The sequence below is a fragment of the Microcaecilia unicolor genome, chromosome 3 (assembly GCF_901765095.1).
Source record: "Microcaecilia unicolor chromosome 3, aMicUni1.1, whole genome shotgun sequence".
NCBI lineage: Eukaryota > Metazoa > Chordata > Amphibia > Gymnophiona > Siphonopidae > Microcaecilia > Microcaecilia unicolor.
In genome coordinates this window covers 217,462,559-217,606,737 of record NC_044033.1, presented here as the reverse complement: position 1 = coordinate 217,606,737, position 144,179 = coordinate 217,462,559, and the positions used below count along the sequence as shown (strand labels likewise).

General features: G+C 43.4%; 1 pseudogene; it reads left to right on the top strand.

Moving 5' to 3' along the window:
* Window positions 1–67,948: 67,948 nt before the first annotated feature.
* Window positions 67,949–125,943, top strand: LOC115464359 (annotated as a pseudogene).
* Window positions 125,944–144,179: the final 18,236 nt, after the last annotated feature.

Sequence of the window (144,179 nt, the reverse complement as noted above, 5' to 3'; positions counted from 1 at the left end):
CACCCTGAAACAGTGCTGCATTAAATCTGGCCTTAGCATGTGGCAAAATCCTACATTGCAATGTGTTAAGCCCAGATTTTATTGCACACTAGTAAAAAAAGGCCCGTTTCTGAAAGAAATGAAACGGATGCTAGCAAGGCTATTCCCCTGCATTCACCCATGTGGAGCAACCCTCCTGTCCCCTCCATCCACCCATGTCCAGCAACCCTCCTCTCCCCTCCATTCACCCATGTGCAGCAACCCTCCTGTGCCTCGCATCCAGCAATATGCAGCAACTGTCCTGTCCCCTGGCTTCCCGTCCATCCAGCCATGTGCAGCAAGTGTCGCCTGCCGTGCCCTGCCCTCAATTTCCACAGCCCCTCCCCCCGTGGATGTGCACACCCACTCCCTCCCTCCCCCTTCGAGTTGAACGCCCCCTGCGCTGCGTACATGGAAAGCAGAGCGCCTGTGACCTGTGAGAAAGTGGTGCAGGCAGAAGAACGGTTCTTGTGCAGCAAGTGTCCTCTGCCGTGCCCTCCCCTCCAGTTCCACGCCCCCTCCCCCGTTGATGTGCATACCCCCTCCTTCCCTCCCGCCCCCTTCGACTTGAACACCCCCTGCGCTGTGTACATGGAAAGCAGAGCACCTGTCACTTGTGAGAAAGCGGTGCAAACAGAAGAACACTTTGCTTGGATCTCCTTCACTCAGTGTGTGGGCAGAGCGCCTGTCACCTGTGAGAAAGTGTTGCAGGCAGAAGAATGCCTCGCTTGGATCTCCTTCCCTCCGTGTGTCCTGTCATGTGACGTAACGTGACGGACGCGAGGGCGGGACATAGGGAGGGAAGGCGATCGGAAGGGAAGCGATGTGTGGTCCATTGACGGAGGGGGGGTGGGTGTATGGTTGGAGCGGCGACCAGGAGAAGGCGGGACGGTGGCGTTTGCATCGGGGGATGTGTAGCGGTGGCGGCTTCGGGTGTGGGGGTTTAGGTGCGGCTTGGGGGGGTGGAGCGTCGGAGGGTGGGGGAACTGGCGATTTGCTGAGTGACATAGCCCCGCCCTCGATGTCATCATGTTGTGGTGTGAGGGCAAGGCAGACACTCATGGGGAAAAATTCCGATCTCTGGCACCTCAAAAAGGGAAGTTGCAGCTTCAGTTAGAACGTTGGGGTTGCGAATTATGTGCGGAAGGGGCATGGCTGAGGGCGGGTCTATGAGTGAGAGTGAGTGGTGCATGGTGAGTGTTGCTGACAGCCTAAGTGCAGGGCTTCAGTGTTTCCCTGCCACAGAGTGAGCTTCAGTCAGAATGTTCAGGTGACACTTATTTATATAGATTATTAAGACGGCTCCTAAGCTCTCCAACATGTGTGCAACTGCTAAGTGTAAAAGCATGCACTATCTTGTCACTGCATTTCCTTTACAAATGGACTCATTTTATAAATCTTCTATAAAATTACCAGTTGCAGTGGTGTATCAAAACAAGGTGTGTGTGTGTCTTGTATTCGGATGCTGTTTCTCTGATGACGTTCGTCCTGTCGTGATGACGCACCCTCTAGACAAAGAGACTGCTTTTTCATAGCTTTTTTCAGCTGCACACTGAGAAGATCCTTTTTTCTTCCAGGAATTATTAGAACGATAACATACAGGGACTCCTGAGGCAGGCCAGAGCGGTCGAAACACGACTCGTGTCGAGTCCAGGTTTTATTAATAAACTTTTGCTGTGAACTTTTTTGAGTCCAGTAGAAGTTTTTTGACATCATCCATTTTGTCGCCTTCGCTGTGACTTTTCCTTTGGTTTTACCAGTGCGAAGGTTTGTTTTCTTCTGTGTTGTGTATGCATCCCACTGTCAGACCCTCACTTCTCCCTCCCACCACATATCTCCCTTCCCGACCCTGCCAATATCTACAATTTCCACCCTCCCCCTGCTCCCCCTGAACCTTAAAATCACTTCCAGTCTTTGCTCAGGCAGCGGCACACATAGGCTGCCCGAGGCCTGCACTGAGGCTTTGTCTCTGAACCGTCTTGCCCCTTCAGATGCAACTTCCTATTTTCTGCAGGGTGGGTCAGTTCAGAGAGAAAGACCACAGGGAGCCTAGCAGGCTTATTTTCGAAAGAGAAGGGTGACCATCTTTCGACACAAATCGGGAGATAGGTGTCCTCCCAGGGTCGCCCAAATCGGCATAATCGAAAGCCAATTTTGGGCGTCCTCAACTGCTTTCCGTTGCGGGGACGACCAAAGTTCCCAGGGGCGTGTCGGAAGCATAGCGAAGGCAGGACTGGGGCATGCTTAACACATGGGCGTCCTCGGCCGATAATGGGAAAAAAGAAGGGCGCCCCTGACGAGCACTTGGCCGACTTTACTTGGTCCATTTTTTCTTGCGACCAGGCCTCAAAAAGGTGCCCGAACTGACCAGATGACCACTGGAGGGAATCAGGATGAACCTCCCCTTACTCCCCCAGTGGTCACTAATCCCCTCCCACCCTAAAAAAAACTTCAAAAATATTTATTGCCAGCCTCAAATGTCATGCCCAGCTCCATGACAGTAGTATGCAGGTCCCTGGAGCAGTTTTAGTGGGTGCAGTGCACTTCAAGCAGGCGGACCCAGGTCCATCCCCCCTACCTGTTACACTTGTAGTGGCAAATGTGAACCCTTCAAAACCCACCACAAACCCACTGTACCCACATGTAGGTGCCCCCCTTCACCCCTTGGGGCTATGATAGTGTTGTACAGTTGTGGGGAGTGGGTTTTGGGGGGCTCAGCACCCAAGGTAAGGGAGCTATGCACCTGGAAGCAATTTGTGAGTCCACTGCAGTGCCCCCTAGGGTGCCCGGTTGGTGTCCTGGCACGTGAGGGGGACCAGTACACTACGAATGCTGGCTCCTCCCACGACCAAAGGGCTTGGATTTGGTTGTTTCTGAGATGGGCGTCCTTGGTTTCCATTATCGCTGAAAACTGAGAACGACCATCTCTAAGGTCGACCTAAATGTTGAGATTTGGGCGTCCCTGACCGTATTATCGAAACGAAAGATGGACGCCCATCTTGTTTCGATAATATGGGTTTCCCCGCCCCTTCCCGAGGACGTCCTGCGAGGACGCCGTCAGGAAAACTTGGGCGCCACGTTCGATTATGCCCCATGAGTGCCACTGCTCAGACGAAGACTGGAAGTGATTTTAAGGTACGATGGGGGGAGGGAGGGAGGGAATTGCCAGATCTTTGCAGTACCAGGAAGGGGAGAGATATGGTGGGAAGGAGAAGAGAGGGAAATGTAGACGTACATCCTGTTGAAAATTCCTGGCTATGCTCCTGACCACTGGTGACTGAATTCAACGTATAGTCAGTGTCAGGGCATATTTGTATAGCCAGTCAATATACAGTGTTACTTAACTGTCCGGTTAAATAGCACTTACCCACCTAACACTAATAGCGTGAGACAGCTGGTTATTTCCACTGAATATTAGCGTTTGGGAGGAGATTCGATATATGGCGCCTAAAAAATCAGCACGGAAGTCAGTGATGACTAAGCGGCACCTAGATGCAGGCGCGGTATATTGAACGCGCTTAGTTGATAGCTCAGCGTCTAAAACTTTGCGCCTCCATTTACACCAATGAAAATGCGACGTAAATCCCAGCGCGTAGATTTAGACGCAGTGGGCCATATTCTATAACTACACATGTAAATTTCAGAACACCCAAGAAGCACCCATTTCCCTGCTCATAACCACGCCCCTTTTTGCCTGCGCACATTAGAATTTAGGAGCACTACATTACAGAATGCGCTTAGCGAGTTTTGCATGTAAATTCTAATTATTGCCAATTAGTGATCATTATTGCTTGTTAAAAGCTGTTATCAACGCTTATTAGCTTTTTACGCCAATTAAATTACGCACATTGTTATAGAATACGCTTGGATTTCGGTGCGGATCTCTTGGCGTGCTAAATGGAATCCGTGGGTTAGCAGCTAACTGGCTATATCATATGATGTAACTGGCTATCCGTGAATATTCAGCGCTTTACCGGCTAAGTTTATCGGTCAAAGCGGACCGTTTAATTAGCAGTCCTATCTTTTGGCTGCTATAAATTTAACTGGCCAGTGCTGAATATTAACTTGACCAGTTAAGTTTAAACCCAGCTTTAAAAAAAACATAGATATTAAATTCTGGTCACCAGAAACAGCCCGGCATTAAATATCTGGGCTCAGGGCAGATCGTGAACTTAGCCGGCCTGCCTCCAGAGGGCTGAATATTGGCCAGGTGTTTTTTTTTTAAATGCTGCAACTGGTGTTCCAAATAATATGATCACTTGTGGGTCTAAACAGGGCCGCCGAGAGACAGAGCTGGGCCCGGTCACAGTTGCCACCCCTCCCTTGCTCGTTTGGGCTGCCCCTGCATGCATGTAGCCAGACTTGAAAGATTGGAGGGGCGGAACTGAAAGGGTGGGAGGAGGGTCACATTTTGCCCCTGCCCCCTGCCGCAACTCCACATACCTTGGCTGGCAGGGGTCTCCGATTCCCGCCAGCAGAAGCCTTCCTCCAGCGCTGTTCTCTGCCGCATTACCTGCCCTGCTCAGTGCCTCCCCTCATGCAGGGCAGGCAATCCGGCGAACAACAGCGCTGGAGGAAGACTTCTGTTGGCGGGGATCGGAGACCCCCACCAGCCAAACCAGGGGCCCCAAATCCAATTTGGAATCCTGTCTGCTCCTCCCCGGCCTCTAAGGGGGGGGCCCGACACCTTTTTTTCTGCTGCTCCTGTCGGGACCCGGGTGATTGCATTCACGCGATCACCCGGGTCCCGTCAGGAGCGGGAGAGAGACAGACCCTAGCACCGGGCTCTCCTTGGAGGCCGGGCCCAGGGGAATCTTGCCCCCCTTCTCGGCAGCCCTGGCTCTAAAATATTCACCTGACACAGTTTTCCTGTTGCTTGTACTAGGAAAAAAAGTGTGTCTCTCTAGCTGCAGTAAAGGAAAGCTGACAGATATCAGATGGGCAAAGAAGTCATTGTTTTGCGTAATATTCCAAAAGCTATTTTTGAACTGTTCTAACGTTTTATTTAGCCACTGTGGTATAACCAGCAAACATCAGGCAAACATTTTCTGACTAACCTGCCTCAGTTGGAAGTAGGGGGGGGGGGAGATGGGCTGGCAAGGAACACATTGAAGCAATAACCCAGGGGATATATGCAGAAGGGAAAAGCAAGATCTGTTTGTTTAATTCATTTTTAAAAAAAAAACCAAAAACAAATCTAAAACAGGAAAGCACAGCGGAATTCAGGGTGACCCTGAAAAGCCAAAAATAAAGTTGCTTGATAGTCATTATGAAACTGCAGCCTGCATGTTGTCAAAAGGATTATTTTTACTGCAAACCAATAATAACTGACAAAGGGTATAATCAGTACGCTGTGTAATTAAAGCAGAGCAAGGTCCAGAGAGTGAGAACTAATTAATAACTTTTTTTTTTTCTGCTTCAGCACACCTGATGTTTCTTGTGTTTTGTTTTCCCTTTTCTATTCCTGCTGTGACTTGTTCTCTGCTGCTCCAGGCCAAATTAGGACAGGCATTTGGCCCGGGGTCAATTGCTCTGTTTGTCCCTTGTCTACTAGTTTCCATCTGTGGCATTACACACGCCCTCACAGAGCCTGTGTGACTACTGTTATCTAAGCAATGTTCAAGTTACAGTTAGGTAAAGACAAAAGACAATCTTCAACATCATTAACCCCGATAAATAGGCCTGGTTGACCTTATTGAGAGGCCCCTTTTACAAAGATGCACTACTGTTTTTAACAAGCGCTAAATGCTTGAGATGCCCATATATTCCTATGTTCACAATATATTCAGCTTCAATAATATTCAATTTTAGTTATAGCCTCATTAGCAAAAGACAACAAAGGCGCTTGTTATAGGAACATCAGATTACCCGTAATCTGATGTTCCTATAACAAGCGCCTTTGTTGTCTTTTGCTAATGAGGCTATAACTGAAATTGAATATTATTGAAGCTGAGTATATTGTGAACAATTGAATATTTACTCCCTTCACCTTTAAAATTGGATATATGCCGATATATTACTGAGATATACATATTCCTATGGGCATCTCTAGCATTTAGCGTGCGCTAATCATTAGCATGCACTAAAAATGCTGGCACGCCTTTGTAAAAGACCCCCTGAATGAGTGTAAACCCCCGATATTTAAAACTATTTAACTGGCCAGGAACGTCTCCTGCCCGGTTAAATGACACTTAACTGGCTATTCGGCGATATTCAGTTGGAGATCACGGGTTATATTTTATCATTCCCACCTTAGTAATTTCCTTATCTCTTATTTGTCCTGTTTGTCTGTCCTAATTAGATTGTAAGCTCTGTCGATCAGGGACTCTCTCTTCATGCCAGTGTACAGCGCTGCGTACGTCTAGTAGCGCTTTAGAAGGATTCCAGAATCTTTATACTCTTTGGGATTCCGGAATCTTGTTACTCTTTGGGATTCCGGAATCTTGCTACTCTTTGTCCTTATCCCTTATTAGTCCTGTTTGTCTGTCCTGATTAGATTGTAAGCTCTGTCGAGCAGGGACTCTCTCTCTTAATGTCCAGTGTACAGTGCTGCGTACGTCTAGTAAAGCTATAGAAATAAGTAGTAGTATCTCCCATTGAATATTGCCGGTTAGTACTTAGCGGATAACTGGTTATATCGTACGATATAACTGGCTATCCACTAATATTCAGTGTATCGCCGGCTAAGCTTGGCGGCCATATTTGGCTGCCAAAATAGCAGCTGTATCTTTGGCCAGTTTAAACTTAACCAGCTAGAGCTGAATATCGGCCTGGCCTGTTATGTTTAAACTGATCAAAAATAAACCGGATATTTAATGCCGGTCACCGGAAACAGTCCTGCATTGAAAATCCGGGCTCAGCACTGACTTCAGGAGTCAACCTAGTTAACTCTCACAGTCTGAATATCGGCCCCTAAAAGTGTACGGCTCCCAAACATTTAGACAAATTCAGGGGAGGTGTTCTCGGAGAAGTAGCAGGATCTTAGGGGCCTTTTTACTAAGCTGTGTAAGTGTCTATGCGCGAGCAACACGTGCCAAAATGGAGTTACCAGCAGGCTACCACGTGGCTCTTGTGGTAATTTCAGTTTTGGCATGCATCCGATATGCACGTCCAAAAAATTTGTTTTAGGATGCGCGCCAAGTGGCATTTGATGTGCATAGATCATTACTGCCCAGTTACCGCATGAGTTTTTACCGCTAGGTCAATGGTTGGCAGTAAGGTCTCATACCCAAAATAGACATGTGGCAATTTTGATTTTGCCGCACGCCCATTTTCAGCAAAAATTTCAAAAAGACATTTTTTAAAGGCAATTGAAAAATCCATGCCTACATTACTGCAAGCCTTTTTTCAGCGCGCCTTTGTAAAAGGACCGCTTAGAGTTGCCACGTAATTCAGGTCAGCCCTGGCAAGCTGAGAGGCCGAGCGCTAAAGCCATGCACGGATGGGCCCACAATAGAACAGTAACGCAAAAAATCTAGCTTAGCAGTGCTCGACGTGATGATTTAAAAAAAAATTTATGCATGGTTACCACATTTGTGGAGATACGTGCATGATTATTTGCAAAGATGTATGACTTTTGAACCCATCGATGCAGATGGTCACGGTTGTGATTATTTCCGCAAATGATATTGGAGCAGCACGGAAGAAACCAGCTCCCTTTGAGAAAACCAGTGGGCGAAACAGGTCCCCCCGTCAGAGGAGGTGGTGAAAGCTGGAAAAATGTTGAGATAAGTCAAAGGACACGTGGTACTAGATGCATACTGAGGATTAGATTTTAAAGTAAGAAAGGAAGAAAGACGTGCCCAAAAGGAATAAAATGTAAAAATTGGATTAACAAATTTAAAATATTTATACAGTTGGAGGTTTTTGGCCAGTGATGATGCAAATACTCCAGGTTGCTTTGAGGTGTTGAGTCAAAAGCACTTTAATGAATTCCACAATATAGGGTTGGAATATATTTTCTTGGTTTTGTGGAAAAAGCTTTATTATTGGAAGTAAATCACGCTATTAAACAGGAAGTAGAAAGAGGAACGGGCTTGACGCATATGCACAAAGGTTTTGCAGTAAGCACGGCTCTTGTGCGCATGACTGGACAAAAACGGAAGTGGCTTGGAGTCACTATGGGATATGGTACATAATATTCAAATCTCCATGCAACCTACATTAAAAGAAAACACTGACAATATAAGAACCATTTCTGAAGCTGCGTTGCTCCAAACACAGGTATCTGCGCAGCAGGCCTTGAAATTGGAAAATTTGAATACTAAATTACAAGAAATGGGAACTTTAGAGACTGCTTTGGTTAAGGACAATGTTTTTCTTCATAAACGAACAGAATATCTGGAGAATCAGATTCGGAGACTTAATCTTAGGTTTCTAAATTTTCCTAAGTCTCCCCTGATTTCACCTGTTGAAATGATTAAGAAATATATGGTGGACATTCTTGGAATGGACAAGGATTCATTGCCCCCCATAACACGGGCCTATTACACCTGGAACCCACAGGGGGGCGATGGAAACCTCCCAATGGTGGGGGATGGAATGAATTTAACTTCATTCCTCGAGAGTTCACTGGAGATTATTACCCAGAGGACTACTATGCTTGTTACTTTTGTCTTGGAACCCGACCGCAATGCAATACTAAGACTTTCCTTAAGACACTTAGAAAACCTGTTTATAGGTTCAAAGGTTCGCGTTTTTCCTGACCTCTCAAGGCCCACTCAAGCTAGGCGCAAGGCCTTTTTGGAACAGCGTCCTAGAGCGTTGGCATTGGGAATAAACTTTGTATTACGATTTCCTTGTATATGTAACTTAACGCTAGAGGGCAAACAGTTTCAATTTGCTGACCCCAAACAGTTAAAAGAATTTCTTGATGCTAGAGTAGATATGAATGTGGTGTGCCCTCCATAAAATGCAGGCTGGGATCAGTAACCCTGAGGTAGCAACTGGTGGGGATTAATTGTTTTTTGTTACTTACACTTATATTTCTTGATTCTTGGAACCAATGTTTCTTTACTTGTGGACGAACAGGCTTTAAATGTAATTTCTTGTTTTATTTTTTTCCTGTTGTTAATGCCTATTGCATATTCATAATTTGTAGTGAAATAATGATTTATACCAATAAATAAAATAAAAAAAAAACAAAAAAAAACGGAAGTGGCAGCACATATGGGCACTTTTTCTTCAGCGTCTTAAGTATGAGCACATGGAATGTTAGCAAGGCTCGTAATTAGGTGCAAAAGAACAGGCGTGGATGTGCGCTTTTAATTTTGGTTTTGCTCTGACGTGTGCAAGTTTGTTCCTTCCCGTCTGGCTTTAAAACTTGCAGAAGCCTCAATGTGAAAAATTAGCAAGAAATCCTCTCCTCAGAACCATCTACGCTGCCCCTGACCTGGCAATACATTTTCGGCGTTATGGGCCATCATTTCCTTCTGTGCGTTGCAGCACTTTCATTTGTGCATCGCAAAGGAATACTTACTGGCCTCATTACCATCCATTTTAGTACATTTCGATACAATTTGCAGCCATCTTTACTACACACGTTAACACCGACGCTCAAGCCCTCTGAGCATTCATCACATAATGATGTGTGTGCAAAGCAGGCGTTAACTGCATGTTAATGCTGGTGGTAGTTTTGCGCATCAGCCCCTGACCGCTGCCAGCTGAATATCAGGGGATAGATACCTACAGCAGTGGCATAGCTACAGGGGGCCATGGGGGCCTGGGCTCTCCAAAATTGGCTCTGGGGCCTCCGGTTTGGCTGGCGGGGATCCCCAACCCTCGCCATCTGAAGCGTTTGTCCCGCGCTGTTCTCGCCGCATTGCCTACCCTGCTCTTCTCAGTCACACTGTGCACGCTCGTTTTAGTGAAACTAAGCATGCACGACACCTCGCTATGCCACTGCTGTAGACATCTATCCCCCGATATTCAGCTGGCAGCAGTCAGCGTTTTATTAAACGATGATCGTTGCTGGCTAAATTATACCCTGATATTCAGTGCCGGGCCATGTCCGGGCACTGGCACTGAATATCGTGAGATAATTTGGGGAGGGCAGGCTGCCGGACTTATGCAGGCCTGGCCGATATTCAGCCGGGATCGCATAAGAGTTATGTGGCCCCAGCTGAAAATCAGGCTGGGGCCACATAACCTTTTGTTTGTTTTTATTTTTTTAAAAGTCAAATCCTTAATTTCTTTCATTTGTGTGGAATAGGATCCTCCAGTATTTTCTTATAAGCTGCTTAATGCGCCAATTGATGGTCTGCTTCACTCTCATAATATCTCCTAACCAATACCACAGTGGCTCCACCTTTATCTGCTTTCGAAATAAATCATCCTTCTCCACTAATTCTTGTATACACAAAAAGTAGCATATATGAGTTTATCTTGTTGGGCAGACTGGATGGACCGTGCAGGTCTTTTTCTACTGTCATCTACTATGTTACTATCCAGCTTATAATCGAAAGTAATCGCCGGCTATTTCCCGACACAAATCAGGATATGGCCGGCGATTTCGCAAAAGCGGCGAAAAGCGTATAATCGAAAGCTACATTTGTGATAGCTTCGCCACTTTCCCTTCGCCTCGCCGGCGAAAGTTCAAAGGGGCGTGTTGGCGGTGAAGCGAAGGCGGGACATGGGCAGGCTTGGGCGTGGCTACCAGATGGCTGGCTTTCGCGGATAATGGAAAAATAAAACCCGGCGATAAGCAGTATTTCGCCGGGTTTACTTGGTCCTTTTATTTTCATGACCAAGCCTCAAAAAGGTGCCCCAATTGACCAGATGACCACCAGAGGGAATGGGGGATGACCTCCCCTTACTCCCCCAGTGGTCGCCAACCCCCTCCCACACTAAAATTATTAAAATACAAATCTTTTTTGCCAGCCTGTATGCCAGCCTCAAATGTCATACCCAGCACCCTGACAGCAGTATGCAGGTCCCTGGAACAGTTGTTGTTGGTTGCAGTGGACTGCAGAAAGGCAGAGCCAGGCCCATCCCCCCCCCCTACCTGTTCCACTTGTGGTGGGTAATGTTGAGCCCTCCCAAACCCCCCAAAACCCACTGTACCCACATGTAGGTGCCCCCCTTCAGCCCTTAGGGCTAGGGTAATGGTGCACACTTGTGGGCAGTGGGTTTTGGGGGGGATTTGGGGGACTCAGCACACAAGGGAAGGGTGCTATGCACCTGGAAGCTAATTTGGTGGTTTATAAAAGATGTTTGAAGTGCCCCCTAGGGTGCCCGGTTGGTGTCCTGGCATGTGAGGGGGACCATTGCACTACAAATGCTGGCTCCTCCCACGGCCAAATGCCTTGGATTTCGCTGGGTTTGAGATCGCCGGCAGTTTTTTCCATTATCGCAGAAAAACAAAAGTGGCGATCTCAAACCTGGCGAAATCCAAGGCATTTCGCCGGCCCACACCGTATTATTGAAAAAAAAGATGGCCGGCCATCTTTTTTGAAAATACGGTTCCGGCCAGCTGATGCGCCGCCGCCAAAATAGATCACCGGCGACCTATTTCGCCGGCGACATTCGATTATTCCCCTCCACGTAACACCAATTTAAAATCTTTAGATAAATTCCAAATAATTTATTCTCATTATTTTGTTCCCAAGTCACAAGGTTCTGAAGGACTAAGGGGCCCTTTTACTAAGCCGAGTAGGTGCGTCTGCGCATCCTACACATGGCAATTTTGAACTACCGCCCAGCCACCAACAGGCTTATTTTTGAAAGTGAAGAACGCCTATCTTTCGACACAAATCGGGAGATGGGACAAACTCGCCAAAATCGGTATAATCAAAAGCTGATTTTGGGCGACCTCAACTGCTTTCCGTCATGGAGATGACCAACATTCACGGGGGCATGGTGAAGGCGGGACTGGGGCGTGCCTAACACATGGTCGTCCTTGGCCGATAAACGAAAAAAAAGGTCGTCCCTGACGAGCATTTGGTCCATTTTACTTGGACCCTTTTTTTTCACGACCAAGCCTCGAAAAGGTGCCCGAACTGACCAGATGACCACCGGAAGGAATCGGGGATGACCTCCCCTTACTCCCCCAATGGTCACTAACCCCCTCCCACCCTAAATTTAAAAACATTTTTTTCCAGCCTCTGTGCCAGCCTCAAATGTCAGACCCAGCTCCATGACAGCAGTATGCAGGTCCCTGGAGCAGTTCTAGTGGGTGCAGTGCACTTCAGGCAGGCAAACCCAGGCCCATCCCCCCCTACCTGTTACACTTGTGGTGGTAAATGTTGAACCCTCCAACCCACCCCCACCCCCCAAAACCCAATGTATCCACATGTACCCACATGTAGGTGCCCCCCTTCCCTTATGGGTGAAGGGGGCACCTACATGTGGGTACACTTGTGGGGAATGGGTTTTGTGTGGGGGGGGGGGGTTGGGGGACTCAGCACACAAGGTAAGGGAGCTATGCACCTGGGAGCAATTTTTTAAGTCCACTGCAGTGCCCCCTAGGGTGCTTGGTTGGTGTCCTGGCATATCAGGGGGACCAGTGCACTACGAATGCTGGCTCCTCCCACAACCAAATGGCTTGGATTTTGTCATTTTTGCGATGGTCGTCTTCAGTTTCGATTATCGCCAAAAACCGAGGCCACTCATTTCTAAGGTCGACCTAAATGTTGGGATTTGGGTGTCCTCGACCGTATTATCGAAATGAAAGATGGACGCCCATCTTGTTTCGATTATATGATGTGTCCCACCCCTTCGTGGCACCGTCGTCAGAGATGGTCGCCCTTAGAGATGGGCAACCGCGTTCGATTATGCCCCTCCAAGTGGCCTGGTGATATTTTAATTTTTTATGCACTTCCACTAAGCACTACCAGAAATTTTCCGGTGCGCGGTGCTAACCGACATTGTACGCACGTAGACCATTACCACCTGGGTTAATGTGTGAGACTTTACTGCTAGGTTAATGGGTGGTGGTAAGGTCTCGGACCCAAAACGGACATGCGCCAATTTTTATTTTGCCACATGTCCATTTTCAGCCAAAAAAAAAAAGCCTTTTTTACAGGCGTGCTGAAAAATGGACCTGCGCGTCAGGGGCGTAGCCAGTCCTCGTTGGGAGGGGGTTCCAGAGCCTGAGGTGGGGGGGCACATTTACACGGGAGAGAAACTAAGGGGCCCTTTTACCAATCTGTGGGAAAAAGGGCCCTGCGCTGGCAGTGGAGGCCATTTTTCCTGCGTGCCAGGGCCCTTTTTACCGCAGTGGGTAAATAAATTCCGCAGCACACATGGTCATGTGGTAAGAGAACTCTTACCATGCGACAGGAGCCCTACATCTCTCCCCTCTCCTCCGCAGTGTCCCAGCATCTGCACTCCTGTCTTTGAACCCCGTCCTTACCCGGTGCACCGTACAGGCATCCTCAGCGCCTGCAGTGATTCATTCTCGCTGCTTGCGCCTGCCACGCAGGCTTCCACCTGTCATGTCCCACTCTCACTGACGCCATCGCCTGTTTCCTGTCTGGCAGAACATGGCAGATGGAAGCCTACAGGGCAGGCACAAGCAGCGAGAATGAATCGCTGCAGGCACCAAGGACACCTGTAAGGTACACCAGGGAGTGCTGCGTTCAGAGACAGGAGCGCAAATGCTGTGACGCTGCGGAGGAGAAGGGGGAGAGAGAGCAGTGTGGGGCCCCTGCTGGGGGGGCCTGTGCCCACCCAGGCCCATCTGTAACTACCCCACTGATGAACCATGACAGGGAATTCACACAGGTTCCCACAACAGAGTGATACATAAAAAATGGTTGTGTTAGTGCAACCCCTTCCAACCTGCTGCCACAAGTGTGGACCCTCCTGCCCCCCCCCCCCTCCCCTTCTTTCCTGCTACTTCCAGCCAGGGAAGGGGGAAAGGGAGAGGATCACACTGCTTCTCTTCTTCTTGCCAATTCCAGCATAGAACTTCCCTGCTTCTTTCCCTCCTGAATCTGCCAGCAAAACCAGGGTCCCGGACAAAACATGGGGGGGGGGGGCCCAGGCCCCTGTGACCCCACGTAGCTACGCCACTGCACTTAACGCACATTAATTTTTGCTGTAAACCTGCAGTAATTGCAAATTCCACTGCACTTTAATAAAAGAGGCCCTATATAAGACCTGAAAAAAAAAGTTAGGAGCTTCAGCCAAACCAGGGACACAGATCCAGTTTGGGGGGAACCAGGCCCCCGTGGCCCCCCCATAGCTATGCCACTGTACTGTAGATGTTGAGTGACTGTTATGCATTACTTCATAGTTTGCCAATGTGGCAAAATGGCTGATGGAAAGACATGGAACCCTCATAGACACAGGCATGCTGTAGTGAAATTAAAAATAAAAACATATTATTATTAAACAAACAATCAAGATAGCACAGTTCATTCCTGTCAAACATGAGCAACAACCACATTAAGTCAGGCATGATACTCTTTACTATACAACTGACCCCTAAGGGAATTCAGATTTAACAAACTAGAACAACATTTAAATCGATATGTCCTCATATATATATATATCAGAAACCATCATGGATCAAAGTGTGATCCCATTGGACACACACCTATCATCGCACCACTTATAACCATATCAGTTTTTAATTATTTTATTCTTAAATTTTGAAAATATTTTTTAAAATATTTTTGAACTTATGTGCAGAACTATTTACATGCTCATCCAGAATGCTGCCCGTAGGGACCATTTATACCAACAAAATCCTGGTGTAAATCCCCACACCTAAATTAGGGCCCTGTTTACTAAGGTGTGTTAGTGTTTTTAGCGTGCCTACACTTAGGGTCCCTTTTACTAAGCTGCGTAGGCGCCTACGTGCGCCCAACATGCGCCCAGCATGCGCCAAATGGACTTACCACCTGACTACCGCATGGCTCTTGCAGTAATTTCATTTTTGGTGCGCGTCCGATACGCACATCTGCAAAATAATTTTTATTTTTGGATGCGCATAGCGGATTTGCACCAAGTGGAATCTGATGTACGTAGGTCCTTACTGCCCAAATTCTTTACCGCTAGGTCTACGGCTGGCGGTAAGGTCAGAGACCCAAAATGGATGCGTGGCAATTTTGCTTCATGTCCCATTTTCGAGGGGGGGGGGAGAGGCCGTTTTTACAGGTGCGCTGAAAAATGATTTGGCACGCGCCCGAAACCCGTGCCTATACTACTGCAAGCCACTTTTCAACGCACCTTTGTAAAAGGACCCCTTAGCGCGCTAACCATGTAGGCGCCTATAGGGATATTGTAGGCACCTACATGGTTAACGCGCATTAAAAATGTTAATGCGCCTACAATTCTGCTTAGTAAACAGGGTCCTTAGACATGGATCCTCTTTATTCTATAACAGCGCACGTAAATTAAAGGAACGTCTCCGATCTGCCTATGACCCTCCCTTGGCCATGCCCTCTTTTTGGACTCACGTGCAATTTTTACATGCAGATCTCAACACCTAAATTTATGAATGTAAGTTTTAATTAAATCCAATCAGTACCAACAGTTGATTGTAGGGCCCAATTATCAGTGCTGATTGGCTTGTTATTCAATTAAATTGCGTGCGCAAATTGGTCGTACACCCAAATTTGCGGATGCAATTTAAAGTGCCATTCATAGGATTCGGGGGTTAGCGTACATCTTCTCAGTGCCCAACGTAAGGCAAACTATAGAGGATTAACCCTATAATGTCCGCTGTCCTGTGCTATAAGGAAACTGATGCCTTTAGTAGATTCTTCTGATCACACCAGCATGTTTTCTCCTCTTGCATCTTTTCTATTGACTGTGGACCAACTGCACAACGATGCTGCTGATGATTATTATTAAAGCTCCTTCAATCATTCCAATCAAATTAATATCTGTCTCTCATTTAATTAATTCAGTGCTTCCGTAAGGTTATATTTAAATAAATCCACAGTACATATAATATTAAAAGCATAAATCAGGAACAGATATCTCTGGGGGCTGAAGCTTTCTGCAACAAAACCATATAAAGACCATATGTTGTCCTCACAGCTGTTGGATCTCATCTAGAGACAGTTGACCTCAGTCTTGGCATTGTACCCTTCTGTTTTTCCTTCTTCTTCTTGGTGTCCATACAGAAGTCTACCTTTTTTGTTCGTACCTGTAGTTCAACCTTACGTCATAAAACATTCCATACCATGCCCAAGAGTTGACTGAAGAGCAGGACTGAGAGGCATTACCATAAGATTTGCTGATCCACACCTTGAAAGATGGGCGCTCATTCAGTTCTTCTGACTTTATTGATTCTTTGTGATGTCCTGTGCAAGACCAGTGAGTGCCACTGCATGTTCTTAAATGGCTGGACTCGTGAACCAGGACACTACATGGATGGGGACATCACAATTGGAGGAATTCTACCTATAAGAGTTTTGCATTTAAGTAAACATTTGTCTTTCCGAAATCCTGTTATAGATGCAGAAGTTATGTAAGTACCATCGTAGGTAACTGCACTCCAAAACCTGTTTGTGAATCATGTTTCATATAGCCATGGATGTGAACTCGGATGAAACTTGTACATGTTAAAGAAATACATGTTACAACAAAGTGTGCTGAACTTCTAACACTTGCAGGCAAAAAAGAGGCGTGGTTATGGGCGGGGGGAAATGGGCATTTTGTGGGCATTCTGAAATTTGCACGCATAGTTATAGAATGTGGCCCAGTGTGTGTAAATCTACATGCCGGGATTTATACCACATTTTTTGTTGGTGTAAATGGATATGCGTAGTTTTAGGCGCTGAGATATCAACTAAGCTTATTCTATAATTGGTGCCTAAATCTGGGAGCCAATTATAGAATACGCTTAGTTGGCCAATTTTTTAGGCGTCATATATAGAATCTCCCCTTTAATGTTTACTTGAAGGCTCATGCTTATTAAAACTGTTCTTACATTTGGCACGGAAGGGTTTTAAATTGTTATAAATATATTAGCAAAATAAATACATTACCTCCAAATCACTTACCCTTGAAACACATACACTGTTCAAGAAACAAGATGAGAATGTGCCATAGGTGAATTCTTAGCAGTCATGAGCAAGGGTAGTTAAAAATGCACAAATCAAGAAATTTAAAGAAAAACATATTTTTTTGAAAGATATGACACATAAAATTAATAGAATAAATCAAGGAGTCCTTTTATCAATCTATACTAGAAAATGGCCAGCGCTGCAGTCAGCGCATGGGTTTGCCTGTTCTGGACACTTCTAGTGCAGGGCCGCATACTAATTTCCCCGTTAGTACGTAGCTATTACCGCCGTGAGCCCTTACCACCACCTATTTAGGAAGCGGTAAGCGTTCCTGCGTGGTAATATGCCTGTGCTATCCAATTAGCGCAGTCACACCTACTCTACATCCCCAGACACCCCTCCCATGGCAAAAAATAAAAAAATATGTTTTATCGCAGGAGTAACGTGTTCTGCTGGCCAAACTCAGTGCGTCCCGTGGTAGTGCTCTTTTACTATGCGGTAGGCCTGCATTAGGCCTACCATGCCTTAGTAAAAGCCCCCCCCCCCCCCCCCCAAATTAAGTAAATTAAATGAGGTAAGGACCACTTGGCTTACCCATTTTATACCTGTCTACCTTTCTGTCACAGACCCTGCTCAGTTCTCTTTCTCTCCGCCTGCCACTGAGGTTCCTTTGAGTCTCTCCCAAGCGAGCGCCAGTTCTATCATTGCATTGTCTCCTACCACAATTGTCTGCAGGAATCCAGCTCTTACTGATTTTCATACTTGCATCACCCCTGCTCTACTCCACCATCCCTACTGTCCAACATCAATTCTGCTTTTCTAACCCCACCCGACCTGACATTAAATCAGCTCTGCCTAGTTCCCACACCACCACAGCCCAGCCTGGCACATTATTTTTATTTATTTATTTTTGTCACATTTGTACCCCGCGCTTTACCACTCATGGCAGGCTCAATGCGGCTTACATATACAGGTACTTATTTGTACCTGGGGCAATGGAGGGTTAAGTGACTTGCCCAGAGTCACAAGGAGCTGCCTGTGCCTGAAGTGGGAATCGAACTCAGTTCCCCAGGACCAGAGTCCACCACCCTAACCACTAGGCCACTCCTCCACTTCCTGTTCCCAAAGTTGTTGTTGTAGATTTTTTACCTCGACAGCAGGTAGGCACAGTGATGGAGTCTGGACTACTGGAGGAGGCCCAAGTTGAATACAGGCGAGGCAGAGCAGGCACTATCAATGCCTGCACCACACGGGACAGGTTTTCTTCAGTCAGCAGCTGTGCTGCTGTAGCGACACACTCAGGTGGCTCTTCAGATGGTGGCTTCTAAAGGCGGGCTCTTTGCAGCTCCGAGTCCTCTCAGATCAGCAGGTCCAGGTAGGATTTCAGCACGAGGCATGACGGTGGGGTAGGTGTTAAGGCAGCCGGCAGGGTGAATTCTGTGGACTTGGGCTAACCCATTTGAGATCAGTGAGTTCTGCGGGGTGACGGGGGTCCCTTCAGACAGCTCAGCAGCACAATTTGGGTGGTTCTGCTTCTTCATTCAGGCGGGCTCTTCGCAGGCAGCTCCTGACCTGAGATGGCGGAAATGCCTGCCCTGCACTGCACAGGAGATGCTTCCTTGGCTTGAAGCAGCTGTGCAGCAGTGTGTTGCTTTGCTTTGGCACCTTAATTGAGTCAGGCGGCTCTTTCTTCAGATCAGAAGATGGAGGGCTCAGCCTCTAGTTTACTGTTCACAGCTCCTGCTCCTCAGATCGCTGAGCAGGGCTCTTTGTGCATCCTCTGATCGGGGCTGTTCGCGGCTCAGTGTTTCAAGGAATTTTGTGGCAGCAGCTTGAAAATTTCACACTTAGCACAGCAGTGCCTGTGATGCTCTGAGTCATGTGGGCAGGAGCCAGTGTGTAGGGGCCGCAAGGGCAGGTGCCAGTGTTGCCTGGACGTTGGAACAAGTCAAGATCAATGATGTCCTCCAAAGCTTCAGGAAACTGCATTTGCTTGAAGTGGTGCCTAAAAACAGGCACCTCATTAGCCACCAGAGTAGAGGGGGCCTGAAAGTGGAATGAGAGAACTGGGCCCCCAAGGTCCTATGTAGCTACACCACTGTTCGGTGGCAAAAGCTAATTGGTAGTAATAGGTTTTCAATGCTTTACGGAATTGAGTGTAAGACCTTTCTAATCTAATTTGCTGTGGCAATGAATCCCATAATGCTGGGGAAAGAAAGTAGAAAGCTGATGAACGAGTGGATTCCCATCTTGCCCTGGATGGCGGGAGGTAAAACCAATCTGTTATCTGTTAAACAGTATGGAATGGTCAATGCTGCAAGATAAGATGAGGTAGCAGAATGACGTGCCTTATGAGTCAAAGAAAAAACATTAAATTTGCAAAAAGGACATCCATTCCGTGTGAAAATCTTTGTGAAAAATTGCAAGAGTATCTTATAAGACTTGGCATCCAAATGGCAGATGACGTTTAATGTCTGCAAGTGCAAAGTGATGCATGTAGGAAAGAGGAACCCAAAATATAACTATGTGATGTAAGGTTCCACATTAGGAGTCACTGCCCAGGAAAACGATCTAGATGTCATCGCTGATGATAGATTGAAACCCTCTGCTCAGGGTGTAGTATCATCTAAGAAAGCAAGTAGAATGTTAGGAATTATTAGGAAAGGAATGGAAAACAAAAATGAGGATGTTATAATGCCTTTGTATCACTCCATGGTGCGACCACACCTCAAATACTATATGGAATTCTGGTCACCACATCTCAAAAAAGATATAGTAAAATTAGAAAAGGTAGAGAGATGGGTGACAAAAATGATAAAGGGAATGGGACGACTTCCCTATGAGGAAAGGCTAAAGCGGCTAGGGCTCTTCAGCTTGAAGAAACGATCGCTAAGGGGAGACATGATAGAAGTCTATAAAATAATAAGTGGAGTGAGACGGGTAGACGTGAATCACTTGTTTACTCTTTCCAAAAATACTAGGACTAGGAGGGATGCAATGAAGCTACAAAGTAGTAAATTTACAACAAACCGGAGAAAATATTTCTTCACACAACATATAATTAAACTCTGGAATTGTTGCCAGAGAATGTGGTAAAAGCAATTAGCTTAGCAAGGTTATTAAAACGTTTGAATAACTTCCTAAAAGAAAAATCCATAAGCCATTATTAAGATGGACGTGGGAAACTCCAATGGGAGTTTTGCCAGGTACTTGTGACCTGGATTGTCTACTGTTGGCAACACTTATGTTCTTATGCTCATATATCCCGAAATTCAATATATCGCGCTTTAATTTCCACGCAGAAATCGAAGTGTATTCTATAGCAATGTGTGTAACTTAATTGTTTAACTAGCTAATCAGCGCTGTTAATTGGATGTTAACAAGCAATTATCAGCACTAATTAGCATCAATTAAAATGTACATGCTCAACTCGCTAAGTGTATTCTGTAAGTGACACATGTAAATTCTAAGTAGCATAGTTGAAAAGGGGGTGTGGCCATGGGTAGGGCATGGGTGTTTCTAAAATCTACGTGCATTATTATTTATATTATATTATATTATATATTACATATATTATATTATATATATTATATATATATATTATATTATATTATATTATATATTATTAATTATATGCACATAATTTATGCATCGGGATTTACGCCACATAAAATGTGGCCTAAATGGACGCAACCAAATTTGGTTGCATGGACAGTCGCTCAGCATGTTCTCTATACCGCACAGAAATTGAAGCCTATTCTATAAAATTTAGACGTACTTTAAAGAAAATGCCTAGATGTTTTTTTCCACGTGGATTTTTCCAAGTGCCATGTAGAGAATCTAGCTCATACGGCAAGAAAGTGCACACTCGATGACTTTGCTCTCATGATGAACGAATGGTCAAACAAAAATGAATAAAACAAATATTCTTGAAAACAACATGGGAAAACAAAACGAAACAACATTTTTCTGGTTGTTCTTCCCTATTTTCATATGCCAGGTTACCCAGACAAATTGGAGCGGAGGAGTGGCCTAGTGGTTAGTGCAGCGGAATTTGATCCCAGGGAACTGGGCTGCAGCTCCTTGTGACTCTGTGCAAGTCACTTAACCCTCCATTGCCCCAAGTACAAATAAGTACCTGTATATAATATGTAAACTGCTTTGAATGTAGTTGCAAAAACCACAGAAAGGTGGTTTATCAAGTCCTATGCCCCATTCTGAATATTACTCAATGCAAGAATAATTCAACATACATAGAGCCTGTTAGAGGTTTTCAACAGGGTCTAATAAAACAACCATTTTAATAATTTGTAGTGGCATTAATCATCTTGAGGGGGGGGGGGGGGTGGTATGAGTTGTTTCTGTGTTAATCTCCTGCCAGTCACTGAGCAATATTGAAGCTTCAACTAAATGTTTGCAAACTCCAAGATATGAAAGGCATAACAGAAGGTCATTCCTTTTGCTGCAGAAATATGCATAACTTACATCTATTCTACAAAAGGAATTTATTTTTTAGCATATCTGCTTTTACAAAATAAGCCTCACTAGCCCCCCGGCTAGCAGGTGCTGCCATTTACTCCTTTTCTTGGGCTTGCCCAAATGTGACCATTGCTGGGAAAAGGTAACTAAAGTCACCAGAAACAAAAAAAATGAGGTTTTAATGAATTATGTTAGAAAAAAGACAATTCGAATTTGTAAATACGTAGAAAACAAAATGTTTGCTTTACGTGGGAATATTCTGGGAAGGCAGGGTGATGAAGGGATAATCTTGATTTGCTGATCTTACTGGTCAAAATCATAGAGGAGGGGGCTGGGGACGTGACAGGAAGTTGAAGGACAATGAAGATGAAGGTTTGAGGGGAGTGCAATTCAAAGGGGGGGCAGTCACCAAGATAGTTCAAGGTAAAGCATGTAAAATGAAAAAAAGAGTAATGGTGTATTTACTAGAAAAAAGAAAGGAAGGGGTTGATATTTATTTGGATTTTGTTTACATCTTTTTTTTCAGTAATAGCTCAAGGTGAGTTACATTCAGGTACACTGGGTATTTCTCTGTTCCTGCAGAGCTCATAATCTACCAGAGGGTTACATGATTTGCCCAAGAACACAAGAACCAGCAGCGGGTTTTGAACCAGCCACCTCGGAATGTCAAGACTGTAACCACTAGGCTACTTCTCCACTCATACACTGATCCAAACTCCACTCCACAGATACAAACATTTAAATAGAGTAGGGAAGGACCAATGGTCTACCACAAAGGAACCAAACCCATAGGTCAATATAAATGAAATCCAATTTTATTGTCCAAGGTCGGTCAGATACAATCAGACTCGACACAGAACTGTGTTTCGCCAACTTAATGCCTGCTTCAGGAGCCACTATATCTGATGGGTAATTGCAATGAATTTCTGCAAAAAAATGCTGGGGCTCCACAACATACACATAAGGAGCTCCAAAAGGAATGAAGTACATTAAAATCTTGCAGTACTGTGGGGCACAGTGGAAAAAAACCTGAAGCAGGTATTGAGTTGCTGAAACACCGTTCCATGTCGAGTCTGACAGAGTCTGATTGTATCTGGCTGACTATTATGGTATTTGCTTCAATTTCTGTGTGGAAATTAAGGCATGATATATAGAATTTGGGGGATAGCACCTAAAAAATGCCTATGACCCTCCCATTTCCGTGCCCCCTTTTTTGGGCCACATGTAAAATGTAGGTGCGGAATCCCACACCTATATTTACACACATACATAACAATTAAATCTACTTAGTGCCAATAATTGCTTCTTTAAAAGCCAATTATTGGCCTTAATGGGCTCGTTATTCAATTAAATTGGGAGCATGCCCAAATTTCCCTATGCAATTTTTAGCGGTGTGACAAAACCGTGGGGTTTTAAGCCTGTAAAAATTAATTATTTCTTGAAGTGTATTTCTCTAGTCTGGCCAGCAGGTGGTGCATGTTTATGTTTAAAGCTGTTACAGAGAACTAAGGGCGTCTTTTACTAAGGCACGGTCACCTTTTTGACATGTTCTAAAATTGTGGGCGCACAAAATGTTAGAGACACCCATAGGAATGCATTGGCGTCTCTAACGTTTAGCGCACCCACAATTTTAGTATGCGCCAAAAACATGAGCGTGCCTTAGTAAAAGACCCTCTAACTGTTCTTTCTTTAGTTAACACAGATAAGAGGTACCTGCAGTGATGTTGCCAGATACTTGTAAAACTTGATCTGGGCTCTGATTGGCTCAGGAGCTCAATTCATCTAGGATGTACTGGCTTTTTTCTTCAGTCTTAGCCAGGGACAAAAGAGATAAAGATCTATTTGCTGAGGCCCTATGAACAGTTATATTCCCTAACCTGTGAGCAGCTATATGCCATGATCTCCCCAGGTGCTACTTAGATAGTAAACTAAACAAATGTTTAGATAGTTTTATAATTGATCCATATTTACTTGTTACTGTTTGCATCTTTTCTGTTCATTGTTCTAATTTTTCATGACAATAAACATTATTAGTTTATTGCCTTGCTTGTCTGGACTGACTAAGAATCCTGGCGGTTTGTGTGTTGGGTCTGTGAGTGCTTTCTAGGAACTGTGGGACCACTGAGCATGTGACCCCAGTAACCTAGAAATCACTGGTGATAATTTGAGAGTGGGAGACTCACCCAGAGGCAGTTGTGACCCAGTCGGTGGGAGGAGAGTTATAGTGTGGAACACAAGCGGCAGGTGGACCTGAGCTGTGCTGGGGATAGACTCTCTAACTGGTTGCGGGGTAACCCCAGGCGGGTGGCTAGGCATTTTGTGACAGGCGACTTTTATAGAATTAGGGGGTTTATGTCGTGTTCACCAGTGTACTCCAACCTCCATCAGCCATGACTCCAGCAACACTCTTAGCTTTCTGTAAAGCAAAAAGGAGGCCAAATCAATTCTCTCTTCTGCTTACTTTAAAATTCTCCTGATTAAAAATGCACTCCTTATAGTCCTTCTAACATTAATGTCATTGCAGAGTTCTTTATGACAACTATTTCAACTTGCTGGCCTTTATTTCTGCAGTGAAAGAGATTAACACTAACTCAGAGCTCTTACCCAACCTCACTCTGGGGTTTCACCTTTATGACTCTTTGACCCACACAATCATAACATTTCAGATTGCCATGAAATTATTTTCAGGAATGAACCCTGAGATCCCTAATTACAGTTGTAGAACATCTGGTCCATTGGCTGCTGTCATTGAGGGTCTTCCAGGAGAGATATCAATGCGGATGTCTAATGCGTTTCAGATATATCACTACCCACAGGTAAGAGGACCTCTACTGTTCTTCTACTTCAGATTTTTTAAAATTAAATTCATGTTATTAATAAATTACAGGCAAAAATACAAACAAAAGAAAATGTAATTACAAAACCATAGCTTGCATGCTTTTTCATGGAGATCGTTACATTACAGTACAATTCAAATTTATATTCGACAAAACCTATACAGTTGCACGGGGATTGCAATAACAGAAAGTCAGAACACTACATCTGGGAATTACAATAAACTATAATAAAAGGAACCTCCAAATATTCAGCCGGTGACAGTTGCTGGCTAAATTAGCCCCCAATATTCTGTGCCAAGCCATGTCCAGACACCAGCACTGAATACTGAGGGCTATACATGGGCGGATTGGGCAGCAGAGCTTATGCTAGCTCAGCAGCTTTTCAGCCCAGGCTCGCATAAGAGGATTGGTTTCCCTCACAGTATTATGTACACCACATAACAGTTTTTAAACTGGATTTCGCATGCTATGATATTGTATTGTAACAATTATATGTATATTTTATACACTGATTTGGATATCACTATTTATCTATATGCACATACCTCTAGATGTATCACATCTTCCATATATGCATATTATATATATATATATATATATATATACACATCTTTTAAACATTTCTGTATTCTCAGTCTTATGTCTGTTCGAAAATATGTTTTGTAATTATGCATAGTGTAATTTTATGTGTCTTTTTATGAACATTTTTATATTGTTTTTATTATTTATTTTTAATATTTTATGTATTATTGTTTTTGTATCTTTTATTAATAGACCCCCTGAGGCAGGCGTCTTTACGCTGAAACATGGCCCATGTCGGGTCTCTCAGAAATAAAGGACTCTTGCTGTCACAGTCTTCAAGGCCCAGTTGTGATTTTTTTAAAGCATTTAGTAACATAGGGCCCTGTTTACTAAGCATGTATGCACATTAACCATGTACATGCCTACAATATCCCTATAGGCACCTACATGTAGGCGTGCTAAAAACACTAACACACCTTAGTAAACAGGGCCCATAGTAAATGACGGCAGATAAAGACCTGAATGGTCCATCCAGTCTGCCCAACAAGATATGCTTTTTTTGGTAAGCATATCTTGGGACATCATAAACCAGAAAATGTTGATTTTATTATAGGTCTGTATCATAAAATTTTAATTTTTTCACGTGTTTTTTCTCATTTGTTTGGTTGTAAATAGGTTTTAATTTTAGGTTGTCATTTATTTTATTTGAACCATTTACAATCCACTTTATTTAAGCAATTCTAGGCAGCTCACAAAATAGCATACACAATCAGATGGAGGAAAACAGACATTACAATTATATTAATATATTAATATGAGCATAAGAAATAAGCCAAAATAACCTTTAAAATGCTTAAAAGAATAACTAAAACTCTTGAGAGAATAGATTCGCTTTCAAATATTTTTTGATAGTAAATAAAAATGAAACAAAACAGAGAAAAGAAAATAAGATGATACCTTTTTTATTGGACTAACTTAATACATGGTTTTATTAGCTTTCCAAGGTAACCCTTCTTCTTGAGATTAGAAATAAGCAAATATTGATAAATAACACGATGTCCATTCTTAGATGAAACATCTGATTGTTGACATTTAGTATTATGCACTATATAGTCTGCACAATTTTTTCAGCTCTGATTTTATAGGTGCCATTTATACAATTCCCTCCTCCCCTTTAACGGCAATTTTCAGTCCACTATCCAGATAGTTAATCCAATAAAGTTAGAACAGCCACTCATAAGAGGAAAGGCTAAAGAGGTTAGGGCTTTTCAGCTTGGAAACGAGATTTCTGAGGGGAGATATGATTGAGGTCTACAAAATCCTGAGTGGTGTAGAACGAGTAAGTAAGTCCATTTTTTACTTGTTCCGAAAGTACAAAGACTAGGGGACATGCGAGGAAGTTACATGGAAATACTTTTAAAACAAATAGGAGGAAATATTGTTTTCACTCAACAAATAGATAAGCTCTGGAACTCTTATTTTTGTTACATTTGTACCCCGTGCTTTCCCACCCATGGCAGGCTCAATGCGGCAGGCAATGGAGGGTTAAGTGACTTGCCCAGAATCACAAGGAGCTGCCTGTGGAGGGAATTGAACTCAGTTTCTCAGGACCAAAGTCCACCACCCTAACAACTAGGCCACTCCTCCACTCTTTGCTAGAGGATGTAGGAACAACAGATAGCATATCTGGAGGAAAATCCTAAGTCTGCTATTGAGATATACATGGGGAAGCTACTGCTTGCACTGAGATTGGCAGAAACCCAATTAGTAGCAAAATTCCATGCTAGCAGGTACTTGTAACCTGGCTAAGCCACTGTTGGAAACAGGATACTGGGTTTCATGTACCATTGATCTGACCCAGTATAGGTATTCTTATGTTCTTATGTAGCTTTACCCAGATAGTTCTCCCGTTAGTGGACCAAATCTGAATATCACTCTTAACCAGATATCTCCTGGCTCTGCTTTTGCTCCTCCCCCTACTGCATCAGAGGAGATCTGCAATGATATCAGTCCATCTAAGCCATGTATCCAGATAAGAACAGCCATTATCCAGATAAATGGCTTTGAATACTGGGCCCTAAATTTAATGCCTTCCCAGTAGAGGTAATTGACGTCTCTTTTACTGTGGAACTTGTCAGGAAATGTCTGAACATGCAGCGATGGTCTTTTCAAAGTACCTGCAGGCCTTCAAGCTATATGGAGAATAGAATACAAAACTTTCTCCACTGCTTCTCGATACTGTTTTTTTTTTTTGATGATGACGGAGCTACATAAGTAATGCCATACTGGGAAAAGACCAAGGGTCCATCGAGCCCAGCATCCTGTCCACGACAGCGGCCAATCCAGGCCAAGGGCACCTGGCAAGCTTCCCAAACGTACAAACATTCTATACATGTTATTCCTGGAATTTTGGATTTTTCCAAGTCCGTTTAGTAGCGGTTTATGGACTTGTCCTTTAGGAAACCGTCCAACCCCTTTTTAAACTCTGCTAAGCTAACCACCTTCACCACTTTCTCCGGCAACGAATTCCAGAGTTTAATTACACGTTGGGTGAAGAAAAATTTTCTCCGATTTGTTTTAAATTTACTACACTGTAGTTTCATCGCATGCCCCCTAGTCCTAGTATTTTTGGAAAGCGTGAACAGACGCTTCACGTCCACCTGTTCCACTCCACTCATTATTTTATATACCTCTATCATGTCTCATGTTTGAATAGGCTCCTGTTCCCCAGAAGTCAACACACCAGTAATAATATACCAGGCAAAGAAATTTATCTCCCAGTTTTAGCCCTCTAACCTTTCTGGTAAAATATACCTTATGTGATTTAAAATGGTAAGGCATAATGACAAAGATAATGGCATGTTAGTTGCTTTTTCTCGACAGATCAGTTTCACCTCACAGAATCTATTTCTGAGTGATACTGCTAAGTTTCCTTATTTCTACCGGGTTGTTCCCAGTGAATTGCACCTCTGCAAGGGGATAGTCAAGTTACTGAAATATTTTGGCTGGACCTGGGTCAGTATCATTTCATCCGATGATGACAGCAGTGTGAGGGCTGTCCAGATCTTGAAAGAAGGTATTGAACAGAATGGTGGATGCATCAAATTCATAGAAATCTTCAGTCACAGTAATGCCTTGCCAAGAGAAAAATTATTTGAAATTATAGAGAGAATTCATGTGTCATCAACTAATATAATCATTCTTTACTGTAGTAAGGAGTACTTCTATAATCTACATAAGCAAATAGGCGATATAAACATGACTGGCAAAGTCTTGATCACAACAGGTGAATGGAACTTTCCCAAGATCTATTCGTCACATCTGAGTATGAAGAACAACATATTGGCATTCAGAAAGGCTATGAATAATATTCCAGCATTTTCAAAAACTGTACAAGACGTGGTACAGCTTCCAAGTTATTTATACATGTGGTCATGGTGGAGTAGATTCTGTGGACTAGAGTGCCAAATGTATGTCAAAAAGGCTTGCGGCATTTATGAAGCATTGCCCTTCAATCCACCCTGTAACGTCAAATACTTTGGGGACAGCTACAGCGTGTACAATGCTGTGTATGCCTTGGCACATGCACTGCATGAAATGATCACCTCTGACTCTGGAAAAGAGACTGCATGGAGTGGAGACAAATGGAGATATTTGGATTTGCCATGGAAGGTAACACAAATTTTTTAAATGACTGTTATGTTTACACTAAAAGGAGTGGGATAAACTGCTACAACGCAGGAGGGAAGCTTAAATGGAAAAGAGTGGCTTACCCCTGGTTTCTATTTCTGGGAGCTGGATTTGCATGCTCAAATTTGTAAGTGCACCCAAGATGCACTTGCAAATTAATTGAGTAACGAAACCTTAGCTATCAGTAAGTGGGTGCTTATTAATATAGTAACATAGTAAATGATGGCAGATAAAGACCTGTACGGTCCATCCAGCCTGCCCAACAAGATAAACTCATTTTACATGTTCGTGATACTTTATATATATATACCCGTTTGATTTGTCCTTGCCATTCTCAAGGCACAGACCGTAGAAGTCTGCCCAGCATTCTTCTTGTACTAAGTTCTGAAGCTAATGTCGAAGCCCCTTAAAATTTACACTCCGGCCCATCCCTATCTATTCAGTCATGATCAAGGCATAGACCGTAGAAGTCTGCCCAGCACTGTTCTTGTACTAGAAGTTCTAAAGATTCTAGAATCCTAAAGAGTTACAAGATTCCGGAATCCCAATTAGTAGCAACATTCCATGTAGAACCCCAAAGAGTAACATAGTAACATAGTAAATGACAGCAGATAAAGACCTGTACAGTCCATCCAGTCTGCCCAACAAGATAAACTCATTTTACATGGTATGTGATATTCTATATCTATACCTTTGATTTGTCCTTGCCATTCTCAGGGCACAGACCATAGAAGTCTGCCAAGCACTGTTCTTGCACTAAAAGTTCTGAAGCTAATGTCGAAGCCCCTTAAACTTTACACTCCTGCCAATCCATATCTATTCAGTCATAATCAGGGCTTAGACCATAGAATTCTGCCCAGCACTGGCTTTGCTTCTCAGTTACCAGCATTACCACCCAATCTCTGCTAAGATTCCGTGGATCCATTCCTTCTAAATAGGATTCCTTTGTGTTTATCCCATGCATGTTTGAATTCCATTACTGTTTTCATCTCCACCACCTCCTGTGGGAGGGCATTCCATGTATCCACCACCCTCTCTGTGAAAAAATACTTCCTGACATTACTCCTGAGTCTGCCCCCCTTCAACCTCCAATTCATGTCCTCTAGTTATAGCGCCTTCCCATCTACGGAAAAGGTTTGCTTGCAGATTAATACCTTTCAAATATTTGAACGTCTGTATCATGACAACCCTGTTTCTCCTTTCCTCCAAGGTACACGTTTAGGTCAGCAAGTCTCTCCTCGTACAGTTTGCAACACAAATCCCATACCATTTTTGTAGCTTTTCTTTGCACCGCTTCCAGTCTTTTTACATCTTTAGCAAGATATGGCCTACAAAACTGAACACAATACTCCAAGTGGGGCCTAACCAATGACTTATAGAGGGGCATCAACACCTCCTTTCTTCTGCTGGTTATACCCCTCTCTATGCAACCTAGCATCCTTCTGGCCATGGCCGTCGCCTTGTCACATTGTTTCTTCATCTTTAGATCCTCTGACACCAACACCCCAAGATCTCTCTCCTGAGTCGAGCTTACTAATATCTCCCCTCCTATCCGGTGTCTGTCTTTTGGGTTTCTGCTCCCAAAGTGCATCACTCTACACTTCTTGGCATTAAATTTTAACTCGTCTTATGACAAAATTAACACTCAAGCTAAAGAGTTTAATTACAAGAAAATCTCACAAAATTGTATTAGTGGGTTTCAGGCACCGGGACACCACAACCATTCACTACATGCCTATATGTGGAGAAAAAAACCTCAGTAAAGCGACCCCACCTACAATACTTCTACGGTGTAGGCACAGCTCACCATCATAGGGAAAAAACTCCACAGTGTAGGAACATTATCTCTCTTGGTCCCAATGTCCATAAAGCCGACTACCATTCACAGGAAAGGTCAAAGGCAGTACAGGCAGGTCAACAGAATTGAACACTCAATGGTAATTCTTCAGACCTTCGCGTTCTTCTCAGCCTTTCAATCCAGCCCTCCGCCAAATATAGCACTCCCAGATGCCTGACAGGTTCCACTGGTGGTTGCAAATGGCCAGTACACAGGATTGGGATTGAGATTCCTAATGTGATTCTCCTGACGCAGCTTTTAGCGTTTTTTAATAGAATTACGGGGATAATGCACATTTAGAAATTGCTATTAAAACAAACGTGTGAAACTAGCTGGAAAAGCACCCAAATATTGGGAAAAAAAACCAAAACACACAGGCTACAATCTCTTACCCTCTTGATTGTTTGTTCCATAATTTTTGACTGTGATCGTTTTTCTGTTTTGTTGCTTTCTTATGAGAAGTTGCCAGTGAAGAGTTTGGAACTGAGAACAGGTGAGATATTAGTGATTGAAGGTCATTCAAAGGTATTAGGAATTATAATTGATTCACATTTAATTTTTGAGTTACCTGTGAATATTCAGCAAACTCTTTGACTGTGTCCAGGCAAGGCTAATTTCCATTGGGTTTAGCACCCCCAATCATTTTGAAAAGTTGGCTCCCAAGAGTGGGACAAGATTTGGCGGGCAGTAATGATTTGGGATGGAAGAAAGGGAAAGGAGTGCATCACCGCCACGATTATTTTCACCAAGTCCTGCGTTAGTGCAGACTTTGGGATTGGAGGGGAGAAAGGCGTGGAGGAGCATCATCGAACAGGGTGCTCAAGTTGTCATGAGGCCGTCCTTGCAGGATGTCCCCGTAAAGGGGCGGGGCAACCCGTATTATCAAAACAAGATGGGCATCCATCTTTCGTTTCGATAATACAGTCGAGGATGCCCAAATAATGAAATTTAGGTCAACCTTAGAGATGGTCGTCCTTAGGTCATTTTTGAGATGGTTGTCCCTGGTTTTAGGCGATAATGGAAACTGAGGACGCCCATCTCAAAAATGACCAAATCCAAGCTATTTGGTCGTGGGAGGAGCCAGCATTCATAGTGCACTGGTCCCCCTCACATGCCAGGACACCAACTGGGCACCCTAGGGGGCACTGCAGTGGACTTCACAAACTGCTCCCAGGTGCATAGCTCCCTTACCTTCGGTGCTGAGTCCCCCAAAACCCACTCCCCACAACTGTACACCACTACCATAGCCCTTATGGGTGAAGGGGGGCACCTACATGTGGGTACAGTGGGTTTTGGGGGGGGTTGAAGGGCTCAACATTTACCACCACAAGTGTAAGGTAGGGGGGATGGGCCTGGGTCCGCCTGCCTGAAGTGCACTGCACCCACTAAAAACTGCTCCAGGGACCTGCATACTGCTGGGATGGAGCTGGGTATGACATTCGAGGCTGGCATAGAAACTGGAAAAAATGATTTTACATTTTTTTTGGGTGGGAGGGGGTTGGTGACCACTGGGAGAGTAAGGGGAGGTCATCCCCAATTCCCTCCGGTGGTCATCTGGTCAGTTCGAGGCTTGGTCGTGAAAAAAAATATAAAGTCATCAAAATGCTCGTCAGGGACGCCCTTCTTTTTTCCATTATCAGCCGAGGACGCCCATCTCTAAATCACGCCCCAGTCCCGCCTTCGGTACAGTGCCAACACGCCCCATGAATTTTGGTCGTCCCCGCAATGGAAAGCAGTTGAGGACGCCCAAAATCGGCTTTCCATTATGCCAATTTGGGCGACCCTGAGAGAAGGACGCCCATCTCCCGATTTGTGTCGGAAGATGGGCGTCCTTCTTTTTCGAAAATCCACCTGTAAGTGTGTGTTGAGGCCAGTTCAGCACCGACTGGCTTCATTTTTAAAGAATATAAAGGCCTCTATAGGATTTGTGCTTTCTGGTGAATTATTTATGAAGTTTAAATGAGTATTAGTAATTGTTAATTATTGGAAATGTTAATAAAGCTGTGGCCCATTTATATACCAAAGAATTGTTATTGTTTTTATTTGTGTAACTGGTTTGTGGAGCACGGCATAGTATGAATGCTGATGTTACGACAGTTAAGAGCAATTTTCTCTAAGCTCCACACAGATAATTTTGAAGAATACCGTATTACTATTCTTTTCGAAGAGCGCTAAGGTCATTTTAAGGGTGTTCAAAAGAAATCCATGCTAGAGTGAATCTTTGAAACAGATTGTCTTTGGAAATTTGGAGAATACCGTATTATTATTACAATTTAAGGAGCCCTTTTACAGAGCGGTTACAAGCTCAACGTGGGTTTACCACTCGCTCTTTCAGGACTACAACTGGCCCAATGTGGCTGCCGGCGGTAGTCCCGCCCCGCGCATGTGCCATTTCCAGGGGAAATAGAAAACCTCCGGAAATGGCTAGCACGGCGGTAACCCAGCAATAATCAGGCATCACCGCGCACTTCCCAGTTACTGCTGGAGCCTTTATTGCCACCTCAATGGGTGGCAGTAAGGGCTCCCCGTTGCATGGCCACACTGTGAGAGATATCTCACCGCGTGGCCATTTTTTTTCAGGTTTTACTGGCTGCGGGAAAAGGCCCTGGCATGTGGGAAATATGGCCCTCACCAGCAGCACAGGGTACTTTTTCCCACAGCTTAGTAAAAAGATTCCTAAATTAGCCTGTCGGATACGTAAATTGTTGTATGGAGATGGCTTTGGTAATTTGATTAATTATTTGGAGTTTCCATCATCTTTTTCTTTGGCTAGGTCTGAACATAGTTTGAAATTGAATCATCCGTCTTTTAAGGGTGTTCAAAAGAAATCCATGCTAGAGTGGAACAGATCGTCTTTGGAAATTCAGAGAATACCGTATTACTATTCTTTTCGAAGAGCGCTAAAGTCATTTTTGTTTGATGAGAAAGACGTTTTATTGTGATGATAAGGGTTGTATTTTAGGTTAAAGCTTATAGATGTTTTTATTGTAATTCTCCTGAATGAAGGAATTCTTGTGTGTAATATGCTTAGAATCCATTTTGAATTTAGTGGAATATAAGAATCACATAGTTTCGTATAGTATAGTATTCCAATTCAATAAAGAAACTGAACTAAAAAAACCAGAGACTTCTTTCCCATCAAAAGGAGAATTTCTTGTGTTTTAAAGATCCAATAAGAAGGTAATTCTCTACAGGACATGATGGCGCTCTAGGTGTGGGAAGTACCGCGGGGCTGCTTTGGTAACCCGGTGGTACTTCCTGTTTAGCGAGCAAAAAGCCCGCATTGTGCTTACTACTGCTTAGTAAAAGGTGCCCTTTGTGCACTATTATGAAATATACCCAATCTGCGCCTAAGTTGGACACGGGTATTTAGGCCTGGTTTTAGGTGGCCAAAATGCGTACGCCTAAATTTTAGTCAAAAGAATGGTGCATGAGCATCCTATATAATAATTCTCACCTCCAACATTCTGACTTGCCTGGGACCATGGCTCATTCCGAGTTGGTCTGCTAGGCTCCGTAGATCAGGCTGACATGACCGTAGCCATTATGATGTCAACTTCAGAACCCGGGGGGGGGGGGGGGGGAGACATGCCTCACAGCTGATCCATGTCCAGAGGAGGGTCGCTGGACATGGGTGGCTGGAGGGGGCAGGGGAGAGAGAAGGGTCACTGGACATGGGTGGCAGGAGTGGGGCAGAGGAGAGAGGAGATTCGCTGGACATGGGTGGCTAAAGTGGGCGCAGGGGGAGAGGAGGGTCGCTGGACATGGGTGGCTGCAGGGAGAGAGGAGGGTGGCTGGACATGGGTGGCTGCAGGGGAGCCAAGGAAAACCTTGCTAGCACCCGTTTCATTTGTGTCAGAAACGGGCCTTTTTTACTAGTAGTCTATAAATTATGCCTAACTATAGGCATAGTTTGTAGAATCACCCTAACTGCATGTTTTTTTCTGTGCTGATTTTAAGGCCATGGTGGACGTTTTGTCTTTTGTACACCAGAGAGTGACGCTACGTTACCTGAATTATATCGTTATAGTCTTTATCAAGACTACTCGATATTACATTCACTTTTCAAGCTTCAATGATTGATCGAGACTCCTGAGGCAGACCTGTGGCCGAAACACAGTACTGTGTCGAGTCTGTGAATAAAGTTGTTTCCTTTACCACCATAGTCCTGTTTCCCTGGAGTCATTGGTCCACTTCCCACTCCCTATCAGATAGTACTGATTTTAAGGCACCATTTTTAGACTTTGGCCCAATATGTAAGGAAAAGTAGTACCAAGAATCTATATAGAGGTGCACTAACACTAACATTATCAGTTTTGTTGTTTCAGGGGTCCTTTTACTAAGGTGCGCTGAAAAATGACCTGTGATACTGTAGGCGTGTGCAGAATCATTTTTCAGCACACCTGCAAGAAATGCCTTTTTAAAATTTTTGCCAAAAATGTATGTGCAGCAAAATGAAAATTGCCGCACATCCATTTTGAGTCTGAGATCTTACCACCAGCCATTGGCCTAGCGGTAAAGTCTCACGCGGTAATGACCTACGCGCGTCAAATGCCACTTGGCACACGTCCGATACGTGCATCCGAAAATAAAAATTAGTTTTCGGCCGTGCACTAAAAAATGAAATTAGTGCAAGAGACACATGGTAGCTGGGCAGTAACTCCATTTTGGCGTGCGTTGAGCACACCTGTAGACGCTTATGCGGCTTAGTAAAAGGGCCCTCTTGTTGGAAAAAGTGCCCAGAAATACAAAAATCAGGTGTAAGTGTCTGTGGGTATTGTTGCTTCAGCAAGTTCCAAGTGAATGTCAGCAGGTACAAAGAACGCATTGATTTGATGCTATGTGTACAACATGAACACTGCGCTTCCGAATTTTTTTTAAAAAAAGGAAACTTGTTTTTTTTTCTAATATTGTCTTGAAATTACATGCATATGCCAACAGCTAGAAGCTCTGCTGAACATTTACCTCTCATTTTTCAGCTTCATCGCTATCTAAAGAACATGCACTTTACGAATATTCTAGGTGAAGAGATCTTTTTTGATGAGAATGGAGACCTTGCCGTTGGATATGATATTATAAATATGGTCTATCTACCCACTGGGACACTGAGTTCTGAAATTGTTGGACGTTATAACCCGTACAATCCCTCAGGGGAGGTTTTCACAATTAATGAGAAGGCAATTGTGTGGGAGAGTGCATTCACGCAGGTCAGAATGAATTAATATTAGAGCATAATGGACAATGCTGAATTATGCAGGCATTATAAGTAATCTGATTGATGTTCAGCCGATGCTGGTGAGCAGTTTAAAAAAAAACATTCGCCAATGCTGGCTATATTAGACCCATATATTTGGATGTTGTGTGGGTACAGCCAATAATCATTGTCATACCTGCATAGATAAACCAGGCAAAATTAAAACTAACTAGTGGAACCCAGCCCGTTTCCTCAACAATGAAACGGGCCCTAGAAAGGCTCTCTTGTAAGCGATTTTTTTTCTCTCCCCTGCCCTCCCCTCCATGGAATCTTCCCTTCCCTCCCCTCCCATCCCATCCCCTCCATGTCCAGCGATTCTCCTCTTCCCTGCCCTCCTATCCGTGTCCCACGAATCTCACCTCTACTGTCCTCCCATCCCATCCATGTCCATCAATTCTCCCCTCCCTTCCCTTCCTTTCCTCCCCTCGATTTGTACCTGAACATTCTCTGGCTGGCTGGCGTTGGCTTCCGTTCCATTCGTAACATCCCTCCTGACGTCAGCTCGCCTCCAGTGTTCCCTTCCCTCTCACTGTTCTGCCCTCTGACATCATTACGTTTTGACGCGAGGGCAGAGCAGAGGGGGGAATGGAACGCTGTAGGCTGGCTGACATCATCAGATGTTATGAACCCAGGCAGACAGCGATGGAACGTTGGAGGTGCAAATTATTATATAGGCTATTTAAGTGGTTCTATTTGCCCAATTAACTATATGGGCAACGGCACTGAGCATTCCTGGTGCCTGCGTAACTTCCAGGACCTCTCCAACTTTGCCCCAGACCACCCCAATACTGCCCAAATAGTGCTCTGGCAGTCAGAGAACATATTCAGTGGCACTTTCTGGTTGTGTCACTAACCAGCTTATAATCGAAAGAGAAAAACGCCTATATTTCGACCCAAATCGGGAGATGGGCGTTTTTCTCGCAAAGGCGCCCAAAATTAGTATAATCGAAAGCCGAATTTGGGCATTTCCAACTGCACTCCGTCGCGGAAACGAATAAAGTTGACGGGGGCGTGTCGGAGGCGTGGTGGAGGCGGGACTGGGGCGTGGTTATCAGCCGAGGAGAGATGGGTGTCTTTAGCTGATAATCGAAAAAAAAGGCGTTTTACCGCGATTTTGGGTCACTTTTTTGGACCCTTTTTTTTCACAAACAAGTCCCCAAAAAGTTCCCCAACTGCCCAGAAGACCACTGGAAGGAATCGAGGATGACCTCCCTGAACTCCCCCAGTGGTCACTAACCCCCTCCCACCAAAAAAACCCCCACTTTAAAAACTTTTTCCAGCCTCTATGCCAGCCTCAAATGCCGTACCCACCTTCATGACAGCAGAATATGTTCGATCCTGTCATAGCCTTTCCCTGGGTCAGATGTGGCTCTCAGGTGCACTACAGGGTCACATCAGCATTGCATTGTGGTGGGTGTAGGGTATTGGGCTCCGTGATTTCATTAGCTTGTGTTAGTCTCACGATGTTGGTAGTTGGTAGGCTCTTCTCCCATGGTGCTTTTCCCCCTGCCTACTGGGTCAGAGTGTGTCCAGTTTTGTTTCCGGTAGTCCATGAGGTAGTGGCCATTTTTGTAAGCCAGTTTTAGATCCCTTCCATGTGTTAGCCACGTTAGAGAACTTAGTTCTTACCTTGAATGTGGCTGAAAGAGGGCATTGTACAGCATTCTGCCAGCTCTGACCTACTGCTAATCTCACTGCCAGGGAGACTCGTTGCCAGTGGGGCACAATCTCTGATCTGCAGTTAACTGTGAGTAAGCGTGCTTATTCCAATAAAGGACGTTTTCGGAGAGATAAGTCTTCAGGTGTAAACTGGTGTGCCAATGTTATACAGCAGTAACAAGTCCTAGAGGCCTGCGTGTATGCAGGTTCCTGGAGCACTTTTAGTGGGTACCGCAGTGCACTTCAGCCAGGTGGACCCAGGCCCATCCCCCCCTACCTGTAACACTTGTGCTGGTAAATGGGAGGCCTCCAAAACCCACTGTACCCACATGTAGGTGCCCCCTTCACCCCTAAGAGCTATGGTAGTGTTGTACATTTGTGGGTAGTGGATTTTGGGGGAGGGGGGTTGGGAACTCAGCAACCGTGGTAAGGGAGCTATGCATGTGGGAGCTTTTCTGAAGTCCACCGCACTGACCTAGGGTGCCCAGTTGGTGTCCTGGCATATCAGGGGGGGCGAGTGTACTACGAATCCTGGCCCCTCCCACGACCAAATGGCTCGGATTAGGATGTTTTTGAGCTGGGCGTTTTTAGTTTCCATTATTGCAAAAAAAAAAAAACAAACGCCCAGCTCAAAAACGTCCATTTTTTCGAAAATACGGTTCGGCCCGCCCCTTCACGGACCCGTTCTCGGAGATAAACGCCCATGGAGATAGGCGTTTCCTTTCGATTATGCCCCTCCACATATCCTCTTCCAGCCCGCTCAGCATGGTTATCCTTTTAGGAGCCTTTTCTACCTGATTATACCCTTTTGAATACAGGGCCCTATGTTAGAAAATAGGAAAAATTGCTCATTCACTAGCTGACTCAGGAGTCCTCTTACTAAGGCGTGCCGAAAAATGGCCTGTACTAGTGTAGATGCGTGTTTTGGAATGCGCGCAGGTCCATTTTTCAGCACACCTGCAAAAAAGGCCTTTTTTGGGGCCGAAAATGGACATGCGGCAAAATAAAAATTGTCACATGTTCATTTTGGGCCTGAGACCTTACCGCCACCCACTGACTTAGCAGTAAGGTCTCACGCGTTAACCGGGCGGTAATTGTCAGCACGTGTACACTGCCAGTTACCGCCCAGTTAATGCCACGCGGTAGAAAAAAAAAAAATATTTTCTGCTGCGTGTATCGAACGCATGTAAAAAATTGAATTACCACCCGGGACATGCGGTAGCCGGGCGGTAGTTCCAAATTGACACGCATTGGATGTGCGTAGTCGCCTATGCACCTTAGTAAAACGGCCCCTTAGATTCTTCCCTTGCTAAATAATTCACAACCTAACTAAATTCCGTAAGGCTGAATTTTACAAACTTCTCAGCCAAGAGGTGGTGCCTTGCCTAACGGTAGTGTTTAACCGATACGTACAGACAGGAATTCTGCCCGAGTCCTTGCGGAAGGCACAAATCGTGGTGCTGTTAAAAGCAGGTAAAGATCCTCTACAAGCTGGTTCGTACAGACCTATTTCCCTCCTGCCATTTGAGACCAAACTGTTTGCCAAGATCTTGGCAAATAGATTAGGAAGAATTCTCCCAAGCATAGTGGAGGAATCACAAGTGGGCTTTGTGCGGGGGAGAACAGTGATACGAAATATGAGAAAAATCTTGGGGGCTCTGGAGACATTGCACCGAAATTCAACCCCAGCTTTAATAATAAGTTTTGACGCCGAAAAGGCTTTTGACCATGTCAACTGGGATTTTATGTTCGCTATATTGAGGGCCTATGGGGTGATGGGATTTTTCCATGCAGCAATAAAAGCCCTATACCAAGATAATACTGCTGAAGTTCTAGTTAATGACCAGATGTCAGAACCATTTGAAATATCTCGGGGAACTAGACAGGGCTGTCCTCTTTCACCCCTCCTTTTTGTAATGGTGATAGACCCCCTGATTAGGGATATTAAAGGAATGGAGGAGGTGAAGGGGGTACAGATAGGGGAGGAATCCTTTAAGATTTCTGCGTTTGCGGATGATTTATTGGTGATAATCGAAAATCCACAGGTGTCCTTGCCAGCTCTCATGGAAATATTTGCCGAGTTCGGAGATTTTTCTGGGTTTAGTCTTAATCTAGATAAAACAGAGGTAATGTCTCTATTTATGAGGGATCACCAATGGGAGAGCTTACATTGCCCCTTTAGGAGAAAGGCTGAGGCGTTTAAATATTTGGGAATATTACTTACTAAGGATCCTAGACAACTAGGTGAATATAATATAGCGCAACTGCTGAAGAGTACCAGGGAAATATTGGAGAGATGGGATGGATTGCCGTTGTCTTTGATGGGGCGGATTGCTCTGTTTAATATGGTGTTGTTTCCCAAGTGGCTTTATTGCATGCAGACGATCCCACTTTACCTCAAACAACGGGACTTAAGAGCACTTCAAAATATGCTTTCCAGATTCTTTTGGGCTAGGAAAAGGCCTCAGGTCAAGTTTGAATTTCTCAAAGGGAAAAGCGGGGAGGGAGGATTTGGAGTCCCAGATATTAAACTTTATAATATGGCTTGTCTCTTGCGTCACTTGGGGGACTGGTATCAGCAGACGGAGAGTTTCACTCCCCTGGCTATGGAAGTGGAGCTGTGTGGTCCCCTACATATTTTCTATGTACTGCAGGCACTGCGGAAAGATCTGCCCACATACATACGGACTAGTGTCTTTATAGAGCCCTTAAGAAGAGTATGGGGGGACTTGGCGAAGATCTGGTCTTTCGACTGCAGATGTAGTGGTTTGCTCCCCCTGCAGGGCAATGAGGCATTTCGTCCGGGCATGGATAACCAAGTGGTGAGGTCCTGGGGGGAGGAGGGGATATTGTTCCTGCACCATGTGTTGGGACCAAATGGCGAGATGAAATCCATGGAAGACCTTGGGTTAAATTCATTAGACTGGGGTAACCGTTTCGCATATGAACAGGTACGACATTATGTGACATCTCTTACGCGCAGGGCATTGAGTGTTGACTTGACCACCAAATTGGATGCCCTGTTAGAGATGCCGTCGGGAGATCCTGTTTCCATATCCATGCTATATAAGAGACTGACTATGACCAGACCGCAAAGAGACCTGGGCTTGTTGGCAATCAGATGGGCGGGAGATATACAAGCACCAATCTCGTCTCGGGACCTACTGAAGGGGATGAGGGGAGTTTTGAAATGGACACGAAGTGTAGAGCTGCGGGAATGTCAGATTAGAGTTACTTACCGTGCTTACACCTCCCAATCTAGACTATATCACATGGGATATTCAGAGTCGGCAGCTTGCAGGCGATGTGGAGGGTCCCAAAATGACTTTTTCCACGCCTTTTGGAAGTGCGGGGCTATCAGAGCGTTTTGGGTCAGGATAACTAGGTTTATGGGTAGTATCGGGGGACATCGGGTCCGAATGTTACCTCAATGTATTTTGTTGGGTTGTCTTTCCCCGATTGAGGGAAACACGAATCACCAGAGTGCACTCGTCCATAAGGCTTTCTTGGTGGGTATGAAATGTATCTTAGTGAACTGGATCTTCGATCACGGTCCCTCTTATTGGCAATGGCGAAATCGTTTTCATGCTTTGCTTTTGATGGAACTCCAGGACTCCTTGCTTAATTTTAAAACCCAAAATAATTTTTACCTGACCTGGAGGAGGTACCTTCAGGTGATATCTCCTAAAGCAAGAAGCTATGTTCTTAACAAACTCACTGCTTTGACTAGTTCTCCTTCAATAGCTGGCTCCAATTAGAAGAATTTGAGGCTCCCAACTATAAAATTGGATGGTTTCTCGGGTAGAAGGGTATGAGAGGATAACTGGATAATGGGTCAGTATCTTGGAAATGTGGGGGTGGGGGGGTGGGGGGATGGGAAGGGGTTCGATTAGTATTAGCCCTTTTAGATGTTTATTTATGAGGATGATTCCAACTGTTAATAGTACAGAATTAGTTTACTAAGTTATGTTACGAGTTGGTGTATGGGAACTGTTGTTGGGCTGTGAATTGGGGAATATATATTTAATGATCGGATATTGTAAAGGACAATAGTAATACCCATTGCCGATGGGAGTAAAGGGGGAGGGCTATAAGAAAACAGGCTCTATCTCCTAGCTCTTGAATGCGAGGATTTACAAGCATGGACTGAAAATGTGGACTTTGCCGATTAAACAATTCCAGACACAGCCCTCAACATGCAAGAATATTTATTAATCAAGGATCAGGGGGGGAGAGGAGGGTATAATACAAAATATTTGATGATAAAGCATTAACTTGTATCTAGTTGGAATATATAATCTACATGTTTAAGATTGCGAAATGTTCAGTCTGTTATATCATCAATAAAAATTGTTGAAACTAAATTCCGTAAGGCACTGAAGACACATCTCTTTAATAGGACATACCATAATGACTTATAATTGGAACTGTAATTCACCATCATTTACTTAACAATAGGATTGCTCTCTTCCTATACCGTATTGTTTAATTTTAATATGCAATCCATGTTCAATATGTTATACCATTTGTATATTTTCCCTTTTTTATCCAACTGTTCATTTAGCATTCATGGTCTATACGTATATATTACCAATTGTATATGTATTCTGAAATGACATAAGTCATGATGGAAAATTGTAAGCCACATTGAGTCTGCAAATAGGTGGGAAAATGTGGGATACAAATGCAACAAATAAATAGAGAATAATTGGCCTTGCAGTGGAGCTTGGAATGAAAGAACATTGCTCTAAAAACAACAGTCCAGTTGTGAGATGGAGTTATATAACTTGTTTTCTCAATCCTCAGATACCTCCACAGTCCAGGTGCAGCCCGAGCTGCCTTCCTGGTTACTGGAAATTAACCAAGAATGAAAAGCCTGTGTGCTGCTATGACTGTATTTCCTGTCCAGAGGGAAAGGTTTCCAATCAAACTGGTGGGTAAAATGAAACGTATGGGATGCATAACTACAGATTATTCATTATCCAGCTTATTTTCGAAGGCGATCGCCGGCCATCTTCCGACACAAATCAGGAGATGGCCGGCGATCTCCTAAAACCGGCCAAATCGGTATAATCGAAAGCTGATTTTGGCTGGCGCCAACTGCTTTCCGTCGCGGAGCCAGCCAAACTTCAAGGGGGCGTTTCGGTAGGGTAGCGAAGGCGGGGCGGCGGTGGGACGGGGGCGTGGTTACGAGATGGCCGGCTTCGCCCGATAATGGAAAAAAGAAAGCCGGCCCTGACGAGCATTTCGCCGGCTTCACTTGGACCATTTATTTTTAGGACCAAGTCTCAAAAAAGTGCCCCAATTGACCAGATGACCACCGGAGGGAATCGGGGATCACCTCCCCTTACTCTCCCAGTGGTCACCAACCCCCTCCCACCCAAAAGAAATATATATTTTTTTGCCAGCCTCTATGCCAGCCTGAAATTTCATACCCAGCTCCCTGAAAGCAATATGCAGGTCCCTGGAGCAGTATTTATTTATTATTATTATTTATTGCATTTGTATCCCACATTATCCCACCTCTTTGCAGGCTCAATGTGGCTTACAATATATCGTGGATAGTGGAAATGAAGGAGAGTAGACATTTAGTGTTACAGAAGTATATTGGGTTGCATGGTAATGGAGAGCATGATAGTGATGTAGTGTAAGTCATTCTTAGCATTGCTTATTAGATATATGTGTGGATTTCACATGTTTTGGTCTTTGTGGTATGTTTTGTCGAAGAGATGGGTCTTCAGCAGTTTTCGGAAGTTGGTCAGTTCATAGGTTGCTTTTAGGTTACATGGCAATACGTTCCAGAATTGCGTGCTCATATAAGAAAAGTTTGATGCGTGCATTAGTTTATATTTTAGGCCTTTGCAATTTGGGAAATGAAGATTAAGGAATGTGCGAGATGATCTTCTGGCATTCCTGGGTGGTAGGTCAATCAGGTCAGACATGTAAGCTGGGGCCTCGCCGTGGATGATTTTATGTACTAGGGTACATACTTTGAATGTGATGCGTTCTTTGAGTGGTAGCAAGTGTAGTTTCTCTCATAGGGGTTTTGCACTTTCGTATTTTGGTTTTCCAAATATGAGTCTGGCTGCTGTGTTCTGGGCTGTTTGGAGGTTTTTGAGTATTTGCTCTTTGCAGCCAGCGTAGAGTGAGTTGCAGTAGTCTAGGTGACTGAGTACTAATGATTGTACCAGATTCCAGAAAACGGTTTTTGGGAAGAATGGTTTTACTCTTTTTAACTTCCACATTGAATGGAACATCTTTTTGGTTGTGATTTTCGCGTGATTCTCAAGTGTTAGGTGCCGGTCAATGGTGACTCCAAGAATTTTCAGGGTTTCCGAAATTGGTAGGGTTAGTTTTGGGGTTTTGATGGTGGTAAATTTGCTCGTGTTGTGTTGGGAGGTGAGTATTAGGCATTGGGTTTTTTCTGCATTGAGTTTTAACTGAAAGGCATCTGCCCAGGAGTTCATGAGATGTAGACTTTGGTTGATGCCATTGGAAATTTCTTTTAGGTCTTGTTTGAATGGGATGTAAATCATTACATCATCAGCGTAGATGTATGGGTGCAGTGCACTTCAGGCAGGTGGACCCAGGCCCATCCCCCCCTACCTGTTACACTTGTGTTGGTAAATGTTGAGCCCTCCAAAACCCCCCAAAACCCACTGTAGCCACATGTAGGTGCCCCCCCTTCATCCCTTAGGGCTATGGTAGTGGTGTAGAGTTGTGGGGAGTGGGTTTGGGGGGGGATTTGGGGGGCTCAGCACACAAGGTAAGGGAGCTATGCACCTGAGAATAACTTTTGAAGTCCCACTGCAGTGCCCAGTTGGTGTCCTGGCATGCTCCTCCCACGACCTAAAGGTTTGCATTTCACCAGGTTTGAGATGGCCAGGCCTGGTTTCCATTATGGCTGAAAACCGAAGCCGGCCATCTCTAAATCCGGCGATCCCTAAACCCAGCGATCTCAACATTTGACCTAAATGTTGAGATTTGGCCGGTGCCAACCGTATTATCGAAAGAAAAGATGGCCTGCCATCTTTTTCGATAATACGGTTGGCGCCGGCCATATAGATGGCTGGCGCCATTCGATTATGCCCCTCTATGCTCCTTGCTGTGTAAAATTAGGTAGGGTAGCAAATGTCTAGGAAGCATGATTGATTTTTCCACAGGCTAGATGGCATGTTTTGCACTTTACAGAATGAGGCATGCCATGGGTTAATATTCTCCCTCCACAAATGAACACTTGTTAGCAGTGGCGTACCGAGGGTGGGGCAGTGGGAGCGGTGCACCCCGGGTGCAAGCTGTGGGGGGGGGGGGGTGCAGGGAGCATTTGCATGGCTGTCGGCTCCGCTGGTTTCCTGCTCCCTCTGATGTTACTTCCTGTTCCGGGGCAGAGGGAACAGAGAACTGGCAGAGCCAACTGCTGCACGGCTGCTACCAGCACCCCAGGAGGTATGAACAGTGCACCAAGGGGAGGGGGTTTGGAGGTGATGCGCCGGGGGGGGGGGGGAAGGGCAGCATTGCACCCGGGGGTGAAGTGATGCACAGTGGGGGGGGGGGGGGTGCTTCAGCAGGGGGGCTGCACAGCAGTGATCTGCCCCGGATGGCAGCTGACAAAGGAACATCACTGCTTGTTAGCTGGCCTGCTTGATGGTTCAAGAACTGTCCTCCATCGATTTACAAGCAAAATATCATGAGGGAAATCCAGCACCTTCAGCCCAGACCAAGCACAGCGGCATCTTACATCCAAAGTTCATATCTTCAGATAAAAATGTGTATTGATAGGATTAGAGATCAGTCTTTGTCATACCTTTTAAACTTAAATACAGATAAGACTAAAATTATTTGGTTTAGTTCTGTTTTGGACAAGATTCCAAACTCTGTTCCAGTAATTAATGATTCCCCCCTCTTGGTTGAGAAACCTTCTAGAGTTTTGGGGTAATACTGGATTTCATTATGACAATGGAGCCTTTTGAAATCATTTTGCTTTGATGGTATATTCATTGATCTTGACTCAGATGGGTTGTTATAATTCTTTATATGCAGGAATTCCCCTAAAAATTTGGAAAATACTTCAACTGCTGCGTAACACTGCTGCTCGACTTATTTTTAAATTGAAAAACTTTGATCACGTAATCTCATTGTTAATTCAACTTCAATGGCTGCCTATGGAGGTTCAGATCATTTTTTAAAATTTCTTGTTTAGTGTATACAATACTTGTAGGGCAGTCTTCTAATAGTTCAATTATTTCCTTTGGGATACCTCTGATAGGTTGAGCAAATCATACAATAAATTGAGGTCTTCTCTGTTTTCCATCATCCTCTACCTGTTACGTTTGTGGAGGAAACAGCGAGCCCTCCAAAACCCATCAGAAACCCACTGTACCCACATGTAGGTGCCCCCTTTCACCCCTAAGGGCTATGGTAGTGGTGTACAGTTGTGGGGAGTGGATTTGGGGGGGGGGGGGCTCAGCACACAAGGTAAGGGAGCTATGCACCTGGAAGCATTTTATGAAGTCCATTGCAGTGCCCCCTAGGGTGCCCAGTTGATGTCCTGGCATGTCAGGGGGACCAATGCACTACAAATGCTGGCTCCTCCCACAACCAAATGGCTTGCATTTGGTCATTTCTGAGATGGACGTCCTTGGTTTCCATTATCGCCGAAAATCAGAAACGACCAAGTCTAGGGACAACCATCTCTAAGGACGACCAAAATTTCAAGTTGATGTCCTGGCATGTCAGGGGGACCAATGCACTACAAATGCTGGCTCCTCCCACAACCAAATGGCTTGCATTTGGTCATTTCTGAGATGGACGTCCTTGGTTTCCATTATCGCCGAAAATCAGAAACGACCAAGTCTAGGGACAACCATCTCTAAGGATGACCATCTCTAAGGACGACCAAAATTTCAAGATTTGGGTGTCCCCGACCGTATTATCGAAACGAAAGATGGATGTCTATCTTTTTCGAAAATACGGGTTTCCCCGCCCTTCCATCGGGACATTTTGTGAGGACGTCCTCAACAAAACTTGGGCGTCCCTTTCGATTATGCCCCTCCACGGGTACTAATTTAGTGAGAAAGGGGAAAGAACACTTCTGTTTATAGGGGGTGAGAAAAACGTTGTAAACTAGAAATTTATTTCAGTTGATGTCAGAACTCTGAAAAGAGTCTGAAGAGCTGGGGATTTCAGAGAAACAATATTCTCCTGAAGGCTATGACAGGGGATTATTAAAGAAAGTTATTAATTTCATGATTTCATTTTAAAAAGAAGCTGGTGTTTTGAGAGGCTTTAAAGAAAAGAAGCTGGCTTTAAAGAAAAGAGAGCCTTTAAAAACCTGATTCAGGGAGAGTAACTTCAGAGAAAACTGTGTTGTTTAAAAAAAAGTAATTTCTGATGACTTTCCTGAGTTTCTTGGGAGAAAGGGAAAATCAGAGCTGGAAAAATAGTTTAGAATGCCCAGTGCTGTATGGAAACTGAAGTGACCTAAAGCTTGAGGCAGCTTCAGAATGTTGGGGATTTGCATAGGGAGCAGTCAAATTACCTTGCACAACTTAATCGATTAACAAGCTAATCAGTGCCGATAATTGGTATTTAACAACCAAGCATCACTAATTGGCTTTAATTAGAATACATGCACACAACTTTCTGGGCAAGTCACTTAACCCTCCATTGCCCCATAACGAGGTGTGGCCATAGGCATGGAATGGGTAGGTTGTGGGTGTTTCAAAAAACCATTTTTATGCACTTTTATGGAATATACCTGATCTGTGCCTAAGGGCCCCTTTTACCAAGCTGTGGCAAAAGATAGGTCTTTCTTTTTTTTTTTCAGGAAATAACCATGTGGCAAGTGAAGCACTTGCCGGGCAGCCATTTCAGGGGGAGCCTTTACTGCGACCCATTGAGGTGGCGGTAAGGGCTCCAATGCTAACCCAGCAGTAACCGGGCAGCACATGGCACTGCCCAATTACACACCGGTGCTAGAAAAATAAAAATATTTTTTTAGCACCAGATATGACAGCGCGCTGGGGGATGGGAACTACAGTGTGAACCCCCCCCCCCCGCCCCGGGTGAACTGCCCCCCCCCCCCGGTGCATCACCTCCCCCCTGGGTGCAGTGTCACCCTCCCCCCCGGTGCATAATCTCCAACCCCCCCTCCCCCCCGTGCATTGTTCTTACCTCCTGGAGTGCTGGGAGCAACCACGTAGCTGTTAGCCCCACCAGTTCCCTGCCAGTAGTTGGGCTTACTGCCGCTTTGTAAAAGGGGCCCTAAGTTATGCGCAGGTATTTAGGTCTGGTTTTAGGTGGCCTAAATGTGTGTGCCTAAATTTTAGTTGCAAGAATGGCATGCGAGCATATTCTATAAACTACGCCTAACTTTAGGCATAGTTTATAGAATCACGCTAAGCTAAGCACATGGTTTTTTGGCACTGATCTTTAAATCTAGCACACAGGAAAAGATGAGTTCTAGAAGCACTTAGGCCCCTGAAGAAGCTTTACAAATGAAACGGACAGCCCCGCTGGGCAAAATGAAAGCTAAGTGACTTCATATGTTTTTGTTACAATGAGCTAATCATGATGCTGTTTTTGATAATTTAGAAAATAGAAAGAAAAATAATTTATAAATATTGATTTAATTAAAATATGTGGAGGTTTTTTGACCTATGATAGTACTGGAGTCTGTGATGTGTCGGCACTAAGAAATTATACTTGCTGCTGAGCCGAGACTTTTGAGGTCTTTTCCTCCACTAATTGTATTAAAGACTTTTTTAAGTTTCACGGTGTGAATGAAGAGCTTTAAGCCTAGTTAAGTTTATTCTTCAGCTTCGGATACTATTTATAGGGGTCCATAGTATCTACTTATTATTTACTTTGAAGACAATTAAACATATCTCTTTCAAAAATACTTAAATCAAACATTGTAATATTGTTATACTACATGTTACTGTAATATTCATGGTGTCATTCACTAGACTCTTTATTAATTAATTTATTGATAGCATTTATACTCCACATTAGCCCAAACAAGTTTGGGTTCAATGTGGCTTACATAAAACTTTAAACCAAAGTACAATAAGGATTAAACTAAAGTAAAATATAATAAGAGGTATAACATCGTAGCAGCAGAATGACTCATTTGAAAATAACAATTAGTGTTCATTATTGCTTGTTAGGGGGTCCTTTTACAAAGGTGCGCTGAAAATGGCTTGCGGTAATGTAGGCGCAGGTTTTGGGCACACACCAATCCATTTTTCAGCGTGCCTGTAAAAAAGGCCTTTTTAACATTTTTGACAAAAATGGACGTGTGGCAAAATTAAAATTGCCGCGTGTCCATTTTGGGTCTGCGATCTTACCACCAGCCATTGACCTAGCGGTAAAGTCTCACCCGATAACCGGGCGGTAATGACCTATGCATTTCAAATTGCACTTGGCGCGCATCCCATATGTAAATCTGAAAATAAAAATTATTTTTGGGCCGCACGTATGGGACGCGCATCAAAAATTAAATTACTACAAGAGCCACGCAATAGCTGGGTGGTAACTCCATGTTGGTGCACATTGGACACACATAGACGCTTACGCAGCTTAGTAAAAGGGCTCCTAAGTGCTGATATCAGAGCTCATTAGCTTGTTAAGCCAATTAAGTTGCGAGAGAAGGTGGGTTATAAATGCATAATATAATAAATAATATAACATAAAAGAATACCTTAGTCTTATGCATACCTTAGTCTTGCATAATAGACCCCATCACTACCAAAACTAAAATTCTGACCATTTCTATAATTAGTTTAGCTTTATTTCTTGATATACCACTCTTCAGTCTAATAGCCCAACAAAGCAGTTTACGATAACAGATATTAAAAAGAAAGAAAAGAAATACAATAATCAATCAGCAAAGATAATAGCGTACAACAGCAGGGGAAGCGATAGGGAGAAAAAAGACCCCATCAGCAAGGTAACAAGCTGGAACACTATCCCTAGGATTCTATATATAGTGCCTTAATTTCTATGCAGAAATCGAAATGTATTCTATAACAATATGCGTAACTTGATTAGTAAACTAGCTAATCAGCACTGTTAATTGGATGTTAAGCAACTACCAGCACTAATTGGCATTAATTGAGATTTACACACACAACTCGCTAAGCGTATCCTGTAACCTGGTGCGCTTAAATTCTAAGTTGCATAGTTGAAAAGGGAGTGTGGCCATGGGAGCGGCATGGGTATTTCTAAAATCTATGTGTGTTATAAAATACAACAAGAAAAAAGTGGAAAAGAGCCAAGTTCAAGAGATCAGTCCAAACACCAGGATAAGATGCTCCAAACACAGCTTTATTTGGACCCTACACGGTCGGTGTTTCGGCTACAAAAGCCTTCCTCAGGGGTCAGTCGATGAGTGCTGAGCTTTATATCGACTGATGATGGAGCGCAATTGTATCTGTACGAGCTGGACACTATACTCTCTTTGACTAAGAGATATTTATTTATGCGCTCCATCGTCAGTCGATATAAAGCTGAACACTCATTGATTGACCACTGAGGAAGGCTTTTGTAGCCGAAACACGGACCGTGTAGGGTCCAAATAAAGCTGTGTTTGGAGTATCTTATCCTAGTGTTAGGACTGATCTCGTGAACTTGGTTCTTTTCCACTTTTTTCTTGTTGTGTTGTGTTTTTGTGGAAAGTCTGAATCCCATTTGTTTTTGCGGTTGTTATAAAATACACCTGCTCTGCGCCTAATTTAGATGTTGGGATTTACGCCACGTAAAACATGGTGTAAATTTGGCCACGTGGAAAGGCGCTTGGTGTATTCTATGTACCATGTGAAAATTTAAGCCTATTCTATAAAATATAGGCGTACTCTATAGAATACACCTAGGCATATTTTTTCCATGCAAAATTTTCAGGCGCCATATATAGAATCTAGCCCTATGTTATCCCATATGTTCAAGGGAAGAAAAGAGTCTTTAGTCCAGTTTTCAATTTAGCCTGATTCAATTCACCATGGAACTGCAGAGGAAAAAGATTACAATAATCAGGACCCAGGTATGAAAAACAAGATTGTCTTGTGCACTCAAGATTATGTGTAAAGGTGGAAGGCAGGACCCGTTGATTCTTATAGTGTGAGTAGGTTGCTGTGAAGAAGAAACAGGGTTGTAAGCGTGTCAGATAGATACAACTGAATACCTGAATGAACTGATTTATGTACCAGCAAAAGGAAAGTGAAATGGGACTTGATATACTGCCTTTCTGCGGTTTTTACAGCTGCATTCAAAGTGGTTTACATAGCATATACAGGTACTTATTTGTACCTGGGGGCAATAGAGGGTTAAATGACTTGCCCAGTATCACAAGGAGCTGCAGTGGGAATCAAGGCCAGTTCCCCAGGATAAAAGTCCACTGAACTAACCACTAGGCTGCTCCTCCACTAGCAATATTCCATCTAGAAGTAGCAACATTCCACGTAGAATCTCAAATAGGGAAATGGAAATGGGATTTGATATACTGCCTTTCTGTGGTTTTTGCAACTACATTCAAAGTGGTTTACATGGAGGGGCATAATCGAACGCAAACGCCTATCTCCATGGGCATTTATCTCCGAGAACGGGTCCGTGAAGGGGCAGGCCGAACCGTATTTTCGAAAAAATGGACGTTTTTGAGCTGGGCGTTTGTTTTGTTTAGCGATAATGGAAACTAAAAATGCCCAGCTCAAAAACGTCCTAATCCGAGCCATTTGGTCGTGGGAGGGGCCACGATTCATAGTACACTCGCCCCCCTGACATGCCAGGACACCAACTGGGCACCCTAGAGGTCAGTGCGGTGGACTTCAGACAACGCTCCCACATGCATAGCTCTCTTACCATGGGTGCTGAGCACCCAACCCCCCTCCCCCAAAACCCACAAATGTACAACACTACCATAGCTCTTAGGGGTGAAGGGGGCACCTACATGTGGGTACAGTGGGTTTTGGAGGCCTCCGATTTACCAGCACAAGTGTTACAGGTGGGGTGGGGGATGGGCCTGGGGTCACCTGGCTGAAGTGCATTGCGGTACCCACTAAAAGTGCTCCAGGGACCTGCATACACGCAGGCTTCTAGGACTTGTTGCTGCTGTATAACATTGGCACACCAGTTGACACCTGAAGACTAATCTCTCCGAAAACATCCTTTATTGGAATAACCGCGTTTACTCACAGTTAACTGCAGATCAGAGGTTGTGCCCCACTGGCAACGAGTGTCCCTGGTACTGAGATTAGCAGTAGGTCAGAGCTGGCAGAATGCTGTACAATGCCCTCTTTCAGCCACATTCAAGCTAAGAACTAAGTTCTCTAACGTGGCTAACACAGGAAAGGGAACTAAAACTGGCTTACAAAAATGGCCACTACCGCATGGACTACAACAGGAAACACAACAGGGCACACTCTGACCCAGTAGGCAGGGGGAAAAGCACCATGGGAGAAGAGCCTACCAACTACCAACATCGTGAGACTGTAACACAAGCTAATGAAATCACGGAGCCCAATACCCTACACCCACCACAATGCAATGCTGATGTGACCCTGTACTGCACCTGAGAGCCACATCTAACCCAGGGAAAGGCTGTGACAGGATCGAACACATTTTGCTGTCATGGAGGTGGGTATGGCATTTGAGGCTGGCATAAAGGCTGGAAAAAAAGTTTTTAAAGTGGGGTTTTTTCGGTGGGAGGGGGTTAGTGACCACTGGGGGAGTCCGGGGAGGTCATCCCCAATTCCCTCCAGTGGTCATCTGGGCAGTTGGGGCACTTTTTTGGGTAAAAAAAAAAGTGACCCAAAATCGTGGTCAAAACGCCTTTTTTTTTTTTCGATTATCAGCTAAAGACGCCCATCTCTCCTCAGCTGATAACCACGCCCCAGTCCCGCCTCCACCACGCCTCCGACACGCCCCCATCAACTTTATTCGTTTCCGCGACGGAGTGCAGTTGGAAACGCCCAAAATCGGCTTTCGATTATACCGATTTGGGTGCCTTTGCAAGAAAAATGCCAATCTCCCGATTTGGGTCGAAATATAGGCGTTTTTCTCTTTCAATTATAAGCAGGATAGTATATTCAGGTTCTTATTTGTACCTGGGGCAATGGAGAGTTAAGTGACTTGCCCAGAGTTACAAGGAGCTGCTGCAGTGAGAACCAAACCCAGTTCCCCAGGATCAAAGTCCATTGCACTAACCACCAGGCTAATCCTACACTAGCAACATTCCATATGGAATCTCAAATAGTAGCAAAATCTCAAATAATAGCAACCATTCCATGTTAACCAATCATCAACACTAATTAGCTCTTTATTCAATTAAATTGCATGGCTTTGATTTTCTGGTCCCAACAATTTGTGGTTATGATACTTGTAGCAGACATTGTGGAGTATCATGGCCGCAACTTTGTTGTGTGTTTCCTTGTAGTCAGTCTGGGTAATCTTTTTGCAGCCAGTGGTTTATTATTATTATTAAAAATGTGATATGCTAATTTTTTTAAATATTCTACTCATGCATTAAATGAAGATCTTCTTTAAGACCGCACAGCCTATCAAATTTTACCCACTTGTATATTCTCTAAAGGGCCCTTTTACTAAGCCGCGTAAGCACCTATGTGCGCCCAACGTGCACCAATTCAGAGTTATCACCTGGCTACCGCGTGGCCCATGTGGTAATTTCATTTTTTACACGTGACGGCTACGCGCACCAGAAAATATATTTTTCATTTTTAAGCATTTCCGCTACATGTGGTGAAAATTGAGTGGTAATTCTGGCTTGATGCACGTAGGCGATTACCACACGGTTAATGTGAGAGACCTTACTGCTAAGTCAATGGCTAGTGTTAAGGTCTCAGACCCAAAATGGACACACGCCAATTTTTATTTTGCCGCACTTCCATTTTCGGCAAAAATTTTAAAAAGGCATTTTTTGCAGGCGAGATGAAAAATGAATCTGTGCGTGCCCAAAACCCGCGCCTACACTACCGCAGGCCATTTTCAGCATACTTTAGTAAAGGACCCCTAAGTCTGTTGGCCTTTCAGTTCATCTTATTCCTCATATCCAATGGGACTAATAAGCAGCATATTTACAAAAGATCAGATGAAACATTTTCACTTAAAGCTGTGGAATTTCTTGTCATAAGATGTGGTTAAGACAGCTAGCACAGCTTGGCTTAAAGAGTGCTTTGACAAGTTCCTGGAGGAAAACTCATGTTAACACAGAATAGTAAATACGGCCCTTAAACTGTAAAACCTCTGGAGACCTATTGTACTTGGATGTAACTCATCTTGCATTAACATGAATAGAATCCAAAAAAAGGTTTGCCATTAAAATACTGAATCAACTCTCAACTATCAAAAGATCAATGGGAAGAAATTTGGTCATCTCTATATAAATCGTCAAAATCATCAGCTCTTACACAATCGTCATTTTATATATTACATAGAGCTATGTGGACACCATATAAACTATCTAAGATATCAAAAGATGCTTCCAATCGTTGCTGGTCCTGCTGCAACAATATAGGAACCTTGGATCATTTAATATATCATTGCCCATTACTGGATGAATATTGGTCTCAAATAGAGAAAACAATTTCTCTTATACTAAATTTAAAGATTTCTTTAACTTACAAAACGATAATAGCAGGAGATTTCGGCATTAACAATATATTATCACCACATATAATTAAACTACTACGTATATTGATCCAAGTGGCTATAAAATTGATATGTCAAAACTGGAAAGATTTTACAAAGTTAACCTATGAAATGTGGTGGAACTCAGTATGTCTAACAGCTAAATACGAAAAAGTAGCAGCAGAGAAATGTGGTTCCTTTATGGCATATAATAAAATTTGGTCTCCGGTGATTAAATATTCATCCAGCTAAGTAATTAATGTACAGGTACTTTTCAAACATTGGCATTAATACAATAACATCTGATATGCATGCATACTTCATACGAATATACATACATGTATATATATTTTTTTAATTTGTACCCTGTGCTTTCCCACTCATGGCAGGCTCAATGCGGTAGGCAATGGAGGGTTAAGTGACTTGCCCAGAGTCACAAGGAGCTGCCTGTGCCGGGAATCAAACTCCATTCCTTAGTTCCCCAGGACCCAAGTCCACCACCCTAACCACTAGGCCACTCCTCCACTCTACTTGTATATATATATAGTCAGAGTACATTGACCTTTCTGTTAACTGTTATTGTCATTGGTACTAAATTTACAATATGTTATAAAATCAATAAAAAACTGATTGAACTAAAAAAAAAATACTGAAGCACTACACAATCTGGTGTACTCTAAGCTATACAGAAATATTTTCCAAAAAGTGATGCTGTTTATGAAATACTGAGATTATTTTCGTCTTTCCTAGATATGGACAACTGTATAGCATGCCCAGAGGACCAATGGCCCAATCAAAAGAGAGATGCTTGCATCCCAAAACTGAAAACCTTCCTGTTCTATGAAGATCCTTTGGGGATAACTTTGACTCTCATCAGCATTTTTCTCTTTCTTATCACTGCTGTCACTCTTGGAATCTTTATCTATTACCGAGACACACCGATAGTGAAAGCCAACAACCGAGAACTCAGTTACATCCTCCTTATCTCCCTCATGTCCTGCTTCCTCTGCTCCTTGATATTTATTGGCCAACCTGAAGACATTACCTGCATTCTCCGACAGACCGTATTTGGGATCACTTTCTCTATTGCTCTTTCTACCATACTGACAAAAACCATCACCGTGGTCATGGCTTTCCATGCTATCAATCCAGGAAGCAAGCTCCGAAAACGGATGGGTCGCTGGTTCTTAAACTCTATCACCTTTTCCTGTCCTCTTATTCAAACTGTTCTGTGTTTTGTTTGGCTTAGCACTGCTCCCCCATTTTCATATCTTAACATGCACTCTGAAATAGGAACAATACTTATTGAATGTAATGAAGGGTCAGCAATTGCATTTTACTGTGTTCTGGGCTACCTGGGATTTCTGGCTGGTATCAGCTTCATTGTAGCTTTCCTAGCAAGAAATCTACCTGACAGTTTCAATGAGGCCAAGTACATCACTTTCAGCATGCTGGTGTTCTGCAGTGTCTGGGTGTCTTTCATCCCAACATACCTGAGCACCAGGGGCAAGTACATGGTAGCAGTGGAGATATTTGCTATCTTAGCCTCTGGTTCTGGAATATTGGGCTGCATCTTTATCCCCAAGTGCTACATTATTGTGATGAGGCCTGATAAGAACAAGAAGAACCTAACAAAAAAAGAAATGGCCTATAGGCCTAAAAATTGATAGTAGCAACGTTTTCTTAAAGAAAGCCTAAAAACTATCTGGTCAGTATTCAGCCAGCGGCTGTCAGCATTTTTAAAATGTCCACCACCAAGTTGTTCAGTGCTGGCACCTTTCTGGGTAATGGCTCTGAATAACTGGCTCTAGCCAGACTCTGTCCGTGCTTGGAAAGCAACTGGGTAGGTGAGATATCCAACCCATTACCCCGTTAGCTAACTGAGAAGTGAGTTGAATATCAGGGTTTCTTTTTCATGCAATGTTCCTCCTGACCCCCTTTCACCTAAGAGCACTCACCGCCCCCCCCCCCCCAGAACTACCAAAGGGCATCCCTTCTCCTGATGCCCCCCCAAGAGCAACCCACTGAAGACTAGCCCGCTTCCTATACCCAAGAGCCTTCCTCCTCCCAATCCCTCCAGGGGGAGGGTAAAGGAGAGCCTGATCTTGTGGAGTCATCAGGAGGGGAGCAATGTTCTTAAGGGAGGATACTGGGAAGGGGCTGCTGCTGCTGTTGGTGGGGGAGAGCCATCAGAATGTGAGAGCAAAAAAAATATTCAGGCCTCTAGCTGGAAGTTAGCCTAATACTCAGTGTCGACACTGTATAATTATACATTTACAACACCTGCATAGCTGAGCATCCAAAAACAGGATAGACTTACCGTATTTTTCGGACTATAAGATGCACTTTTTTCCCCCAAAATTTGGGAGGAAAATGGGGGGTGCGTCTTATAGTCCGAAGGTAGACTTCTTCCTACTCACGCGATCTTCCCTGGTGGTCTAGTGACGTCAGGGCAGGAAAGACCCTCCTCTTTCCTGCCCAGCGCGCTGCTCTCCATCCTCCTGTATGCAGCCTGACGGTCTCAGCGAGATTCAAAATGGCCGCCGAGAATTGAAGTCTCGGCGGCCATTTTGAATCTCGCCGAGACCGTCAGGCTGCATACAGGAGGATGGAGAGCAGCGCGCTGGGCAGGAAAGAGGGGGCTCTTTCCTGCCCCGATGTCACTAGACCACCAGGGAAGATCGCGAGAGTACGGAGAAGTGGTGACAGGGCCGGGGGGAGGGCGGGATTCGGACAAGACGCACCGGAGCACCTAGGTTTTAGAGTTGGGAAAAAGGAAAAAAAAATTTTTTCCTATTTCCCTCCTCTAAAACCTAGGTGCGTCTTATGGTCCGGTGCGTCTTATAGTCCGAAAAATACGGTATATCTGGGGGGTCAGAGATGATTTTCAGTAGCCGGCCAGCTCAGCAAGGTTTAAGTGGACAGGAGCCACTTTCTTTTCTTTTTTTTAATTTAAGTTTTTTATTTTACATTTACATATATAACATAAATGTTTCAGCAATATCAGAACTTAAAATTATCCAACAAAAAAATTAGGAAAACAAAGACTTTAACTTTGTCCACATAATTTGGATCCAAGAACTAGGAAATCAAACACTTAAAAAACAATAAATCATCAATAGAGCAATGGACAAATAAACACACGCAGCCGATATACAGCTAATCAATTATTGGGTGTGACCAAGGTATCCCTAATACCTTCTTTAGAATTAACAAATTCTATCAGTTTTTTAGGGTCAAAGAAAACATAATTAGTTTGATTCAAAGTCACTAAACATCTGCAAGGAAATTTCAAAACGAAGGATCCACCAACATTGAGAACTCTGGATTTTAAAGCCAGACATTCAGTTCTTCTTTTCTGTGTTTCCCTGGAAAGACTTGTATTTTAGACCCTAAAATAAATGCATTTATGCAACGAAAATACATGTGGAAAATATTATTTCTGACCGGTTCTAAAACAAATGTCACTAGAAGGGTTGTCCTTTCCGTAATTACTTCCAGAAAACTCTAGGAATTCAGTCAAATTTAAATCAGGTTGAGACCTCACATTCACAGTTCTGGAAGTTCCTGTAATATACTGGGCTCCGACAATAGGTGGATAGCCTTCTGACGGGATTCCCAATACTTCCACGAAATATTTCTTCAGCATATCAAGGGCAACTACGAGAGGAGACTGGGAAATTTAGAAACTGCAAATTATTTTTCCTCCCCTGATTTTCCAAGTATTCAAGTTTACGCACTTGAAACTCTCTGTCCCTGACAGCTGTAGCTGCAAATCTCTGCAAATGAACAAACTCAGCTTCTAGTGAAGTAATTTTCTCCAAATGATTATCAGCTTGGCTAGACAGAGTTTGGCACATCTGTTTAAGTTCTATAATCTCTCCCCTAAAGGAGTTAGCTAACTGAAGAAGGGAGGAATTCACTCCTTGTATCGCATCCCATAATGATTCCATGGTTACTACAGCTGGTTTCACTATACCTCCATTTCTAGAAGCAGCAGCCTGGGCAATAGGAGAAGAGAGCAAAGAACTTTGACTCTCTTCAGTTGACAACCTTCCTGGGGTCGATACCACAACGGGTCCTCCTCGCACAGTTAGGGAAGACCGACTTCTCTCGGGCGCTTCTCCACGCTGTAACCCTGTTGACACAAAGCTACTTCCTGGTCTTGGAGGAGTTGCATCTGGTTGTGGGCTTAACAAAACACCATCTAAGCTGCAGTCCGCCTCCGAAGTTGTGGGTTCCGTCGAGGCGTGTGTACTCTGTCCCAGCGCATGGACCCCAAAACTCTCCAGAGTGGTTTGTCGAGTGGTAGGGGCTTCCACCAAGCCCGAGGTAGGTGTCTTGGGTTTCCCCTTCCTTTTCCCCATTTCTGACACAGGGAATTTTCCCCAAACAACTCCACTCACTGGTGTTCAGGAGCTCCACCACGCCATGTCTGCTCAAGACGCCATCTTGGATCCGACAGGAGCCACTTTCAACTGCTTAAACTGTGCTCAATATCAACCCCCTCATAAGCAAAATAATTCATGTATTGTGCTGCTGTTATATTTGACTTCACATTCAACACAAACATATTTGAATACATATATGTTTAAAAATTCAGTGTAAAACAGATTAAGCAATTGCTCCTCATCAATCAAAACAATTGAAAGACAAGCTGAAAGCGTGTAGGATTAGGCTGATCTTTATATGCCCTCCCTCACCAGGGAACCTATCAGTTCTTTATCCTAGATTCCCCTGAAGAGGTCAAGGGAAATGGAAATAAAGCACATACACAAAATATATATATAAAATAAAAGCAAAGGCCAATGCGGAGTAAACTCCTGAGTCTCTTGAACTGCAGAGATTCTACAGGACTGGCTCAGAGATACACTTCAGCCCTCTTCTTTTTATTGGTAAGCAATTAAAGTCACATCATCATTAGATTCAGGAACCAATCACATGTTATCAGCATCACATGTTATCAGCATCTGTCAGACTTGTGAGTTCTTGTACCAAGTAGAGCGCTGCTAAGCCTGGTACTTGGACCAGGTTCTGCTCGGCGGCTAGACAACCCCAGGTTTCACCTTCGCTGACTGCCGTTCCCCAGAGGTTGAGCCCCTAGGTGCGGGCGGCCTGCAGGACTTACGGGACGGAACTGGAAGTGGGGTGATGAATGTATCGGCCAGGCAGGCAGCAGGTCAAGAGAGTAATCCAGGTACAGGCAAGTCAGTAGGCAGGCGGCAGGTAAGAGAGTAATCCAGGTACAGGCAAAAGTCAGTAGGCAGGCAAGAGAGTAATCCAGGTACAGGCGAAAGTCAGCAGGCAGGCGGCAGGCAAGAGAGTAATCCAGGTACAGGTGAAAGTCAGCAGGCAGGCGGCAGGCAAGAGAGTAATCCAGATGCAGGCGAAAGTCAGTAGGCAGGCGGAAGGGTAATCCAGGTACAGGCAAAGTCAGCAATGAAGGACCAGAAGATAAGAAGCAGACTACAGAATTAGAAACACCTACCAAAGTAGAAGCCGAAGCATGGAGTCCAGGGAGAGCTCAGCTGATAAAGTGCTGGCGTCTGACATCAGCAGGGAGAAGGGGCACAGCCATAAGACAAGAGCAGGGGAAGGATGAACCGGAAGACCAATAGGAGAGAAGCAAGGGAAGCCAGGCAGAGGAAGAGTAGACCCAAGTGGGTGGAAGCAAAGCAATCAAGGAGCCTGGAAGCCAGGCAGAGAGAGCAGAAACAGGTGCATGGAAGTAAAGCAATTAAGGAGCCTGCAACCACCGCTCTCTGAACAAACCCAGAGAGGACTACACACACATGGCTCAGGCAGTGCCAGTCAAGTGTGCGTGTCAACAGGACCCCACGCAGCCCGAGGACGCCGCTTGTGTTGAGGTAGGGGAGTGAGTGGAGTGACCCACTCTTGCCGCCACCTGCGGTGCATGTCCTTAAGAGACTTTCTTTTCTCTTTGTTTGCTTCTGCTCCACTCTGGGTTTGAGGGAGTTGTTCCGTGGCTCTTCTGAGTGAGTGTACTAACAGAATGAACCCTTTTCTTAACTGCTAACGGTGTTACCTCTGTCAGCCAAATATTTTTGTCTTTGTCCCGCTAGGACGGGCCGTTTTGCCTAGTGTATTGTGTTCTACTGTATGCCATAAGTTTGCATTGCTCTGCTAGTATTGGGATGCGCAGCTAGGCTGCTTATGTTTGATTTCCCTAAACAGCTAAGATGTTCCACTTTACCTTTACTGTATACTTTATGCTTTGCATTGTGTATGCTAGTATTGAGATGCGCAGCTAGGCTGCTTAGGATAACAGCTAGGCTGTTCTACTTTACCTCATTCTATGTTTTATGTTTGCCTTGCTACGGCAAGGTTAGGCTGTATAGCTAGGCGGCCTGTTTTCCTTTCTGTGCTGTTGGTACTTTTAGACCTGTGTTTTTTGTTGCTAATAAAGCTGCCTCAGTTCATCTCCACTTGTGGTCCAGTCCAGTTCTTGAGAGCACTCTTAGTTCTGAGGAGACTCGGTCTACCCAGAGGTGGTTGGGTGATTGTCACATGGCCACCTCTGGGTCAAGGGCTCACAAACGTCACAGTTGGCAAGGCATAGGGCTACAACTGGACAGTTATACTCCAACTCCACTTCTTTGCTCCCTCCTTCTTGATTGATTATATAGTAAAAAAGAACGAAGTAGCCCCCCTTACCTGTGGATAGTGGTATATTCTGAACAAATTATAAGCTGACTGGATTTCTCTGGTGCAAGGCCTTCAATAATAGCAGCCAGTTTGCCAGATATTTTGCAGCTGTAATTAGAGATCCAGGTGGCCATACCTGAAAAAATATTCATGGCCACCCTTAATGTAACGTATGAAGAATCAAAAGATTCATAAAGGTGGAACCCCAGTGTGAGATTGGGTAAGAGCTCCGAGTTATTGTTAATCTCCTCCACTGCGGATATAAAGGCCAGGTAATTGTAGTAGTTATGTGGCTTAATACTGTAGGGATAATAAACATCAGACAAAATAAAATCTCTGAAAGATGAACAGAAACAGTGTTGTTATTTCATAGTCTGCAATAAAATGGATAGATCCCTCTATCTGATAAGTAACAGGTTGGAAAATTCTACCATCCAAGCAAAGCTCAAATTAGATGTGTTTTACTTTCCTTTGCAAATAATTACCCAGAACATTTTTTTATCGTGAATTTACTAATCTCTAGTAGAGATTTAATTACCTCACTAGTTACTCCCATCTCTAGGTCATTTATAAATATGTTAAAAAACAGCGATCCCAGCACAGACCCCTGGGGAACCCTACTAACTACCCATTGAGAATACTGACCATTTAACCCTAATCTCTGTTTTCTATGTTTTAACCAGTTTTTAGTCCACAATAGAACACTACCTCCTATCCCATGACTCTCCAATTTCCTCTGGAGTCTTTCATGAGGTACTTTGTCAAACGCCTTCTGAAAATCCAGATACACCATCCTGCTTATAATCGAAAGAGAAAAACGCCTATATTGTGACCCAAATCGGGAGATAGACGTTTATCTCCCCAAAACGAATAAAGCGGTATAATCAAAAGCCGAATTTGGACGTTTTCAACTGCACTCTGTCGCGGATGCGGACAACGTTGATGGGGGCGTGTCGAAGGCGTGGTGAAGGCGGAACTGGGGCGTGGTTATCTGCCGATCAGAGATGGGCGCCTTTCGCCGATAATGGAAAAAAAATATGCGTTTTTAGCGAGAATTTAGGGCACTTTTCCTGGACCCTGTTTTTCCACGAATAAGGCCCCAAAAAGTGCCCTAAATGACCAGATGACCACTGGAGGGAATCGGGGATGACCTCCCCTGACTCCCCCAGTGGTCACTAACCCCCTCCCACCACAAAATATGCCGTTTCACAACTTTTTATTTTCACCCTCAAATGTCATACTCACCTCCCTGGCAGCAGTATGCAGGTCACTGGAGCAGTGGACTTCAGGCAGGTGGACCCAGGCCCATCCCCTCCCACCTGTTACACTTGTGCTGGTAAATGGGATCCCTCCAAACCGCCCCCCAAACCCACTGTACCCACGTGTAGGTGCCCCCCTTCACCCCTTAGGGCTATAGTAATGGTGTAGACTTGTGGGCAGTGGGTTTTGAGGGGGATTTTGGGGGCTCAACACCCAAGGGAAGGGTGCTATGCACCTGGGAGCTGTTCTACCTTTTTTTTTTTTTTTGTAAAAGTGCCCCCTAGGGTGCCCGGTTGGTGTCCTGGCATGTGAGGTGGACCGGTGCAGTATGAATCCTGGCCCCTCCCACGAATAGATGTCTTGGAGTTATTCGTTTTTGAGCTGGGCGTTTTCGGTTTCCATTATCGCTGAAAAACAAAAACGCCCAGCTCAAAAAAAGATAAATGTCCATGTTTTTTCGAAAATACGATTCGGTCCGCCCCTTCACGGACCCGTTCTCGGAGATAAACGCCCATGGAGATAGGCGTTTCTGTTCGATTATGCCCCTCAATATCAACCAGCTCACCTTTATCCACATGTTTGTTCACCCCTTCAAAGAAATGTAATAGATTAGTGAGGTAAAATTTCCTGTCACTAAATCCATGTTGACTTTCCAGCTTATTTTCGAAAGAGAAAGACACCCATATTTCAACCCAAATCGGGAGATGGGCATCCGTTTCCCGTGGGCGCCGAAATCGGTATAATTTTGGCATCCTCAACTGAAGTCCGTCACTGAGACGAACAAAGATCACGGGGGCGTGTTGGAGGCGTAGTGAAGGCGGGACTGGGGTGTGGTTATCGGCCGAGGAGAGATGGGCGTCTTTAGCTGATAATCAAAAGAAGGAGGGCGTTTTTGACGAGAATTTGTTCCGCTTTCTTTGGACCCTTTTTTTTTCAGGTCCAAGTCCCAAAAAAGTGCCCCAACTGACCAGATGACCACCAGAGGGAATCTGGGATCACCTCCCCTGACTCCCCCAGTGGTCACTAACCCCCTCCCACCAAAAAAAAAACATTTTAAAAACTTTTTTCCCCAGCCTGTATGCCAGCCTCAAATGCCGTACCCACCTCCATGACAGCAGAATGTGTTATATCCTCTGACAGCCTTTCCCTGGTTCTGATGTGGGTCTCAGGTGAGTGTGACACCTTTTCTGTTAAAGGTACTGCAAAGTCACATCAGCAATGCATTGTGGTGGGTGTAGGGTATTGGGCTCCTTGATTCCACTAGCTTGTGTTAAATGCTCACGATGTTGGTAGTTGGTAGGCTCTACTCCCATGGTGCTTTTCCCACTGCTTACTGGGTCAGAGTGTGCCCTGTTTGTTTCTGGTAGTCCGTGAGGTAGTGGCCATTTTTGTAAGCCAGTTTTAGATCCCGTTCATGTCTTAGCCACGTTACAGCACTTAGTTCTTACCTTGAATGTTGCTGAAAGAAGGCATTGTACACCATTCTGCCAGCTGGGACCTACTGCTAATCTCAGTACCAGCGAGACTCGTTGCCAGTGGGGCACAACCTCTGATCTGCAGTTAACTGTGAGTAAAGTGCTTATTCAAATAAAGGGCGTTTTCAGCGAGATTAGTCTTCAGATGTGAACTGCTGTGCCAAGGTTATACAGCAGCAACAAGTCCTGTCCCTGGAGCACTTTTAGTGGGTACTGCAGTGCACTTCAAGCAGGCAGACCCAGGTCCATCCCCCCCCCCCCCCCCCCCCACCTGTACCACTTGTGGTGGTAAATGGGAGGCCTCTAAAACCCACTGTACCCACATGTAGTTGCCCCCTTCACCCCTAAGAGCTATGGTAGTGTTGTACATTTGTCCCTCCCACGACCAAATGGCTTGGATTAGGACGTTTCTGAGCTGGGCGTTTTTAGTTTCCATTATCGCAAAAAAAAACAAAAACGCCCAGCTCAGAAAGGACCAAATTCATGGCATTTGGACCGTCCAAACCGTATTTTCAAAACAAAAGATGGACGTCCATCTTTTTCGATAATACGGTCTGTCCCGCCTCTTCACATACCCGTTTTCGGAAATAGACGCCCATGGAGATGGATGTTCGCGTTCGATTATGCCCCTCTTTGTCTCAAAAGTACATAAGTACATAAGTAATGCCACACTGGGAAAAGACCAAGGGTCCATCGAGCCCAGCATCCTGTCCATGACAGCGGCCAATCCAGGCCAAGGGCAAACTTCCCAAAAGTCCATTTAGTAGTGGTTTATGGACTTGTCCTTTAGGAAACCGTCTAACCCCTTTTTAAACTCTACCAAGCTAACCGCCTTCACCATGGTCTCCGGCAACGAATTCCAGAGTTTAATTACGCGTTGGGTGAAGAAAAATTTTCTCCAATTTGTTTTAACTTAACCACACTGTAGTTTCATCGCATGCCCCCTAGTCCTAGTATTTTTGGAAAGCGTGAACCAACGCTTTACATCCACCTGTTCCACTCCACTCATTATTTTATATACCTCTATCATGTCTCCCCTCAGCCGCCTCTTCTCCAAGCTGAAAAGCCCTAGCCTCCGTAGTCTTTCTTCATAGAGAAGTCGTCCCATCCCCGCTATCATTTTAGTCGCCCTTCGCTGCACCTTTTCCAATTCTACTATATCTTTCTTGAGATGCGGCGACCAGAATTGAACACAATACTCAAGGTGCGGTCGCACCATGGAGCGATACAACGGCATTATAACATCCTCACACCTGTTTTCCATACCTTTCTAATAATACCCAACATTCTATTCGCTTTCCTAGCCGCAGCAGCACACTGAACAGAAGGTTTCAGTGTATTATCAACGACGACACCCAGATCCCTTTCTTGGTCCGTAACTCCTAACGTGGAGCCTTGCATGACATAGCTATAATTCGGGTTCTTTTTTTCCCACATGCATCACCTTGCACTTGCTCACATTAAACGTCATCTGCCATTTAGTCGCCCAGTCTCCCAGTCTCGTAAGGTCCTTCTGTAATTTTTCACAATCCTATCGCGAGTTAACAACTTTGAATAACTTTGTGTCATCCACAAATTTAATTACCTCGCTAGTTACTCCCATCTCTAAATCATTTATAAATATATTAAAAAGCACAGGTCCTAGCACAGACCCCTGGGGAACCCCACTAGCTACCCTTCTCCATTGTGAATACTGCCCATTTAATCCCACTCTCTGTTTCCTATCCTTCAGCCAGTTTTTAATCCATAATAGGACATTTCCTCCTATCCCATGACCCTCCAATTTCCTCTGTAGCCTTTCATGAGGTACCTTGTTAAATGCCTTTTGAAAATCCAGATACACAATATCAACCGGTTCCCCTTTGTCCACATGTTTGTTTACTCCTTCTTAGAATTGAAGTAAATTGGTCAGGCAAGATTTCCCCACACAAAAGCCGTGCTGACTTGGTCTCAGTAATCCATGTCCTCGGATGTGCTCTGTAATTTTGTTTTTAATAATAGCCTCTACCATTTTCCCCGGCACCGACGTCAGACTCACCGGTCTATAATTTCCCGGATCTTCCCTGGAACCTTTTGAATATGCTCTGTAATTTTGTTCTTTATAATAGTCTCTACCATTTTTCCTGGCACTGACATCAGACTCACTGATCTATAATTTCCCGGATCTCCTCTGGAACCTTTTTAAAAAATCGGCGTTACATTGGCCACCCTCCAATCTTCCAGTACCACGCTCAATTTTAAGGAGAAATTACATATTACTAACAATAGCTCCGCAAGTTCATTTTTCGGTTCTATCAGTACTCTGGGATGAATACCACCTGGTCCAGGAGGTTTGCTACTCTTCAGGTTGTTGAACTGCCCTATTATGTCCTCCAGGTTTACAGAGAAATCATTAAGTTTCTCCAACTCGTCAGCTTCGAATACCATTTCTGGCACCGGTATCCCACCCAAATCTTCCTCGGTGAAGACCGAAGCAAAGAATTCATTTAATCTCTGCTACGACTTTGTCTTCTCTGATCGCCCCTTTTACTCCTCAGTCATCTAGCGGTCCAACCGATTCTTTTGCCAGCTTCCTAATTTTAATATACCTCCAACACAATCTATTTTTCAAAGTCTCTCTTTGCCTTCCTTATCAGCGCTTTGCATTTGACTTGACATTCCTTATGCTGTTTCTTATTATTTTCAGTTGGTTCCTTCTTCCATTTTCTGAAGGATTTTCTTTTAGCTCTAATAGCTTCCTTCACCTCACTTTTTAACCATCCAGCTGTCGTTTGGTCTTCCTTCCTTCTTTTTTAATATACGGAATATATTTGGACTGGGCTTCCAGGATAATATTTTTAAACAGCATCTACGCCTGATGTAAATTTTTGACCCTCGCAGCTGTTCCTCTAAGTATTTTTTTTCACCGTTCTTCTCATTTTATCATAGTCTCCTTTTTGAAAGTTAAATTCTAAAGTATTGGATTTCCTGTGTGTACTTACTCCAAAGCCGATATCAAATCTGATTATATTTTGATCACTATTATCCAGCAGCCCATTACCTCCTACACCAGATTATGTGCTTCACTAAGGACTAGGCCTGAAACGTTTCCTCCTTTTGGCTCCTGTACCAGCTGCTCCATAAAGCAGTCCTTGATTTTTGTCAAGGAATTTTACCTCCCTAGCACACCCTGTCATTAAATTTACCATTTACCCAGTCAATATCTTTATACCTTGAAAGCTGTATGGCAGCGTTCTTTAAAAATGGCCACGCAGACATCAATGCAGAGCAGAGGGGCAGCCTAGTTGTTAGTCTAGTGGACAGTGAGCTAAGAGATTCAATTTCAAATCTCACTTTAACTCTTTTAGTGGTCCTTTCACCAAGCTGCAGGAAAAAGGGCCCAGCAGTAGCGGTGGGGGCCACTTTTCTTGTGCGCCAGGGCTATTTTTACTGCAGCGACTAGGAATAATCTATAAAGCGGCACACATAAATTCCAATGCATCCAAAAATGGGGCACAGTCGGGGGAGGAGTGTGGGTGTGCCAGTCCTATCAATCACATCTATGCGCATAGTTATAGAATTTGGGCCTGCGTCCGTATATGATGGTGCATGCATCTACACCAGCTTTTTATGGGAATAAATGGATCACCTAAATCTACATGCTTCCATCTGACATAGGCGATTTCTATATACCCCGTTTGAATTTAGGCATGTCTTACAGAATACACCTAGGCGTCTTTATTGGATGCACCTCGATTTAACAAGCCATATATAGAATCAGGTCCTAAGAGAAGAAACACTTTCTCAGATTTGTTTTAAATTTAGTACTTAGTAGCGTCATTGCATGTCTCTAGTCCTTGTATTTTTGGGAAGAGTAAACAAGTGATGACTCTATCATATTTCAGGTGTTCCTGGCACCATGCTTGAACATCCTGGCAGAACACAGCTAACATACAGTGGTTAAACAGCTGGAGTTAACAGGTTCATTTTGGGACTTCTTTGCACTGAGTTATTGGCATTTCTGAGTAATCTCTGTGCCATGAGGCTGTTTGATAGGTGGCTAATAAGTATAAAAAAATATCTTCCAAATTAAAATATAATCATCTTTAAAGTAATTGAGAATACTTAGGAAAGATGTGTTAATACACACACACACCATCAACAACATTATACTAAGCTCCGATCCAAGAAGGCATCAACACCCTGACATTCCGGAAGCAACTCCCCCGCAACAAGAAAGATCCTTCTAAGCACTGAAGAGCTGGGGCAGTGTCCTGCCTCACACTGCTCTTGGTGAGTCTGTGCAGTGGGAGTGAGATGGGATCCCATCCAAAAGACGAGAACCAGCCCCCAATACTGAGGACCATTTCAGCTGCTCTTCCTGCCGTCTACTGCACTAAACAGGACAAGACTGCAAACTGGGAAAGACCCAAAATCCCTAATACTGATGAGATGATGGCCAGCTCCCCCTGCTGTGGAATAAATTACAATCACCTCCTGAGCGCACACTGTCTGTCAGCTGAAAGACCAGTATAACACTGGCAACAGCCCGACAAAAAAGGAACCACCTATCAGACAAGGAATAGCAAGAGGGTGGACTGAGAGGAATTCCCGAGTGGTGCTCCAAGCAACCAGTGACCCAGTTCCCAGCGTCCAGTTCATCTTAAATCTACATGCAGGATCAGATTTACCGATGGATCCATAGCTGTGCTCCAAGAACCAGGGCATTGTCGCCACAGCGGCTCCCAACCCAGAGAACGAAAACACGTCAGTACATAACTGCCACACAGCGAATCTACCTGCTGGAGCTTGAGGTCAGTGACCACGATAACATGCTGACCTCACACAAGCAGAACCACCAGAAGAACAGTCTAGAACTCCTTGAACTTTCACTGCTCCCACCTCATTGCCATACCCACCTACACAAAAGGAAGTCAATATGCACATCATAAATTTACTCCTAGGACTCTATAACTCTACTAAACACCATCCAAGCCCTGCCACATGAAGACTACAATACCATACCCACATGGTACAACACCCATCAGACAACCAAGTATTCCACCATTCACCAAAAAAAAACCTGATCCAATAATGGAATAGACTCCCCCAGGAGCCAAACACCAGCAGACAACAAAGGGACCAAAACAATCCCACAAGCCCTACAAATGACAATTTCTCCAAATCCCCATACTCCCCAACAGAAAAAATCCATCAATCAATCGAAGTGGCCTACATCAACGCCAGATCAGCAGTAAACAAGGCAGATACCATAAAAGATTGGATCACAGTGGATAACCTAGAGCTACTATTCATCAACGAAACTTGGATCCACAACAACGAAGACCCCATAATCCTCGACCTCTACACTCTAGGTTACAAAATTCTTCACTGGACCAGAAAAGGAAAAAAGGGAGGAGGTATCGCAATAATTCACAAGAACTGGCATGGATAAAGAACAAAAATGACAAAGAGAGAGCCATATGGAAGAAAACACAAAAAAGATACAAACAAAAAATCTGACAGGCCAAAAGTAAATTCTATAAAGATCAAATAGGCCCTGACTATAAAGACTCAAAAATAAAACTGTTCAATCTAGTGAACAAACTAATAGACACCAAGCCAGTGACATCAATAAACAATGATCTCCCACCTGCAGATGAATTAGCCAAATACTTTGAGGAAAAAAATCACCAACCAACGCAGAAAACTCCCCCACGGCACCTTTATAGACAAACTCAACCCACATCCAGGAGAAACACCAGCGGATCGGACCTGGACAGACTTCACCCACCTCTCAACTAAGATGGTAGCCCAAACAATAAAAAAATTCTCTTCAGCCCACTGCCCACTAGACACATGCCCAAACTATATCATGAAAACACCCCCCAACCAATATATTTAAGATCTTACATCTCGCTTTAACTTCATGTTTGACGGAGGAAAATTCCCAACAGATAAGGGACACATCCTACTTACACCTATCCCAAATATCCCAAGAAAAAACCCCCCAACGATATCACAAACTACAGACCAGTTGCATCAATACCATAATCCAACAAGATAATGGAAGGTTTAGTGGCTAATCAACTAACGGACTATATTATTCGCTTCTCAATACTACATGAATCACAATCAGGCTTTAGTGCCAACCACAGCACCGAAACGGTCCTAATCTCATTACTGGCCAAATTCAAACAGGAAATGGCAAAAGGTAACAATATCCCTCTACTCCAGTTCAATATCTCAAGCACATTTGACATGGTGGATCACCAAGTTCTTCTAAGATTATTTGACAAGTTAGGAATCAGAGGAAAAATTCTCTCCTGGATAAAAGGATTCCTAACCACCAAATCATACCAACTCAAGACAAACTCGGATATCTCCCTCCTCCCCCCAGAAAATGGAATGCAGGGTACCACAAAGCTACCACTCTCTCCCACTTTATTCAACCTAATGATGATCCCACTAGACAAGGCCCTATGAAACCAAAAACTTAACCTGTTCCTATATGCCAATGACATCACAATCTACATCCCTATCAAAAATGACCCATCAGAAATCGACTCCAAAATCACAACCAGCTTGATTATCATCATCATTCTTCCATTTATTTTTGGCTGGAGAAAGGACATTTTATCTCCCCTAAATAACTCTCCTCATGCTCTGAGATTGGAGCTGGGTCCTTATTTATATCTAGCCTTCCTCTGGAACAATAAAGAAAAAGCCTACAGCAACCTGCATCAATTGGACCATCCAAGGATATCAGAACCAGAAACTCTAAAGTTCATACCTGCAATCCATTAGTTTAAAAAATATTCATTGTAACTATATAATCTACTTCTATAACTCTGAATCTTTTAGATTCCTTAAAACTAAAGGAAACCTATGCACTGTCTCAAAAAATTTCACATAGAAGTGCTAAGTGCAGCCATTTCTTTCTCTATTTGATGGAAGACTTTGATCTCACAGACCTGGTCTGAATTTACAACTTTAAAAGGTCTGTTCTTTCAACTATTAAAGCCTTAACCCTGCATTGCCAACTAGGAAGACTGCTGATCTACAGGGTGTACTCCAAAGAGTGGATTGCAGCGCCACCCAGTGAAATTTTGCCTAACTAGCTTCTGACACAAAAATGTGTCATGCAAGCATCCCACTGGTGTGTGGGAGAGGAAATCATAACCCCCCACAAACCAAAGAAAAGGCAAAAGTGCAAAAGGTCAAACACCCACATAACAGTACTTAAAAGATCACCTCATTGTCACACCAAAGCTACCCACAGCATCCCCAGACCACCCTTGGGAACTATAGTACTGGTGAATGCCAGATCAGCAGCAAAGAAATCCTCGGTGACCCATGATGCCATAAATGAACAGCATCTTGACATCCTAGGAATAAGTGAAACCTGGCTAGATGAAAGTGGGAGTTTACCACTGGCTGAACTATGCCCAACAGGTTTCAACATCCAACATCAACCAAGACCAGGAAGACAGGGTGGAGGGGTAGCAGTATTGATTTGGGACACAATCAAACTGTACAGAATATCTATCCCCCAGCTACATGGATCAGAATCTCTTTTAATCCAACTTGAAGTGGAGAAGCCAATCTGGCTACTCATGATTTACAGAGCACCTCATTATCTGTGCAAGAACTCCTAGACCTGATTACTCAAATGACCCTGAATTATCCTAGGCTGGTGATCATGGAATATCAGCTAATGTGGACTTGAATGGGATATAGATAGTCATGTTGTCCGCATAAATGAATGGATTAAGGCCAAGCACTGACAGAGCATTAGCTAATGGAGTCAGCAAAATGTTGAAAAGGGTCGGAGACAGTGGCGAGCCTTGAGGCACCCCACAATTGGCTATCCAAGGCGCAGAAATGACGGAATTAGATTTGACTTGGTATGTACGTAAGGAGAGGAAACCCTTAATCCAGTTTAGCACCGTCCCACTTACTCCAAACGTGTCCAGCAGGTAGAGTAAAAGCTCATGATTCACCATATCAAGAGCACTGGACATATCAAATTGAATTAATAAGATTTTGTTACCAATGGACATTTCTCTTTTGAAATGAGACAGAAGGGTGACCAGAACTGTTTCAGTACTGTACTGCGGATGGAACCCCGATTGATGACAATGCAGAATATTGAAATTCCTCATGTAGTCAGTTAGCTAAGAGTTGACCAAACTTTCCATAGTTTTAACAAGCAATGGTATTGATGCTACTGGTTGATAATTTGAAAGGACATCTGCTCTTATTTTAGGATTCTTGGGAATAGGTGTGAGAAGAATGTATCCATGCTCAAGAGGAAAAAGACCTTGTTGGAGCAAGAAGTTTAAATAGGAGGTGAGATCGACAGCGAAGCATTCTGGTACGGATTTGAGCAAATGACTAGGGCAGATGTCAAGACCACAATGCTTCTTAGAGAACTTGTTTAGTGCCCTTGATACGTCATTGACTGATATACTGCTAAAGGTGGACCAATTACGGTCAGCTGGGCAACATTCCAGAGGAGAGTTCAGTGGTAGGAGAAAGTCCTCAGCGGCTGCAGGGCTACTGAGTAATGGCTTACGTAACAATTGGATTTTCTCACTGAAATATGTAGCAAGCTTATCAGCAGATGGACAGTCCAACGACGAGGACATAGTTCTGCTCGTATCAAGGAAGGAGCTCAAGAGGCGTTGAAGTTTTTTAGCATCCATGCCAGCTGACGCAATTTCTTTTGAGAAGTATATATGCTTAGCCTGTTTGATAGCGTATTTGTATTTCCTACGACTTGATTTCCACAAGTTCAGTGAACAATCTGATCTCGATTTACGCCATGCTCTCTCAAGTTTTCTGGTTTGTGTCTTGTGTTTTTAACTCCTTAGTAAACCAAGGCATGGACTTGTGGTTATAAGAGGTTTTACGTTGCAAGAGCGCTATTGCATCTAGGACACTTCTGCATCTGTCCTCCCAGGCGGTTAGATAAAGAATCGAGGCTGGCTGCGCTGTCCAGTTATCACTGTAAATTGACTGCCAAAATATCAGAGGATCGACGATGCCTCTAGACAAATAGGTAGTGGGTTTACTGGACTGAGAGATGCCCAATTTTGACCAGTTTAAGGTGAATTGTAGTTTAAGGTGATCGGACCAAGGTGTTGCAATCCATCTGATGCCATCTAGCTGGAAATTGGCAAGGAATTTATAGGAGAGAAAATCTAGTGAGTGACCTTTTGAGTGTGTTGGACAAATGCTGGGGCAAAGAAGATCCCAAAGGCGGAGGAAGTCTAGGAACTGGGTTGCGTCCATGGATAGTGGATCATCCAGATGGAGATTAAGATCACCCAGAATAATGATATATGAACGAACAATACATGTGCTGGAGATGAAGTCCATAAGCTCAACCTGGCAAGTTTTCCAATTACTAGGCGGTCTGTAAAACAGGACACAAGCTAAATGGTCACGAAGAGTAGAATGATGGATTTTGATAGCAGCCATCTCAAGGAAAGGGGATAAGTGTTCAGCGCAAGTTTCAACTGAGAGGAAGGAACAATATATATACGCTATACCTCCTCCTCTCTTTCCTGATCTGTCCCAGTGTACCAACTTGTAGCCCGGAGGCAAAAGTCCAAGACAACAGGGTCCTGAGGCACCTGGATCCATGTTTCTGAAATGAAGAGGAGATCAAGATCCTCAGATAAGATCCAGTCCAATATGAGTTCAGGCTTGTTCACTACGGACCTTGCATTTATGTAACATAGTAACATAGTAGATGATGGCAGAAAAAGACCTGCACGGTCCATCCAGTCTGCCCAACAAGATAAACTCATATGTACTACTTTTTGTGTATACCCTACCTTGATTTGTACCTGTCCTCTTCAGGGCACAGACCGTATAAGTCTGCCCAGCACTATCCCCGCCTCCCAACCACCAGCCCCGCCTCCCACCACCAGCTCTGGTACAGACCGTATAAGTCTGCCCAGCATTATCCCCGCCTCCCAACCACCAGCCCTGGCACAGACCGTATAAGTCTGCCCAGCACTATACTACTACTATTTAGCATTTATATAGCTCTACAAAGCGTACGCAGCGCTGCACAAACATAGAAGAAAGTCCCTGCTCAAAGAGCTTACAATCTAATAGACAAAAATAATAAAGTAAGCAAATCAATTAATGTGTAGAGGAAAGAGGAGAGGAGGGTAGGTAGAAGCGAGAGGTACAAGTGGTTACAAGCAGGGGCGTAGCCACGGGTGGCCTGGATGGGCCTGGGCCCACCCACTTTGGGCTCAGGCCCGCCCAGCAATGGTGCACATCAAAAAAGCCGAAACCGCGACTTTTCCCTTGCTACTCAGCTGCCGCTCACTTCAGTTTTCCCTCCTCCCTGCCACCCGACAGAATGCCGCAGGATTTGTTCCCTCCCCTGTCATCAACCCCATCCGGACTGGCAGAGCCGCGCTGCTCCAGGGCCGTCCGCACGCAGCACTGCTAGGAATGCTTCCTCTGCGTTGGCCCCGCCTCCTCTTCAGAGAGTATCAGAAATGTGAAGCTGGCTGGAAGGAATAAAGCACGCAGTCATGTAGCAGAGCTGCAGACGTGCAGAGCTAGACCGCAGCGCCGCCCAAAGGAGGTGGAAGGGGAGGGAGGGGAAAGAAGGCCTGCAGCATGCCGTTGGGTGGCTGGGAGGTGGGAGAGAGCAAACTGCAGCTTGGGAGAGGGCAAACTGCAGCGGGTGGCTGGTGGAGGAGGAGGAGAGAGCGGGGAAAAATGTGCAGCATGTCAGCGGGTGGCTGGGGGGAGGGGAAGGGAGAGAAAAAAACCTACATCATGCTGGCAGGTGGCTTGAGGGGTCAAGGAGAGAGGGAGAGACAGGAGCACTGTTGGGATGAGGGAGTGAGACAGGGTAGTGCTACGTGGGGTGGAGGAATAATTGTTCGATGTGGGGGGAGGAATGGAGAGATGCTACAAGGGGAAAGAGAGGGAGAATTGTTGGATATGGGTGGGATGGGATGGGATGGGATGGGATGGGATGGGGAGAGGGAGGGAAAGGCTGCATAGGAGTGTTAAAGGACCAGAGAGAAAAAAAAAAAGTGTTGGACATGGAAGTGGAAGAAAAGGAGGGAAAGCTGAAAGGGGAAATGTTGGAACATGGCATTGAGGTGAGGGGAAGAAAGGATGGAGAGATGCTGTGGTGGGGGGGAGAGTAAGATGTTAGACCAGGGGCTCAAGGCAGGGAGAGGGAGAAAAGTTGGACATGAAGGTGGAGGAGAGGAGAGGAAAGGAGAGATGCACACGCGGGGGAGGTGAGAGAGGTACGATGGCTCCAGGGAGAGAAGATGGACAATGGATGGTAGGGAAAAGAGAGGGGAAAAATGCTGAACAATGGGGGAGGAGAGAGATGGGACAGGAAGATGCTGGTGGTGGGAGGTAAAATAGATAGGGAGATATCAGGCTACGAGGGTGAGGATGGGAGAAAGAGGGAACAGATGCTGGGCTGGAAGGGTGGGGGGAGGGAGACTAGGAATGGTGGAAAGTATGGGGGAGAGGCCCAGGGAGTGGAGATGGCAAGGAAATAAAAGATAGAACAGTGATTACAGAGGTAGAAATATGGTAATGGTGCATAGATTGAAGATGGAAAGGAATGATAGGTTGGGAAAGAGAGAGATGGGGAATGGGAGAGCTAGTGGGTGAAAGGAAATGGAAATGTGATATATATCTGAAAAGTAAAAAGAAGGAAAAGATTTAGAAAGAGGATGAAATTTCAGTGTACAGAGACAAAAAAGAAAAAAGAAAGAAAGGAAAGAGCTATAATGGAAAGATCAATATTTCAGAGACAGGTGTAGTAAGGAAATGAAATGACAGGAGAAAAAAGACAAATGGACAGCCGCTTGAAGAATTAGCAGAAGACAGACAGAAAAGCGGGAAAGAGAAATTGGAACCAACATGATGGAAAAATAAAATGTCCAGACAATAAAAGTAGAAAAATCATTTTATTTTTAATGTTTTAATTGGAATATGTTAGCTTTGGGAAATGTGCATAGCGGATGTCTTTTTATTGTGTTAAGTAGAAAAGGAAATGCGCTTTTGTTTTTTTCCCAGTGTTGCAGTGTATGCTGAGGTTCCCAGTTCAATTTTGTCTACATATTTTTATTTCTAATTTGTGATCTCTTGTTCTGTATTTGTGAGGGTCTGTCAGTGTGACTGTATCAGCAGATGAAGAGATTGGAGAGGAGGAGGAATTGGGGGAGGGGCTTCTTTATTTTCTGCCCTGGTCACCAGCATGGTTAACAGCAGCCCTGACCCTTGCTGTAGCTAGTGGGGATCCCCAAGCCCTACCAGCTGAAGATCTCTTCCGAAACTGGTCAGAGCTGTCTTCCACCGAGCTTGGTAGATGGGGGCAGCATCCTGGAGCCACTGACAACTAATCGTGTATAGGGTGCTGGCATCTGGCTCGAGGAGTTGCTGCTGCCTGCTGGGCTTGGCGGAGAGGAGTTCTGACCATCTCTAGTGGAGGTCCCCAGCTGACAGAGATTGGAGATCCTCATTAGCTAAAGTATTTATATTTTGAGTTGGGAAGTGTGGGGGGAGAGAGATAATTTTGTGCCCACCCACTTTGTGCTCATGCCCACCCAAAATTGGTTGTCTGGCTACGCCACTGGTTACAAGTCAAAAGTAATGTTGAAGAGGTGGGCTTTCAATCTAGATTTAAAGATGGTCAAAGATGGGGCAAGACGTAGGGGCTCAGGATGTTTATTCCAGGCGTAGGGTGCAGCAAGATAGAAGGAGCGAAGTCTGGAGTTGGCAGTAGTGGAGAAGGGAACAGATAAGAAGGATTCATCCATGGATCGGAGCGCACAAGAAGGGGAGTAGGGAAGGAAGAGTGTGGAGAGATACTGGGGAGCAGCAGAGTGAATACATTTATAGGTTAGTAGAAGAAGTTTAAACAGGATGCAAAAATAGATAGGGAGCCAGTGAAGCAACCTGAGGAGAGGGGTAGTATGAGTAAAGCGACCCTGGCGGAAGGCGAGACGGGCAGCAGAGTTTTGAACCGACTGGAGAGGGGAGAGGTGACTAAGTGGGAGGCCTATCCCTGCCTCCCAACCACCAGCCCCGCCTCCCACCACCGGCTCTGCCACCCAATCTCGGCTAAGCTCCTGAGGATCCATTCCTTCTGAACAGAATTCCTTTATGCTTATCCCACGCATGTTTGAATTCCGTTACCGTTTTCATTTCCACCACCTCCCGCGGGAGGACATTCCAAGCATCCACCACTCTCTCCCTGAAGAAATACTTCCTGACATTTTTCTTGAGTCTGCCCCCTTCAATCTCATTTCATCTCCTCTCGTTCTACCGCCTTCCCCTCTCCGGAAAAGGTTCGTTTGCGGATTAATACCATTCAAATATTTGAACATCTGTATCATATCACCCCTGTTTCTCCTTTCCTCCAGGGTATACATGTTCAGGTCAACAAGTCTCTCCTCATACGTCTTGGAACGCAAATCCCATACCATTCTCGTAGCTTTTCTTTGCCCGCTTACATTTTTTTACATCCTTCGCAAGATATGGCTTCCAAAACTGAACACAATACTCCAGGTGGGGCCTCACCAAAGTCTTATACAGGGGTATTAAAACCTCTTTTCTTCTGCTGGTCACAGCAACTTTTGTCACTTGGGTCTCTAGTGTTAAGTTGCGGTCCATTGTAATGCCGAGGATTTTCAGGCTGTCTGAGATAGGGAGGGTGTAATCTGGGGTGTTGATAATTGTGGGGTTATCTGTGCTGTGTAGGGATGAGAGGATGAGACAGTGTGTTTTTTCTTTGTTTAGTTTAGTTGAAATGCATTTGCCCAAGAGTCCATGATGTCCAAGCGATCTTGATTTCGTTGGTAATTTCTGTCAGTTTAGATTTGTAAGGAATGTATATTGTGACATCGTCTGCATAGATGAAGGGGTTAAGGCCTTGGTTGGATAAGGACTTGGCTAGTGGGGTCTTCATTAGATTGAGAGAATCAGTGATAGCGGTGATCCTGCTTTCCACGGTGATGATATGTTTGAGTTGATTTTACTTGATATGTTCTTGTGGTTAGGAAACCCTTGATCCAGCTAAGTATGTTTCCACCATTCCAAACTTATCTAGTAATCTTATTAATATATTATGGTTTACCATGTCGAATGCACTAGACATGTCGAATTGGAGGAGGAGGATGTTTTTGCCTATTGCTATTTCCTGCTTGAATTTGGCTAGGAGAGTGAGTAGTAAAAGGACCCATAGATGACTATGTGTTTATAGATAGATTTAATATAGGTTCCTTTTTTTTAACTTGAGCTTACATGCCCTGTTGTAAAATCCCTCCCCACATGTGCAATGTCCTTCATTAGTGTTATTATAATGATCTGAACACTTTTGAGCCAGATTAATGTTTTTCTGTCTGTTAATATAAATTTAGCTTTTACAAAAACAACAGCAAAAAAAATTAGTAAACTATATTAATATTAAATACACACTACTAGAGCAAACGTCCCTCAAGTGTAAACTCTAAGGCGAATGAAACTATAAAGCTACTGTATCTGTTGTAAGTTAAATGCATTTGTGTGGGATCACCAAGAACCCTGCAACATCATCTACCATGCCAAAGAATTAAGTACAGTCACAGCAGGTGTTTCATTGGATAAACTCTTTCACAGTTTTGAAAATGCGAGATTATTCTACTCTGATTTTTGTATTGTTTTTTCATGTCCTGTGGAAGTTCGCTGAGTGTTCGTGTTCATTGGGGGAGGATGTGATGAAATCGTCTGGGTATCACAGAAATGGGGACATCATAATCGGAGGAATAGTAACTCTAACCACTTTCTATCGAACTGAATTGGATTACTTCACATTTCCCCCTAGATTGGATCTAGCTAAGTTGTAAGTACTTTGTTTAGCTCGTGCATGTCAGGGTTACCTTATGAATTTTGTATTAAATGGCCTCTAAATTGGGGAGTTAATGACCTTAGTTGGACCCCTTATGAAAACTGCTTAGGTTGGATTACCTAAATGTGGGGGATCCTGTTCGCCATTAAAATTCCAAATGTAGGTTCCTAAAACATTGGTAGCTATGGAGTAGAATAAGGGCACTTATTTTCAGCAGGAGGCAACTAATTTAGCAGCTTCTCTTGGAAAATTAATTGCAGGCGTCACCTACAGTTTTATGTCTGACTTTTAGGCCCTAGGAAAATTTGGACAGAAAACTGTAGTATGTAGTATCTTCCAGCTCTGTCTAGGTAAATAATGAGAACATACCCCAGGTTTATTCTTAACAGTTGTGTGGTATATATTATACAAATAAAGATGGGCTTGATGGACCTTTGGTATTTCCCAGTATGGAAATACTTATGTACTTATTAATTCTTTTTAAATATAATTTCTTGATAATTCCTATGTGGTTTTCTCCTTCATTCCTTCTTACATTAAAGTCACCTGCATGTTTGACTTGCACCAGTGGTTTTAATCCTACCAGCTCAGTTATCCACCAGCTTTTTAAAGACCTCTTTTGCTTCAACTTCCTTTAACAATGTATTTTTTTAAATACTTTTATAACTTACCTATGATTATGAAATGCTTCCACCTTACAAATATCAGTTCAACTTGTGGTCATCAAATTTCCATTATCACATTTCTGACCCATTTTGTATAATGTCTATAATTTAGCAATTCTCTGTCCAAATGTCTATTACTTAAAATAAGAATGTTTCTCCTATGTTACCACTAAATAACTTTTTTTTTTTTTTTCAGGAGTAGTTTTCTGAGATCATAGTCAGTGATATTTGGCTGCTACTGTTCTTTAACCGGTTTGGGTTCTTCGCTAATGCAGTTTAGCATAAAAGAATGAATTTGTTTTCATCTCGTTAAGATATTCATCTAACTCATGTTTCCCGTCAGTCCAGGATTACCCCTTGCCAGTCAGGTTTTCAGGATATCCACAGTGAATATGCATGAAAGAGATTTGCATATAATAGAGGCAGTGTATGCAAATCAAGGGATCCTTTTACTAAGCTGTGGGGAAAAGGGCCCTGCGGTAGGAAACCTGTTCAGAAGGAATGGATCCTCAGAAGCTTAGCGGAGATTGGGTGGCAGAGCTGGTGGGGGAGGCGGGGCTAGTGGTTGGGAGGCGGGGCTAGTGCTGGGAAGACTTCTATGGTCTATGCCTGAAAATGGCAGATACAAATCAAACAAAACAAAACAAAACAAAAACAAAAAAAGGAGGTAAAAACCCTCACGAAACCGTGGGAAATAAAACAAAAAGTGAGGAGAGTGGATGAGGATACCAACAATTATATATTTATTCACTTAAAAAATAAAAAGTTAAAAAATAAGTGAATAAATATATAATTGTTGGTATCCTCATCCACTCTCCTCACTTTTTGTTTTATTTATTAGATACAAATCAAAGTCAGATATGCACATAAAGTAGCACATATGAGTTTATCTTGTTGGGCAGACTGGATGGACCCTACAGGTCTTTCTCTGCCATCATCTAATATGTTACTATCTAGCTCATTTTCGAAAGTGATCGCCGGCCATCTTCCGACACAAATCGGCCAAATTGGTATAATCGAAGGCCGATTTTGGCCGGCGCCAACTGCTTTCCGTCGCAGAGCCGGCCAACCTTCAATGCAGGGTGCAGAAGGCGGGATAGGGGCGGTGTGGGGGCGTGGTTACGAGATGGCCGGCTTCGCCCAATAATGGAAAAATACAAGCTGGGCTTGACGAACATTTCGCCGGCTTTACTTGGTCCCTTTTTTTTCACGACCAATTAACCAGATGACCACCGAAGGGAATTGGGGATCACCTCCCCTTACTCCCCCAGTGGTCACCAACCCCCTCCCACCCAAAAAAAACCCTTTATTGCCAGCCTCTATGCCAGCCTGAAATGTCATACCCAGCTCCCTGACAGCAGTATGCAAGTCCCTGGAGCAGTTTTTAGTGGGTGCAGTGCACTTCAGGCAGGTGGACCCAGGCCCATCCCCCCTACCTGTTACACTTGTGGTGGTATATGTTGAGACCTCCAAAAAAAAAACCCAAACCCACTGTACCCACATGTAGGTGCCCCCCTTCACCCCTTAGGGCTATGGTAATGGTGTAGAGTTGTGGGGAGTGGGTTTTGGGGGGGATTTGGGGGGCTTAGTACCCAAGGTAAGGGAGCTATGCACCTGGGAGCTATTTTTATTTTATTTTTTTTAGAAGTGCCCCCGAGGGTGCCCGATTGGTGTCCTGGCATGTGAGGGGGGCCAGTGCACTACAAATGCTGGCTCCTCCCACGACCAAATGCCTTGGATTTGGCCGGGTTTGAGATCGCCGGCATTAACATAACATAGTAGATGACGGCAGAAAAAGACCTGCACGGTCCATCCAGTCTGCCCAACAAGATAAACTCATATGTGCTACTTTTTGTGTATACCTTACCTTGATTTGTACCTGTCCTTTTCAGGGCACAGACCGTATAAGTCTGCCCAGCACTATCCCCGCCTCCCAACCACCAGCCCCGCCTCCCACCACCGGTTCTGGCACAGACCATATAAGTCTGCCCAGCACTATCCCCGCCTCCCAACCACCAGTCCTGCCTCCCACCACCGGCTCTGGCACAGACCGTATAAGTCTGCCCAGCACTATCCCCGCCTCCCGCCACTGGCTCTGCCACCCAATCTCGGCTAAGCTCCTTAGGATCCATTCCTTCTGAACAGGATTCCTTTATGTTTATCCCACGCATGTTTGAATTCCATTACTGTTTTCGTTTCCACCACCTCCCGCGGGAGGGCATTCCAAGCATCCACTACTCTCTCCGTGAAAAAATACTTCCTGACATTTTTCTTGAGTCTGCCCCCCTTCAATCTCATTTCATGTCCTCTCGTTCTACCGCCTTCGCATCTCCGGAAAAGGTTTGTTTGCAGATTAATACCTTTCAAATATTTGAATGTCTGTATCATATCACCCCTGTTTCTCCTTTCCTCCAGAGTATACATGTTCAGGTCCGCAAGTCTCTCCTCATACGTCTTGTAACACAAATCCCATACCATTCTCTTAGCTTTTCTTTGCACCGCTTCAATTCTTTTTACATCCTTAACAAGATATGGCCTCCAAAACTCAACACAATACTCCAGGTGGAGCCTCACGAACGAGTTATACAGGGGCATCAACACCCCCTTTCTTCTGCTGGTCACACCTCTCTCTATACAGCCTAACAACCTTCTAGCTACGGCCACCGCCTTGTCACACTGTTTCGTCGCCTTCAAATCCTCAGATACTATCACCCCAAGATCCCTCTCCCCGTCCGTACCTATCAGACTCTCCCCTCCTAACACATACGTCTTCCATGGATTTCTACTCCCTAAGTGCATCACTTTGCATTTCTTCGCATTGAATTTTAATTGCCAAACCTTAGACCATTCTTTTAGCTTCTGTAGGTCCTTTTTCATGTTTTCCACTCCCTCCATGGTGTCCACTCTGTTACAGATCTTAGTATCATCCGCAAATAGGCAAACTTTACCTTCTAACCCTTCAGCAATGTCACTCACAAATATATTGAACAGAATCGGCCCCAGCAACGATCCTTGAGGCACTCCACTTCTCACCTTTCCCTCCTCCGAGCGAATTCCATTCACCACCACCCTATGGCATCTGTCCGTCAACCAGTTCCTAATCCAGTTCACCACTTCGGGTCCTATCTTCAGCCCATCCAGTTTATTTAAGAGCCTCCTGTGGGGAACCATGTCAAATGTTTTGCTGAAATCTAAGTAGATTATGTCCATAGCTCGTCCCTAATTCAATTCTCCTGTCACCCAATCAAAGAATTCAATGAGCTTCATTTGGCACGATTTCCCTTTGGTAAAACCATGTTGTCTCGGATCTTGCAACTTATTGGCTTCCAGGAAATTCACTATCCTTTCCTTCAGCATCGCTTCCATTACTTTTCCAATAACCGAAGTGAGGCTTACCGGCCTGTAGTTTCCAGCTTCTTCCTTATCACCACTTTTGTGAAGAGGGACCACATCCGCCGTTCTCCAATCCCTCGGAACTCTCTCGTCTGCAAGGATATATTAAACAAATCTTTAAGAGGACCTGCCAGAACCTCTCTGAGCTCCCTCAATATCCTAGGGTGGATCCCATCCGGTCCCATGGCTTTGTCCACCTTTAGCTTTTCAAGTTGTTCATACACACTCTCTTCCGTGAACGGTGCTCTATCCACTTCAATCTCATTTGTACTTTTTCCAGTCCATCGCGGTCCTTCTCCAGGATTTTCTTCTGTGAAAACAGAACAGAAGTATCTATTTAGCAAATTTGCTTTTTCTTCATCATTATCCACATAGCGGTTCGCAGTATCTTTTAGTCTCACAATTCCCTTTTTTGTCATTCTCCTTTCACTAATATACCTGAAGAAAATTTTGCCACCCCTTCTTACATTTCTAGCCATTTGTTCTTCCGTTTGCGCTTTCGCCAGACGTATCTCTCTCTTGGCTTCTTTCACTTTCATCCGGTATTCCTCCTCGTGTTCCTTTTCTTGAGTTTTTTTGTATTTCTGGAACGCCAACTCTTTAGCCTTTATTTTCTCAGGCGCTTGCTTGGAGAACCATTAGTTTCCATTATCTGCAAAAACCAATGCCGGCCATCTCAAACCCGGCCAGCTCTGACATTTGGCCGGGCCCAACCGTATTAGCGAAGAAAAAGGTGGCCGGCCATCTTTTTCGAAAATATGGTTGGCTCCGCCCACTTACAGAGCCGGCCCCAGAGATGGCCGCCCATAGAGATGGCCGGCGCCGTTCGATTGTGCCCCTCCATGTTACTATGTTTTCCCTGTGTGCCAGGGCCCTTTTTACCGTAGCGGTAAAAATCCCAATTAAAAAATGGCCATGCTTTAAGATCACTCATATATGGCCATGTGGTGGGGAGTACCATTCATTGAGGTGGCGGTAAGTGCCCCCAAGGTGACCGGGTAGTGAGTGGCGATGACCAATTACCGCCAGGATAGTGCTGCTCTAGACAAAAAAAAATGTCAGGAGTGCCGCAAATGGCACACACTCAACCCAGAACTACCACCGGTGGCCACATTGGGCCAACGTTAGTTCAGAGTTAGTGTGCAGTAAGCCCGTGTTGCGCTTACTGGTGCTTTGTAAAAAAAAGCCCCTACGTTTGTGCATATTCATGGCAGGTATGCTGAAAATCTGACCTGCAAGGGGGTACTCCAGGATTGACTTGGGAAACACTGATCGAACTCCTATGTTAATCTTGTGGAATGTGAGGTTTTTAATTGGCAGTAGGTTGTGAATACTGGGATACCCATTCTTCTGGGCTTTATAAAGTTTGCACATTTATTCCAGATCTCTCTTATATTAATACAGGGCATTTTTTTAAATAAAGGATTTGATCTTGTATGACAAATGCTTCCTATGGATTATACATATTTGGAGGGGTCATCTTTGAAAACATTTATGTGGGTAAAGCAATATTTTGCAGTCTAAAAACAGGATTTTAATAAAATTGTTGCATGCTTTTTGTTTTTTTGTTACCTAGACAGTTGGAAGATACTACATTTATAATCCTGAATAGAATTTAGTTGCCAGTTTTCTGTATAAATTTTCCTTTCAGTCCTCAGCTGTGGTCCACTACCCCTACTCACCAGAATGGCTACTGTCTTGATCTTATCTTCTTCTCCAACTGCTCACCCTCCAGTTTCTGCACCTCTGCTCTTCCCCTCTCTAACCATCATCTGATAACTTTCACAATTAAATATCCCCTCCCATCCTGTCCAATCTCCACCAATACATTGAGGAATCTTCAAGCTATTGACTTGAAATTATATTAAAAAATAATTAATTTATCTTTGTTTGTACAATATATACCACATAACTGTTAAGAATTGACCTGAGGCATGTACTCATTTACTATATTTATGATCCCGAATAGGAATTTAGTTGCCAGTTTTCTGCAAGTTTTCCTAGAGCCTAAAATTCAGACATAAAATTGTAGGTCTGCAATTAATTTTTTAAAACTCTTTTACCCCCGTGTTTACTAAGCTGCGCTAGCGGCTGGTAGTGCGCTAATGCCTACACATCCCATTTACTTTGAAAAGGCTGTGTCGGCATTACCACGTGACAGCCGTTAGCACGGCTTAGTAAACAGGGGGGTTATTTTTTAATTGTGAGCCATCCAGGAATTGTAACATATCTACTGTAGCTGAATACAAACCACCTCTATAGCCTGTAGGTTTACAGATGGCTTGTATATTTAAGTACAGTAGATATTTTTCTGTTTTTGGAGAGTTCATGCTTACAAAAAAAAATTTTTTTTAAGAACTGAATTCAGGGTTGAGCCTGGGTCATTCGGTTTATAATCCAGTGCACTAACCACTAGGCTACTCCTCAGACTTGCTTCTTACTTTAAGAATATCCATAATATCTGAAACTGACATACAGCCTGGCATCCCCTTTTAGTTTCATTTTCAGGGGCGAGGCAGGGGGACAGCAGCTACTGGGGGATTAAGGAGGTGCCGTGCCTCAATCCCTCCAGTGGACAATTGCTCAATCAGGACACCTCTTTCTTTGCGTATTGAACATCCCTTTTCTGCCTTTGCAAAATTGGTACTAGGATATTTCATGCACATGAACATCCATTTCTGCCTTTTTAAGATGTTCATATGCTTCAAAAATAAGCGGCATGCTAACATAGATGATGGCAGATAAAGACCTGTATGATCCATTCAGTCTGTCTAACGAGAACAAATTGAGTGCCAGACTAGCACTTAATGTTATGCACATGCAAATGTGCTTGGAGGGAGCAGAAGCTTACCTAAAAAGGGGCATGGGTAGAGGGTTGCATTTATGTACTTGCTTTTGAAAACCCAAGCATGTTTGCATAAATTCACCCTGATAATTTGTGTGTACTAAAGAAAAGGTGTAAATGATAGGGATTTGCATTCTGTTGAAAAGGCTCAATAGTGCTTTCAAATATTTGAAAGGTATTAATCCGCAAACGAACCTTTTCCGGAGATGGGAAGGCGGTAGAACGAGAGGACATGAAATGAGATTGAAGGGGGGCAGACTCAAGAAAAATGTCAGGAAGTATTTTTTCACAGAGAGAGTTGGTGGATGCTTGGAATGCCCCTCCCATTGGAGGTGGTGGAGATGAAAATGGTAACAGAATTCAAACATGCGTGGGATAAACATAAGGAATCCCGTTCAGAGGAATGGATCCTCAATGAGCATAAAAGAATTGGGTGGGCAGCAGTGGTGTTCCTAGGGGGCTGACACCCGGGGCGGATCGCTGATGCGCCTGCCCCCGGGGTGCAGCGCGACCCTCACCCCGCGAAGAACCCCCCGGGGTGCAACGCCGCTGGGGGGGGGGGGGTGCCACGTGCCTGTCTGCTTCGTTCGTTCCATGCTCCCTCTGCCCCGGAACATGAGTAACCTGTTCTGGACAGAGGGAGCACAGAACGAACGTAGCGGATAGGTGCGCGACACCCCCCCCCCAGCGGCATGCACCCGGGGCGGACCGCACCCACCGTCCACCCCCCCCCCAGGAATGCCACTGGGTGGCAGAGCCAGTGGTGGGAGGCATGGGCTGGTGGTTGGGAGGCGGGGGATAGTGCTGGGCAGACTTATAACGGTCTGTGCCAGAGCCGATGGTGGGAGGTGGGGCTGGTGGGTTGGGAGTCGGGGCTAGTGCTGGGCCGCTTATACAGTCTGTGCCCTGACAAGTGGCAGATACAAATCAAGGTAAGGTATACACAAAAAGTAGCACACGTGAAATTATCTTGTTGGACAGACTGGATGGACCGTGCAGGTCTTTTTCTGCCGTCATCTACCATGTTACTATCTGCCTTATTTTCGAAAGAGAAAGACGCCCATATTTTGACCCAAATCTGGAGATGGGCGTCATTCTCCCGTGGGCACCCAAATCGGTATAATCGAAAGCCGATTTTGGTCGTCTTCAACTACAATCTGTCGCGGAAACGGGCAAAGTTGACAGGGTCGTGTTAGAGGCGTGGTGAAGGCGGGACTGGGGCCCGGTTATCGGCCGAGGAGAGATGGGCATCCTCGGCCGATAATCAAAAAAAGAAAGGCGTTTTTAGCGCGAATTTGGGTCACTTTTGTTGGACATTTTTTTTTTCACGAACAAGTCCCAAAAAGATGCCCTAAATGACCAATGGAGGGAATCTGAGATAACCACTCCTGACTCCCCCAGTGGTCACTAATCCCCTCCCACCAAAAAAAACCCACTATACAAAGTTTTTTTCCCAGCCTCTATGGCAGCCTCAAATGCCGTACCCACCTACTACTTATCATTTCTATAGCGCTACTAGACGTACGCAGTGCTATGCACTTGAACATGAAGAGACAGTCCCTGTTACAATCTAATTAGGACAGACAAACAGGACATAAAGGAAATGGGACTTGATATTCCACCTTTCTGAGGTTTTTGCAACCACATTCAAAGTGGTTTACATATATTCAGGTACTTATTTTGTACCAGGGGCAATGGAGTGTTAAGTGACTTGCCCAAAGTCACTTGGAGCTGCAGTGGGAATTGAACTCAGTTCCCCAGGCTCAAAGTCCACTGCACTAACCACTAGGCTACTTCTCCACTCCACTCATAAATGAGGATGATAAAATAAGGGTTCTGAACAAGTGAATATGGGTTAGGAGTTAAAAGCGGCATCAAAAAGGTGGGCTTTTAGCTTAGATTTGAAGACAGCCAGAGATGGAGCTTGATGTACTGGCTCAGGAAGTCTATTCCAGGCATATGGTGCAGCAAGACAAAAGGAATTGAGTCTGGAGTTAGCAGTGGAGGAGAAGGGTGCAGATAAGAGAGATTTACCCAGTGAACATAGTTCCTGGGGAGGAATGTAGGGAGAGATGAGAGTGGAGAGGTACTGAGGAGCTGCAGAGTGAATGCACTTATATAAAATTTCTATACAATCAGATCAAAATATCTTACAATCGTTGGTGCCATCAAACTAGACATACAATGCCATTTTTTTATATATATGGTTTAAACACACATTTAAATATATTTACACGACTTTTATCCAGTGGTGTGCTTGGAGCCGGCTCGCACTGGCTCGCAAGAGCCGTTTGTTAAATTTACTGGCATCTTGCGAGCCGGTTGTTGGGCCCGTGCGAGCCGGCTCGCCTCCGCTTCGCCCCGCCCCGCTAATTCATCTTCCGTCTGCCCTCTGCTCCCCGATAGTAGCCCTGCTGGTTTCCTTTCTGCGCTGGCCAGCCCGCCCTGCCTTTAAAAATTTTATTTTCCCTCGAGGCGCGCCAGCGTTGAAGCGAAGGCAGCAGGCTCAGCTCGGTTCCTGCCGTCGTCCGTTCCTTCACATCATGGCTCCGCCCTTGCCTGACGTATTTCCTGTTTGTGCAAGGGCGGAGCCATGATGTGAAGGAACGGAACGAAGGCAGGAACCGAGACTGAGTCCTGCTGCCTTCGCTTCAACGATGGCGCGCCTCGAGGGAAAATAAATTTTTAAAGGCAGGGGGGCGGCGGCGGCAGCGCAGAAAGGAAACCAGCAGGGCTACTATCGGGGAGCAGAGGTCAGACGGAAGATGAATTAGCGGGCGGGGGAGCTGGAGGCGAGCCGGCTCGCAGGGCCAACAACCGGCTCGCAAGATGCCAGTAAATTTAACAAACGGCTCTTGCGAGCCAGTGCGAGCCGCTCCAGCACACCACTGGTAAAAGTTTGTAAATATTTTAAATGTGTGTTTAAACATATATATAAAAAAAAATCATTGTATGTCTAGTTTGATGCACCAATGATTGTGAAGATATTTTGATCTGATTGTATAGAAATTTTATGGTTTTTGTCTAAAAATATATCACTTCTATTATTTCCTATGGAAAGTTATTTTCCTAATGGAGATTGTGAAAAAAATGTTAATTAGTGTCCATAGAGCAAACACTCCTGTGTTCTGACAACCTTATTTGGCCAGCAGAGGTCAGATGGTGACTCAGAGACCCAGTGTCCCTTGGCACAGTTTGCCAGGAGTGGAGGAGGGGCTGAAGACACTGAAGAGAAAAGATGTGTTTGGGAGAGCCTGAGTGCATGACAGGGTCTTCCTATATAATTTCATTGCTGAAAAGCAGTGACGTTCCTAGCCTGGATGGCACCCAGGGCGGATCGCCGATGCGCCCCCCCCCCTTAGCGAAATGACACCCATCCCCCCACCCCCGGTGAAAATGACACCCCCCCGGTGCACGCCGCTGGGGGGGTGCCGCGCGCGTGCCTGTCGGCTCCGAGTTCGCTAACTTCGCTCGTTCGCGTGCAGCTCCCTCTGCCCCGGAACAGGAAGTAATCTGTTCCGGGGCAGGCAGAGGGAGCTGCAGCGAACGAGCGAAGTTAGCAAACTCGGAGCCAACAGGCGCGTGCCGCGGCACCCCCAGCGGCGTGCACCCGGGGCGGACCGCCCCCACCGCCCCCCCCTTGGTACGCCACTGCTGAAAAGAATGGATTTTCATCTCCTTCCATTCATTTACCAATCCATCTGTATAAATGTATAAGAGGATATGCATATGGATGATGAGATAGAGGAGTTAGCGGGTGTTTTGTGCAAAGATGCGGTAAAATTTGTACTTATAGTGTATCCTAAAATGGGGCTTTCCCACACTCTAAGCTCAGATTTTTATGTAGCACACAACACCCTGTGAAAAGTTAACATGACAAACATATGTTCCCTTTTATAAGGCTTTAGATGCCCCCATGTTTACCTTATGTTTAATCCTTGCACGCCCATTCTTCATCCATGACATGTACCTAAAAAAAATATTTAAAAGTAGTAGTAACACACCAGTGAGCATGCTCAAACAGGCAAAAGATCACAAAACACTTTAAAACATTTTGGCGTAGGCCCTTTTTTTCCGGTGCTAACCACAAGTTAGGGCTTAACTCCCTTAAAAAAAAAAAAAAGGTCTCCTTAGTATTGTGTGGTTTCAGGAAGGCTGCCTGGCTGTTGTGATTGGTTCCTGGGGGGGAACAGGAAAACTTGAGGAGGAAAAGTACTGCAAATATGTACAGTGCACTTTCCCAATTTATTGGATGATTTACAAATTGGTTATGGACGCTATTTATTTCACTCAATTTATTTACTTGAAGAATGGTATTAGTGAGATTAGCAGTTGAAGAACACTCCCAAAATGTGATATCTTTCTGTGGCCCACTTGATGGAGCTAAATCATGTCTATTCCTGCATTGACAGTTCAAGAGCTGAAATGGCAAAAAAGAGGGATACTCTACCCTATCTGAGATTTGTGAAGTGGTGAGAGAGGCATCAGGGCACACATTTGTTCTGACCATGTTTTGAGGATGGAAATGAGATATAGACTTTATGTGGTGGACAGAAGAAATATGTTTCAATTAATTTTTCAACTAGTATTCATGGTTCTGGATCTTTTGTTGGTGCTTATTTACATAATCTGACTCTGAATCTCATTACAGTTTTAGTTTGATAAACTACTATGACTTCCTGGCCTTTGTTTCTGCAGTGGAGGAGATTAACAGCTCAGAGCTCTTACCCAACCTCACACTGGGGTTTCACCTTTACGACTCTTACAGTCATCCGCTCTTTGTACTAAGGCTGCCATGAATATATTTTCACAGATGGACACGCCAGTTCATTAATTACAACTGCAGAACATCTGGCACACTCACTGCTATCATTGAAGGTCTTCCAGCTGAGGAATCAAGTCAAATATCTAATGGGTTTCTCAATATACCACTACCCACAAGTAAGGGGACATCTACATTTTACGTTATTTCCTACTTTAGTCTATAATCTTTTCTACAATCCATCTTTCATAAAAGTGAATCCAAATTATCATCCACAGACACCTAAATATTATAAACTGCAAAATAAAAAGATGGCAATTGAAAGATACATTTTCAAAGTCAAATGTTTTTATAAAGCAAACCAGTTTTTTGGACAGAAGGTACCTAAATAAAATTTAATTGAATATTGGGTTTTACATGATTAAGAGGGCAATTAGAAAACAGACAGGTCAACATTCAGCCCATGACAGTCAGTATTTTGTTCACCACTGAAAAGAGTTATCCCAGATATGGCCAAGCCTGACCCTGTCCCGTCTTCAGCTTTGAATATCCAGTTTGTTTGTTTTTTTTTTGAGCTGGGTAACAGATAGTCATTTAAGTCAATATTCGGCACTTAAGCAAGCTATGGGTTAGCTCATAAAGCTAGGCCAGACTTTTATGTGGTTACATTTATGTATTAAACCTGGCTGCTTACCCTGGATTCTATATAAAGCACCTAGAGATTGTCACCAAAATCGGGCACGGATTCTATAACTGGTTTTAGTATCAGCTGAGAATGTGCTTTCTTACCACCGTCGTCGCACCATGTGCTGCTCTTGTCTAGAATGATGCTGTGCTGCAGGGAAGCTTTATTTTTAAAGTATTGTGCTCCAAACTGTTGAGTTTTATTTTACATGTCTAATTTTTAATCTCTGGACTCCGTTGTCATACTCATTGTAGATTCATTTATTATATATTTTTTACTATCATTAGTTTTATTTCCATATCTGTTTTGTTTTTTTATATCCATTTGAGTTTGTGGCAGAAGGCAATCACACTCTAAATTTAAAAACGTGATTTCAGCTTCATTTTTTAATAATCTCTATGCCTATTACAATGCTAAATTGCATTAAAGTAATGTTATACCTCCTCACTTTTGAATAGTGGACTTTAATATCGCATTGGTCTCACACGTTTAAATCCTCTATTATATTCATTATGGAATTGAACGTTGGCCTTATAGTTGACATTTATATGAATGTAGCAATCAGCATTTCCCCATGTATGGAATAATGTGTCATTTTTAATGGTTAAAATTTGGGGGTTCACACATCGTGCTCACCTCGTCTGAGGCATTGTTTCATAAGATATCCAATAATATATAGGAATTCTGTTAAGTTTCTCTAAATTCAGATTAAAACGTACTAAAACAATTACTTCCTAAATACATTGAACAACACAATTTTTCTCAAATCTTCCCCCTCATCCTTCCTCTTCCCCCCCCCCCCCCCTTCGTTATATTAGATTGTAAGCTTTTTTGAGCAGGGAACTGTCTCTCTTCATGTTTGACTGTACAGCGCTGCGTAAGTCTGGTAGCGCTTTAGAAATGTTGAGTAGTAGTAGTAGTAGGCTGAATACCCTGACTGTTTGGTTCTTTCCAACTTTCTGTGATTATATCCATAAGGACACTTTGGTAAGATCATTTTATTTATATTCTTTTTTTATAGTAGTTGTCAACTTTTGTATTATTTCATTCTTTTAATTATTTTATATAGTAGTGTTTTTCCTTCTGAATTAAATGTTTTTCTCTTAAATCACTGGATACTCTCGCTCCTCCCGTGTCTCGTCCTGTTAAATGTACCAAACCTCAACCTTGGCTGACCCCTACTATCCGTCACCTACACTCTTGTGCCCGCTCTGCTGAACGCCTGTGGCTTAAATCTCGTGCCCATGCTGACTTCATACACTTCAAGTTCTTGCTGACCTCCTTCCAGTCTGCTCTCCAACTTGCCAAGCAGGACTACTACATCCAATTGACTAACTCTGTTGGTTCAAACCCTAAACGTCTCTTTGCCATGCTTAACTCTCTCCTCAAGGCACCTTCTCCTCCAACTCCCCCTTCACTTTCTCCCCAGACTTTGGCTGATTACTTTCAAGATAAGGTTCACAAAATAAAATTTGAATTCGCAACCAGCTCTCCTCCACCCATTCTTCCCTTAGTCCACTCTCCCAACCCTTTTACCCCTGCCTCCTTTTCTTCCTTTTCTGAAATCACTGAAGAAGAAACTTTACTTCTTCTTCAATCCTCTAAACTAGCCACCTGCTCCTCTGACCCTATTCCCACTCACCTACTCAACACTATCTCTCCTGCTGTCATCCCTTTCATCTGTCATATCCTCAATCTGTCACTTTCCACTGCGACTGTCCCTGATGCCTTTAAGCATACCATAGTCACCCGCTCCTCAAAAAAACCTTCTTTGGATCCTACCTCTCCTTCCAACTATCGCCCCATCTCCCTCCTTCCTTTCTTATCCAAGTTACTAGAACATGCTGCTCCACATCGCTGCCCTCGACTTTCTTTCTTCTCAACCTATTCTTATCCGCTCCAATCTGGCTTTCGTCCCCTTCATGCAACTGAAACAGCACTTACTAAAGTCTCCAATGATCTATTCCTGCTAAAATCCAAGGGCTCTATTCTATCCTCCTCCTTCTTGATCTTTCTGCTGCTTTTGATACTGTTGATCACAGCCTACTCCTTGACACGCTGTCCTCACTTGGATTTCGGAATTCTGCTCTCTCCTGGTTCTCTTCTTATCTCTCACAGCGTACTTTTAGTGTATACTCTGGTGGTTCCTCCTCTTCCTCTATCCCGCTGTCAGTGGGTGTACCTCAAGGATCTGTTCTAGGACCTCTCCTTTTTTCCATCTATACCTCCTCCCTTGGTGCTTTGATCTCATCACACGGCTTTCAGTATCACCTTTACGCTGATGACACCCAGATCTACCTCTCCACACCAGTAATCTCGGCAGAAATCCAATCCAAGGTATCTTCCTGCCTCTCTGACATTGCTGCATGGATGTTTCACCGCCACCTGAAACTCAATATGTCCAAAACTGAACTCCTTATCTTCCCTCCTAAACCAACCTCTCCCCTTCCCCCATTCTCTATTTCTGTCGACAACACGCTCATTCTTCCTGTATCGTCTGCTCGCAACCTTGGGGTCATCTTCGACTCCTCCCTCTCCTTCTCTGCCCATATTCAACAGATTGCTAAAACCTGTCATTTCTTCCTTTATAACATCACCAGAATTCGCCCTTTCCTTTCTGAACACGCTATCAGAACCCTCATCCACACTCTCATCACCTCTCGCTTAGACTACTGCAACTTGCTTCTCACAGGTCTTCCGCTCAGCCATCTCTCTCCTCTTTAATCTGTTCAAAACTCTGCCGCACGACTAATATTTCGCCAAAGTCGTTATGCCCATATCAGCCCTCTCCTGAAATCGCTTCACTGGCTCCCTATCCGTTTCCGTATACAACTCAAGCTCCTCTTATTGACCTATAAGTGCATTCACTCTGCAGCCCCTCACTACTTTTCCACCCTCATCTCTCCCTACACTCCTTCCCTAGAACTCCATTCACTAGGCAAATCTCTCCTAGTTGCACCCTTCTCCTCCATCGCTAACTCCAGACTCCGCTCCTTCTATCTTGCCGCACCTTATGCCTGGAATAGGCTTCCTGAGCCATTACGTCTAGCTCCATCCCTGGCTGCCTTCAAATCCGGGCTAAAGGCCTTTTTGATGCTGCTTTCGACTCCTCACTTGTCACTTTTATCTTATCCTTGTGTCCTTCTGTCTGTCCTTCCCTTATCCTTATTGATCCTGTCTGTTTGTCCTGATTTAGATTGTAAGCTCTTTTGAGCAGGGATTGTCTTTCTTCATGTTCAATTGTAAAGTGCTGCGTATGACTAGTAGCGCTATAGAAGTGATTTAAAGTAGTAGTAGTAGAGGGGCATAATCGAACGGGGGTGCCCATCTCTAAGGGCACCCATCTCTAAGGATGGCCTGGTAAAGGGGCGTCCCCAACCGTATTATCGAAACAAGATGGGTGTCCATCTTTCGTTTTGATAATATGGTCAGGGACACCCAAATCTTGCCATTTAGGTCGACCTTAGAGATGGCCACCCTTAGAGATGGTCAACCTCGGTTTTCGCCGATAATGGAAACCAAAGACGTCCATCTCAAAAACGGCCAAATCCAAGCCTTTGGTCATGGGAAGAGCCAGCATTTGTAGTGCACTGGTCCCCCTCACATGCCAGGACACCAACCGGGCACCCTAGGGGGCACTGCAGTGGACTTCAGAAATTGCTTTCAGGTGCATAGCTCCCTTACCTTGGGTGTTGAGCCCCCCCCCCCCCCCCCCCCCAGGTCCGCATGCCTGAAATGCACTGCACCCACTACAACTGCTCCAGGGACCTGTGTTCTGCTGCGATGGACATGAGTATGGCATTTGAGGCTGGCAAAAAAGGTTTTTTTTAACCTTTTTTATGGTGGGAGGGGGTTAGTGACGACTGGGGGAGTAAGGGGACGTCATTCCCGATTCCCTCCGGTGATCATCTACTCAGTTCGGGCATATTTTTGAGGCTTAGTCGCAAGAAAAAATGGACCAAGTAAAGTCGGCCAAGTGTTCATCAGGGACATCCTTCTTTTTTCCATTATCAGCCGAGGGCGCCCATCTCCTAATCACGCCCCAGTCCCGCCTTCGCTACCCTGCTGATACTCCCCCCTGAACTTTGGTCGTCCCCGCGACGGAAAGCCATCGAGGGTGTCAAAAAATCGACTTTCGATTATGCCAATTTGGGCGGCCTTGCGAGAAGGACGCCCATCTCCCGATTTGTGTCAAAAGATAGGTGCCCTTCTCTTTCGAAAATGAGCTGGTTGGTCCTCATTTACCAAAATATTTTTTCTTATCATTTGGAATTGACATTGAATTTTTATAAATGTTTATGTTGTATATAGTTTCAAATAATTTTTTATATGTAATGTCTTTTTAATAATGATTTATGATTTTTATATTTATATGTTTTTATTTAATTTAGACCCCTGAGGCAGGCGTTTTTGCACCAAAACACAGCCCTTGTCGGGTCACTTTCCAAATAAAAGAACTGTATTTATCTCCAACCTGAAGGCCCAGTGTTGATTTTTTTCTGTTTCTGTTTATGCTTGTATGCTGTTTTACCCTCTCTTCTGTTACCACCAAACATGGAAAGTGCAATTCTATAATCAAAGCACCCACATTTACATGCTTCTTGCAAGACTAAATCTTTAGAACACTAGCACATGTGACTAGAACATCAATGTTATACAATAGCTCCTAGCACTTAGGAGCATAATAGCCAATTAAAGGCACAAATCCTGCATGTACGTATGTACTTATATTCTGTAACCTTTGGCCTATAGTTGGTATCTAAATGATACTCAGTAAATTTCTTCTACCATTTAAGAACAGAAGAATATCATATTGGGGCAGACCGATGGTCCATCTAGCCAAGTATCCTGCTTCCAACAGTGGCCTATACAGGTCACAAGTACCTGGCAAGATCCCAAAAGAGTACTAGAAATAAGAAGTGCATTTTCCCCAAGTCCATCTTAATAATGGCTTATGGAATTTTCTTTTAGGAAATTATCCAAACTTTTAAAAACTCTGCTAAGCTAACTGCTTTTACCACATTCTCTGCAATGAATTCCAGAGTTTAATTACACATTAACCCCCAGATTTCCATATATGGTACTCCGGGTAGCATACACGAGTTGCTATGTTGGCAGCAAACCAAATCCCCTGAAGAAGCCGAGTGGTGAAACGGGTCCCCGTTTGGATTATTTGGAACCATCCGGTTGCCTCACATCCCCTCAAGCTTTGTTTAGCTGCTTAGCAACATATCCTTATGTCCTATAGGGAAGTTGTTCATGTTGAAGAAAATTGATCATGCTATAACAAAAGATTTTTCTCACAAAATTTGTAATAAACGGTTTGGTTGGAGGTTTTTTAGACTAATGACAGAAGCTGTGAACTGTGGTTCGAATATTATGATACCTTGATATGGGGTTATTCAACTGATACCACGATCATCTGAGGTCTTTTTCCCTCCATCATCCCATTTTTTTGTTTTATTTAAGTGAGATGGCTTTTCACTCTTTTCCTGATTGAGTTTAGGCAGATTTTTGAGTGATATTTTCCTTTTTTGTATTTTGTTAACTTTTAATGTAGTAATTGGAATAAGTCAGTTTTTGAAATTTACATGTGTTCTCTTTATATTTTACATGGTACAAAGGGACATTTCACTGTTCCTTCCTGTTTTTTGTTTTGTTTTGCACTGTATGCAGAGTATAGCTTCTTGAGGGTTGAGTTAATTTTTCTCTACATATTTCTTTTTTTTTTTTTGTAACTTTAATTTTTACCCAGTGAATGGCCAAATGATTCCCTGCTATCCAGGCAGTTCTTTCAGTGACCGCTCTCCATTTATTTTCATATTCTTACCCCTTACCCTTCATCTCAAATATGGCCATTTTCCATCCTGATAGAGTAGGGCCTTCAGCACTTCTCCAACCCCTTGCAATACCCATTTTGGCAGCCAGGATTAGGAGATGTGCCACCCCTTGCAGGATCCCCTCTTCATGGGATCCCTGGGGTAGGAGCCCCAACATGCATGGTTGGTTGTTGTCCTTCCAATCCTCTCCTGTCCATTTTGTGATACTATCCCAAACAGATTTCCAATAATGTTGAACTACTGGGCAATCCCATCACATCTATTCCAACATACCCCTCTGCCCACATAACCTCCAGCAGTCTCCTGTCTTATCTCCTCCCAGTCTCCCTTCTCTGTCTGGCGTCCAGTATGTTCTGTGGAGAATCTGACATTGCACCTGATTGTATTTGATGATAGCGGTACATTTCTGAGCGTACCAATACATCTTCACCCAATCCTCATCCTCCAAGCAGGACCATTTCTCCTCCACCCTACCTTGAAGAGCAGGGAACAAGGGGGAAAGCTCCACATATATATGGGACAGGAGATTCCTTCTAGATCCAGTTTTAAACAGAACCACTTCCATTTGAGTTGGTTCTCTGTGGTCTACATATTTCTATTTTTAGTTTGTGGTTACTTATTCTATACTTCATGAGGGGCTGCTTCTGTTCATGTGTGAAAAAGGCTAGGTATTCTGTTATCATCAAGTGTCTGTGTAGGAATGATCTTTACTAATCCAGCATGTTTTATTTTTCAATAGGTGTATTAATGTTCTTCTGTTCACTGCAATGTTTTTTTTTTTCCTAGGAAATACCTTTTGTGACCCCCTGGAAGTTTGCTTGTAAACAGACTACATTCTGTGGTCCATCTTGTTAAGAATACTTTTTACTTTGTAGTAAGAAAATAGTTTTAAGAGCTGTACTTTTATTACTTTTGAGCATTTTTTTTTTGGATAAGACTTTCTACTTTTACTTCACTACTTTTGAAACCAGTACTTTTACTTTTTACTTAAGTACTTTTAAAAAGTATCAAACCCTTCTCTGGAAAGAAGGCTGAAGTAAGTAGGCCCTGTTGTGCCTTCTACAGGCAATCTGTTAATGCTCTAGGATGGATGCCCTGTCTTTTAATTTCCTAAGGTCGTCCTGCTTTAAGAACATAAGAGTAGCCATACTGGGTCAGAAAAATGGTTCATCTAGCCCAGTATCCTGTTTTCTAAACAGTGGCCAAGCCAGGTCAAAATACCAAAAACCCAAATCGTGGCAACACTCTATACTACAAATCCCAGTGCAAGCAGTTGCTTCACAAGTCTGTCTCAATAGCAGACTATGGACTTTTCCTCCAGGAATTTGTCCAAACTTTTTTTAAATCCAGATACGCTAACTGCTGTTACCACCTCCTCCAGCAAAGAGTTCCAGAGCTTAACTATTCATTGAGTGAAAAAATATTTCCTCCTATTTGTTTTAAAAGCATTTCCATGTAGCTTCCTCGAGTGTCCCCTAGTCTTTGTACTTTTGGAATGAGTAAAAAATTGATTTACTTCTACTCGTTCTACACCACTCAGGATTTTGTAAACCTGAATCATATCTCCCCTCATCCGTCTCTTTTCCAAGCTGAAGAGCCCTAACCTCTTTAGCCTTTCCTCACAAGAGAGGAGTTCCATCCCCTTTATCATTTTAGTCGCTCTTCTTTGAACCATTTCTAATTCCGCTATTTCATTTTTGAGATATGATGACCATAACTGAACGCAATACGCAAGGTGCGGACTCACCATGGAACGATACAAAGGCATTATAGTATTTTTGGTCTTATTCACCATCCCTTTCCTAATAATTCCTAACATTCTGTTTGCTTTTTTGGCTGCCACCACATACTGAGCAGAAGAGGTTTGTATAGAAGTTGTTTAAAACCAGTAAGTGAAGTGTTCTGTCAACACCACTGGGTTTTATTTCAAACCCCTGATACAGCCCTCTGTGAGGGCTAAGCATGGCACCGTCGGGCTTTTCATTATTTATATATTTATTGTTTGAAGTGGTGAATAAAATTGAACATTTTTGCATTTTTTGGTGATCTACTCTTCCTTGTTGTTCCATGCTGGATCTTGTAGAGCTACTGCCTATCTGTTTTCTTAGAGCTTCTATAAAACGCTCTCCTCGCCAAGCACCCCTTATGGAATACTGCTTAGTGCCGATTCCCGAGCCCAACTTTGGGTGTAATGAATTATACCTGCTGAAACCAGGAATAAATCCTGGCATACAAGCTAGGTATACAACCCTTGAATTCTATAAAAACTGTCTAAAGTTCTAGAATGCCCATTACATGGGAACACCCTTTTTTGGGTTGCACACAAGTCTCTTTGGGTGTGTGGTTTTATTGAATAGCACGTAGGCATATATTTATTTATTTTTTACATTTGTATCCCACATTTTCCCACCTATTTGCAGGCTCAATGTGGCTTACATACGGTAGTACTGTAAAGGCATTCACCAATTCCGGTATGAAGAAATACAAGGTGATATTGTGGTAGAATAAGGCTCATGTGTGACAGACTCGTTAGGGAATCGTAGAGAGGAAGAGTTATTTTATGTCCATTACGAGCTTTGGTTTCATTGTGTTGCAGAGTTCAGGCATTTAAGTTGGGTCGGTAGGGTATGCCTTTTTGAACAGGTTAGTTTTTAGTGATTTCCGGAAGTTTAGGTGGTCATATGTTGTTTTCACGACTTTTGGTAGTGCGTTCCATAGTTGTGTGCTTAAGTAGGAAAAGCTGGATGCATACGTTGATTTGTATTTGAGTCCTTTACAGCTTGGGTAGTGGAGATTTAGATAAGTTTGTGTATGTCCTGGTTAGCACCAAATAATGCCCACTGTCCAGGTTTTTATTTAGTTTGTGCTTTTTTGGAAAGATCATACACTCTTTCAGAAGGATGTGCACTATTCACAAAGTGTTTGCTCCTTTTAAAAGAACATGCTCTCTTTCCTGATAGGGTCCAAGAAAGCAAAAGGGCAGACGATCTGCAAACTCCAAGATGGAAACTATACAAAGCAGATCGTTGATAAACCAAAATATGTTTTGTTCCAAGAAAGCAAAAGGACAGACGATCTGCAAACTCCAAGATGGAAACTATACAAAGCAGATCGTTGATAAACCAAAATGCATTGCATACACATACTATTCATCAGGGGCGTAGCCAGACAACAGATTTTGGGTGGGCCTAGGCAAGAAGTGGGTGGGTACCAAGTGTTCTCCCCCCCCCCCCCCCAACCACCACCCAAAAAATATCTCAGCTGGTGGAAAAATGCTTCTTTCCACCTTGGCAGTCTGCAGCAGCATGCGCAGGTGTCGGTATCATGGAGAGTAGCGTTTTCATTACCATCAGGAGAAAGTCTTCAGCTGGCCGAGCTTGGGATCCCTCCAGCTACCTTTTGGGTGCTACTGTTGGGTGGGCCTGAGCCCTGAATGGGTGGGCCCTGGCCCACCCAGGCCCACCCGTGGCTACGCCACTGCTATTCATATATATACATGCATGAATAAAGCACAATGTTTCAAAAGAGTGCATGCTCTCCTGGAAGCGAGTACACTATTGAAAACATATTTTAAAAACATGAAATGTGTTTTTTCTTCTGCTCATTCTTGTTTGCCAATGACATGAAATGACATATCAGAAATTCTTACGTTGTTTCAAATGAATACACACATTTAACTTAAACATCTGAATGTTAACAAATAGAAATAAAACAAAACATAGAAAAGAAATAAGAAGATGCCTTCTTTATTGGACTAACAATATTACTACTACTACTTATCATTTCTATAGCGATACTAGACGTACGCAGCGCTATACACTTGAACATGAAGAGACAGTCCCTGCTCCACAGAGCTTACAATCTAATTAGGACAGACAAACAAGACAAACAAGAGATAAGGGAACATTAAAGTGAGGATGATAAAATAAGGGTTCTGAACAAGTGAACAAGGGTTAGGAGTTAAAAGCAGCATCAAAAAGGTGACTTTTAGCTTAGATTTGAAGACGGTCAGAGATGGAGCTTGACGTACTGGCTCAGGAAGTCTATTCCAGGCATTTGGTGCAGCAAGATAAAAGGAACTGAGTCTGGAGTTAGCAGTGGAGGGGAAGGGTGCAGATAAAAGAGATTTACCCAGTGAACGGAGTTCCCGGGGAGGAATGTAGGGAGAGATGAGAGTGGAGAGGAGCTGCAGAGTGAATGCACTTATAGGTCAATAAGAGGAGTTTGAACTGTATGCGGAAATGGATAGGAAGCCAGTGAAGTGACTTGAGGAGAGTGCTAATATACTACTACTACTACTACTACTTGACATTTCTAAAGCGCTACTAGGGTTACGCAGCGCTGTACAATTTAACATAGAAGAACAGTTCCTGCTCAAAGGAGCTTACAATCTAAAGGACAAATGTACAGTCAGTCAAATAGGGGCAGTCTAGATTTCCTGAAAGGTATACAGGTTAGGTGCCGAAAGCAACATTGAAGAGGTGGGCTTTGAGCAAGGATTTGAAGATGGGTAGGGAGGGGGCTTGGCGTAAGGGCTCAGGAAGTTTATTATATTTGCATAACGACCCTGGCGGAATATTAGTCGTGCAGCAGAGTGAATGCACTTATGGGTCAATAAGAGGAGTTTGAACTGTATGCGGAAACGGATAGGAAGCCAGTGAAGTGACTTGAGGAGAGGGCTAATATGAGCATAACGACCCTGGCGGAATATTAGTCATGCAGCAGAATTTTGAACAGATTGAAGAGGAGAGAGATGGCTAAGTGGGAGACCTGTGAGAAGCAAGTTGCAATAGTCTAAGCGAGAGGTGATAAGAGCGTGGATGCAGCTCCTCAGTACCTCTCCACTCTCATCTCTCCCTACATTCCTCCGTGGGAACTCCGTTCAATGGGTAAATCTCTTTTATCTGCACCCTTCTCCTCCACTGCTAACTCCAGACTCCGTTTTTTTTATCTTGCTGCACCATATGCCTGGAATAGACTTCCTGAGCCGGTACGTCAAGCTCCATCTCTGACCGTCTTCAAATCTAAGCTAAAAGCCCACCTTTTTGATGCTGCTTTTAACTCCTAACCCTTGTTCACTTGTTCAGAACCCTTATTTTATCATCCTCACTTTAATATTCCCTTATCTCTTGTTTGTCTGTCCTAATTAGATTGTAAGCTCTGTGGAGCAGGGACTGTCTCTTCATGTTCAAGTGTACAGTGCTGGTAGTGTGCTCAGAAAGGAAAGGGCGAATTTTGCTCATATTATAGAGAAAGAAACGACAGGTTTTAGCAGTCTGTTGAATATGTGCAGAGAAGGAGAGGGAGGAGTCGAAGATGACTCCAAGGTTATGAGCTGATGAGACAGGAAGGATGAGAGTGTTATCCACAGAAATAGAGAATGGGGGAGGAGGAGAGGTTGGTTTAGGGGGGAAGATGAGAAGCTCAGTCTTGGTCATGTTTAGTTTCAGGTGGCGCTGAGCAGGGGCGTAGCCAGCCTTCCGTGGGAGAGGGATCCAGAGCCCGGGGGGAGGGGGCACATTTTAGCCCTCCCCCCGGCGCTGCCCCCCCACTGCCGACATTGCCGCCCCCCCCCCTCCTGCCGCGAACCCGCCGCCGCTGCAGCCTACCTTTTACTTTTGCTGGCGGGGGATCCCACTCCCCGCCAGCCGACGTCTTCTTCTTAGTCGCTTCCTGCTCTTCAATTTGTTTGCTGACGTCCTGCACGTTGTACGTGCAGGACGTCAGACTCAGAGAACAGAACTGTTCTCTGAGTCTGACGTCCTGCACGTACAATTACTTGCAGGACGTCAGCAAACAAATTGAAGAGCAGGAAGGACTGAGAAGACGTCGGCTGGCGGGAAGTGGGATCCCCCGCCAGCAAAAGTAAAGGTAGGCGGCGGCGGGGGCGGGTTCGCCGGGAGGGGGGTCCTGGGGTGAATCTGCGGGGGCCCCGGCCCCCTCAGGCCCCACGTAGCTACGCCACTGGCGCTGAGACATCCAGGCAGCAATGTCAGACAGGCAGGCTGATACTTTGGCCTGGATTTCGGCTGAGATTTCTGGTGTGGAGAGGTAGATCTGGGAGTCATTAGCTTTCGAAGCTAAACCTTTCTTCAGATCAGAAATAAGCAAATCTTGGCAAACATCAGTATATATATAAGTGAAATACAAAGGCATTTCAATGACAGTCACAGAAAGAGGGTGGAGTGGGTTAGGTGAGAAGCAGGGGGAGCTGGGTGGATGAGAGACAGGGAGAGATGGATGGTAGATAAGAGGGTGACAAAGCAGTAGAATTTTATGGTTTGTAATGGGCTAGAAAACCCAGATCTTTGTTAAGCCCTGTCTGGTAGGTGTCAAAATATTTAATCATTTTGACTTCAAAGGTCTTACATTGTCTTAAAGTTTCCTGTTAGTATTCTCACCATAAAATCATTGATGCAGTGTTCTGGTTTTGTAAAGTGCTGTCTCACAGATGTGACATCCTGGTTAGCATAGGCATTTTTCAGATGATATTTATGTAGATTAAATCTCATCTTTAGCATCTGGCTTGTTTCTCCAATGTAGCACCCTTCTTCTCACTTTATACGTTGAATGATATATACCACAATGGAAGATGAGCATGTGAAGGGTTCCTTTATGTTGAATGTTTTTCCTTTGTGAATGACTGTGGGATCCTGTGAAAAGTGTTGGCACAGTTTACAGCTAGATATATTTCAAGGATGTGTGCCGCTCTCTTCTTTTTGAGTTTCTATCGGGAGCTTGCTCTTCACTAGTAATTGGGTGGCTGTCTTAAGAACTGGAAGAGACATTTTTGAATACATATCAGACTAAACCCCTAAAATACTATCAGTATATTGATGACATTTTCATGATTTGGACTGAGGGGGAGAAAACTCAAAAACAATTTCATACTAATACATAAAATCATACAATCAAATTCAAAATTGACTACTCCCCCGAGAGATTCAATTTTTTAGACACCACAGTTTCCATCAGCAGTGGCTATATACAAACATCTATATATAAGAAACCTATAGACAGATGCAGTTACCTCCACAACTCCAGCTTCCACCCTTCACATACAAAAAAATCCATTATACACAGCCAAGCCACAAGATACCATTGTATCTGCTCTGACTCGAGAGAAAATCCTGACTAAAATCCTTCAAACAAAAAAGCTACAACCCCCAAATAATCCAAGAATGTTGCCTCCACCCTTAAAATACCCAGGGGAAAACCTATTTCAGTACAAGGAAAAGAAAGCCACGGAGAGAATTCCTCTTGTTGTGACATACAACCCAGAGCTAGACACATTGAGAAGAATCATAAAAGATCTACAGCCACTATTCCAGGAGGATGAAATATTGAAAGAGAGACTCCCATCTCCACCTGTGCTGGCCTTCCAACAGCCACCCTACTTAAAACACTAACTAGTGAAGAGCAAGCTCCTGATAGAAACTCAAAAAGAAGAGTGGCACACATTCTTGCAATATTAACCTTGTAATATATGTTTTATGCTTTAAACATATCAAATTTTATGTTTTTAAAGAATCTGATATGGTTTTGTAATGTTCTTCAAGGTTTGTTCTTAGAATTTTACTTTTTCAGACTTCTTCCGTGGTTGGAACATATTATAGAAATTTTCCCCTTACCGAAGAAACTCACAGAACTCTGGGCTGAATTATATAAAGATCTTTATTTGTAAATCAAACCTGCATACAGGGAGACCACCAAACATGAGGAAACTCAGTCAGCAGTCTGTCAATACTGATTCAATGCAACCTTAAATAGCCAAGAATACTGTTATCCCACAATCACCAGGTGCTATAGTTCTGATTAACAAATAATAAGAAGAAAGAAAATATAATGATTCCCTTTTCTTGCCCCTCCAGCTACCTTTTTAGATAAGGCACATGCACTTCCTTCATTCTCTCAGTTAATTAAAACATTCCAAACTCCTGAGATACTAAGAAGCTAGTTAATTACAAGCATGACATATATATATATGACCTTTCTTTAGCAACTTATTTCAATGATTATTATATTCTGCAGTAAGGTCTGATACAATTCTATTATTCTACAGCATATAAATTCTATAGCAAGGCAAGCATACTCATAATATATATATATTGATCTTAATTTCCATTACAGAACACATTGATGATGTCACTGGAACACATCCAATCATCTTCAATGCATTCCACCACTATTTTAACTTTCTATTATGTTTTTAAGGACTACAGACACTTTTGTTGGAAATTTTACCGCCTTTGTCATGATGTTTTCAGAACCATTTTATCTTCAAATGACATATTTTTGAGATGTTGGCACAGTATTTTTTATATTTCTTTTAAGGTTTTTAGATTTCTTACCTCATTTTTTGTTTTTGAAGGTTTTTCAGCCTTTTTTCTTTTTGAATGATTTACAGTAATTATGCATGCATGATGCCCACAGTGTTTATAAACTAGGCTGTCATAGCAAGTTTATTTTACACTGAACTACAAGTCTCCATGTTCAAGAAACTGTAAATTTGCATCAACCTAAGCCTTCTTTTAAATTTAGATTGTTTTTCATAGCCTCTGGTTGTTTTTAGGTACTTAGTTTATCCACGTTGCTTTGTTACCATGGTTATTTTACCTTTGTGTTAGACCAGACTAGAGAGATGATTTAAGTTACTTTTTAAGCTGATCTGTTGTTTTAATATGTTTCAGCTTATAAGTAGTTCTACTCATGTGGAAACCTTTCTTCCCAAGAGATATTTTTCGAAACCTAATATAATCAATGGTCCTAAGCCAGGCCGATTACTGCACCGGAATCGATGTGGGATGCAAAGAGCAACTCACAAAAAACTCCAGACCACCTAAACACAGCAGCCAGGCTGATATTTGGTAAAACACGGTTCAAAAGTGCTAAACCCCTCCGAGAAAAGCTGCACTGGCTCCCAATCAAAGAAAGAATCATCTTCAAAATCTGCACTTTGATCCACAAAATTATCTACGGCATAGTCCCAGGATACATGATAGACCTCATTGACCTACCAACCAGAAACAGAACAGGATCATCATGATCATACCTAAACATACATTACCCAAATTGCAAGGACTTAAATAAAAACAATTTACACATCCTGCTTCTCCTATATAAGCGCACACTAAGGAATGGTCTCCAAAAGCTGTGAAACAATCCATGACCATCTAAACTTCAGGAAATCACTAAAAACCAACCTCTCACAAAGGCCTACCCCACTGATCCACCGTAAATCCCCACACCCAGCAACACAGCATTACCAATGATCATACTGGACAATACACAATCTTCACTCCCTTCTACCCTCATGGTACCTGATGCACACCTCACAGAAGGCAAAAGTAGAGACTAATAGACGATTCACCACTGGAGACGTGAGTCCAACAGTCTTTATTATATCAGAGATAACGACCCGACACAGGCCGTGTTTCGACGCTAAAAAGCATCTGCATCAGGGGTCAATAAATACACCAAGTAATGAATGCAAAACGAAGAGTCCTACTTTTTTTTTTTGCTCTGATAGTTTGTATCCAGCATATTCTGTTTGGTGCTACGTGATCAGTGAGTTGACAACACATATACAAGTAGGACTCTTCGTTTTGCATTCATTACTTGGTGTATTATTGACCCCTTGCAGATGCTTTTAGCGTCGAAACACGGCCTGTGGTCGGGTCGTTATCTCTGATATAATAAAGACTGTTGGACTCACGTCTCCAGTGGTGAATCGTCTATTAGTCTCTACTTTTGCCTTCTGTGATTCGTCATCGTAGAGAACTTTTCCTGTTCTATATTTTGGAACCTGATGCACACCTACCTCATTTGACCACAATTTAACCTTGTATTTGTTATCAAACGACTTGGCGAACGCCATACGGTATTGTGTAAGCCACATTGAGCCTGCAAAAAGGTGGGAAAATGTGGGGTACAAATGGAACAATAAATAAATAAAAAATAATAGGTGGAGGTTGATGTCTCCTAGTAGCAGTATGTTAGAGTTGGTTGAACAAGTGGTTGAGATTGAAGTCCATGAGTTTGACTGGCTTTCGTTCCAATTCCCTGGTGGTCTGTAAAACAAGATACATTCAGGTGATCAGCAGGGATTTGTTATGGATTCTGAGGTAATTTCGAGTTGGGTTGTTATGAACTCAGCAGTGGTTTTCAGTGTAAAGTGGGATTGATAGATTAGTGCTATGCCTCCGCCCTCGCTTTTCTTTTCTGGTCCAGTGAGTGATTTTGTATCCTGGAGGGCATAGGTCAAGGATTATGGGGTCCTTTGATCATGGATCCAGGTTTCACTGATGAAGATTAGATCAAGGTTTTCTGACGTGATCCAGTCTGTTACTGTGTTGTTTTGTTTACGACCGGATCTGGCGTTGATGTAACCATAGGCGCCGACTCCTTGGGTTGTGTGGGTGCTCGTGCACCCCCAATATTTCACCCACCGGAAGTTCGTTCCCTCCCTCCCTCCGAGTTTGCAGGGTTGTCAACCCCTCCGAGTTCCAGGGTCGTCGTCCCTTCCTCCGAGTTCCAGGGTCGTCGTTCCTCCCTCCTCCAAGTTCCAGGGTACCCCCCTCCGAGTTCCAGGGTCGTTGTCTCTCCCTCCGAGTTCCAGGGTCATCCCCCCTCCCTTCCTCCCTCCCTTCGAGTTCCAGGCCCTCTCCCTCTGAATTTTAAAAGTCATCTTGACTTACCTTGGGGTTACAGCGGCAGCAGCAGTAAAAAGTGTGTAGGCTCGGCGCTTACTTCAGTTTTCCCTTCTCTCTCTCTCAGCTCTGGTCCCGCCCTCATTTCCTGTTTCCGCAAGGGACCAGAGCTGAGAGAGAGAGAAGGGAAAACTGAAGTAAGCGCCGAGCCTACACACTTTTTACCGCTGCTGCCGGCCACCTTAACCCCGACGAGCTAAGTCAAGATTACTTTTAAAATTCAGAGGGAGGGGGCTTGGAACTGGAAGGGAGGGAGGAAGGGAGGGAGGGACGATGACCCTGGAACTTGGAGGGAAGGACGACGACCCCTGGAACTCAGAGGGGGAGGGAGGGGGACGAGGAATGCACCAACTGTAAAAAAATAAATTTCAGCACCCCCAATCATTTTGAAAAGTTGGCTCCTATGGATGTAACCCACTTGAATTTTTTGGTATGGGGCTTCTATGTTTGGTGTTATATGTGGGAGACACCCTTTTATTATGCACTGGTCCCTTTAATATGGTGCCCAGAAATATTGGACTACACATTGGCAGCCCAATACTCCCAGTGCAGATTAATAACACAACTTGTGAGGTTGATCATGATTACAAGTTATGTTATTGACTCCCACAGTAATCTAAACTGAGGTAACAAGAAATATTTTACTGTAACTTAATAACTACTGCCCCCAATTTCTTGAAAACAAAGATAATTCAGAATTAATTATATTTCTTGACAGATCAGCTATACTTCTCAGAATCCTTTTATGAATGATATTAAGTTTCCATATTTATATTGGACTGTGCCCAGCATTCTTAACATCATTACTGGGATTGTAAAGTTACTGAAGCATTTCAACTGGACCTGGGTCGGTATCATTGCACCTGACGATGAAAGCAGCCTGAGGTTTGTCCAGCTCTTGAAAAAAGGAATTGAGAAGAATGGAGCCTGCATTGAATTCATAGAAATATTCAGTCACATCCAGGTCTTGCCAGAAGAAACGATTGACAAAATTAATAAAACTATTCATAAATCATCAACAAATGTGATCATTGGTCATTTTAATACAGAAAATATATGGAACTATTTTAGAAATATAGATATTCTGGAGATAGCTGGGAAAATCTGGATCAGCATAACTGACGTTGATTTTCACTTAACCCATCAAATGGGCTATAGTTTAAAGAATAACACCTTGCTTTTCAGAGGAGCAAAGAAAAACATTCCAAGCTTTTTAAAATTTGTACGTGAGGTAAAACCTATTATGTTTCCTGGTAGTAAAAATGAACGATGGTGGAATGGACTATGTGATTACCGGTGCCCCAAAAGCATCCAAAGATCCTGCAGTAAAGATGAAGATCCTTTCAACTATCTCCACTGTGACTATACCCACTTTGCCAACAGTTACAACATTTACAATGCTGTCTATGCCCTGGCACATGCATTGAAAGACATGCTATACTCTGGCTCTGGAAAGACCACCATGTGGAATGGAGACCGACAAAGATTATCAGATTATTTGCCATGGAAGGTAACATATTCAGAAAAGAGAATTGGTGAGAGTTGGCACTATGTGAAAGGGAATCTTTTTGGGAGAAATTCTATAGTTGGTGCCTCCTTTTAAGTACCCCATGGCCGAATAGTAGAAGCTTAGTCTACAGCAGAACCCAGGTGCCCATTTCTGTTATAGAATACTAGTGCAACCCAGTATTGGCACGTCTAGCGTGTAGGTGGTCATACTTATGCCATCCATGAAGTGCTGGAAGTGAGGTCACCTAAATGCAGGTGGACATTCATATTTTATAGTACTCTGTAAGTTTTTATATATGTCACTTTGCAAATACCCACTATATAAGTTAAGGAGATATGTGCAGAATAGTGGTTAGGCAGAATATTGGCCGTTACACATGTATGTGAGCACATATGCTTATATATGTTATTATTCTAGATAGTTTTATGTGTAACGCAGATATAAACATGATGCTTAGTTTATAGAATTGCACTTATAATATTTGGCATATGGACATAAAAACATAAGTGTTGCCATACTGGAACAGATGAAAGGTCCATCAAGCCCAATATCCTGTTTCCAACAGTGTCCAATCCAGGTCACAAGATCCCAGAACAGTGAAACAGAGTTTATGCTGCTTATCCTAGAAATATCAACAATTCCAAATTAAACTGAAGTAGAGGAAATAATTAGAGTAATATGCCCCTCTGTAGTGATCGTTCTTATATTGACTAATAATGGAGGAGGAGTCTCATAAGTCTACACAGCTGATTTCACTTCACCACACGGTGAATCTTGGCTTGTGTGTGTGCTTATAATCATGGACTCGCCTTCCTCCTCCTTACTATCGATTCTGTGCTACTCGTATCTTTTGTAACACTGACTTAACACTCTCTGGGACGAGCTTAACAATCCTGATGGCTACACATCACTTATCTGTATCAGCTGGTGTGCCCTCTTTCCCCGACAGGTGCCTGTTTCGCTGCTACCGCTTTGTCAAGGGGGAGTCATAGCACAGGACTATTAACTCCTTAAGGGTTGTTTAAAGGCTGGTTTTCTGAGATCCAAAACATAAATTGAGCTTCTAAAATAAGCACCACAGTGTATTTGGATTTTCAGAAAACATTTGACAAAGTTCATCAAGAGAAACTCTTAAGAAAATTAAAAGACCATGGGATAGGAAGAGTGTCCCATTGTGCACTGAAAGTTAGTTTAAAGATAGAATACAGAGAATAGGGTTTAATTGCCAATTTTCTCAATTCAAGAAGGACAATTAGAAGTGTGGGGCATACACAAACACAAATAACAACCTTCTTGTGGGGTGTTATTGGGAAACCTGACACTTTGTTTAAATGATAGAAGAATGGGACTTTGCCACATTCTGGCACTGGACAAAGTGTCAGAAGCAAATGTTCCCTCTTTATATCTAGATCTGAGCTCACAATGCTCAAATAATAAAGATAACCGACTCCACACCAAGGGTGTTATTAAAAAAAAAGAGTGCTCATTTATTTACAACAGCAACAAAAATAGTATGAAAAAGGCAAGAATGAAGATGACAGTCTTATCATAGAAACAGCACAGAGTAAATGCACATTAACCTAGACAGACTTATAACTCAGTCTATAACTCTAAAAACTCATAGCACTTAGAAAACATTAATACATGGCAATCATACCACCTGATGTGGAGGGGCATAATCGAACGGAAACGCCTATCTCCATGGGCGTTTATCTCCGAGAACGGGTCCGTGAAGGGGCGGGCCGAACCGTATTTTCGAAAAAATGGACGTTTTTGAGCTGGGCGTTTGTATTTTTTAGCAATAATGGAAACAAAAAACGCCCAGCTCAAAAACGTCCTAATCCAAGCCATTTGGTCGTGGGAGGGGCCAGGATTCGTAGCACACACTGGCCCTCCTGATATGCCAGGACACCAACTGGGCACCCTAGGTCAGTGCGGTGGACTTCAGAAAAAGCTCCCACATGCATAGCTCCCTTACCACAGTTGCTGAACTCCCAACCCCCCTCCCCCAAAACCCACTACCCACAAATGTACAACACTACCATAGCTCTTAGGGGTGAAGGGGGCACCTACATGTGGGTACAGTGGGTTTTGGACACCTCCCATTTACCAGCACAAGTGTTACAGATGGGGGGGGGGGGATGGACCTGGGTCCACCTGGCTGAAGTGCACTGCGGTACCCACTAAAAGTGCTCCAGGGACCTGCATACATGCAGGCCTCTAGGACTTGTTACTGCTGTATAACATTGGCACCCCAGTTGACACCTGAAGACTAATCTCTCTGAAAATGTCCTTTATTGGAATGAGCACGTTTACTCACAGTTAACTGCAGATCAGAGGTTGTGCCCCACTGGCAACGAGTCTCCCTGGTACTGAGATTAGCAGTAGGTCAGAGCTGGCAGAATGCTGTACAATGCCCTCTTTCAGCCACATTCAAGGGAAGAACTAAGTTCTGTAATGTGGCTAACACATGGAAGGGATCTAAAACTGGCTTACAAAAATGGCCACTACCTCATGGACTACCGGAAACAAAACTGGACACACTCTGACCCAGTAGGCAGGGGGAAAAGCACCATGGGAGAACAGCCTACCAACTACCAACATCGTGAGACTGTAACACAAGCTAATGAAATCACCGAGCCCAATACCCAACACCCACCACAATGCAATGCTGATGTGACCCTGTAGTGCACCCAGAGCCATATCTGACCCAGGGAAAGGCTGTGACAGGATCGAACACATTCTGCTGTCATGGAGGTGAGTTCGGCATTTGAGGCTGGCATAGAGGCTGGGAAAAAAGTTTTTAAAGTGTTTTTTTTTTTTTTGTTGGGAGGGGGTTAGTGACCACTGGGGGAGTCCGGGGAGGTCATCCCCGATTCCCTCCAGTGGTCATCTGGGCAGTTGGGGCACTTTTTTGGGACTTGTTCGTGAAAAAACAGGGTCTAAAAAAAGTGACCCAAAATCGCGGTAAAAACGCCTTTTTTTCGATTATCAGCTAAAGACGCCCATCTCTCCTCGGCTGATAACCACGCCCCAGTCCCACCTCCACCATGCCTCCGACACGCCCCCAACAACTTTATTTGTTTCAGCGACAGAGTGCAGTTGGAAACGCCCAAAATCGTCTTTCGATTATACCGATTTGGGCACCTTTGCGAGAAACACGCCCATCTCCCGATTTGGGTCGAAATATAGGCATTTTTCTCTTTCGATTATAAGCTGGATAGTCATCCAGCAGATGGCAGAGTGTTCCTCAGATGGGTCAGTCAGACGTAGTGACTGACCACACTTCAGATGAACTCCAACAGCAACCGTTTGTCCTGGTTTACAAAGCCCAGTTGCAGCTGGGTTGATGATGTGCATTTTTAGCCTTGCTGTTGATGCATAACAACTTATTTGTCTCAGATGTTGTGGTTCAAGGGGTCATAATATTGTCCCACTGGTAGCACATTGAAGAGCACTTTAAACATGGCATCAGTGTTTTCAGGAAATAGGGTGCTTTCCTATTCTATTCTTTTCTTTTCTATTCAGTGTATTTATATCCCACTAAAATCACTAAAGAATCTAAGCAGGTTACATAAGTATAAAGCCTAAGACTAGAAAGTGAGTGAAGCTTACAAAAATTAATCATTCAAATATTTTCAGTCCCTTGAGGAATTGTAATTAACTAGGAATCACGCAAACTTGTACAGAAATAGAATTCCAAAGTGTACTAGCATGGATTCTTTTACAAAGAATTTTCCTAACAGATGGAAACCTCAACAAAAAGGTAGAATAGACTCCTAGATATACCTCTCCACACCAGAAATCCAGGCCAAGATATCTACCTGCCTATCTGACATTGCTGCCTGGATGTCTCACCGCCACCTTAAACTCAATATGTCCAAAACTTGAGCTCCTTATCTTCCCACCTAAACCAACCTCTCCCCTTCCCCAATATGCTCATTCTTCCTGTCTCATCTACTCGTAACCTTGGGGTCATCTTCGATTCCTCCCTCTCCTTCTCTGCACATATTCAACAGATTGCTAAAACCTGTCATTTCTTCCTCTATGCTATCGCCAAAATTCGCCCTCTCCTTTCTGAGCACGCTACCAGAACCCTCATCCACACTCTCATCACCTCTCGCTTGGACTACTGCAACTTGCTTCTCACAGGTCTTCCACTTAGCCATCTCTCTCCTCTTCAATCTGTTCAAAATTCTGCTGCATGATTAATATTTTGCCAAAGTCGCTATGCCCATATCAGCCCTCTTCTGAAGTCACTTCACTGGCTCCCTATCCGTTTCCGTATACAGTTCAAGCTTTTCTTATTAACCTGTAAGTGCATTCACTCTGCAGCCCCTCACTACCTCTCCACCCTTATCTCTCCCTATACTCCTTCCCAAGAACTCCGTTCAATAGGCAAATCTCTCCTAATTGCACCCTTCTCTTCCATCGCTAACTCCAGACTCCGTTCCTTTTATCTCGCCGCACCTTATGCCTGGAATAGACTTCCTGAGCCATTACGTCAAGCTCCATCCCTAGCCGCCTTCAAAACCGGGCTAAAGGCCTACCTGTTGGATGCTGCTTTTAATTCCTAACTTGTCACCTGATTATAACCTTATCTTGTCTTCCTCTCTTCAATAGTCCCTTTTCCCTATGTATCCTATCTGTCTGTCCTACCCTTAACCCTTATTTGTCTTGTCTGCCTGTCCTGATTTAGATTGTAAGCTCTTTTGAGCAGGGACTGTCTTTTCTTCATGTTCAATTGTGAAGCGCTGCGTATGACTGGTAGCGCTATAGAATTGATTTGTAGTAGTAGTAGAATAGAAACGAGAATTCTTTCGCAATGCTGGATATGCTATCAACTGAGGAAGAAGAGAGAATTGCAATATGTTAAACACTATACAGGTAATTTAAAAAACTGAGTAGAAACTGGTAACCTGAGGCACAAATGTGTGACCTGGGGCTATCCAATGCTGATTTAGAGAATCAAAACATTACAACACGTGTGATGAAACAGAGGCACTCTGATCGAGGAGTTGCTTTGTCTCAGAACAAGATGATGATGTCCTCTGTTTCTCCAGGTATTATGTTGTTTCAGTCACCAAGGGAGTTTCCAGAAGTCCTTGTCTGGCTGGCAGTCCTTGAAGATATCTGCAGTGTCTTTGCTGACTTTACACACACGCAGGCCTTAGCAGAGAGATATGGAGTGAGCCAAAGTCTGTACTTCAATGTCAGGCTGGAAATGCTGAACAGTGTCATGTGTTGTAACCCATATACTTTTGTGATATAGGCATGTATGAAATCAAATCAGCATTTATATACTGCTAATATCCCCTGGCCAGGATTCAGTGCGATTTACAAAAGAGGTATCACATTACAGAGAGAGGCGAGGGGAGAAAGGAGAACTGTATGAAGCTGGGAAGTGTTGATCTATCGGTAAAGGAAAAGGCATAGGGGCCAGTCATTTTGTTTCTTTTGGGAAGAGATAAGTTTTTAATTTTCTTCTGAAGCTGAGGTAGTTATTTTCTGTTTTTCTGGGGGTGGGAAGAGAGTTCCAAAGCGAAGTGCTGCACATAGTGCTTTATGCGGGGCCTTTTGCTCCCACAGGAAGTACCCAAGGAACATGAACTGGGACTGGAGCTTTATATGATATATATAAAAATGATCTAGAAGGGGAAACAATGAGTGAAGTGATCAAATTTGCAAATGACCCAACATTTTTTTAGCATGGTTAAATTGTATGCGGATTGTGAGAAATTGCCAGAGGACCTTGTGAAATTGAAAGACTGGGCATCTAAATTGCAAGGAAAATTCAATGTGTACAAATGCAAAATGATACATGTGGAGGGGCATAATCGAACGCGAACGCCCATTTCCATGGACGTCTATCTCCGAGAACGGGTACGTGAAGGGGAGGGACAGACCGTATTTTCGAAAAAGATGGGCGTCCATCTTTTTTTTCAATAATATGGTTTGTGCCAGGCAAATGCATCGGATTTGTGCGGATTTGAGCTGGGCGATATCGTTTTTCAGCGATAATGGAAACCGAAGGTGCCCAGCTCAAAAACGAACAAATCCAAGGCATTTGGTCATGGGAGGGGCCAGGATTCGTAGTGCACTGGTCCCCCTCACATGCCAGGACACCAACCGGGCACCCTAGGGGGCACTTGTAACAATTTAAAAAAATGGAAAATACCTCCCAAGTCCATAGCTCCCTTCCCTTGGGTGCTGAGCCCCCCAAATCCCCCCAAAAACCCACTGCCCACAACTCTACACCATTACCATAGCACTTATGGCTGAAGGGGGTCTCCTAGATGTGGGTACAGTGGGTTTTGGGGGCGGTTTGGAGCGCTCCCATTTACCAGCACAAGTGTAAAAGGTAGAGGGGGATGGGCTTGGGTCCACCTGGCTGAAGTCCACTGCACCCACTAACAACTGCTCCAGGGACCTACATACAGCTGTGATGGAGCTGCGTATGACATTTGAGGGTGGCATACAGGCTGGAAAAAAAAGTTTTTAATAGTCTTTTTTTTGGTGTGAGGGGGTTAGTGACCACTGGGGGAGTCAGGGGAGGTCATCCCCGATTCCCTCCGGTGGTCATCTGGTCCTTTAGGGCACTTTTTTGGGACTTGTTTGTAAAAAAAAAGGGTCCAGAAAAAGTGACCTAAATTTGCGCTAAAAACGCCTTTCTTTTTTCCATTATCAGCCGAGCGCGCCCATCTATCCTCGGCCAATAAACAAGCCCCAGTCCCACCTTCACCACGCCTCCGACAAACCCCCGTCAACTTTGTCCGTTTCCGTGGCAGATTGCAGTTGGAGATGCCCAAAATTGGCTTTCGATTATACCGATTTGGGCGCCCACAAGAGAAAGACGCCCATCTCCCGATTTGTGTCGAAATATGGGCGTCTTTCACTTTCAAAAATAAGCTGGATAGTAAATAATAATTTTAGCTACATGATTATAGGTTCTATATTAGGAGTTACCACCCAGAATAGGATCTCGGTGTTATTGTGTTTTTAATGTGAAAATGTTCATAAACAAATACATAAGTAAAAGGAAAACTGACCATTATGGACATTCCTGAAAATGTACCCTTTATTCTTTAGCTTCATCATTATCTGAAGAATGTGCACTTTAAGAACTTTCTGGGTGAAGAGGTCATTTTTGATGAGAATAGAGACCTACCTATTGACTACAATATTATTAATCTGATCTTTCTGCCCAATGGAACAGTGAAACAGGAAAATGTTGGAAGTTATAAACCTTATGCTCCCCCTGGAGAGGATTTCACAATCAATGAAAAAGTGATCATATGGGAGGCCTCATTTACCCAGGTTAGAGTGATCAAAAATTATCCCCCCTGCTTACAAAACCAAGCTAGCAGCTGACAGTGTGGCAATGTCAATACAGCCCATTCACTCATAATGCAGGAGGTGTTGCGTGCTGTTTTATACAATGAAAAGTAGACGTTCTGATTCATGATTGGCTGCTGAAGATTTTGCTAAATTCTAAGGGTGAAATATTCAGCCATTTAGTGGAAGCTGCTGCTAGGGGCAAGAGTAAGTGGGCTTCACTCCTGCCCCCAGTGTTCCAGGCTGGGGAGGGCATATGGTGATGTTGGGGGGGTTGTGGGGGTTGCTGTTCAGATGGGGGGGGGGGGTTATTTTGGAGGGGAAGGGGAACTGAAGGAGCAAGCTATTTCAAGGGGGAAGATTGGAATGAGGTTGGAGGCCCTGAGAGGGATTTTTAAGTTAGGCAGGTGCTGGCAGAAATTTACTGCCAGCACACACTTAGCTAAGCAGGCGAATTGTTGCAACTCACAGAAGCAGTAAATACCTGTACTTTTCTATTGATATGTTGACAATTTAAATAGTTTAACATATGGAAATATTAGTTTGCTTCTTGGTAATGAAAAGTAAAAGTTAACCATGGTCGTAGAATGGGAAGCTCAGAATTAAAATCTTTCCAAATCGATGTCAGTTAAATTGCATCTTATACTACTACTACTTGACATTTCTAAAGCGCTACTAGGGTTACGCAGCGCTGTACAATTTAACATAGAAGGACAGTCCCTGCTCAAAGGAGCTTACAATCTAAATGACAAATGTACAGTCAGTCAAATAGGGGCAGTCTAGATTTCCTGAAAGGTATAAAGGTTAGGTGCCGAAAGCAACATTGAAGAGGTGGGCTTTGAGCAAGGATTTGAAGATGGGTAGGGAGGGGGCTTGGCCTAAGGGCTCAGGAAGTTTATTCCAAGCATAGGTTGAGGCGAGGCAGAATGAGCGGAGCCTGGAGTTGGCCGTGGTGGAGAAGGGTACTGAGAGGAGGGATTTGTCCTGTGAGCGGAGGTTACGGGCGGGAACGTAAGGGGAAATGAGGGTAGAGAGGTAATGAGGGGCTGCAGACTGAGTGCATTTGTAGGTAAGAAGGAGAAGCTTGAACTGTATGCGGTATCTGATGGGAAGCCAGTGAAGTGACCTGAGAAGAGGGGTGATATGAGTATATCGGTTCAGGCGGAATATAAGACGTGCAGCAGAGTTCTGAACAGATTGAAGGGGGATAGATGGCTAAGTGGGAGGCCAGTAAGGAGTAGGTTGCAGTAGTCAAGGCGAGAGGTAATGAAAGCGTGGACTAGAGTACGGGTGGTGTGCTCAGAGAGGAAAGGGCGAATTTTGCTGATGTTGAAGAGAAAGAAGCGACAGGACTTGGCCATCTGCTGGATATGCACAGAGAAGGAGAGGGAGGAGTCGAAGATGACTCAGAGGTTGCAGGCAGATGAAACGGGGAAGATGAGGGTGCCATCAACTGAGATAGAGAGTGGAGGAAGAGGAGAAGTGGGTTTTGGTGGAAAGACGATAAGCTCGGTCTTGGACATGTTCAGTTTCAGGTGGCGGTTGGACATCCATGCAGCAATGTTGGATAAGCAGGCCGATACCTTGGCCTGGGTCTCCGCGGTGATGTCTGGTGTGGAGAGATATAGCTGGGTGTCATCAGCATAAAGATGATCTTATTCCACTATAGTTTCAATTAAGGGAGCTACTAGAGCTCAGTATATATAGAAAAGGGGGGGGGGGAGGACAAAAAAACCTTACATTAAATTATATAAGGACTAAATCATCCATGCACATTAGCAGTAGGAGTTGAAGAGGAATGAAAAAGAGGTGACCAGAATAGTTATACATCCAGAGCTTGGGGTTTTTTTAAAAAGCCAAACTAGTTTTTCCGTTCCATCTACTTGCCAAACTTTATCCAACCAAAACTACTGGGAAGGTATAGTATCAGCTTTCCATTTGTGTGCAATACACACTTTAGCAACAAGCAGTAGTAGTCTAATTAAGTCTAAATATTCAAAATAAACTAAATGTTGTGAGGCATTCCTAAGAGAGTAAAGGCAGGGTCTGAAGGAATGTCCTATCAGACTAATTTGGAAATGTATGCAGTTATTTTTATCCAGAAGCTTTGAACATGGGGACAAGCCCACCACATGTGTGTCATATTGCCCAGGAGAGAGCATCCTGTCCAACATGATGGAGAAGATTATAGCTGCCATTATATGCACTCATTGAGGAGTAAGATTACGTAAAGAAGTTGCAGCTGTTTGTTAATTAATTAGTGAGAAGGGATGACGCAACAGTAGGACCAAACGGTAGTCCAATATGTTAATAGATTGTTTTCCAATAGGTTCATCCTAGAGATTCATATAGTAAAATGATATGGTGACATATCTAAACATTTAAATACACGTGAGATGAAAGTTTTGAGGAAGGGATGTTGAAATATAACTTTTTCAACAAATAATAATAGGCGAGTAATATGTCCTATAGGAACAACTGTAGAGGTGTAATGACAAATTTGGAAATATTGAAACAGTGAGAGTTTTATTTTAAATGTATAAGTACATAAGTATTGCCATACTGGGACAGACCAAAGGTCCATCAAGCCCAGCATCCTGTTTCCAACAGTGGGCCAATCCAGGTCACAAATACCTGGCAAGATCCCAAAGAGTACAAAACATTTTATGCTGCTTATCCAGAAATAGTGGATTTTTCCCAAGTCCAATTTAATAATGGTCTATGGACTTTTCCTTTAGGAAACTGTCCAAACCTTTTTAAACTCTGCTAAGCTAAAACGCCTTTACCACATTTTCTGGCAACGAATTCCAGAGTTGAATTACACGTTGAGTGAGGAAAACTACTTTGCAGCTTCATCACATGCCCCCTAGTCCTAGTATTTTTGGAAAGCGTAAGCAGATGCTTCACGTCTACCCGTTCCACTCCACTCAACTGCTTAGCCAGGGGAAAATTCAACATTTAAAGGTAAATTGAGTGACCTTAACAGAGAAGTAGCCCAGAAAGGTATGATTGGTCTAAAGGCAGGAGATATAGATTTTAAAGCACAAACCTTACGCTCTCCCTGGAGAGGATTTCACAATCAATGAAAAGTGATCGTGTGGGAGGCCTAATTTACCCAGGTTAGAGTGATGAAACATTAAGGTATTAAAAAAAAACCCTAAACTTAAATGGCTGAATGTGCTCATCCCACGCCATCAAGGAATCACCATTTGGGGATATTTGGGGTAGGAGTGACTGACTTCAAGGAGGGATTTCTGAGTGGGTGTCTTCTGCCTGAAGGAGGCCTTGAAGTGGAGGAAGCCTTGCATAGTGGGGTTTGAATGGGAAGGCCATCAGGAGAGGGTATATGGGGGTTTTGAGAGGGGTTTTTGTTTGGGAAGTAGAAGGCATCTTATTTTCACTGTGGCCAGCCCCTTTAAGAAGTGTCTATGAGCATCTGGCCATGGCTTTGTGGCCCAATGTTCTCAGGATGGAAAAAAAATAAAACAGCTTTTAGCAGGCATTTTTTTTTCAGCATTAACGTGGCTTGCGATATTCACCTCAAGCTGCATTGTGATATTTCCATATTAATAAACTGATTAAATACATTTGTATGTTCTGCATCTCCTTAGTATGTAACCCACTGCGACTTAAATTTCCCTGCAGTAGACGCAACTTGCATTAGTACCCTTTAAGATGCGTTGAAGGGCATATAACCCACATTATAGAAGTTACTAACGTGCTACTATTACTACATGTCATTTTAACACTAACAAATGCTATTTTACAACTGGTTCCATTTTATGCAATGCGACCTAGTTACTAATAACTGTGGTTAACAGTAAAATAGCATGTCTTAGCAGTAGTTCACGTTAGGCCATATGGTTTTTATGTGCCTTCATTTTTTAAATATTTCTATCCTAAACACTCCCACAAGAGCCTACTTGTTAAGAATTTAAATATAACGTCCTATAATTTAGGTGCTGTAGGGTAATTTATCAGTCAGTGAAATATGGTTTAGACAGATCCTTCTGAAAACAAATCTTTAATGGGGTAATTTGTGACATCTGAAGAAAAGGTCTGAATTGGTCAATAAGTTCTTTTTTAAAATATTTATTATTTTCAGCACTTGATATACCTCAAGTGATCCTTGAGGTGACAATGTGGTTTACAATTCTATTACATTTGTACAGAAAAGGATATGTAATTTAGAAACCTCACCCACTTTCATTTGAAGATAGAGATATATTTTTTCCCAATCATCAGACACCCCCACAATCCAGATGTACTCAGAGCTGTGCTCCAGGCTTCAGGAAATTACCCAGAGAAGGAAAGCCTGTCTGCTGCTATGACTGTATTCCCTGTCCAGATGGAAAGATCTCCAATCAGACTGGTGAGTGATATGTAACACATAAGAGGATCATAGTGGCAGGTTATTCAGTGTGTTACCTGCTCTGCGAAATTCATAAGACATGATAAAAATCCATATTGAAAAAAGACTACGACCATCCATCCCAGCTTTCTGTTAAGTCTGGGTTACAAAGAAGCTTGTTATTCCTTCCGTCCATGAGATTTCTCATGATTCTATTAAACGTTCTATCTTTTTTGTACAGGACCTGGAACGCTGATGCACTACCACTTCACCTTAGGCTTCAGTCAATCCTCTCAATTTTCAAAGCAGATCTAAAATCTCATTTATTTCTGAAAGCTTATCCCTAACTGACTGCCTTCGTAGGGATTCCTGAGCACCACAGTAACCCTCATATCTTCCCCCTCTCTAGAGGCTAGAAGCACAAAACTCTCTGGGGCACCTGGAGATGATGTCATGGGCCTGGGTGTACGTGAGGAAGGCCCTGGCTCTTCTCCAGTGCCTTCACAGTGGGTTTCTTGAATCTGCCTTGCCTGATCTCCAGCCTGTCTTGCCTTGTATCCAGTCCAGCCTGCCTTGTCTTCAGTTCCAGTTGAATCTTCTGTTCCTGCCATGCCCTGTCTTCAGTTGCCACCAAGCTTTGCACCTAGCCCAGGTGACTCGCCTGCTGACAGGTCTTGGCTAACTCTTGGGTTGACCAGGTGGCACCAACTCAGCTCACCTTTCCTGAGTCATGACACATTTTTATAATTGATATTGCTTATGGGTTGTCTGGTAAAGTTTACCTCTTTGCAGATGATACCAAAATCTGCAATAGGGTAGACACCCTTGATGATGTGAATGGAGCTGCAAAAACCCAAGGGAACAGTACAGTTTATGGCATGAAGACATTTTATGCATGAAAGAGGAACAGGACTTGGGTGTGATCATATGTGATGATCTTAACGTGGCCAAATGGTAGAAAAGGCAACAAAAAAAGTGAAAGGATGTTTAGGTTGCATAGGGAGAGAAATGGCCAGTAGGAAACAAGGAAGTGATAATGCCCCTGTATAATACTCTGGTGAGCTTTATTTAGAATATTGTGTACAATTATGGAGACCGCATTTTCAAAAAGATGTAAACAAGATGGAATCGGTTCAGAGGGTAGCTACTAAAATGGTCAGTGGTCTTTGTCACAAAATGAATGAGGACAGACTTAAAGATCTCAATATGTATACTGTAGAAGAAAAATGGGAAAGGGAGATATGACAGGAAGATTTATATACCTATGCAGCATAAATGCACAGGAGATGAGTCTCATTCAATTGAAAGGAAGCTCTGAGACGATGGGGCATAGGATGAAGGTGAAAGGGAATAGACTCAGAAGTAACCTTAGGAAATACTTCTTCATGGAAAGAGTGGTGAATTCGTGGACCGGGATCCCAGTGGAAGTGGTGGAGATGAAAACTGTATCTGAATTCAGGAGAGCTTGGGATAAGTACATAGGATCTCTAAGGGATTGATAAGGAGAGCAGATGGCATGGATGGGCAGACTAGATAGGCCATGTGGTCATTTGAAACTGCACTGGCAGGTCTGGAATAATCTTCCATCAGAGATGTTCATGTATTATCAACAATAATTATACCACCATTCAAATGGAAGCAATTAAAGCAGTTTGCATAACTAAAATAGAAAATAAAATGAAAAGAATTACAAATCTCAGAAAGGTAAGAGAACAGAGATCAAATAATTAGGACTTTTCCCACTGCCAGACCCAATCCCCATGAGTTTACCCAATCCTAAAACAATCTTCCATCAGAGAATAAAAATGAACCTAATTCTTTGTTTAGGGAAAAGTTAAAGGCATTATTGTTTGTAGAGATGTGTATTTGTTTTAAATAAGATGGGAATCATCAGTGACATTCCCCATATTATTATTACCTCAAAATAACAGGAACCCCCCCCCCCCCCCCCACACACACCACACACACCAAAAAAAAATTATTGTTTTCCTGTATTGGAAACAGAGAACACTCATTTGCTCTACCACCACCAGACTAATACATAATGGCAATATCTATATTTAACCCCCAACTAATATATTCTTAAATTTACCTATCCTCATTTCATACTGAAAATGGACTAGATGGTAAAGACAGCTGCTCTGAGATAATCAAGCCAGCTTCAAATTTTCTCAATCATCTTTTTTGAACCACACTGCCATTACCTTTATGGTTTCATATCCTATCCTATTTCCTTAGTTCCCAACTCCCTGCCAAGTCTATGTCAAACATTCATAAAGCTCAGGGAGAAGTAGAAACCCAGTAGTGAGGGAGATGGCTCAGACCATACTCCAAACTGACGTGCCACTATGTTCAACTAAAGTGCAATGTAGGTATCAGGGGTGTAAATCTGTACCTTAATGAAGGTAGGATTCTGAGGCATTTTCCCACAATGAAGATCATACTCTAACTCTACATAATTGCTTTGTATAATCAGAGATATTTAAAGACTATCAGTTATAAGGAGAGGGATAGTGACATGGTATACACCCAATTTTGGGTGGGCCTGAGCCAAATTGAGTGGGCATGACATCCCTGCCTCCTCTCCCCAGCAGAGGTCAGGTCTCTCAAGTCCGATTCCCCAATCCACCAGGTAACCAGGGACAATTTGGAATTTCCAAATTTGTACATCAATCTTCCCCCTTTCTTCTAATCCTAAAAAATGTCCAAAAGTTTGCCTTCTTCTAACCTTGTCCTGCCTATGCAGAAATAGAAGTTGCATCAGAAGGAGGCTCGGATCCAGCGTGAGCAGCAGCTATAACCTGCTGCTTCTGATGGTGAAGAATAGAAAGCTTTAAAAGAAACCAGGGGGTTGAGGGATTGGAGCTGAGTGAACGGATTACCTGCAGGGAAGGGGGAGAGATTCCAACGAGTCATCAGGTGATGGGGCTTGCTTGGGGATCTCTGCCAGCCACATCACAGCTGTGGTACTGTTGGGTGGGCCTCAGCTCAAAGTGGGTGATATTTTCATTTGTTAGAATTTTTCTACCTATGGGTCTGAATAGTATTTTTAAAGTGTATACTGTACATGTGGGCTCTTTTTTCAAAATGTAACTTTGGTAGTTATGTATCAATAAAGGTTCTTACAAACTTTGGAGATCCTTGATGATTAGAAAAAATGGAATAGATGATGTACCAGATAAGGAAATTCCATATTGTGCATTGCTTTATAAAAACCTATCTGTACTCTTAGAGCAATTCTCTGACTTATTCTGGCAAGCGGCTTAGAAAATTCTTCTTTAAATTTGTGTCAATAAAATCTTTCCCCTTAATTAATGTTTCATATAAATTACCTGTAATGTCACTGAAACTCGAAGATCATTCTATTGATGAGAGTCATAAGAATTCATGGTGACACATAGAGGGGCATATCGAACGGGGCGCCCAAGGTTTATCTGAGGACGTCCTCTCAGGACGTCCCGGCGAAGGAGTGGGGAAACCCGTTTATCAAATAAGATGGGCGCCATCTTTCATTTTGATAATACGTCGGGGAAGCCCAAATCTCAACATTTAGGTCATCAGAGATGATCGTCCCCGGTTTTCGCATAATGGAAAACCGAGGATGCCCATCTCATAATGACCAATCCAAGCCCTTTGGTCGTGGGAGGAGCCAGCATTCGTAGTGCACTGGTCCCCCTGAGATGCCAGGGACACCACCGGCACCCTAGGGGGCACTGCAGGGGACCTTCACAAAATTGCTCCCAGGTGCATAGCTCCCTTACCTTGTGTGCTGAGCGCCAAAAACCCACTCCCCACAACTGTAGAACACTACCATAGCTCTAAGGGTGGAAGGGGGGCACCTACATGTGGGTACAGATGGGTTTGTGGTGGGTTTTGAAGGGCTCACATTTACCACCACAAGTGTAACAGGTAGGGGGGATGGGCCTGGGTCCGCCTGCCTGAAGTGCACTGCAGCCCACTAAAACTGCTCCAGGGACTTGCATACTGCTGTCAGGGAGCTGGGTATGACATTTGAGGCTGGCATAGAGGCTGGCAAAAAATATTTTAAAGTTTTTTTTAAGGGTGGGAGGGGGTTAGTGACCACTGGGGGGAGTAAGGGGAGGTCATCCCCAATTCCTTCGGTGGTCATCTGGTCAGTTTGGGCACCTTTTTGAGGCTTGGTCAAGAAAAAATGGACCAAGTAAAGTCGGCCAAGTGCTCGTCAGAGTCGCCCTTCTTTTTTCCATTATCGGCCGAGAACGCCCAATGTGTTAAGCAATGCCCCAGTCCCGCCTTCGCTATGCTTCCGACACGCCCCCGGGAACATTGGTCGTCCCTGCGACAGAAAGCAGTTGGGGACGCCCAAAATCAGCTTTTGATTATGCCGATTTGGGCGCCCCTGGGAGAAGGACGCCCATCTCCCGATTTGTGTCGAAAGATGGGTGCCCTTCTCTTTCGAAAATAACCCTGATAATTATCCAGATAACGTAGGACAGTAGATTCATTTTGACTGCGATTTCAGTAGGTTGTGTGCTGAAATTTTACAAAGACGTGGAAACCTGTATGTCTTAAAAAAAATACACCCAAACTAGTCTTCTTAATCTATACATATATGGGATCTGCTGTAAAATCATCCTGTGAATGCATAGTATAGCTTTACAAAAAATAATGAAACTCATTCCACCATTCTGCTATAGTCTATGTGAAACATAAAAATATCTTTAAATTTATAAAAGCAATATTTAGTCACTATTGAAAACTGATGTCATTTTTTACATACTAAGAGAATATTATTTCTTCTCAGATATGGACAGCTGTATGAAATGCCCAGAGGACCAATGGCCCAATGAAAAAAGAGATGCCTGTGTCCCAAAAATGATAAACTTCCTATCCTATGAAGAACCTTTCGGAATCATTTTGATGCTTATAAGTATTTTTCTCTTTCTCATCACTGTTGTCATTCTGGGGACTTTATTAATTACAGAGACACTCCCATTGTGAGATCCAACAACCGAACCTAAGTTACATTCTCTTAGTCTCCCTCAAGGTCTGCTTCCTCTGCTCATTGATTTTCATAGGCCATCCTGAGAAGGTGACCTGCATTCTACGACAGACTGCCTTTGGAATAACTTTCTCCATCTCTCTCATCCTCTGTCCTGGCAAAAACAATTACTGTGGTCATGGCTTTTCAGACCACCAAGCCAGAAGCAAGCTCCGGAAATGGATGGGTTCTAGAGTTTCGTACACTATAGTTATTTTCATGTTCCTTTCTTCAAGTCCCTTATTTGCCTTGTCTGGTTGATAACTTCTCCTCCATCCCCACACCTTAACCTCAATCAGAAATTGGAACCATACTTATTGAATGTAAGGAAGGTTCGATAATTGCCTTTTACTGTGTTCTGGGTTACCTGGGACTTTAGCTGGTATCAGCTTCCTTGTAGCTTTCCTAGCAAGAAATCTACCTGACAGTTTCAATGAGGCCAAGTACATCACCTTCAGCATGCTGGTGTTCTGCAGTGTCTGGGTGTCTTTCATCCCAACGTACCTGAGCACCAGGGGCAAGTACATGGTAGCAGTAGAGATATTTGCTATCCTGGCCTCCAGTGCTGGAATACTGGGGTGTATCTTTATCCCCAAGTGCTATATTATTCTGCTGAGGCCTGATAGGAACAACAGGAAGTATATCACAAAAAAATAAATTGACTTAAACTTACTTGAATGTTAAAGGAAAGCAAGTATAGCAATAGCATTTATATTATCTCATAGTTACATAGTAAATGACGGCAGATAAAGACCTGTACAGTCCATCCAGTCTGCCCAACAAGATAATCTCAGTTGTACATTCATTGGCCTCAAAGGGCTGAGCAAAGATAGGATGGAAAATTATCTTGATAGCAATATTTAGTCGCTATCTTTAACAGCTTATACTTTTAGTGTAAATGCATGGTGCTACCCTAGTAGCAAATACAGATGTAAGAGGTAATTTTTACAACCTACACGTTCCAGTGCCATACTTACATATGCAAATGCAGAATTTGTTTCCTCTTCAAATTGTTTGGCAAGAGATTTGGATATTACAATAAATTCTTAAACTACTGTGAACTCTTGACTTCTTTGTTCATCTCCTGGTCATCACTACTTTCTTTTGTTCCTTTGTGGAGACTGGTGCTCTTTTATATCTGGCCAATGCATTTACATGGTTTGATTCCTAATTATGTAAATCTGTAATTTTTGAATCAGGGTGATTAAAATTTGGGGAACAAATTTCACATGCATCATTGATATATATTATATCAACCCCTGAAGCAGCCTGATGGTGAAACATATCGAGTCATTTGATGTTTGAATAAGAAATGTCTGATGCATGGATAATTTTTTTTTAATTTCAGAAACACGGAGCTCTATTTGTTTCTGTTTTCAGTGTGCATTGATATATTTTTTTCATAATCTTGTGGTACACCAGCCTTTTGAAGTGACAATATACTTCCACTTTAGAACATATAGATGTCAGCCTTTACAGCAACTACGTGTGTCAGCAAAATATTCTTTTGCATCTGGGGTGTGAAGGAATGATAAAAGGAACAATTATATGTGGTATTTAAACCAGCTCTAAAATCTAAAAGTTAGAGCTTTCTAGCATGGCTCCATGCCTGGCTTCCTAGGATTTCCAGTTTTGCATTTAGAAATGCAGGTTGTAAAAACACGTTCAAAAAGTCCCAAGCGGTGCTGCATCTTTTGTGAATGTGTTCCTCTCAAAATGGCTGTCCCCCTGTATGTACTGCATACTATATGGGCATTTCCCACATTACTACATTTATGTTGTGAAAAATGTGCTGCTTCAGCAAGCTTTTCAGCAATCAGAACTCTACCCCTAAGGATAGCTAGTGCCATTATTGAACCTGAATGGAACTCCTAAACACCAAGGATCTAAGCAACTAGATCTGGAGCAGGGGTGAGGGAGTCTACAGGAGGGTGAGGGTTTTTTGAGAGAGAGGATGACTCTTTTAGTGGACTTTCATGGGGTAAGCCTCCTTTCCTTTGTAGAATAGGCACCACATACAATAGGCAGCCTCGAGGCATATTGTTACAGAATTGAATTCAAACATCTTTAGTGTAGTTAAGAAAACAACAACCATCATCAAATAGAAATACATCATTAAATATACAGGGACTAACATCATCTCATATATTAAAAAGAGCAAGAGCAGCGATGCACATAAATAAAAAGCAGAGTAATCTTTCCCAGCCAGTTACTTTCCAGGTACTCGGCAATCCTTCTCCATGTCTTTTCCAATGGAATAGCTTCATTCATTTACCAGGTGGCCTGGAACTCCAATCTATGCACCGCAGTAACAAATGTTCCACCTACACAGAATGGTCAAAGAGACTGTATCTCTCCAGATAGCCAAAATTAGCTGTAGTTCTGTGGACATCTGGATATCAAATAATTTATTCAGATACCTGTGATGAAATGTCTACCATTACAAGCAACTAAAATACTACTGTCTTGGCAGTGAGAGGGGCATTAAAGTTAAATCTGTTGTCAGACATCTTGGCAGAACAAATAAATGTGTTAGCAGGGGAAGATCATATGGACTAATGTTCTGGTTCACCACTTACAGTGCCATAGAATAGGTTGTGTTGGCCTGTCCATAGGACCTTCCTTTGCTGGTTCCCACCTCTTCTGATTATACTTCCTTTTTCCAGAGGAGGTGAGACTGGCAGAGGGAAGGACCTGTGCTGTTGCTATTGCCAGCATTCTAGGTGAGATGCTCCTGGGGGGGGGGGGGGGGTAAGGGATCCAGAGAGAGAGAGAGTTGCTAAACCAGAGAAGGGAGATTGCTGCCTTACCGTGAGGGGAGGGGGAAAGCAAGGCACCAATGCTGGAGGAAAGAGCATTTGTGCATGTGAGCTGGAAAAGAGGACCCAAAGTTTGTGTCACTAAAGTCCATTAGAATTAGCATTATGAAGAGTTGTGCTAGGGGTGGGTGGGATGAAGACTAAACTAGGTCCTGCAGTGCCTGCTAGAGGCTATCTATTAATGCTATGGTACAAAGTTCAAGTTTTAAAACTAGGGGGGAAAGAGTATGGAGATTAGTTGATAAAGTTTACTTTTTTATATTTTTATTCTGCTTATCAATAGCCTAAAATGTCCCCTTTAACCCCCAATCTTTAAGTTCCAAAAGCACAAGGCAAAATAATGATCACTTACCAGAGAAATGTCCTCTTCTCTCAGAACTTCTCAGAAAGAAAGTTAAGTGGGACATTTCCTCTTTATATAGTTTTAAATATAAGGGATTGCTTCAAACAGACCCTTTCAAGCTAACTCAGTAATCAGATTGCCGTTAGTAATCTCTGCAAATATTCTACTTCCTCACACCTTAATTAACACCTTTTTCAGGTCAGTGGCAGTGCTACCTCTCCAACATCCAAAGAACAGAAAATAAATGTCTTTTAGAACAAGATTTAGAACAAGAAGGAAGGATCTAGTTCTTAGAAAACCATTGAACCAGGCTTCTACTTCTCCATTTATTCCTATATTGTCAAGCAGGGTCATTAGTATTATGTGATCTACTAGGTCGAAGGCACTTGACATATCGAATTGTAGTAGTAGTATTGACTTGGCTTATTATTCTTCTGAATTTTGTGATCAGGGTGGTTATGACTGTTTCAGTGCTATAGCATGGTCTGAATTCTGATTATGAGCTGTGAAGGACTGACTAGTGTATTAGGTATTACATTAATTATTGTTCTACTAGTTCCTCCATTGTTTTTGTCAGAAGTGGTATTGATGCCACTAGTCTGTAATTAGTGAGTTCATTGGGTTTTTTGGTGGCGTCTTTAGGGATTGGAATGAGTATGATATTGCCTTTGTCAGAAGGGAAATAGCCTTTCGAGAACATGTATTCTATGTGTTCAGTTAAGCATTTGATGAACCAATCTGGTGGGCTTTCCATCATGTAGTTTGGGTAGCTATTGACCTTGAAGATGTGTAGAGGGAAATCCTGTTCTTTAAGTACTTTGGCCCAGTTCCTATGGAAAAACTCGGTATTTTCTTTATTGTGGCTTATTCCCTTCCTTTGAATTCATCTGACGATCTGACGAAGAAGGGCAACCTTCGAAAACTAATCAAGAAATGTATTAAGTTATGTCCAATAAAAAAGGTATCATCTTATTTTCTTTTCCATGTTTTATTTTGTTTGATTTCTATTGAGAACCTTTAAGAGTGGACTAACACGGCTACCACACCTCTCTACTTTTGAATTCATCAGAAACCAAGTTATTGGCCTGATTGTGTATGAACCAGAAATCATACTCTAGGTCAGCTTACTGATAATGGTAAATTATTATTCTTTCAATCCATATGGAACAAATATGCAATATCTGAGACCCATTCAACTTTCTCATTGCATTAAGTCAAGTGGATCACACTTTGAGCACATTTTGTAAACTAATCAGAGCCGGAGTTCATTTTTATCACATATATTCTAGTATATAAGCATCTGTATAGACCTCCTAATAGGATCTGTAAAGTATGAGTGAAAGACCATCATCTGGAGGAAGATATAATTTTGAATATTTTCTGGTTTCGTATTAATGGCACAACCCTTCTGGTAAACCTTTTCCAGACATTATCCCCGGGATTCTATGTACGGCATGGAAATCAAAGTGTATTCCATAACAATGTCCATAACTTAGGGCCCTGCTTACTAAGCTGCGTGTGACATTTGTGAGCCCTTGGCCTAGAGGTGGCCACGTGAGAATCACCCAACCACCTATGTGTAGACCAAGTCCCCTCAGAACTAAGAGTGCTCCCAAGAACTGGACCAGACCAAAAGTGGAGATGAACGGAGGCAGCTTTATTAGCAGCAAAAACACAGGGCTAAAAGGGTATCCAAATGGCACAGAAAGGAAAACAGGCAGCCTAGCTATACCGTCTAATCTAGCTGAAGCAAGGCAAACATAAAACATAGAATGAGGTAAAGTATAACAGCCTAGCTGTATCATAAGCAGCCTAGCTGTGCATCTCAATACTAGCAAACACAATGCAAAGCATAAAGTATACTGTAAAGGTAAAGTGGAACAGCCTAGCTACTTAGGGAAATCAAACATAAGCAGCCTAGCTAGGCATCTCAATACTAACAGAGCAATGCAAACATATGGCATACAGTAGTACACAATAAACTAGGCAATAGGGCCCGCCCTAGCGGGACAAAGACAAACAAGTAATACTTGGCTGACAGAGGAAACACCACTTTTGGTTCAGGAAAGGGTTCACTCTGTCAGTACACTCAGAAGAGCCACGGAAGAACCGCCGAAAGTTCCCTCAAAACCAGAGTGGAGCAGAAGCAAAATAAAGAGAAAAGAAAGTCTCTTGAGGACCTGCACCGCAGGTGGCAGCAAGAGCGGGACACTCCACTCACAGAAGACTAGGGATGTCACCTAAGACAAGCAAACAGTCACTGAGGCGCCTGAGCCGGATGCTCCCAAGGCAAGCAAGATAAAGCAACAAAGCCCGAGCCGACGCTCCCAAGGCAAGTAAGGTGAAGAAGCCAAACCTGAGCCGATGCTCCCAAGGTAGAAGACTCAACAGCCCTGCACAGCACCCAAGGGCCAGGATCAGCCCACGCGGACCCCTCCGCACTCCAAGCACCATTCCCTCGTCCAGAGATACCTTGTGAAGTGGCCTCAGCCACTGCACCTGCAGCATTCCCCGTCATCCAGCCCACACAGTCCCAAACACAGCACAAAGCCACTCGCTGCACACAACGAGTAAGGCCTCACGGTGGGCAACTGGAATCTCAACTGAGGCACGGGAGGCTCTGGACTCAGGCCTGGCAGCAGGCTTCACTGGACCCAAGCAAAGTTGAAAGCTGAAGGCAGAGCTATACTCCTCAGGACTTCCAAGCTGAAAGCAGGCTTCACAGGAACACAGCATAAAGAAAAGCTGTAGGCCAAGCTTTTACTCCTCAGGGCTCCCTAGCTTGGAAACAGATCTCCACAGGAACACAGCATAAGGAAAAGATATAGGCCAAGCTTTTACTCCTCAGGACTCCCTGGCTTGGAGACGGATCTCCACAGGAACACAGCATAAGGAAAAGCTGTAGCAAAGCTTCAGGCCACCGCCTCACAATGAAACAGAGTTGGAACTAGCAGGGCCCAGGCAGGCCTGGGCCCAATCAAGGGCAATTGCCAGTACCCTGAGCACTCTCAGAAGCCAGCTTAAGAAGAGCTCAGTGCTGATGACATCACCAGCTAGGCCTCCACCACTCCACAGTGACCACACAGGTCAGTGACTAGAAATGCAGGTAATTTTAGAAGGTAAGAAGAAGGAGCACAGCACAGATGAGCAAGGTATGGACATCGGCGACGCCGACCATGACACCGTGTTATAGACGCATTAACTTTTTTAATGTGTGTTAACCATGTACGTGCTGTGTACACACCTACAGTATCCCTATAGGCGCCTACACAGCGCAAGCACTAATTGTAGGCGTGTTAAAAACGCTAAAGTGCCTTAGTAAACAGGGTCCATAATTAGTTAAGCTAATCAGTGTAATTTATACCAGGTTTTGCTTGGCATAAATGACCACAACTAAATGTAGTCACATGGATCAGCGCTCTGCGTGTTCTTTTTTAGTTCCAATATGTTTATTTTATTTATATTGTGAACAAACAACAACAAATAATAAACAAATGACTAAACAAGTTAGTCAACAAGAGAGCAATAATTAGGCATCGATATACATGTCTGTGTATACAATTGAGCATTAAGATAAAGGTAAAAATGAAACATGAAATATCGGCACCAATGAGTTGAGAAAACGTGAGAGTCACAGTGTAAACATATATAGTTCATATTCGCAAATGAGCAATGTTCAATTGGTCAAGCAAAGGAGCCCTTATTTTTTTATATTTGGACAATGAATTAAAATTTTCAGCAGCTGCATATTCATATTTGGCTAGTAAGCATAATGAATTCCACCATGGTTTGTATGTTAGTTTAGATTGGTATTTTTCTGTTGGAAAGACCTTTCTTAAAGCCAATTGAAGTAGTATGTCCAATAATTGTGCTTGGTATTTATCTAGCTGTGGTTGTATTTCCAAGGACCCTAGAATGGCTATCTTATACGAGAAAGCATCTGATATATTTAATGTGGATGATGTGGAGGAGCATTTTCAAAAGGGACATCCAAGTTGCGATTTGGACATCCTTGCAAAACAGCGAAATCCAGGGGCGGAGAAACCTGTACTTTTCGAAACAAGATGAATGTCCATCTTTCGTTTCAAAAATACCATCAGAGACGTCCAAATCCTTAAATTTGGACATCCCTAGATTTGGTCGTTCCTAGACTTGGATGTTTGTGACTTTTGGCGATTTTCGAAACCAAAGTCGTTCATGTCAAAAACGTCCTAATGCAAGCCATTTGGTTGTGGGAGGAGCCAGCATTTGTAGTGTATGGTCCCCCTGATATGCCAGGACACCAACTGGGCACCCTAGGGGGCACTGCAGTGGACTTCATAAATTGCTCCCAGGTACATAGCTCCCTTGCCTTGTGTGCTGAGCCCCCCAAAATCCACTACCCACAATTGTACACCACTACCATAGCCCTTACGGGTGAAGGGGGGCACCTAGACGTGGGTTTGTGGTGGGTTTTGGAGGGCTCGCTGTTTCCTCCACAAATGTAACAGGTGGGGGGGGGGGGTATGGGCCTGGGTCTGCCTGTCTGAAGTGCACTACAGTACCCACTAAAACTGCTCCTGGGACCTGCATGTGCTGTCATGGACCTAAGTATGACATCTGAGGCTGGCATAGAGGCTGGCATGAAATGTTGTTAAAGATGTTTTAGAGGGTGGGAGGGGGTTAGTGACCACAGGGGGAGTAACGGGAGGTCATGCCCGATTCTCTCCGGTGGTCATCTGGTCATTTCAGGCACCTTTTTGTGCCTTAGTCATAAGAAAAACAGGTCCGGGTGAAAACGTCCAAGTGTTCGCCAGGGACATCATTGTTTTTTTCGATTATGGGTAAAGGACTTCCAAGTGTTAGGCACGCCCAAGTCCCGCCTCCAACACGCCGTCTTGAACTTTGGCCGTTCTTGCAACGGAGAGCAGTTGGAGACGTCCTAAATCAGGTTTCGTTTATACCGATTTGGACGTCCCTGGTTGAAGGACGTCCATATTCTGATTTATGTTGAAAGATGGACGTCCTCTTTCGAAAATGAGCCCAAATGTTTCCCAAATTGAACACCAGTAATCTTGTACATAAGAACATGAAAAAATAGTGTGTTCAAGAGTTCCAGTACTAATATTGCATGTCCAGCATTTATCCATGTGTTTGTTTGTAGTTTTATGTAGCTTAGCAAGTTTGGATGGAGTCCAGAAGGCTTTGTGCGCCAAAAAAAGCATAGATTGTGAATTAGATGCTGATTTGGTAATATGCGTAGATTTGTGCCAGAATTTTTGCCACTCTTGTACATCTAGATGAAGATCCAAGTCATGATCCTATGATTGCATAGTACCAATGGGTGGATTATATTTAGCCTGTTGTATTATTTTATACCATTTAGATGCAGCTTTCTTGGATGACATTAAAGTTCTGCACAGTTGCCAACAACTTGGAGAATCAACAGATAACTTATTTATTTCCACAGCTTCAGACACACAAAGCTTAAGTTGTAACCATTGATAATAGCAAGAAGTGGGTAATTCGTGTTTCATGCACAGCTGAGATAAAGGTAACCAAGTGAAGTCCTTTATAACATCAGCTAAGGACCATATGCCAGCTTTTTTTCCAAGTAGCCCAGTTTATACAAGTCTTATTGATTTTAAAAGTCAAGTTGTTCCAGATGGGATTGTAAACAGAATTCTTTAGTGGATTTTTTACAACAGAGTCAATTTCTTTGAATACAGTTTATAAAGTTACAAACAATTAGAGATCTTAGCCTGATGAGACCAAGGGAGATATTGTAGGGGAGTGTCTAACTGTTTAATAGATTCTTTATGAAGCCAGGAGGGAGCATTGAGCTGATCCTTGTCAGACATAAATAATGAGTTTTGTTTCAATAAAAAGGATATATGATAGTCAAAAAAAAACTAAGAAAATTTACACCTCCATTCAAAGGACAAGCTTTCAGTTTCTTAATGGATATTCTAGGTGTTTTATTAGCCCATAAGAAATGAGTTAGTTTTGATTCAATTTTCTTATAAATTGTAGATTTTAATAAGACTGGTAACATGCTAAGGATGTAATTAATTTTTGGTACAATCATCATTTTTACAGTTTCCAGCCGACCCCACCAATTCAGTCTCAGTGGTGACCATTTCTTAGTTAAGGAGTCAACAATTTTAATTAAATTTGAGGAGTTATAATTAAGAGTATCATCCATTGTAGGGCCAAACAAAACACCTAAGTATTTGATCTGATGTTCAGTCTATTGAAACTGATATTGTTGAATAACATGTTTCATATAGACACAGTTTATAGGCAATAATTCGGTTTTTGTGGTGTTCAATTTATAGCCAGATATTACAGCATATTGAGATACTAGTAAAAAAGGCCCGTTTCTGACACAAATGAAACGGACGCTAGCAAGGTTTTCCTCGGAGTGTGTATGTTTGAGAGAGTGTGTGTGAGAGTGACTGTGTGTGAGAGAGAGAGAGTGAATGTGCAAGTGTGTGTGACAGAGAGAGTGAGACTGGGTGCAAGTGTGTGTGTGAGAGAGAGAGTGTGTGTGTGTGTGAGAATGAGAGTGTGTGCGACTGCGTATCTGAGACACAGTGAGTGTGAGAGAGAGAAAGTGTGTTTCACACAGATACAGTGTGTGTGAGAGACAGAGTGTGTGTGAGACAGAGAGAGTGTGAGAGAGTATGTGTGCGATACACAGACTCTCTGTGAGCAGCCACCCATGTCCAGCGACCCTCCTCTCTCCCCTGCCCCCCTCCAGCCACCCATGTCCTGCGACTCTCCTCTCTTCCCTGCCCCCCCCCCAGCCAGATAATTAGCCAGAGCATCTGGGTCAGTGAAATCTTTGGTTTTGTTATTAAAAGTGACCCGCGTGCGTGCTGGGTAAAAGATTCCAAACCTGGCGTTTATTTCCTTCAGCTTAGGGCAAAAAGCAAGTAATAGCTTCCTTTGCTTGATAGTATTTTAATTGAGATCTGGTAAAAATTGTAGAACTGAGCCTTCATACTTAATAGGTGCTCTGGTTTTGGTGTGTTGCATGATATCGGAAACTTGAATATAGTGTAGAACCTTGAAAACTATTTGCCTCGGATGTTTGTCTTGAGATCGTCAAAACAGATCTATGTGCACATTCAATTTCAAAATCTTTTCCGAATTGGAAATATAAAACTTCAGGTATAAGCGTTTCCAAGAATGTAATCATGTTTGGCCCTTCCAAAGTTTCCCATCTTCCAATTCTCGTTCCAAGATTGAATTTATTTTACATTGACACTGGAGAAGTTTTATATTTTTGTCAGTGACCGTAGATTTGTTTTCTAGGATCTCAATCCTATTATTAAAACGCGCCAATTCAGATTTAATGGTGGAGATATCTTCTTTAATTTCAGTAACATCACCTTTCGTTTCACACATTAGCTCCTTAAGGCAGCAAATCTCTTCCAATATGGCTGCTGAGTTGTCGTCAGAGGTGAGACCTGGATTCTTTTGCGGGGAAGCAAGCTCGACCCTGTTCCATTTTCCTGATTTATTTGAAGCCATCAATAGCAGATGAACATGCAGAAGTAAAATCCGCAAGGTAACAGTTATGAAAATTATTTTGTCTCCTTTATTTTTCCTGTATTGTAGAAGAAATGGTGAGAGCTCAGTCATCACGCAGTCGTCTCACATGATGCTCAACAGCGCCCCCCTCGCTCGGCATATTCTATAATGTCGCCAACATTAAAGTGTACTTAGAATACACTTTGATTTTCCATGTGGAAATCGAGGCACCATATATAGGATTGCAAACCTTCCTTTTCTAGCTAAAGTGGTTGAAACAGTAGTTCACAATCAATAAATGTTATTAATAAAACACTTCATCTGAATCAATCTGGTTTTCGGAAACACCATAGCACTGAATCCACCCTTCTAGGCATCACCACATATATTAAAAATCATCTAGATAAATCACACTCTGTTTTCTTTCTTTCTTTAGATCTTAGTGCCGCATTTGATTTAATTGACCATTCCTTATTACTTCAGTGTCTGCATACCTTAGGTCTCTCAGGAGTAGCTCTAAACTGGTTCCGATCTTATCTTAGTAACTGACATTATTGTATCCATCATAATAACTCTGTCTCTGCCATATACTCCCCAACATCAGGACTCCCTCAAGGTTCTATATCGTCTCCAATCTTATTTAATATTTTCCTTACTTACTGTAGCATAATCTCATTGTTTCACCTTATATGTATATGCTGATGACCTCCAACTACTCTCATTAATATATTATTTCAACCCAGTAGTTTTCTCTAATTTCAATGATGATCTACTTAAAATAACAAACTGGCTCTGAGAATATTGCCTAATTCTAAATCCTATATCCCAAAAGAAGGAAAAGAGAGTTCTTGATATATTGCTACACCAAAACCTCTCCAGTATACAATGAAGGCAAAAACCGTACTTCTTCAAATGACTATAATTCTGTGGAGTGCATCAGACTGTAGGAAATGGATAGGGGGAAAAAAGCCTCTGAAACTAGCCCACCCTCCATTGATTCACACGTTGGGGGAAAAAAGCCTCTGAAACTAGCCCACCCTCCATTGATTCACACGTTGTTTTGCACCTGAACTTGAAATTTAAGTTATAAGCTTTCATATTATATACTCTTTTGGATCCCCAGTCATTCTGTGCAGTTTAGCATCTCTTATATCTTGGAAATTTTTTTTTTTTTGGGGGGGGGTTATGTCGATGAAGATAAGACACCCAGTAAATTCTCTCAATCGTTGTTATTAACACTAACTATTTGGGTTGGAGGCTGGGCTAGTTTCAGAGGCTTTTTTCTCCTATCCATTTCCTACAGTCTGATGCACTCCACAGAATTATAGTCATTTGAAGAAGTACAGTTATAGGCTAATTCTAAATCGTGACACATCTAAGGTTCTACTCTTTATTAACCGCATTATTTATAATCCTAGTTTGTCTATTTATCTTTGTAACACACTTATTCTACAGTACTTGGTCACTTGTATTGTGGGAGAACTTAACTTCCATACACAAATAGAGCAAGTAATAATGCGTGCTTTTTCAGATTAAGACTTATTTGTTCCATTCCATCTCTCCTACATCCCTTAGCTCTTACCATTCTGATCCACGCACTCATTGTATCTCAAATTGACTACTGTAATTCACCCTATAAAAGGCCTTCAACTTAAAGAAATACAACACTTACAACTTGTAGAGAACACTGCTATCCAGTTAATCCATAATGCCAAAATATTTGACCATATTACACTGCTACTGAAAAATTCCCATTGGCTCACAGTAATCCATCGAATTACAATCAAACTTCTTTTCTTAGTCTTTAAAACTCTGGTCTCAAAAGAACCACTTTCCTTATCATCTACTACTCCCATATGCCCCCTCCCATTCTCTCTGCTCCCAGGACAACAACTTGCTTCTTGCCCCAACTTATAAACAAATTCGTTTTGAGCATACTTGTGCCTCCATTTTATCTGCTCAAGGTCTGCAGCTATGGAACCTTCTTCCAGTCACCCTATGACATCAAACCTCCTTATCAGCCTTCAAAACCGAACTTAAGACATTTTTCTTTCAAGATATGTTCCATGAAACTCTTCCTCTTTATAGACTACCTGATCATAAGCCTGGAATGACTAAGAACAACACTTATGTTTATTCCCTTCCTCTTTTTCACTCATTATATGGATTTCCTCCCCTCTTACTTCACTATTTCTTTCTCTGATATATTTGCATACATTGTAAGCCACCTAGATGGTGCTCTGGCTGGTGGCCTAGTAAATTGTAATAAACTTGAAACTCGATCTAGCTTCCTTTGAGAGAAATGACCATTTAACCCTACCCTCTGTTTTCTGTCCAATAACCAATTCCTAATCCACACCAGAACTTGCCTCCTATCCATGATTCTTTAATTTTCTCAGGAGTATCTCATGAGGAACTTTATCAAAAGCTTTCTGAAAATCTAGATACACTACTTCAACTGACTCACCTTTATCCACGTTTAATCATGCCTTCACAGAAATGAAGCAAATTGGTGAAGCAAGACTTTCCTCGGCTGAACCCATGCTGACTCTGTCCCATTAACCCATGTTTGTCTAGTGTTCTATAATGTTATTCTTTATAATAGTTTCCACTATTTTGCCCTGCACCAACATCAGGCATACCAGTCTATATGATTTCCTGGATCACCCCTAGAACCCTTTTTAAAAATCAAGGTCACATTGGCCACCCTCCAATCTTCAGGTACTATGGACGATTTTAACAACAGATTACATATCACTAACAGCAGATCAGCAATTTCATGCTTGAGTTCTTTGAGCACTCTTGGATGTATGCCATCAGGTCCATGTGATTTACTACTCCTTAATTTGTCAATTTGGCTCAGTACATCTTCCAGGTTCACCAAGATTTCTTTCAATTCCACCGCATCATCACCCTTGAAAACCATTTCCAGTACAGGCAGATCTCTTACATCTTCTTCCGTAAAGACAGAAGCAAAGAATTCATTCAGTTTCTCCACTATGGCCTTGCACTCCCCTGAGCACCCCTTTTGATCCTTCATGATCTAAATGTCCCACAGATTCCCTCCCAGGCTTTCTGCTTCTGATATATCTGAAAAAGTTGTTATTCTGAGTTTTAGCCTCTGCGGCAAGTTTCTCTTCCTATTCTCTTTTAGCCTTCTTTATTAATACATTGCATTTGACTTGCCAGTGCTTATGTTCCTTCTTATTTTCTTTGTTTGGGTCATTTTTCCACCTTCACCTTTTAACCATGCTGGCTGATATTTTCTCTTCTTTCCACCTTTGCAAATACGTGGAATGCATCTGGACTGTGCTTCCAAGATGGTATTTTTTAATAACATCCACACCTGATCTAGTGTCCTAACCTTTGCAGCTGATCCTTTTAGTTTCTTTTGTTATGGCATTTGTCATGCAACTATGCTTCTTTGTGCTTTGTGAATGTTTGTTCTGGGGCCTGTTACTGCAGACCTCAGCACATCCTGATCACTGTAGCCAGAGGCCTGATAACGGTTTTATCTGCAAACTAGTACAAACCAGTTTTAGCTGGACATATAAGAAGGTTGGTAAAACATGAGGTAATGACCAGACAAATGGGTAGAACCCTGTGTATGTGCAGGATTCCTCACTGGTTAATTTATGAGGTGGTGCTCTGTGATGGAAGATGTATATAAGTGACTGCACATCGAGGGAACAGTGGAATATATCTTTCTGGTAGGTAGGGTATATTCCCCGGGGGGGGATGTGTATGCTTTCCTTTACCCCCCCCCCCCCCCATGACTGTGGGTGGGGACTTGGTCTTTGCAGCTAAAAATCTTTCATTTTTTTCTTTCCTTCTTTCTTTTGTTTGTTTCTCTCTCAGCTTTGTGTCCTTCATATGATATGTCCTGATGAGAAACAAACTTTCCTTTCTCTTCAGTGGAGGAGTGGCCTAGTGGTTAGTGCAGTGGACTTTGATCCTGGGGAACTGAGTTCAATTCCCACTGCAGCTCCTTGTGACTCTGGGAAGTCACTTAACCCTCCATTGCCCCTGGTACAAATAAGTACCTGAATACACTATGTAACCGCTTTGAATGTAGTTGCAAAAAAACACAGAAAGGCAGTATTTCAAGTCCCATTTCCCTTTCCCTTTCTCTAAGTTCAGACTAATTATTTTACCACTACCAGAATAACTGATGTTAGGTTTTGTGAGATTACTGTGACCTCACCTTCAAGGATGAAAGTATATCCTACTGTACCCAAATGTTTACCTCAGATGTACTCCACCAAAACGGAGATAAAGGTTCAAATATTGTCACTAGCCTCACCTTTCTATTTCTAAAATAGGAGGGGAATAAATCTAAAATAAGTAACTCAGTCAGGCAGACGTTTTACCTTTAAATTTAAATAAATTTATTCAAAACTATTAATTTAACATCAAATTTCTACTATGTTTGATAATGTCTTTGTTTCTCCATAGAATACCACACCATTGCAGTTCTGAACACAACAGAAACCTATCAGATAAGTATCAATTTTCAAATAAGTAAAATTTTATATTTAAACATGCATTTAACATCAATAGTTCATTTTAAAATCCCTCTAATTTGTAAGAATTGATTATTTTATTTACTTTTCAGGTTCTTCATCAAAGGAGCAGGTAAGTATTAAATATATGTTTTTGTTTTTGTCCCTCTAGTTAATCTCATGTTTATCAGTCCTCTATATACTTGTATAGTGGAAATAAGTAACTTAGCTGTCTCTTCCAGCTTTCTTGTATATCTTCGAGTCTTCACCTTTCTTTTTGTTCTTTGGGTACCTTATACGAGATGACAACAGGAACCAGGTCCAGGGTACCTACTACCATAGGCGCCAACTGTTCAAAATGATTGGGGATGCTGATTTTTTTTTTAAATAGGTGGTGCATTCCCCCCTCCCCCTCATCCCCCTCCCCCATGTCCCCCCTCCCCTGTCTCCTGTCTACCCTCCACCTCCCTCCCGAGTTCACAGGCCCCCCTACCCTCCCTCCCAGTCCAGGGTCCCCCTCCCTCCCTTCCAGTTCCAGGGTCATCGTCCCTCCCTTCCTCCCTCCCTCCCTTCAAGTTCCAGGCCGGAGAAGTGCACCAGAGCATTTCTCAAACTTCTTACTGTCCCACACTGGGCTTTCTCCCCTGCAGGAACCGGCTCTGCTCATTAAAATGAGCCGGCTCCTTTAAAATTAGGGAATCCCTGGCCCCGGCACTAACAAGGTTCCTTTTTTTAAATATTTTAACCCTTAAGGGTTACATTACTAATGTTTGCTACATATACTATCTCCTGTGTTAGTGAGTAATAAAACCTCCCTTTTTTCTGTCTTTGGTCTCTGCCTGGCTTCTTCCTGAGAATAGCTCTAAACGCAGCTTTACACTTTTTACCATTTTCCTCATTTTATTATAGTCGCCCTTTTCGAAAATTAAATGCAGTAGATTCTTTTGCAGGTTCATCCCAGATAGTGGCTCAAATTTTATCATGTTATGATCACTGTTTCCCAGGGGACCCAACACCACCACCTCTCACACTATGCCCTGCACACCACCAAGAACCAGAACCAGAATGGCTCTTCCTCTCGTTGGTTCCTGGAATAACTGCTTCAAGAAGCAGTCAATTATTACATCTAGAAATTTTAACTCCCTGGCACTCCCTGATGTAACAGTTATACAGTCAATATTGAGGTAATTAAAATCACCCATTATTATATCATGCCCATTTACTAGCTTTCCTAATCTTCGTAAACATTTCATCATCCGTCTGTTTGTTCTGTCCCAGTGTACGGTAGTACAGCCCTACAAGAATACTCTTTCCCTTCACACATAGGCGGTCGGTGGCCCAACTGTTTGGGGAGGCTAAAGGGGGCGGGGTTAGGGGTGGGGCCAGGGGTGGAGCTTAAATCCATAATTGTCTGATAACACACATAAAAAATAAATAAATAAAATAAAAGTCACAATACCTTTTATTAAATTTAGATATTAGATATGTATCATATGTCAAAGAATAAAGTGGTTGCTCAAAGCATATTCTAACCACAATCACTCAACTGCAAAACACTATGCACAACTTTGTGCAAAACACACTCAGAACCATAAATATTACACTTGGCAGAACCTAATACACCAATATAAATGATTAAAAAAAAAAGAATTGTAAGAATTCTAATGGTACTTGTCAACATGCAGCATTTCCTTCATCCCCTTTGACCTATTTGGTTGTTCTCAAACCAGCTTCCAAATCCACTAGCTGTTACAGGAACGTATTTTCCAAACGGGGAAAATATTTAATTCCTTTTTGGTTTTCCAGCTCAGTCTGAACATGCCCTGGCTAGTGAAATGATATACCTTTCAAAAAAGATATGAATCAACAGCAATATTCTTATGTCATAAATTCTACTGAAACTATCTACAATGGCTACCACTTGCTCCAAATAATATTGAAATTACTGCTCAAGCAAGGGTTCACATAGAGCCTTGTATAACATACTGCCCAAGTAAAAAAAAATTAAATATTTTGTTATTTTTGTAAGTTTCATGCAGATCTCTTTGTTTAACTAAGTTATGTTTAAACAAAGAGATCTGCATGAAACTTACAAAAATAACAAAATATTTAATTTTTTTTTTACTTCTTTCTTTTGTTTTAAAAAAACCTTCCTTCAGTCAGTCAGCACAGCAGAGCAGCACTTACCTCTGTCTCCTGAAAGCCAAGCGGCCTCCCGGACCCGGGGCAAATTTCTAGAAGGAAGTGGGAGGGATCATCAGACAGAGAGTACTCTCTGTCTTTCTTCTTCTCCTACTATGTGTACCGTCCCGCGCGTTCCCGCCTATGCGGAACAGTACACCACGGGACGGGAGCGAGCCAGCGCGCGAAGAAGGCTGACGTGAGCTGAGGAGGACCTGGGCGAGCCCAGCCGAGGGCGGGGCGAAGAAAGAAAAAGAAGCCGCTAGCCGCATGTCCGTCTTGTCTTTTGATTCGCAGTAAGGCAGCAGCACAGGACCAACCGGCGCGCTGGTGAGAGCCCGAGCGGGCGGAAGTTCGGAACTCAAGGGCCTGGGGCTGGGCGGGCTGAATTTAGGATGGTGTGTGTGTCCGTCTGTCCGTGTGTGGGCATCGTCGTGGTCACGCGCGTCGGCGGGTCTTAAAAAGACGATGCTGGGCCGAGCGGCGAGCCCCGGGGGCTGATGCCGATGCGGTGTGTGTCATGTCGGCGGCATCGTGGTCCGAATCCGACCAGCTGAGCTGTCAATCAAAATCCGACGGACTTCTGGCTGGGGAGGCTTAGCCTCCCCAAGCCTCTTATACCGGGCGCCTTTGCCTTCACACATGGAATTTATATCCATAATAATTCCAGCTCTATCTGTGTCATGTGGAATGTTTATTTTATTTGACTCAATTCCCTCTAACATATAGCGCAACAACCCCTGTTCCTATTTGATCCTCTCTATCATTGCAATACAATTTGTACCCTGTTAATACAGTTAAGCACATCCATTCTGATTGCGGAACCAACTTTGTGGGTGCTTGTAGAGAGATGGATCATCTGACCATTGAAAGGTACCTATCCTGCTTATTTTCAAAGGAGATGGCCGCGATCTTCCAACACAAATCAGGAGATGGCCGGCCATCTCTTAAACCCGGCCTAATCGGTATAATCAAAAGCCGATTTTGGCAAGCTCCAACTGCTTTCCGTCGCAGAGCCGGCCAAAGTTAAAGGGGGGTGTTTTGGAAGGGCATGGAAGGCAGGACGGGGGCATGGTTATGAGAAGGCCGGCTTCGCCCGATAATGGAAAAAAGAAGGCCGGCTCTAATGAGCACTTTGCCGGCTTCACTTGGTCTATTTATTTTTAGGACCAAGCCTCAAAAAAGTGCCCCAATTGACCAAATGACCACCGGAGGGAATCGGGGATCACCTCCCCTTACTCCCCCAGTGGTCACCAACCCCCTCCCACCCAAAAACAATTAAAAAAACATTTTTTTTGCCAGCCTCTATGCCAGCCTCAAATGTCATACCAGCCTCCTTACCTCTGAAGTGTTGCAATAGGCACCAGTTCATACAGGCAGCTGAATTGTAGATTGAATTCTCTTGTGTATCGGAAGAATGCAATAAAGATTTGTCTAAGAATTGAGAGTCTAGTGGTAAGTTTCTACTTGGAGAAGAGGAGGTTTAACTGACTATGAGGTCATACTGGTCAGTAACACTGGGCACTGACC